The sequence below is a fragment of the Populus alba genome, chromosome 10 (genome assembly GCF_005239225.2).
Source record: "Populus alba chromosome 10, ASM523922v2, whole genome shotgun sequence".
NCBI lineage: Eukaryota > Viridiplantae > Streptophyta > Magnoliopsida > Malpighiales > Salicaceae > Populus > Populus alba.
The window spans coordinates 17,276,993-17,399,160 of NC_133293.1; the positions used below are offsets into that span (position 1 = coordinate 17,276,993).

Sequence of the window (122,168 nt, forward strand, 5' to 3'; positions counted from 1 at the left end):
CAGCAGGTTGTTCGAAGACGGCACGAATTCAGAGGACACGATCCCTAGAGACAGTTGTTTTTGTTTTTCCATGTTCTTGTTCTCATCTCAAAGAAAAGATGCGTCCTAAGAGCCCTATAGCTAGGCACCTACTGGCATCACCCGTCAACGTTCGAAATTTCCTCTAACCAAACACATGATCCTAAGACATGGAGATTACTGACGTTAAATTTCCAAGGACCCTATCCAGCTGATCAGGCTAGAAATGATGCGACTGGCTAAGGTTTTTATACAAGTGGAACGCAGACATAGGTGGGTAGAAAGAAGTCATGGTCAAGTGCTAGGGCTTTTAGTGGGGGTGGTGACAATCAGACACAAAACCGGATAACAAGCGAGGAGGAAATTAATGGGAGGGTTTAAATGATTGCGGACAGCCGCTCGGCTATTTGCCACACATGGCTACAGGTCAAGTTCCATATCAAATTTTGGTTATCGCAAATCATGGCATTTAGAGGTGGTAGTGGCCAGCAGCCGCAGCACCTGCTACAAAACAAAAGTGCCTCCTCGGAGAGTAAACGTTAAACAGGTCCAATTAACTTAATTTCATTAAGATCCCTTTGGAAAAATATGCGGTAATATTGGTTTGGAGCTCCATGAAAAGAACTAATATGTTTGTGTCGAATAGATACATAAAATTCTTTTGCCATAGTATTTATGAGAATTAAAGTTTCTCAATCCCTAAGGTTTTGTAACTTTAAACCGTGGAGAAAGAAATTTGGCTTCTCAAACTCTAGGATTACAACATTTAAATGTAGAGAAAATTATAGTATATTACAAGAAATATTTAACTTGATAATCTTCAATCCTACAAAATAGCCTATAGAACTGTTTAAATACAAGAAAAATATCCTAATTAATAAAATTTTAATTAAATAAAAAATCTTGATCTAAATAGAAACAAAATCTAAATACAATAAGTAAAATAAGGAAAATCTCAAACAATAACTTAGGGTCTTATTTGAAGGTTTTTCATGCCTCGAATGACTATGAAATCTTAAATATATATCAAATAAGGTCTTTAGAATCATCTATCAAAATATAAATTTAATCTAACAATCAAATAAAACATTATGCACCAAAATGAGTTGCAATGTGATGATGTAATTTACGGAACCTCAAGTTTTGTCCCAGAGCCTTGATAAATGATGGACTGGCATATGCATGTACAAAAATCGCTGTCGGACTGGCATATTTTTTCCCGCAACAGTCATGGTATTTTTTTAATCAACCAAAACTCATAGCTAAATTTCTTTTAAGTTACATATATCCATTTATTACCTAAGCTAAGACCGCAAAAGTTTGGATATATTCTAATAAATTACATGTAATTCGTGGGTATTAATTTCTTGTTTAATTCTTTATCTTATGCGAACCGAAACAAAGACAGATATAAAAAGAAATCGTGATGTCTTCATCATAATTTTTTAAAAGAAGTCATGACTGTATGATTTTTCCATGATATAATTATATAAACACTAGAAAGTTTGTTTTTATTTATTTTCTATAATACTATCAAATATAAAAAAATAATTACTTGTCAAGAATTTATTTTTAAAAAAAATTATTTTTCAACTAACAAAATAGTACTTTTAATTTGAATGCGACATTCAATTCTGGCATTCTCCGCACAAAATTCAAACAAAAATTTTCATTTCTAAAGGTGCAGTGGTTTAATCCCACTTGGAGAGTACATATAACATATCTATCACTTTTCAAGTGCATCGACAGATATAGAAATCCTGAAACTACGTAAATGACTAAAATCAGACATACTTCTGATTTGTAATTAGTAAATCAAGGTAAACGGTTCCCTCATAGACGAACGCAGATTTTGAACACCATAGAAATTTCCATTGCTTGGAGTCAAAGTTATCCACCCTTCATATATAATTTGGTACGTTTTTTATTCCATTTACACAAACGACCTCAAGTTAAACAAGCATAAATTCTTGGACGTACAGGCTCACCACCTTGTTCTTACAGCACCAATCGAGAGTTCATATCCATTTTCACGTTCCTCGGAGGTGCAGGTCATCCCGGGGAATTTCCATAGGCGAGTTATTGGATAAATTGTATTACAAAAAATAAATCATCGATGACTTAATAATTTGGCCAATCTAATGAATAATGGTTTTTTATTAATGTCCAAAATAACACATTTATAATCTCTCGCCTGCCAGCCCTTTGCATTTAACGGAAGAGCCTTCAAATTGTCTGCGTCTGCGTATGTTCAAGTTTTGCTGTATCCATATATGTGGAGAATCAAGTAAGTACTGTAGAAGTGTTGAAAGAAGTATATAAAACAAATGATAATATCTTCATGCATTTTTAATCAATATAATTTGTTTCATAGATGGGAAGATCACACACATGTATAAGAGTAGAAAAGATTGTACTCTATACAATTATAAGGTCATATGAAGCCCAAAATCCAAGGAAAGAGAGTGTGTGGTTACAGTACATATTCAAAGGCAAGAACCAGCGGGAACTGGGATTGCATTGGAGAAATCAGCGGAGCACCCGTGCCTCCTTGGAAAGCATACCTCTACGTGAATATTGCCATTGCCAATACCCAGCCATCATCATCTGATCTCTCTCTCTCTCTCTCTCTCTCTCTCTCTGGTTGCACCTTTATCCATGCATTTTAGCAGGGAAAAAAAAAAATTCCTCTCTCACTCTAAAGAAGTTCCAGTAGTAGGAGTTAGAGATTTCCAAGAAAAGTAAGCTTTATTTTAAAGTAAGATGACAAGGGTCCACCTCTAACAATGCTTTCTTTTACTTCCATGCCTTGTCTTCTCCATTCGTTAGCACTTTCTTCTCTACCTTTTCTTTTCCTCACTTTGCATGGGTTTCTTTTAGTGGTCTTGCAGTACTATGCTACCATAGATTGAATTTTCCATGTGGCTACACCAATTTCATCAAGTTTTATGGTATTATATCACTGGATTTTAACGATGCCTTTCTAAAGAAGAACATTGAAGTGTAAGTTACAGGCATCTCATATTGTCAAAGAATAATAAGGTGCTGGCTGTAATTAGTTTTTTTTTCCAAAAAATGAGATGCGAACACATTAATGGTTGAGTAAATATTACTTTCTAGGAAAAAGGTATGGTCAAATATGAATATTATTTAAAAAATGCGTGGTTAAATACTAATCCGAAATCTAAGAAATGATTAAGATCAAAACAGCCTCTGGTGTAAGAATTAGTAATTTTAGATGCTCAGGAAATGTCAGTCTTTGGGATACACTTCGATACATGCTATAAGAACCCTAAAGTCAAAGTCAAGATTGTAGAAGGAGATGTTAATCTGTCCACATTTGTATAATTCTAGTTAGCATTAAAATAATGAATGCCTCATGCGTGTCTGTGAGTGTCTAAAATATTAGAATAATCCTCTCACAAGCCCTAGGAATGCTCATTCTCGTCTCTTTCTTGCGATTTTTATATATTCATCGATCCTTCATTGGCCTCAAAACCCCATGTAGGGTTCTGTTTGGGATTCAAACCATTTTTAACCCTGGACCTTGCTACATATCTCCTCCTGATAACTTGCTTTAAAGAGCCTAGCTAGCTCTGGTTGACACAAAAATAAATAAATAAATAAATACTGCTAGTATTGTTGTTTAAAATTAAGAGATATCAAAACTCAAAGCTATTTCTTGAAGTTGTCTTGTCTTGGATTTAAGTGTTTATTATTGCTACCCTGTGGCCTAGCCTAAGTTGATCTTCCCTTGAGCATGTGTACAAGTGCCCCTCCTTCTCTGTGGAGTGTGTGTTAATGCATGAACATCTACACCTATGGGTGCGCACTGTTGCTCGTGATTTGAGCAGAGCTTCTTCCACGTTTATGTACATATTTGCTCTGTTATCTTTGCATCCTTTCTGCACCTTCAGCAACTATGATTGCTAGGGCCTAAAATATATTTTTTGTGTGGCCAAAATCAATATGGTTTTGAAAATTTAAAATGAGATTATATCCAACACCGGGCTTGAGTTAATGAATCTCCGAGCAAACCCATCAACCCAACGAGATTTCAAAACCATGATTGCTAGGGCCTAAAATAATATTTTTTTTTGTGGCTAATTGCATATGCATCTGGCGAATGTAAGCACCCTTTTTTTTTCCCTAGCGACTTTAATTTTGAGTACTTACTAGCTACGACAAGATATTTACCCTATATATATATATAATCAATCTACTATTTTGTTGTTTCTTGGCTTCAGACTGTTAATTAAGCAAATACGGCAATATTATTCAACTTTACAAAACATTCCATAACTGGTGCAATTAAGTCCTTTCATCACTTAGAATTATGACCGTTACGTTAATTATTCAAAAATATGATGATCTAGAAGTGATGAATTTATAACTAGGTATGGATGAACCATGACACTTCTGAAAAGAAGAATTAAACCTAGAAAATATAATAATAAGAAAATAAAAAATCTAAAAAATAATTTCAAGAAATGATTTTTCATGAAACAAATTTAAATTAGTGTCCCAACTTTGTTATTAACATACAGGGTCACAGGGGAAGCTATTTTATATAATACCCCTAAACCTATTTTTTCCAAAGGAGCACTACTGGTAATCACAATTTCCTGACACTACTGGTAATCTACAAGCATGGATTATCAGACCTACCAAAACTATGCTCCCTTTGATCAGATTTACTCTTGTAATTCGTCGGAAAGAATAGGCGAGAGCAGCTCACTCTGCTGTTTTTAATTCCTTAAAAACTAATCTCTTCAAGAAATCTGTCCTGTTAAAATGTTGTGAAATTGATTGCAGATGACAGTCACAACAATATTGGAAAGCAAAATTACTTATCTTGACTAAATATAGGACCTCTCCTATCAAACTCGAAAAGAAAAAGGAGAATGAATTTTTCTATTATTAAATTCAATACAAAGGATAGTCTTGAAATCAGCAGTTTGGGACTTCCGAGTATTCTTTCTCTTAACCCAGACTAACCCCACGGGAGTTCCTTCCCCAGCCAGGAATTTTTGAAGATATTCTGTTTCCATGACGTTTAATTGCTTATTTCTTGATGGAACCTCATTTACACTCTCCAGAACATTCGTAGTCTAAGAAATGATATGCCTAACCATGGGCGGTCTGTGTACATAGAGACTACAAACATTTCAGCTTTTGGCTCTGCAATAAAACATATTGTACCACTAGTGCTGTGTGAATAGGTAATCCCTGAAATCTATGATTATGTGCCTGTAAATTTCTAAGCACGGGAGGGAGTTCAGAAAAGACAAATCCCTGAAAAGGGGAAAATTAAGGGAACAAAATGGTTATAAATATTTCCAAGAAGCGATTCTTTACACTCTCCAGAACATTCGTAGTCTAAGAAATGATATGCCTAACCATGGGCGGTCTGTGTACATAGAGACTACAAACATTTCAGCTTTTGGCTCTGCAATAAAACATATTGTACCACTAGTGCTGTGTGAACAGGTAATCCCTGAAATCTATGATTATGTGCCTGTAAATTTCTAAGCACGGGAGGGAGTTCAGAAAAGACAAATCCCTGAAAAGGGGAAAATTAAGGGAACAAAATGGTTATAAATATTTCCAAGAAGCGATTCTCCAAATCCACCGCTTAAAAATTAAGATTATACAAGAAAGCCTCCACAAATCAGATAGTTTCTCAACGATCAGTCACTAAATCAAGAAACATTACTCAAAAATCACAAGAAAAAAGGAAGATAAATAAGCTAAAATAAATCTCTTGATTACTGCAAAGGCCCAAAATCACTCCGATTGTTTCTTCAAAGGTCCTGAACACTCAAACCTACAAACAAATTTGTAGCAACCATATAAGAAGTAATCACCTAAAATAAATTACAGCGACTACACAAATCAATCCTTTTCAGGGATATGATAAAATTATTTACAAGGGAAAAGGAGGTAAAGAAAGTGTTGGGTTCTTAATTTTATCTCAACTATCTTGAGCATCAAGCAAGAGATGTATTATAAACAAACGAAATCATAATGATATCTAGTAAATAATACGTGCATAAATTCTAGGTTACCTAGGAGCAAAAGGCATGAACAAGTCTACAAGATATGTGCAAAACGCATGAGCAACATGACAGGTCACAGACATGAATAGCCACTGAACAAAACACAATGATGAAATAGTCCAATAGCACAACATATGAACAGGGATTGAAAACAGAAGGTCGCCTGTACCTGGAGGAAGAGATTGTTTCAACTTGTCAGCCTTTTCAGGGTCAAACACGCATAGTGTGTAAAGATACTTGGAGCAACGAACCTTGAACTTCACCACATCTCTGCTTCTCTTGATTTTAACAGAACGAGCATCCTTCCTTCTTGCTGTGAGAAGAAAATCCTTGATCTCATGTATTTGCTTCGGCTGTTAATGACAAAGACTAAGAACTATTAGGGAAGTAAAAAACCAAATAAACAGATCACCAGTTATAAAAGAAACAAGCAAAGCATTTTTCCAGAAGAACAGAAACATGATAAGATCTTCAATAGTCCCAGAAAAACAATTTTCCAAAACTTATTCCACAACACATTGGAATGCAACCCAGTTTCCACTAAAAGAGCACACTAACAATCAGCTTACATAAATTGCAAAAATGCATTTGATTGGTGTCCAATTCCTAAAACTCATTCTTACATGAAGAAGAAGAAGAAAGCAACAACACATCTCCATCTAACTCTAAATTAAAAGCATCTATCTGACTGGAAAGAACTGAAAAAGCGGCTTCTAAACATTAGGCTAACACCAAAGCTAATTCTAGCTGAACCAGAAAATCCAGACGCTGCAAGCCATCAAACACATTTGCTGGAATTGAAATACATTTGATTCCGTTCTCCGTCAATTGCTATGATTGAGAAGAATTGGTTACAACCATTTTAAGTCACCAAAATTTAAAACTACTTCCAATAACCATCTAAAAGAGTCCCTCTAAAACTGTTTTTAAATTCCAGAACCTATCTATTACAACATAATTACCACAAAACCAAAATACATCAAATCACTAAGAAAAGCAAAGCAAAAACACTGGTATTACATTGTAATCTGCTTGTAATAAGGAAAAAATGTAGAGCCCAAATGGGAGCAGTTGATATCATACAAGCCTTTCGAAACAACAAAACCCTAGACGCGCCTGTAAGGATGGGTGGACACAGACTATTTTCCAGACAATTCTTATTCTATGCAAATAAACAAACAGAAAGCAAAAACGAGGAGGAGTAGAGATTACAAGAAATTACCATTTTAGCGTTTTATCTCCTCCTTGAGTAGAGAGTCTGAGACGCCTTAGAGAGCAGGAGTTGATGGCGGTTATCTACATTAAGGTGAAATGCCTCTAGACCCTAGTTATATCTTCTTTATTTTCATCCATATATGCCCCCGCTTGTTTTTGTTTTTCCCATAGTGTCCATAATATTAGTGTTCCAGTTCATGGGCCTACATTCCAGTATTCGGTTCTTTTTCTCGTTGTCAGGGGGCCCATATAGATGCATGTGTTGGGTCGACGCCCTGGGAGTTAAATACTAGCATTGCTATTTCTATAAAATAAAAAAATAAAAAAACCGAATTGAAACTCCAAATTCTAAGTACCATCCATGCACCAAACAGCTTTACACTTAAAAAAGAATCAAATTCTAACTATAATCCATGCACCAAAGTACCCATAACTGGCAAGAAATTCAGTAGTTATTCTTGTCTTATTAATTATCAAGGGTAAAATTCTAGAAAACTACACGGAGAGAATTTCTAAAAAATAGAGGCAAAAGTCATCTCAATTGAGAAAAACCCCAAACAGCTTTACAGGCCGCACTGTGGATGCAGGTAAAGCTTCGACATCGGTACCGTGGCCAATCTCACCCGCAAGCGTGCCATCAGTTAATCTCCTTGGAATTGAAACTCCATCGGAAAAACCAGTATTGCTGGTGGTGCTAGAACAAAACGAATCTAAGCCAGAATCTGTAGAAAACGAAGAATTGGTCGTTCTCGAATCAAGAACAATATCGCCCTTTGCCTTTTTATTGCCGACTTCTGGCGACCCATCACCAGCATGGATTCTTTTTCCTTTCCCCTTCTTACTAATAACCTCCTGTTTTCTCTTAATTGCTTCGTCCACCATCTTTGACCTCTCTTCCAATTCCTTCATAAAGTCCTTCAAATTTTCCTCGGGTAAGTTATTAAAACTTGGGTCCCAGGTTTCATCATGTTTCACTTCCTTGGACTTCGCATTGCCCGCCACTAATTCTGCTTGTAGTTTGCGTTTGTAAGAGAAGAGAATATCGACCACCTGTCCTCTATCTTGTGGCACAGTTGAAACCCTGCCGTCAGTATTGTTTTTAATAACAACACAAACAGGAACATCGCACAAAATTGCGAGCTCTGTTGCTTTCTTCTCTATCGTGGTTTGTCTCTTCTTGTAGGATTTCTCCTGCCCTTTGTTTCCGGTAACTGGTGTCATGGTGCCTGTTATGAACTTTGAAACTAAAGACGCTGTGTATACACAGGAAAAAAAAAACAGAGAGAAGGGTTTGTTTATATAGAGATTTGGAGGATTTATTCTTTTTCCTGGCCAAAATCGGATTTGGAAAAAAACCTCCTTTAGGTTTTATGATACAAGCGTGGGATTAAATAAAGGAAGGCGCTAATCGCCCTCCTAAGTAATCTAATCGCACGGTAACTTTTTAGTAAATTACTTTATCGTGCTTGATTTGTTTTTAGTGAGTTCTAAATGACCGAGCTATCTTTTCGTTTAATTAAAAAAATAAATAATCATAAAGAAAACAACTTAAAAATTTATAACACACTCTAATTAATATCCGTTTTAGCCCTAAAATTAAAAACAAAATTTAGAAAGAATTTTCAAGTTTACTCGAGAATACAATGCAATCAAGAATATCAAGAAAATAACTTCAGGTCTCAATCACAACTCTAATTCCAACTACATCCCATCAAACCCAATTTTCTCCTATACAGACACTTTTCACGACGGCATCATCAAACATCACCTCCATCTCTATCCCCAATCACTTTCCACGACGGCATCATCAAACAAAAATCACAAGCATGAATTTAACGATGATTCGCGGGCTCCGATTCAACATGGCGCCATCATCAACAGCAACAGCATGAGCAAGGACAGTAGCGTGGTTTCGCTGTGGTTGATCACTATCTCTGGATGAGCCAGATGGTGGCTGTTAAGCTTTTTGTGGAAGAAGGTAAAAAAGAAGTGGAGAATTTTGATTTCCTAGGCTCTTTCCGTGGAAGAAGAAGAGCATGTGACGTGGCAACATTGTTGCAATGTTATTGACTAGTAAAAGGCATGGTTACAAATCTTGGTTCGGCTCCAGATAGGGAACACGGTTTCAGGACATCAATTTGATTTTTTTTTTTTAAAAAAAATCATTCAAAAAAAAAAAAAGGATAACATTTAAAATACAAAAATTAAAAAATCAATTGATGATCTCACAAGTTTTACCTGCTTTATGAGTTCACCTATCAAATTAACTATATTTAACTAAATCAACTCTCTAAAAGCAGGTCTTGAATCAATAGATTTCTAGATTGAAACATGGATAAAAAGAATTGAAAGTCTTATTTCACCTAGCGGGTCAAGAGTGAATTGATAGCCTAATTCAAATGGTAATTTAATTATAAAAAAATTAGGCTGTCATCATTTTAACATCTACATAGCCCTAGCATAAATGTTATAAAATGGATTGTCAAGTGATTAAATCATTAAAAAAAAATTTAGGGAGCGAAATAAAAGATGGCGACACGTTATACTAATCCGGGTTAACTATGAAATTTATGGCTCAAATAATGAATACATCCGCAATGAGCTAACATGATTGGGAAATCTATGTATTTATTTTTCCTTCTCTTTAATCGCTTCTTGATTGGGCCTTAATTAACCCTAGATTGTATTAAATCTATAACTATATTGAAGAGTTATAAAAATATTAGAGATGAAGTTTAAGAAATAAATAGATATTGAATGATGAATTTGAAAAAACATTAACATAAAAAAGGGAAAAAAACAAACAAAACAAACAAATCTCTTAAAACCTGGGTTATTGTTTCAAAACCGCGACTAGTTAAATCTTAGACTTGGATTCAACCAACAAATGCAATTCCTAATTAATTTAATATTGAATGATAGAATTGAAAAAAAATCAATCTAAAAAATTTGCTAAAGTAAGAAAATAGCAATTAAAAGGGTAAAGATCAAATTCAAATCCAACATAAAAATGAAATCAAACTAAATATTGAAGGGTAAAATTAAAATAAAATTACGCAAGAAAAGGACTTAAAATAAAACAAATGACAATTATAAGAATGAGAATTAAATCTTACAGCAAAAAATAAAAAAGGATGATATCGTAAAAAATAAATTAAAAAAACAATCTCAAACAAAACAAGTAACAGTTAAAAGAATAATGAACAAATTTTAAAAAAAATCAAAAAACTAAAGGAGGATGAAATTAAAAAAAATTTAATTTTATAAATTATTTTATATAAAAATAATAATAAAATATATATCAAATACAAAAAGAAAAATACATTGAATGGTTGTTTTACAAATTTAGATGGTTAAGTGTGAAAATCAAATAGAAGAAAGAGAAAAAAAGGTTGTCTATGCTAAATCAAAGATCAATAAGCTATAAGCGCCGCTTAATAAGGGGGGGCCACCAAGATAATCCCAATCATATTGGTGGCAATCATCTTTGGTTGTCATAACACGCCATACATGCCGCTTGTGAACAACTAAGCAACATACATTATAGCGTATTAAACTGGTGTGTTACTAGCTTTTTAATTTTTTTATTTAAATACCAAATTATCTCCAAACTAACTCAATAATAAATAAAAAAAAACAAGATAAAACACAAAAAACTTCTACAAGCTAGCTAAAGAAATTTTGCTTTTAGAGATAATAAAGTTAATTTATCTAAAAAGTATAATTATTATTATTATGTTTTTTGAAAGATAAAAATGCAATTATATTATTATGATGAATAATGATCCGTGTCTGTAAAAACAACAAATTCACCTTGCATTTTAGCTTGTTTTTAATTAATACGAGAATTGAGAAACCCCCACGGGGTGATTTATATATAATTATATCTTTGAGAGGCCAGTTTATCCTTTTCTTTTTCAACTACAAGACCCGGGCCTCTGGTCCTTTATCGTTTTCTAATCTCAACTGATACGGGTTCCAAGCAGGGGAAGAACGCAGGCAAAACGAGAGAAAAAGAACACGGGCTTCCTTCCTTTTAAACGAATAACGGACCGTGTTTATTCACGAAGCAGGTCCATGACAAAAACGTCCTTCTTTTTGGTACAAAGATCTGGAAATAGTGTTTTCTTTTTCACCAAAAAAAAAAAAAAACCAAACTCTTTCGTTGCAGTTAATCACGAGTCCGAGGCAACTGTCGATTACGACTTGATAACTGGGTGTCATATTCTAGTGAGTCTAGACTTGAATCTGACTCGCATTGAATTCGAGTGAGAGATGGTAAAATAACAGCTTATTCATGCCTGGCTGCTCGAATAATATTTTTAATATTATTTTTATATTTTAAAAAAATTAAATTTTATTTTAAATTAGTATATTTTTTAGTATTTTTTATATAATTTGATATATTGATATTAAAAATAATTTTTTAAAAATAAAAAAAAATATTAATTTATTTTCAAACAAAAAATAATCATTTCTACCTCTCCAAGTATCGCATTAGTCTTTAGATTTACAAGCACGACTGGGATATATTTAAAGTTGAGATGACAATTTTCATGATTAGAAACATGAACAAGCAAAAGAAAGTTCGGGCTTGGGGACGAGAACATGTGACATTAAAGACTCTTCTGTACTTAAGTTTATTATTCAACCATTGGCATCTTCTTTTTATACCTCGTCGAATTTTGATTGGACCCTTTAAAAAAGAGAAAGAGACAGATGCCAAACTTCCTTTAATCGCAAAATTTCTTGAACTTTAATGTTCTTTCCTCGTCAGTGACATATCCTTGTTGAGGTTGAGTTCGATTACTCTCCTGTCCTGTACGTGTTTTTAAGGTTCTAAAACTCGAATAGCTTTTTTTTATGTTAAAAAGAACTTTGACGTAAATTTTTAGAGATTTTTAATATAAAATGTAACGTAAAGCCGTTATAAAAAATATAAGGTGAAATACTGATCAAAAGTAATTGAACTTGAAAGGTAGAAAAACCGAGAATGATTTGTGCCATTGTCCTTGCAAGGAAACGGTGGTATGATCTTACATTTCAATATGAGTTTTGTTCTATCCATAAAGGCTTGGTACACAATACTATTATGAAGGGTTTAAAATCTAAAGAAAGCCACGAGAAAGAAGGTATTGGTGAATCCATAAGAGTGTGTTTCGGCATCATGTTGTCAGAAATTTTATTTTTATTTCATTTAAAATAATTTCTTTTTATATATTTTAGATCAAAAATAATTTTTAAAAAATAAAAAAACTTAATTTTAATAAATTTCTAAGCAAAAAACACTTTAAATAATCACTATTATTATAATCTCTTATTATTGCTTAGTCAAGGATGAATGACCCTATTGACGAATCTAGCTTGAAAGATATTTTAAATAATTTTGATTATTATTGTAGGTTGTAGCTAGGGGTAGAGATAGGGAGGCCGACATGGTCTCAACCCTTGTAAAAAAATTATTTTTCCAACTCTTTTCTTAACAATATTTATATTTTTAGTTTAAATAATAAAACAACTTATATTCTAATTTTTTTTAATTTAATTTTTTGTTTTTATCTCTACACATATCACTTAATAATTATGACTGTGGTAAAATAAATAAATCAGATTTACCTTTGAAGATATACATCAAATTTATTTATAGATCTCTAATTTTTTAACCAAAAACTTTTATATTTTTATTATGTTTATTTTGTTTTAGTTTCGAAACAGTAATCAAAAGCTAGAAAGATATCTTTGTTATCTATGAATATCCATCAGATTTATCCATCCCGGTAATTCGACATATTGCATTTCAACACATATACGGTGTACCGTCGAAAGAAGTAAATTAAGAAGGTGTAAAATCCCATAACCGTGCTGGAACACCAAAGGAAAAATAATAACGAGGTCCAGTCCAGCATGATAATTTGGAGAAATACAAAATAAATAGACGTAGACAGTACATCTGTACATGCATATTCAAAACGACGCAACGGAACAAATACAAGGTAGAGGTAGAGAGTATACCACAGAGAGTAGAGAGACAGAGGCGTATGACCGAAGTGCACAGAGCTTCAGAGTTCAGACAGGAGTTAGTTAGATTCTTCAGATTCCTTTCAAATCTAAAAAGGGCATGTCCTGACATGACCATTGAGTCATTGACCATCAGCAGCTATCCACGCACGCCAATTACACAGCCAAACCACCCCGCAACTTACTAACCAAACACGCGCGCTCAATCTCCAACATTTTATTTTTTATAATATATTTTTTTATTTTTAAAATGTATTGTAATATACTTTTTTATTTTTAAAATTTATTTTTTATATAACCATTCATAACGATTTAAAAAAATATATAAAATTTTTAAAAATAAATTTCAAGAAAACAGCGTTAAAAACGGAAAAGCAAAGATGCTCGTATAAATATATATTTTGGTGGTCTTCATTACTCCGACTGGCTCCTTCCTTCGGACGTTGCTTCCTCGCGTAGGCAAGCAGACAAGAAAAGCATCACTCATTCACTGTTGATCCATTTTTCTCAAGTTTTGTCTTTATAAATAATACCCTCTGGGAGATTTCATTCCATTGCATTGCTAACTCACTATTGTTATTCTTGTCTCTACATTCTCTCTATTTTCGGAAGCGATCATCTTGCTCTTCATACCTCAGTCAGCTGACGAGTGAGTGAGTTTTATGCTTTTCAATTACTGATTAAGTTTTACTCTTCCTCGCTTCTTGTTTAGTCCTTTTCTCTGGAATTTCATTTTGATCATGTTTTTGGAGAGATGGCTTTTCTTTCTTTTCTTTTTTCTAATGAATTTCGAGTGCCATTTGAATTGCATTGAGCAGTGATGGAGCCTGTTAGCGTGGATATAGACACAACCCAACAGCTCCTTGCTGATCCTCTCCCATTTGCTAGAAGGTGTTTTCTTGATTCCTTCTTCTCCATTGTTTGGTTTCTTAAAGGATGCCTTTAGAAAAGAAAGAAAAAAGAGAGTTTTTTTTGCTCCTTTTTTCTTCGAATAATAAATGGGTTACTGATTATTCTTTTGTTTATGTAGTTTTGTGTTTTCTACACATAGATTCTGTTGTTTTTTTGATGTTTGTCTGCGTTGGGATACCTTTTTTTTTTTCTTTTTTCACAGTTATCAATTGGAGGCTTTGGAGAAGGCGCTAAAGCAGAACACAATTGTCTTTTTGGAGACTGGTTCTGGCAAGACTTTGATTGCGACCATGCTACTGCGCAGTTACGCCCATCTTCTTCGCAAGCCTTCACGTTTTATTGCTGTTTTCCTGGTTCCTGAAGTTTTCCTGGTTCGCCAAGTATGACAGATTAAGCTCCTTTCTCTTCTGCTTATGTGTGTCTATGTTATGTGGGATTTATGCTAATCTATTTACTTAGAAACAGTACAACAATTCAATTTTAAAGTTTCATTTGCCTGCTGCTGAAATTTATAACAATAGGACTCTAAATATTGGAGATGTTAGGAATCGTCAGTGAAGAAGGGGCGTTTTTTTTTGTAACTTTATGAGTTGTATGCAACTTACTTTATTCATCTACTGTGGAGTTCTAAAAATGCAATGTCGTTGCTAAAGCTGAATTTGAAAAAATATATTTGGCAGTTGAACTTTTGCAACGTAATGAAATTTCCCCGACTTTTTTTAGATACCCCAGCAAACACTTCGGGTGTAGCTTAGTCAACTTTTTTTTAAGTTACAAAATGAAACTTGGCGAGTTGATATTGAAGCCAGAGTTCCATCGAAGGTTTTAAAAATAAGAGAATGAATGGAATTTTCTTCACAAGTTTAATGTTGATAATAATTTTGAGGTAGTTGGATATGAATAATGAAAGTAAAATTCAGAAAAGTGATTTTTTTTGTGTCGTCGTTCTTGCTGTCCTCTATGATTGCTAGCAAGCTGGAGTTGTGAGAATGCATACCGACTTGAATGTGGGCATGTACTGGGGAGACATGGGAATTGACTTCTGGCATGCTGCTACATGGAAGCGGGAAATAGACAAACATGAGGTAAGCTGGGTGGAAGCTGCTTCATTGATTATCCGTTTATTTTTTTTATCTCTGTTTTTCTTTGTAATCATTTGCATCTGTTAGCCTCATCTTATGTTTTTAAGTTCCGAGTTTTCACCTGTTTGTACCTCTGTTTCAAAGTCTTATTTAAGAACTTGTGCTCAATCGGCCAGCTATTTTTTTAATATCCAAAAGGGGGAAACATTTTGAACTACAACAATCAAAACATACTTTGAGAGGCCCAAAATAAAGAAAAAAAATAAAACTGTTTTCAATGGTTATTGATTAGCATGCTAGTGGTGCTGGTAGTGGACGTGGTTTGTACTTTCTTTAGTTATAGCATTCAAATGGTGATTTTGGAAGGCTTTTTATATATCATTTCTTGTTTTAGGACTTGATTTTTATATTTTTTTTCAATGCTGTCGCTTTTAAACCTGTGAGATTTGAAGAAATATGATGAAGGTAGCCCTGATCCAGTCTTTAAGATGTATCTGGAGTTTTATCAGGAGTTCTGGTTCTTCTTTGACGATATCAAGTGCTAGCTTTCCTTTGAGGAACTGCATGATATACCATTGATTCGCTGACATAAAATTAATTATCCATCAACGACTTCATTTCAGTTGTTGTCAGTTTGGTACTTGGCCATTTCTCCTCTGTTTTTTTTTTTTAAAAAAAAGTTTTATACACTATGATCCTCTTCCTTTCTGCAGCAATTTTTTTGTAGTTTGCCAATGTTACCAGCATATGGCTTATGCAATGGACAATGACCTTTGGATTAATATGTATAGGTGCTTGTTATGACACATCAAATTTTGCTGAACGGCTTGAGGCAGGGCTATTTCAAACTAGACTTGATAAAGGTGTTGATATTTGATGAATGTCATCATGCCAGGGGCAATCACCCTTATGCATGCATCATGACGGTGAGCTATTTCTCTCCCCTTCAATCTACCTCTTTTATTAAATTTTATTCTGTTGTATCATAATGATTTACCTTTGATTCATAATAACACTAGTTGAAGTGATATTCGTTTTTTCAAAGAAAAGTTTCTGAAAACCCCCCCCCTGTTTTATGAGAAATGAACCCTGCTCAATTAGAGTTTCAAGCATTTTTTTGTTGTCCATGGTGTGAAGATCTGTGTGGATTTGGTAGAAGAAAGTGGCAAGGGTGTCAGATTTGAGAAGAATAACCTGAACTTCTGCAGGTTTTTTCATGGATGAAAGTTAATATTAGATTGATGGATTTCTGCAAATAGATTAAATACATGCAGGCGTTTCTAAGCATCCTATGAATTCTACTATCTGTTGCGAGAACCAAACATACCACCTTTCTTAATTATTGATGAGAAAATTCGACGCTTAAATAAATATGAATAATATGTGGGGTGCCAGTCACAAGGGTGGTTTGGTTGGATACAAAGTTTTGTCGTTAGTTTAAGTCATATATTATTTATTAAACTAATGTGTATTAAGTCACCATTTATGTTTCCTTAGAGCCACAAAAGATGATGCTTGAAGTCAACGTTGTACAGTGAATATTCTGCTAATTTTGAAAGATTGACATTTGCAGGAGTTCTATCATCGTGAGTTAATGTCTGGTCACCATGATCTTCCTAGGATTTTTGGGATGACAGCTTCTCTCATAAAGTCAAAGGGTATGCTTTAGCAATAGATCATATTATTTGCTTAATACTTGCATTTTGCACTATTTCACTTGATATAAGATTTAACCCTTTTTTCTTGCTTTGTGTTAAAGGTGCAAACTCAGAATCATACTACAGGCAGCAGATTTGTGAACTGGAGAATATTATGAATTCAAAGGTTGCTTCTAGCTTCTTGTTAAGAATATTTACCTTGGTTTCTTCCCATTTGCTTGGTCACCATAATACTTATTTACACTAAGGCCATCATGAGTTGTTTGTTATAAAATCCTCAAGGTCCACTTTTCATAAATAATAAAAATGTATCCTGGGTATGGCCAATGAATCTCTTCATTATAAAGGAGTTTTTCATCAGATAATGGTTAATGATTTATTTTGAATGGTCACTGAAACAATTCAGTAGAAAGGAGTAATGCTGTGTATAAGAAAGATGTACTTTTCCTAGGTGCTTTTGTGAATTTGGTGTTCTCTTGTTGCATTGAGGAAAAACACCTAAACGATGCATCATATATTAATTCTCTAACCTTCTTACGATAATCTTTCATTTTTTGTTTTACATTTTCCTACCCATCCATTCATGTACAGGATTTTATTATCAGCACTGATTTCATTTTATTTGGATATTGAATTGATTGTTCACATTACTATTTGAAATTATTATGTATATCATCTCCTTTTGCTTTTGGGTGACTTCTAAACATTTAAACGATCCCACATGGCACATTTCAATTGCACTCAACTAATATCCATAATATTTTCCCTTCCTTGCTCAAAATTTCTTGAAAATTACATCTTGGGTACATGCTGTACAGCTCATTACATGTTACTGGGTTTAGGCAAGCTAGAGGAACCCCATAGCCTACCATTGGATCTAGAAAATCGATGATCTTTGCCCTTTTTTGGGCTCAGGGGAAATATAAGAATACTTATGTAGCTTTAGCTTTTTACCTTGGCAGATATAGAACATCATTTATACATGTTCGGCATATAGACTTAGTTATTGCTAGATTTTTTTATTTAATTGTTATGTTTCAGACCACTCTGTTGTACGTGAATTTGCTTTATTCTTCAATAATTTGTTTATGATAACATTTCTTATATCGAAGGTATACACCTGTGCTAGTGAGACCGTGCTTGCCGAATTTATACCATCCCCAGCCTCAGAATTCTTATTTTATGAGCCCATGAAGATCCCTGACGGTATATATGCTTTCTTGGAAGAAGAATTGGGGAATTTAAAAGCAAAGGTGTGTACTTTCTTTATTACAAGTTTGGAAGGGACGCTGGTGGCTTCTATGATTTTATTGTTAGTCGATTTACTGTTTTTCAGCATGAATTATTGCTCAAGCAATTAGATCTCAGTGAGCTTGCTGCAGAATCTGTACACAATAAAATATCAAAAGTACATTCAACTTTGATGTTTTGTTCAGGGGAACTCGGTGTTTGGTTGGCTTTCCAGGTATTTTCTTAGTCTTTACTCCCTCATGTACCTGCCTGTCATTGCACTGATATCCGTGTAGTTAAAATCATTTAATGTATGTTGATGAAACAGGCTGCACGGTTCTTATCACACCGTGATACTGATAGTGACTTTGTTGCATGGGGTAAAGTAGACGTGTCTGGCAAGACAATTGTTAAGAACTTTTGCTGGGATGCCTCTTTGGTGATTTCTAATTGCTTTTCAGCTGGTACTTTTTCTAACTTGGCAAGAGAATTTGTGGAGATTTTAACTGGTGATTCTTTTCTTACTTTTCTAGTTTTTCTTTTTATTGTATTGAACATCGTCTAGAATGCTGTATTGGTGATAACACTGAGGCTGATGTGGGTGCGGGGCTTATTACTGCAAAAGTTCTCTGCCTTATTAAGACACTTCTTCAGTACAGGTTGGTGCAGAACTGTATATGCATCCTCAATTACCTTCATCAGATATGTTTGACAGAAGATTGGGGACTGTTCTAGTTTCTGAAGTCTGCTGGAAATGTTCTTATTTGCATATAAAAGATCAAAACAAATGAAAAGTTGCACATTGTGGCTCGAGTCTTTTAATGAGTTTATACAAGAGCTTGCTCTGTTCCCATTGATGAGCAGCTCTTAATTGTTCAAACTAAATGCTCATGAGATAATTCGACTGCACTCGGACTATTCATTAAACTGTTGAATGCACACAACATATTTTGAATAAATAAAGCCTCAAATTAATATTTTGGTCATATTTACACCAGCTTGTGTGTTGATGAGTTTCTTTTGTGTATTTAATAACAGGGATTTAAAGGACATAAGATGTATAGTTTTTGTGGAAAGGGTTATTACTGCCGTTGTCCTTGAATCTCTATTGACGGAGTTGCTTCCTAAACATAGCGGCTGGAAGACTAAATACATGACAGGAAATAATTCAGGGTTGCAATCCCAGACACGCCAAATGCAAAATGAAATTGTGGAAGAATTTCGTAAAGGCATGGTATGCAATTTTTCCTCTCTGGATCCAAAATAATATATTCATGATATTGTCCGTGTTGAAGTGAGTAAAATAGCATACTTCCAGGTGAACATCATTGTTGCAACATCAATCCTTGAGGAAGGATTAGATGTACAAAGTTGCAACTTGGTGATTAGATTTGATCCTCCATCCTCAGTCAGCAGTTTCATACAGTCCGGAGGTCGTGCTAGGATGCAGAATTCAGACTACTTATTAATGGTGGAAAGGTAATGTTCCAGTGACTCTTATTGTACATAGTAACAATGAGTACTGTTAGTGAATATGAATAGCTTCTTTTGTTCATTTTACTGAGAATTTATGTTATCATTAGTGTTTGATCTCTTTCACTTGTTTTTGATAACCGTAGAGAGGATTCGACCACACATTCTCGACTAGAGAACTATCTTTCTAGCAGTGAAATAATGAGAAGGGAGTCCCTGCGCCGCTCTGCCACTTCTTGTTCAGCTCCGCAGAGTGAACTCCATGAAGATGAGTTCTATAGTGTTGAAGGCACAGGGGCAGTTGTAACTCTTAGTTCAAGCGTTAGCTTGATTAACTTTTATTGCTCACGTCTTCCTTCTGATGGGTGAGTCATCAGTATTCTTAATTGTGAAGATACAGCTAAGCTAAGCTCTTAATAATTTTATTATATAGCGGTCACAAGCTTGTATTGTACATTGCTTACACGCTCTCTCTCCCCCTTTCTCTTTTTTGGTTGGGAGGGTGGGGTTGTATTTTTTGTAGGTATTTTAAACCAGCTCCTAGATTTATTATAGACAAGGAGAAGGAGACTTGCACACTACATCTTCCAAAAAGCTCTCCTATACCAAATATTTGTGTGCAGGGAAATATTAAAAATCTGAAGCAGAAGGCATATCTTGAAGCTTGCAAGCAACTCCATTTAATTGGGGCTTTAACAGACAATCTTGTTCCTGGTATTGTTGTGGAAGAAGCTGCTGCTCAAGAAGATGGTAAATTCTGTTTGCAACCTTTTTAGTATTGGTTTGGGTGTTTTATACTTTCAAAGCACTATCTACACTTTAAAAAACTCATTTTTCACTTCAATTCTCTTTAAACATTTTAATCTTGTAATTGTTTATTTTATAGGGAATGAACGGTATGACGATGAACAACCCATTTATTTGCCACCTGAGCTGGCCAGTCAAGGTCCACGGAACTTGAAGACAAAGTACTACTGCTACTTAATTGAATTAAATCAGAAATATGATTATGATGTTCCTGTCCATGATATTGTGCTTGTCATGAGGACTGAGCTTGAATCTGATGTCTTAAGTAGCATGGGTTTTGAATTAGAAGTTGAGAGGGGATTATTGGCAGTGAGCTTGAGGTATATTGGAGATATTTATCTTGATCAAGTGCCGGTATGTCATCTAGTTTTCTTCTTTTCTTGTCACGTGTGTAATATGTGATGGAAGATTACGTAATGTATTGTATTTTCCTCATTTCCATTTGTTGTTTGATTGTCAGGTTCTCCTATGTAGGATTTTTCAGATTACGCTTTTTGAAGTTCTTATACATCGTGAAGTGAACAGATTGGAAGAGGTCTTAAAAGGATTGGAGCTAGAGACAGGTGTTGTGATGGACTATTTTCTGCTTCCAGCTATCAGGTCACGCTCGCAACCTTCCATTGACTGGGAACCTATTAGTTCTGTTCTGTTTTCATATAAAAACGAGGACCACTTCAACTGTTCTTCGAAGGGCAATGCCCATGTTGTCCATACCAAAGGCGGTCCAGTTTGCACATGTGTGCTTCAGAATTCCTTGGTCTGCACCCCCCACAATGGTGAAGTCTATTGCATCACTGGTGCTTCTGAGCATTTGAATGGAAGGTCGGTTTTAAAGCTGAGGGATGGAGGTGCAAGCACCTACAAGGAGCACTTTGCAAAGTAGTATTGCTCTTTGATTATTCATCGGTATCATGCTATATATTTTATTTTTGTATCCCTATGTGTGACTTCAAGCTCACACTTGATTGCAGGCATAGCATCCAATTGCGTTTTGATCAAGAACCATTACTTGAAGGGAGACATCTTTTTCCAGTGCAGAATTGCCTTGAAAGATGCAGAACACAAAAGGAGAAAGGTCTGTTTTTTTTTTTTGTGATAACTCGGGGTGTCCGGGCTAGCTTGTGTGCACCACAACTAATCCTCGGGCTCACTGAACATCCTGCAAGTCCAATGAGCATATAAGACACCGCGGGGGTGACAGGTGTACACAAGTGGGGCTTGAACCTTAGTGTGGAAGAAGGGAACAAGTCCCTTCAACCACTAGGCTACAACCCCATGTGTGAAAGGTCTGGTTTTCTTATCTTGTCATGGACCACCTACCCACTTCTTTTAGGACATGAATACTATGATACCACGATAAAAGAATTTCAGCCTTTTTTGTTCGTTTAAAGATTGTAAAATAAACAGAAACATCACTGGTTTAAAATATTTTTCATATAATTTTTATTTTTTTTCTGTCAATACAACACAAAAGCAGGTTAAAATAATGAATTAATTAAACCGGTGTAGTTAAATGGCCCAAATCACAGTACTTTGGCCTGGTCTAGCGGAGAACCTTTCAAGATCTGCCCCTCTCTCTCCATCTCCAGTTTTTTATGCTACGAAATAAATCAAGAGGAAATTGGGTTGCCAGTTTAGGCCATCTGGATATGGAATCCAGACCCTTTTATTTTATTTTATTTCTTACAATATGTGCGATAATTATACTGTATTTACATTATTAATGATATTTGCTTTTGGGCATGACAGAATCGAAGAATGCACGTGTAGATTTGCCTCCTGAACTTTGTGACATAATTTTATCTCCAGTATCAATCAGCACTCTTTATTCTTATACATTTATCCCATCAATAATGCATCGATTAGAGTCCCTGCTTATTGCTGTCAACTTAAAGAAGATGATTTCGGATCATTGCATGCAAAATGTTGATATTCCAGCCATGAAGGTAATTTATTCCGACTCTAATTATGCGAAATGTTTTGTTCTTTTGGACTTGTACTGACCAAACTTTATTAAATGGTAGGTTTTGGAAGCAATTACCACAAAGAAGTGCCAAGAGAAATTTCATTTGGAATCCTTAGAAACTCTCGGAGATTCTTTTCTTAAATATGCTGCAAGCCAGCAGCTATTTAAACTTTATCAAAATCATCATGAGGGCCTTCTTAGTAAGAAGAAGGAAAAAATTATTTCTAATGCTGCACTCTGTAGACGTGGATGTGACCGCAAACTTCCGGTAGTCTTTCCTTTTGAGAAAAAAAAGTTTCAAATGATTTTACCTGACCAACAGAAATATCCAGCACTGAGAAAAAAATTTAATGGTTCATTTGATTAATCTTCCCTCATTTTATTGAATTATAGGGGTTTATCCGCAATGAAGTTTTTGATCCAAAACTCTGGATGGTTCCTGGTGACAAGTGTGGAAGTGATTTGTTAAGTGAGGAGCTGCTTTCTGAAAGCAGAAAAATTTACGTCAGGGGAAGAAGAAAGGTGGGAAGTAAGAGAGTTGCTGATGTTGTCGAGGCACTCATTGGGGCATACCTTAGTACAGGTGGTGAAGTACTTGCCTTATTTTTCATGGATTGGATTGGTATAAAGGTGGATTTCATGATTGTACCGAACGAGAGGCACTTCCAATTGCAGGCAGAGAAGTTTGTTGATGTTCGCTACTTTGAGTCACTGTTAAACTATTCATTTCGTGACCCTTCTCTGTTAGTAGAGGCATTGACCCATGGTTCTTACATGCTTCCTGAGATCCCAAGTTGTTATCAGGTAATTTTATCCATAATTATGATAACATTTATGCTGTTTATGAAAATATGATGATATAACACTGCAACGTGCACACAGATATTTTCTCTTTTTGAAGACTGCTTTAGTTTCTGTGATCCTTTTTGTAAATGCTGTTTTTTGGTGATCTTCACTTCAACGTGTTTAACTGCTGTTCAGCGACTGGAATTTCTTGGAGACGCTGTGCTAGATTATCTCATCACGATGCATTTGTACAAGGAATATCCCGGGATGTCACCAGGACTGTTAACTGAGGTCTGCTTCTGTAAACAATGACTGTTATGCACAAGCAGCTGTTAAGGGAGGCTTGCACGAACACATTCTTTATACCTCACAAGACCTTCACAAGCATATAGTCGAAACTGTTGAAATTTTTCAGAAATCTTCTTTAGGATCAACATTCGGATGGGAATCTGAGACATCTTTCCCCAAGGTTAGTACCAAACACATTAAAGTGAAATATGCTTGCTGCAAAGTTCTTTGGTTTTGCAGTGTTATTTGATTTAACAGCAATTGTTTTTGCCTCTCTATTTATTCTTGTTTTTGCTATCATTTTATGTTGAAGTTAGCTAAATTGTCAATTATATTATTCATGCACTCATTTTAGCTCCTTGGTGCCCATGAGTTACTGATCAGTTTATGCCAACATCATCTTGACTTGTTAATGAGTGAAATCCAGGAAGGTGCCTGACATGGAAGAACCCCACCTTCCTGCGTTTGCATACTTTGTCCAATCGTGTAACATGCAATTGATTATTTATGTACAGTCAGAATTCAGCATTATTACTGTATTGAAAAATGAAAAAGCAAACTAGCAGATAACAAATTCAAATTCTAATGTCATTTTATACTTGTATGGTTCCTAATCCTAACAGGTACTTGGAGATGTTATAGAGTCTCTAGCAGGGGCTATTCTTGTAGATTCAGGATACAACAAGGAGATAGTCTTTCAAAGTATAAGACCACTTTTAGAGCCTTTAATTACGCCTGAGACAGTAAAACTCCATCCTGCAAGAGAATTGAACGAATTAATTCAAAAGCAACATTTTGACTACAAGAAATCCGTTGTTTCCAACGGCAGGAATGCTTCCATTGAAATAGTGGTTGGGGCTAATGGTGTGATATTCAAACACACAGCCACAGCTGCAGATAAGAAGACAGCCAAAAAATTAGCTTCTAAAGAAGTCTTGAAGTCCCTGAAGGAAAGTAATTTTGCCTCTAGTAGTACCCCAAGCAAAATTGATTAAACCATCTCTCATTGGGAATTTTGAGTTTGCATCAAGTTGGTTGTCTGCTCTGGTAGAGGTGTGTGACTATATAGTAGTTCGTATATTTTATGTTAGGAAAAGTGTATTCATGTAGAAATTTATACATAAGAGCCTTACAAACAGTTTGACAAGTGATGTATGATGCGTTCACTCGCCATTCAAGTAACTTACAGAAAGATTGCATTAATGCTATTTCTATTTGAAGATATTTTGAAATTTCGGTATTTGGAGAGACAAATAACGTATGTCGTCTCCAAAGTGATGGTAGTTACCAGAAGCAATTGTGTCGTGCTTTGGAAGATGCATCGGCGTTGGATTTGTGTGCATGTTTCTTGTATTTGCTTTAGGTGAACCGTGACCAATCTTTCGTGAGATTTCATGCCTTGTACTAATGAAAGGAAAAGGAAACTTATCAGCAAACTAAAGCAATCTTCGAAAGGAGAAAATATAACCTTGAAAGACTTTGTTGAAAGCAAACTTATCATTGATCTTATAATTGAAAATATTGCACCCTAATAAATTGGCTTTCTCAAAAATTTGAAGAGGCTAGCAAGCATTGCCAGAAACAAAACTGCAATTATTGAGATGGTCTAACTCTTATCTCTTTATTTCCACTTACATGCCTCCATAAATGTCAGCAAAAGAGGTCCTATGGGGATTCCTTGCATTTTTCAGCAATCAATATCCTTAATGCGGTGTGTATCAATTCCTTGTAAGCTTCTGGATTATTTGAGTGGTCATCAATCTCTGCCTGAAAACAGGAAATGAAATTCAGCACCATAAGTTGCATCCTGAAGGGAAAGTATTCGGAGTCTAAGTAAATTCCAGAATAGGTTTTTCTTTGGTGCAGTGTGCAGCTGATTGAGTCTAAACCATCTTTTTCAATAGCTTCTGGCTATTGTCTATTATCTCTTATTCTAGGCTCAAGGAATTCAATGTCAAAACTCTTTTCAGGAAACCTTAAAGCATTGCTGGAGTTTCTTTAATGAGTTAACTTCAAGATCATCGTTCAAACAGCTCATTTGAACATACCTTGCGAACTGCTTTTATAGCAACCAAAAGCTTTTCTCCAATTAGCTCATACATGACTGTCTTTTTTAAGAACTTTCGAAGACTCAGAAAGTGATCGAGGCAATCCTGGAACATTTTCAAGCGTAGAAGGGTCTAAATCTGTGCCAAAACTTACAAAACAATATCAAGATGTTAGCATACAACTTAATTTTAAGAGCCGGGAAAACAATGAAACTCTGACCTGCTAACCAAAAGGAGAATCAAATACCCAGAACACAACATGCTGCAGGCAAGATTGAGATTTTATTAAAGATGAAGTAATGTTACCGACAGGTTCAGGAAGAGGAAGATGCTTTCTAAGACCATCATGCCAGCGGAAATTATAGCAGCCAGAGCCAAGTATGGAGTTGCTCACGAGACCACGCTCAATTCCAGGTAGGCAAGCAGTGCTTATAGCAAGCTTCCTTGTTTTCTCTACCCCAGCAAACATGTGGGGGGAATAGTCGATCATAACTAAAGAGAATAAGAGTTAGCTGGCCAGGGATGCAGTAAAGAGAATTTATAGAAAGTAAATTTTCAGAAGGGATGCATCATGCATAGCTGCACACACCATCTAAGATGAAATTTCTACCGACAATCACTAGCACTCATCTACTTAATTCAGTGAAATTCTTATAAAATATTATTCAAATAAAGGTCTGAAACTGCATTCCCAGTAAATAAACTTCTATGCAAAATTCTTGAGTTAGTCAACACTTTAGACAGGACTACAAGGCACAAATGCCAGCAAACAATTTCTCATAATAGTGCTTTTTCCATAAAGCAAATGTGAAAAACAGAAAAGGTAAATGTTAGCAAGAACTGGAAAATGATAGGAAAGTATCGCAACCTGTATGGAATTGGTGCCGTGAAGGCCAAAATTGAAGGAAGATGAGGCACAACCAAATCCATTTACTTGTGCAAAACTAGCTGTCGAGTCTGCACAAATTCCTTGACAAGTATTGACAACACTATCCAACCTCTAAACCAAATAGTTTTTTTGGTTCTCTAACACATGGTAATCAGTTTCAGATGTGAAAAAATTGGAGTCCGTCACATAACATGGTGGTAATGGGTAATCAAACAAAGAACAACAACAAAAATAATAATAATAAAAAAGATACAGTTTAGAAATGCCCTGTCTGCTCTGCTAAAGCTCTGGGACCGTGACCTCACAGCACCACCACCACACAACTTTTGACATTAACACAAGGCCCGGCTCATTTGTTTATGGCTTTCGAATTTGTACAGTACTTCCGGTGAAAACTTCAACTGTTTAACCAATGCAGACACCACCCTAGCAGTTAAGTAACTCTCCCTCCCGCTACTCTGTACATCGTGATACCAGTAACATAAATACAGAGAAAATAAAATCCCCAAACAAAAGCAATAATGGAGTTCGAATATCATATAGCATTGATTCCATTACACAACGTGATCGGTCTCCTTGCTTTCCTGCTCATCCATGGTATCGCATAATTTTGCACCCCTTGTTTCTGGCAACAAACACAGCAAAACTCCAGAAATTACCATCACAATCCCGAACACTCCATATGGAAATTACTCTGTACATCGTGATACCAATAACATAAATACAGAGAAAATAAAATCACCAAACAAAAGCAATAATGGAGTTCGAATATCATATAGCATTGATTCCATTACACAACGTGATCGGTCTCCTTGCTTTCCTGCTCATCCATGGTATCACATAATTTTGCACCCCTTGTTTCTGGCAACAAACACAGCAAAACTCCAGAAATTACCATCACAATCCCGAACACTCCATATGGAAAAAATCTTGCCTTTCTCCTTCATATATCAACATAGGACTGAACACAGAACCAAACATGTGGGATTGCCTTTACAGTGATGTAGCCAAATTCCTAACTGTAGTAGGAAATAGCTCTACCGTGAATCCAGATAAAAAATCACTGATGAGCACTGATAAATATGCAGTGCTATTGCTGGTACAATGCAATGTTGGGAAAGCATCAGTGAAAACACTGATAAAGACTTGTTGTAAATCAAACATGTAAGCTAATGAGACGAGGACTGTTTGAAAAAATTGGGCACACCCAAATAAATTCACCTATGCTGTTTTCTATAATGTCATCGACTTTGAGATCAGAATTGTGATTATTAGTTTCACGCTTGGGCGGGGCAGAGTCTGGTTTTGGAGTTGAATCTGCCATGTTGTATGTGGTCTTAATTTGAGGTTGTGAATTGAGAGCTTGAAGAGACTCTGTTATAGTACTGCATTTAATCTGGTATAGTGACAATTTTCTTGACAGGTTTCGTAACATAAAATTTACAATATTTCGTTGAAAGATGCTCTTCAGCTTTTAACTTCAAAATCCATGCCTCTCACTCTGTTCAAACTGCGACCTGACAAACCAGAGGGCCATAATTTATTTATTTATTCGAAGAAAGAAAAGGAGTTCTTTTACTTCGCTGCTTCCTTTGAAATTTTAAAACTAGGAGTTTGTAGTTTTAATACCTTAAGAATACAAGACATGCACCTCCATGATATCTGTTTAGAAAAAAGTAAATTTATCCGATCATGTATAACTAATACGAAAAAAAAAAATTAATTACAGTATTACATTATGAAGAATTAAAAAGATACATTGAAAATCTAACTAAATACTAACATAATTGTTAAAAAAAAAAAGAATTAAAAAATATGATGAAATCACTGCAGTAATGGAATCATTTTGAAAGTGTAACGATTATATTGTTATTTTCAAATAAAATCAACTAGCTTGTATCTAGTCCTTTTCATATAATCAAGATGGTTATTATAAAATTCACTTGGACAAATTAGGCTTTTTATATTTTTTTGACACAATAAAATTATTTAATTATCTCTAAAAAAAAATATTAAACTTTAGGGGTGAGAGAGTTTAGGAGTCGCTACTGATATTCGGACGACGAATATGATGTTGTCCGGTGGCCGTGGAGTAAGAAACTTTTGGGGTGGTTTACACATCGGCGTTCGAATCATAGACAAGTTTTTCCGGTGTTGAAGTCATGCCTCTACTTCCTGAAGAGTCGACAGATGCGGAACTAGCTGAAGAGGACCTGGAGATTACTACTTCAAGGGCCAGTGGGAGAGGAGGGCAGAATGTAAACAAGGTTGAAACTGCGATCAGGATAATTCATACCCCACTAGTGTAACCGTTCGCTGCACGGGTATGATTGTGCCCTGAATTTTTCGTCGCCTCTCAGTCGTGAAAATGGAAATTTATTTTCTTCTCGAAAAACACGATTCGTTCTTTATTAAAAAAAGGAAAAAAAAAACATCAAGACTCACACATGGTCGATTCTCAATTATATATATGTTGAAGTTTTTTAAAAAAAATAATGCATATATAGTTTTTTTTAATGTACGGGAAAGGCAGAGAACGACGTCGGAGGATATTCACTGGTAATCAAACTTGTAGGCTTTAATTTAACGACAAATAAAATAATTAGACAGGCACCCAAAAAAATTAATTAGACGGTGTCGCTTTGGCACTGAAAGACCGAAAGGAACTGGTTAGAAAGAAGCTCCTCCGTCGACAAAGAAACAAACAAGCACCGAGAGAGGTCTCACCCGCGGTGAGAGCATGATGCACACGTTAGCAGCATCCCAGCTGAAGAATGAATGTAATGCTGCCTTGAAAGTAGAAATGCTCAGTCAAATCAAACAATTTTATTGGTTAAGTATTGTTGCTCTTTCATTTTTTTATTCATACGCAAATCACAGTGTAAGGTCTGCTGCTGCTGCTTCTTCTTGATTTCTAGTTGAAAGAAGGATGAGAATAGTGGAGATGGGTGGGGCTCAACTGCTCAAGAGTTGTTCAACATGTAAGGAGCTGCTAAAGATGACCACACCAGGAAAGCGGATTTGAAAGCTCTAGCTGCCCTCTCACAGCCAGGTTAGATTTAAATGTTTGCATTCATCATTTTGTACTTTATATTCCTTTATTAATGGATTTTAGATGTGGATGAATAGGTCTTCTGTGTACTTTTGATTCAACGTCGTAGCTTGCCAATCGTAAACGCAACTAATTTTCTGTGATTCCAGTTCTCCTGGATAGGAGGATGTGTTGAATTCTCATTAATATCAAATCAGTGATGCTTTTCTCTAGCAATATAATACCTTGATTTACCAATCCATTATTGAAATGATGTACAAAAGCAGGCTGAGCACACAAAATGGAGTTCGTGTTTCCAATACAAGACATGTTTAGAACAATAAAGAATAATGCATGTCTAGATCCATTAGATTTTTCTAATTTCAACTCCTGGTGCTTTGGGTATTTAGGTTCTTTAGGCGTGATGTGATGTGATGGGCTCGATTTACATATTTGAGTATTCAACCTATGGCAACATCCATAAATGTTCATGACAACACAATTGCTGCCAAGAGTTGCTGGAACTTGGTATTTCCGTTTTGAAACTGCAGATGAAGCTGTCAGAGCTTTACACCATGCAGGGGCAATCTCGGTGATTTTGTCCATCCCAGACTCCTCTGATGAAGCAGAAATTGAGACATGTAAGGCTAGCTTGCTGAAGAGATTTCAGGATCTGAGATATGATAATTCGTCTTATAAGTAATCGATTCAGGGCATAACCTTTTCCAATGCAGGCTTGAAGTACAGTCAGGTCAAAAAGTCATCTGACATCTTGGAGAGATTAGGCCTCACAAGTAATGAAAATACAGTGCATCTCTGTTGAATGTTTTTAATGCTATGAATCGTAGGGGATTGTATACCATGAGCTCGTGGAGTGGATTTGTAATAGTTGTCCTGCGCAGTTATAATTGTGCTCGTAAGGCTGTGTTTACATTGAGTAGCTGAGTTTGTGACCCGGATGGTTTGCCAAGCAAGTAGTTAGCACTCAGCACACGTCCACCAATTTTTGTGTGTTGACTGTTCCATCATCATCTATGTGCTCGCCTGAAATGGATGTGTTTGTTGGTGCTGGAGTGGATGGGTGGATGTGGACTGCTGCTCAGTTGGACCTTGATTCTATGGAGAGTTTATTGAAGATACTTCAAACAATTTCGGCTATTTGAATGGTAAAATGGAAATAATGTTATGCTAGCCTTGTTCTTTATCTATTAACTGTGTAGTTCGTGTTTCTTTGCAAGCTTACACAGCAAAATTGTTTCTTGCAAACTACCGTTTGTTGTATGAAATATTTTCGTTCTTTTTTATAATGGTGTATGTATGACTCTGATTCAAGAAAGTTCAATTTATCATCTTACCTACCCTTGGATTTTAGATCCTGGGTCAATGTTTTCTCAAATCCCATACCAAGTGTTGTAATGAATCAAATGAAATAATCCCATAATTTTTTCAAAACTAACAGCAGATCATGTGCGAAGAAGTACATCAAAATTAACCGGTTGACTGCTATCCTCGCCCATGTTCATGACTTTTCCTTTACAAGATCGGTTGCTATGTAACTTAAAATAGTTGTTTGGCCTTGACATGAGCACTCTATAAATTCAAACAAATAGAATTAATTTCTATTTCCTGGATTTGAGCTCTTAATACCAGTTGAGATTCAAACATATGTTGGTTTATGGAGCTCTATTTCAAAATTTTAGCTCCATGAAGATGATTTTAAAAGCAAAAACTAACGTTTCGTGCTGGTATGATTATACAGGTGAATCACAAATTCTCCATGAAGATGACTTCAGTGTGAAAGTTCCAGGAGTGGACTATGCTTCATTGTGGCACTGATTGTAGTCCTCAACGAGGAAGACATGGTTTGATTGTCTCTTGTGAAGTCATTTCTTACCTGTACATCATCATACACATCCATCGTAAGTGGCCAAGTGGTTTTTTTAGTTTCTAATGCTTGTGATTCATGTTTGTTCGCTATATTCCTTGTTTAGACGCAACACCACCGTGATTTAAATACGTTGTTATGTGATTCTAATTTTTGTATAATGCATATGTGATTGTATTTATTTATGATTTGATTTCTACTAGGACTCTTCGCAAGAGAGAATCTGATGCCAGTTCAATATACAAAATTACAACCTAAACTTTCAGAGAAGCTGCTGTTGGATTGTAAGGACATACTACGAGTATGAAGAATACATGTAACAATACAAGCACCTCGACTAGAAAAACACCGGAAAGGGGGGCGGCTATTACTATTACTTGTTTCTAACCATACTATAGATGTTTGTTGACAAGGCAATCGTGCTTGTTGCCACAGCTAGAATTATCATCACTGCTGCCACGATCTTATCTCGTGACGTTGATATACTGTGAACATCCCTGTAATTCATGAGAAGACAAGCAGAACTGTCAAATTTATACTGCAAAATATCAATTTCGGAAGGACAGGGGAGTACCTTAACACGATAGCACCTGGGAAGATGAAGGCAAGACACACTGCTGAGGTTGATCCCATGAACTGAAAGAAGTACCATATATTTGGGATTGCAATTGCTGCCAGGTAAGCGAAAACTAGTAGTGCAAGAGTGAGGGACACGAATCTGATGGAATCTGTCGCTAAAAGAGGCCTCATAGGGAAAAGAAGTTCATCAATGTTTGCCCTCAATGAGAAGTTCAGGAGGGGAAACGCCAGCATGAGGTGAAAGGCGTAGCTAAGTCTGACAGTGTCATTGAGGAATGCACCGATTGCAGTATCAGAACTCTGGTCAAAATTTACAAGTATGTCGGCCACGATTGATTCCCCAAACAAAAGATACCCAAAAATGCCTGTGGTGAAGTAGATGCCAGCACAAAGCAAGAGGGAAATCTTGACTGCTGAAACCATATCAGAAGGTTTCCCGAGCTCGAAACTTATTGGATGAACTGCACACATTCAACGAAGGAACTTGAGAGAAAGAATAAGCAAACAATGCCATGATATATAGTCTTTGACTATATAAATTAAGATACCAAAAAGCATTCTCACCATTAAAATGAAATGTGAAGGCTGTCACAATCACGGGAGCTGCAGTGAAAAGGTCGAAGAAGGAAGTCTTGTTATCCAGATGGGGCAGCAATCTCGGACTTTTGGTTTTCCCTTCAATGAGTGCATAGATTGCCATCACTGAACATATGCCAACAAACACTACTGCGAGGAGGACTGATATAGCTGAACTGAACCTCAATGATTCTGGAAAAACAGGCCAAACAAAGTGAACAAGCGTTATCCACGACTTCTGCTGGTAGCAATTCCCAAAATCCAGCAGTTATATTGCCAGTTTCTTTTTAAAGAAAAATTCTTCTTAAAAGTAAATTGAAAATTTTCTAGGAGAAAAAGATAAGCATGTGGGTAGAACCGTAGAAGCAAGAAACATCACGGACTCCACCGCAAGGAAGATCAAAAGGGAGAGGGAAAAAAAATCACTAGGCGAGCTAGCCTAACAGATAATCTACCATCAAGAAAAGGGCATCCTAAAAATTTATCCATTGAAAAACAAATCAGATCAGGTAGAATCTTCACTTCTCTCTCTTTTCAGAAAAGGAAAAAACATCTATTGCCTTGCTTTCATGTGTCCTTTTGTTTGTCAGCTCCTGTCTGCCACGGTAAGCTCTGAAAGATTTTCCTGAGCATTAAACGATCAATATCTTCCTTGGATTCTCTATTCTATCTACCAACAATTTTTCCAGCTCAACTTAATGCAATCCTGTTCTCTCATCAATCCTGTAATCATGAAAGAATTTCAGACAAATGACCAAGGACCTTGTTCTGCATCTTCTGCTTCCATTAACAAGTTTCAAAATCGAAGATAAAAACTCCTAATTCTAAACGCAGCTTCGCATCTCCATATACCCTCTTATAGAAACTGTCCATGACCTTTAACTGTGGATCTCCACCCAAAGCATATTCATAGCAGGAATTAGCCATCTTTGAGCCTCAGAAGGCATATCGCACCATCCTCCCCTTCTTCTCTACAGATTCAAGAAACATCAATTTCAATCCATTTTCTAGTGGGCATTCTCTTGGAACCATCAGCCCACCATGTTTCTCAGCTTTCCAGTCACTCTCCTTAACTTCAGAGTCTGTAAAAGATCCCTTTCCAGTCTTTTTGGGACACTGAGCATTGTCACACTATTCTCATCATGATCCTCTAATAAACTAATTTTTCTCCAGATGTTCATTCATAATAATGGTGAAATTAAAACTTGAACAGCGTGGATTTAAGATAACTATGTCTGGAATATATCATCAATGCTCTATATGGCTTGGAACAAGAATGAATAAAAATTAAAAGAAAACTGAAAATTAAACTTACCTACACGCCTGAACAAAACCAGAGGAAGCACAACAAGGATAACAACGAAGAGGAGCGCAAAAGCACGGGAATTCCACCAGTGAATTCCAAACCATTCTTGCAACACGCCCAAGTGCATTGACCCATCATGCACATTCCCTGACAGTACATCCCCTGACATAAAAGGGCAGTTAAATTTCATGAACTGATTGAAGGACTGTTCATTCTTCAAATTCAAGTGCAGAAAGCCTAATTAACAGGGTTGATAAACAAATCCCCCAGCGTTGATCACTTCCCTAATTAAAAAAGACATAAAATCCTACAACCAAGTTCCTCGCACGCACGCGCATACATACACTTACCAATGATAATCAAATAAACGATCAAGCACCCAAGATTAGTGATCATGACACATATTTGTACAGTCACGGATCCTACCCTCCCAAAAGCCTCCCTCATGACACCAGCATATGTTGTTGACTCTCCAGAGAGTGTATACCTCAACAAGAACTCCACAGAAATATCCACAAGCCATGCAATGATCATAATCAACACTAAAGCAGGTATTACACCTAGCACCTTAAGTGTGGCAGGTATTGACATAATTCCTGCACCTATTATACTAGTTGACACGTTGAACACTGCTCCGTGTACCGATGCACGCTTCTCCTCCTGCTTCCTTTCCGGCAGAAGCGGAGCATGTATTCCAGTGGCAGGCGACATTCCGGGAGGGAATTTACCGGCTAGAAGGATGTTTTTTTAATAAGTTGTCTTGTTGTTCATAATCAAGTTTAAAACGTGAATATTAAAGGCAAGCTGTGAATAATGTGATGGTTAAATGACCAAAGTGGGGTTGATAGAGGTGGAATATGATTGGTTAGAGTTGGTTAAGATAAGGGTAAGATTGGGATGTGACATGGACATTGGCGCGGAGTTTCTGAGCAGAATAGGACAGGTTGGAATGTGGGGCCATATGATGGGGGAGGATGATCAATGTGGACACAAAACGTGTCAAGATTTAAGTGAATCTGGACCCTAAAACAGGCCATGTGCTTTGGTCCAACGGTAGTGTTTTCCTGTGATACTGCTTTTAGGTCACCTCTCTTGCCTGGCATGCTAAGCTAATAATGCCTTGATACTCTCTCGGGTACAAAGACTAGTCAACGATATTGTCTGAGCTTCTCTGTTTGTTTGTCTAATCCCAAATCAAAACATTTTTTAAAATTAAATTAAATGACAATCTGCTTGAAACGGAGAATGTCTATATAATGTCATGATGAATGCAATCCAACGTGGTGATTTTGTGAGTTTTGAAATATATTAAAATAATATTTTTTAATTTATTTTTAATATTATTATATCAAAATAATTAAAAATTATTTAAAAAAATCAATTTTTTTTAAATATAGTATAATAGCAAAAACAAACAAATCCTATAAAAAAGCAAGTACTGCATCTATTTTACTTTATATAAAAAAAGATGATTTTTATAGATGTAATCATATTTGACTGCAGTGCTTGGGGCCTTGGAGTTCTGGTATCGATCCTAGAGGTTTCAAGACATTGTAGATAAGACTAGACACGTTGCCCTGCGGGTATAACAATAATTTTTTCAATATAAAAATAGCCATGAAAAAAAATTAAGTTCAAAATTATTGGTTAAAATGGTAATTTAAATAATACAAAAAAACAAAACACAATAATAGTAAATAAATTAACTAAAAAACAGTGGGAAAAGGATTAAAAAAAACCATATCCAAACCTATCTAGATTATCAAAAAACTCGATGCTAACATAACTAAAAAAACTAAAATAAAAGAGTCAAACTTCAAATAAAAAAAGAAATCATCATCTTTAAAAAAGATAGAAAAAAACAAATCAATTCCAGACAAACCTTCTAAGCCTTATTTAATCTAAAAAACCTGCAATTTGTTGGATCATGGGCCCAAGTTTAATTAAAAAGCTTAGATATCATTCAATGTAAATTTGAATGATGGAATCGTTGAAAAAACTACTAATAAAAAGATTTGCAAAAAAAAAGGAGCACAAAAAAAAATGGGCTTGAAATATAACAAGAAAAAACTAAATAAAGATGAAATTTGAAAAAAAAAACATTATCCCAAAAAAAGGGAGAAGATGATTAGGATTAAATTTGAAATCAAGGGATGCAATTAAGAAAAAAAATAAATACAAAACCATGCAAAAAAAAAAAAAGCAATTATAAAAATTATGACTAAATTTGACATAAAAATAAAAAAATATTCAGGAATGAAATTATTAAAACCCAATCCATCAACAAAATGATTTTAAAATATCAACTAAAAGAAACATGATCAAATTTGACATGAAATTAAATGAAAATAAATTTATGGGGTGAAATTATAAAAAAAATTCAAAACAAAACAAATAGCAATTCAAAGAAAAAGCACCAAGTTTGAAAACAAATTTAAAAAATCAAATAACTAGGGATGAAATCAAAAACAAAATTCAATTATAAACAACCAATGCAAATAAAAAAGAAATGCAAACAAGAGAAGAGAGATTGAATAAAAAGAAAAAAAAACAATTGAAGGGCTTATTTGATTTTCTACATAGCCTACACGCAAATACGAAAGAAAAAGAAGAAAAAAAAAAGAAAAAATAAAGAACCATTTCCAGTCAAAACGCGTTGAACCATCTTATATGCACCATCAAAGGAAAAAGAAGAAGATTTCGAGACGAATGCAATGATGCCACGAAAGAGCCAATACAACCACCAAGGTCAGCCACACGCGAAGCTCGAAGTCGGCAAAGTGGCTAACACATTGGTAGGTGCTTTAAACATGTCAACAATTTTTTTATTCTTTTTAATTGCTCAATATTGAAAATACCTCTAAGACCAGTTAACAATCACAAAGAAACCATGAGGAAATTACTACAAGCCCTGGAATGCAAGGCTACAAAAAATAGAATGGCATGGGTAATGTTGCAATTTTATTATTCGACTAAACATAAAAATACAAAAATATTTTTATTCAAAAAGCATTGAATTATTTGATTTTAGGGTCACATTCATTATTTTACTAGCTAATAAGATAACCTCACTCAATTCCCAAAAAAAATATTCATGACATGTGAAAAATACCATTCTTCTCTGGATTAAAAGTAAAAAAAAAAAAATTGACCAAGAAACAATATACTAATTACATTATTAAAATGAATAATAAAATATATCTCGGAGGACGGAATATCACCATCAACTTTAGCTTTTTAGCTTTTTGTTAATGTTAAAGGATTTCCATGAGATATCGATCCTAATTTTTTGTGGGATTCCACGGGAGTAAAATACAAGAAACATAAAAAAGATAAAGGTCAATAGAGTCTAGGATCAAAGCTGAGAAAAATGTAATTATACTATTTGATCTAACAGAGGTTTGTATGTATCTATCCAGGTCCCATTATATCGAAACAAGTTAATTTTTTTAAAAGCTTTGAACTTTTTTACAGAGGAAGAACAGAGAGTCTCCATGTAAATATTTTAAACTATATATGTAAATAATATCAAGGTGAATTTTACTAATCTAGTAACTCGTGTATTTTCTCTCGTCTAGTTAATATTACTTATTTATTTATTCCCCTCATAATAGCTAATCTTGTTTCTCACATTTGTTTCTTTGTTTAAACTTTTGTATTAAGATATGTGAAAAAAATTTGACTAAAAGTTATTTTTAAACAATAAAACTATCTGTAAAAAAATTATATAACCAGCCCGACATGCCATGATAATATATATATATATATATATAATATATAATTAATTTAATTTCATTATTGTCTTAAAAAAATGTTTTTAAAATACATATCATTTAAAGTGTTTTTTTTTTAAATAAATACTCTACAATGTATCATTTTTCTTGTAATTTTATTGGTAACATGGTCACCAATACAATATTTTTTAAATAAATACCTTTACAGTGATTTTTTATTGAATCAATATTAATCAAGTATTTTTTTCTGATTTTAAGAGTGAATTAAAAAAAAAAACATTTACTAGAGCATCAATCTTGATATAAGTGATTTGTTCGAAGAGGTCTACGAGTTATTTTGTATAATAATAATAGTTATTTTTTTAAAATAATTTTAGTTTAAAAATATATTAAAATAATATTTTTTAAATTTTAAATTATTTTTAATATTAACACATCAAAATAATTAAATATATATATATATAAAAATAATTTTTCTTTTTAAATCAAAATTTACCACATAATATTTAAACCTGTTTCTCAAACAAATACTTAATCTAGGTACTTGACACTCCCTTTCCACTAAATAAAAAAGTTATATTGGGATTTTAATGGAAATTTAGGTCAATATAGAAATATCGAAACTATAAGGCCTGAAGTGAAACATTTAGAAATCAAGGAGTGAATATGCTATCATAAGTCATAACATATAGAAATCAAAAGGAGTGAATATGCTATCATTTTTTCTCTTTCCTCTTCTCGACAAATATCATTTATCATCATCGTACTCTATTTACTTTGACGATTTTTTTCTTTTCTTTTCGTAATTGTCAAGTCTCCATTTCGATTGACATTTTCCTCACCGTCCACCAAAAAGAAAAAAAAAAAACCCAATACAAAAGAAAAGCGAGAGAGAGAGGTCGCTGAGGAAGTCGAAAAATGGATTTGGTAGCGAAAGGAGACGATCTCGAGAAGAAAGCAGAAAAGAAATTGAACGGTTGGGGTATTTTCGGTTCCAAATATGAAGACGCCGCCGATCTCTTCGACAAAGCTGCCAACAATTTTAAGCTCGCTAAATCCTGTATCCTTTCTATCCCCCTTTTCTCTCTTTTTACATAATAATAAGTGTTAAATTAAATAACTTCTTTTTATTTCTTTAGGATCTCGTTACAACAACTCAGTTTATGATTTATTATTATTATGATTTTTTTTTGGCATTTTGGTTAGCAATGGATATGAATTTGCATTTTTTAGGGTTTTGATTGGATTGCAGTCCAAGTTTATCAATTAAATTGTCACTTAATAAGCATATGAAGTTGGGTGATATCCTCATTTGCGGCAGGCCTGTACGATTGGTTGCTCATTTTTTCTGGCAATTGTGTTTCAGGGGAAAAAGCTGGATCAACGTATGTCAAGCTGGCACAGTGTCATTTGAAGGTGCCTCTTTTTCTGTGATTGAATTAAGCACATTTTATTATATATCACTTTTTTTAAGACATTACTGTTATCTTATGTTTTGTAGTTGGAAAGCAAACATGAAGCTGCCTCAGCATATGTTGATGCTGCTCATTGTTATAAGAAAACATCCACTAGTGGTATGCACCAGTGCTTGCTCTCCGACACAATCATTTAAGTTGATACATGAATCTATTGCAAATACAATTTATGTTAGTGTTGGTTTGTTGGTAGTGTGCCTTTGTTATTTGTGCTTGTCATGGGTTCGTGCATGCAACTGTAAGGATATTAATACTGCTTATTGATCTGTGAAATGAAAAGGGGTTGTAATGTGATGGTCATATCTGTCTTCCCCCAATTTTGTGTTCCCTGTCCATTTTGTCTCATATTTTGGAACTTCTCCTTGCGCAGAGGCAATTTCATGCTTAGTTCAGGCTGTAGACATGTTCTGTGATATAGGAAGGATCAGTATGGCTGCAAGATATCTAAAGGTATACTCTTTGTACCAATGTTGGTTTTGTACTCTTTGTTGTTTTTGTTTTACCCTTTGTACCAGCATTGATAAGTATGTGATTGTTTTAAGTTTTACTGTGTTAATCATTTGCAACATTATCAAGCTTCAAGAATTTGATAACATGCAGCTCTCGGAGTATACTAGGGATACGTTTATAAAGTTGTCATAGGGATCCATGTTGTTCTAATTTCTAATAGATATTCAAGAACCTGGAACTTCCTTTTATTGTGCAGGAAGTTGCTGAGTTGTATGAGTCGGATGCAAATATTGAGAAATCTATGGAATTTTATCACAAGGCCGCTGATTTCTTCCAAAATGAAGACGTAACAACTTCTGCCAACCAATGCAACCAGAAAGTGGCAGAATTTGCTGCTCAGCTAGAACAGTAAGGGTGTCTTTTTCTTTTTTGGTATTGCTTTCTTGTGTTTGAATGCTGTTACATGCATTCGTATAGGTTATATATTTTCTTTCTCTGGCCAAATTGAATGTTGCTGCAGATATTGCTTGGCATGACAAACTTGTAGTAAGCGTTAATAATTGAGAGTAAAGTGATGTCAACTTGTGCACACCACTAAATGATGGAATGCTGGACAGGTTGATTACCTGAGATATGAACAGTCATTCCCATTAAGTATTTACTTTATTCGCATAAAACAACTGTATTTTGCTTTTTGTATTTACATTTGGAAATCTTGACAGTTTTTTACACAACCCATAGCTGATCACATTCTTGCCCCTTGCAATAGACATGGGTTAACTAGTCAAAATGGGCATGATAACAAAAGATAAAAGACCCTGATCATTTCATTTAGCAGGACTGCATGTTAGCATGTTTTTTAGAGATTTGAATAACTTCTCATTGTACTTGTTCAGATACCAGACTTCAATTGACATTTATGAAGAGATAGCCCGGCAATCGCTTAAAAGTAATTTACTGAAATATGGAGTCAAAGGTCATCTTCTTAATGCTGGCATTTGCCATCTCTGCAAAGGTGATGTTGTTGCAATTACCAATGCATTGGAGCGCTATCAGGTCTTAAGTTTGGCTCCCCAATTGCACCTGGATTATTTATCTCACCACTTGGATAGAATCAATAAAATTTGAATTTCTGTTGCAGGAAATGGATCCAACTTTTTCAGGAACTCGTGAATATAAATTGCTAGCGGTATGTTGTGTCCAGCGTGGAGAACTTTTGTTGGTCTTTTAATGTTTCCATTGTAGTAATTTCCTTGGAATTGGTTTTGAATGTCCATAAATATATTGCTTTTCAGTTACAAAACTCTTAGCATTCAATTGATCTTCTGCTTACAGCTTGTTATAATAGTTTGTAAACTATAGACACAGACTCTCATATGCAAATATCCATTTGTGTGTTTTTCCTCACGTTTATGTATGAAATCTGAATGCTTCTAAACCCCCCCCCCCAGTACATCCATTCCCGTCTCTCTTGCTCCCTCTTTTTTTGGTGTAACAATAGAATGCCTATAAGCAAACACATTTTTTTCTGGTGACAGGATATTGCTGCTGCCATTGATGAGGAAGATGTTGCAAAGTTCACTGATGTTATCAAGGAATTTGATAGCATGACACCACTGGTACATTTCTCTTTATAATCCTTTAAGTGCTTTAGATGTCTAAAAAAAATCAATTTTCAGGTTTAGGAGTAAACTTGTATTATATCCGGTGTTGTCAAAGGTGAAAAGCGCTAGAAGGTGTAAAATGCCTGAGGCGCTATGCGCTCGCCGAAAGAAGGCGGCATGCTATAAATAAATAAATAAAAAACATATATGTAATACAAGTTAGATCATTATATTATATAAATCTAAAATATATATGTTCCCAATTAAGATTAGATCATTAGAAAATCTAAAGAAAATATATATCTGGTATCTCAATTTGCTGATGGTGGTGGTCCTTTCCTTAATTGCTGTGCAGGATTCCTGGAAGACGACCCTTCTATTGAGGGTGAAAGAGAAGCTGAAAGCTAAAGAACTAGAGGAGGATGACCTCACCTAAATTTTAAGTTTCAGTCATCCGATCTTTCGGTGAGATGTCTGTTTGCATTTGTTCACAATGTGTTCTATTAGAAGTGTATCTGGTTTGGGTTTTACTTGGAGTGTGTATGCTTGCAATTGTGGACTTGAGTTTGTAGTTGTGATAAATGGTGTTTCTTGCGTCATGTGGTGCCCCCCTCAAACTAAAGGAGAAAGGGATTGGCGGGGGATAAAATCAATCTCTTCAATCAAAACCCACATGGTCTTGCGCATATGGTGGATTAGCAACGAGGGCTGAAGCTGCATTGGCTTCCGTGTAGTTTTTAGTTGTTTCACTCATCTGATCCTGGATGCGAGTGGCTTATTCATTAATCATGATTGTTGAGTTTGTCAATCCCTCTACCCAGCATTTACATGCGATTGCAGAAATAAACTGAGGTTGTCTACATATAGCTGCTTGTTTTGGATTGAATCACCCATCATTACTCTGCTAATATTTCTCCTGTTACATCCGCATGGTTATCTAAAGCTAAATGAACCGAGGAATGCTGTGTTTAACTGGTGTTTTTAATCTGTCGTTAATCAAAACAGCAACTGACGGCAGTTGGATCGGAAAGAGTTCGTGGAGATTTGGAATTTGAAGCCTTGTCTTCGTCTCTACTTGGGTGTTTTTTTAAAAAAATTTGAATTTTATGTTTTTTTTTTTTTAGAATTAATATATTTTTGGTATTTTCATACAATTTTGATATGCTAATAATAAAAATAATTTTTTTAAAAAAATAAAAGAATATATTATTTTAATATCTTTATAAATAAAAAATATTTTTTTAAAAAAATTACACTTCCAAACATTCTCATTAACCAATTAACCAATCAAATATTAATGTGGTATCCATGGAATGGTCTTAAAATACAAGGTCGAAATAGGCGTTGTAGAGTAGAGCTATTAATTAGGTGATCCTGTGATCTAAAACCTTACTAGGGTAGGGTGGGTTGAGATATTATTTCGCACTGTTTCGTACGTGGCTTGGCTAAATTTAATTATATAATGGGTTGACTCGCTATGCAATTAATTTATCTGGACAAAGTAATCGATAGAGTTAACTTAATATTTTTTTTTAAAAAAAAAATTACTTTGAGTTTGCAGACTCACTTAAGTCTTTAAATTAGAATATGCCAGACCTAAGCAGGTAGTTGAGATTTATTGTTTGTATTCGGGAACAAGTGGCAAGAAAATTGATTAAGAAGAGAGAGAAGCTTACAGAACAAGAATCTTTTGATACATGGCACGGATAGATAGGATATGTGCGAAGGCAACCATGCATTGCCCCCCTTATGACGTCAATCTCCCCTTTGCTCCCCTGGAGACATGGTATTGCGTCGCCCTTTCACAGTTTTCTTGCCACAAAACGACATCGTTCAGCATTTCTCTAGGTCAAGCAAAGCAACTCTACCTCACCCACCTGGCCCGGGCAACTATATTCCTTCTTTTCTCCTTAGCAACATAAAAAAGGTACAAATCCATCTGAACAATTGCTAAAAGTCTTATTGTTTCACTTAATCATTGAACTAACCAATCATATTTGGACAGGAAGTGCCATGAAATCATAAGTTTCTTCCAAGCTATGTTCTGCATCAATCAATCAATTCACCTGGTGGTAAGTCTTCGATTTAACTTTTCTTGTTTCTGGGGGTTCTTTAGATTTCCTTTTAATTCTTTTCTTGTTGGTTCTTTATGTTAATGCTTTCGTTCTGATTTGCGTAACTGTTTTAATTTTAGTCGTATCAATTAATTACATTCATTTCTTTATTAATTTCGATGCATCAAATCCTTGGTTGAATTGTCTAATTCAAGTTTCTGTAACAGCCCAATTAACGAAAGGACTGCCCTTTTTTTTTTTAATGCATATCTGATTCTGGGTTTCAAGGATGGGTCATTTCTTGCTTTTGTTACATTTTTTATTTGGGTTTTGATCGTTCTTGCTTGTATGAAATTGACAATCTTTTCTCCACTTTATATGTAAGTTTAATCGTTGCCGATTTGTTGACAGCAAACTTTGATATTGTTCCCCTACGGTCAGCTTCTGAATGCGTAGTTCATTATAGTCCAGGTTAGTGATGTTTGTGCATATGACACATTGTTTTTATACTGTAGAGTTTGCATTTCAGTTGAAAGATCTCTTGCTTCTTGTCATTTCGCACTACCTTTTCAGCTTCAGTTAATGAAATATCTCGTTTTCTGTTGTTTAGGTTTCAAAACTGGACAAAACATAGAGTATTTTGCATATTGGAGTTCCCCCTCTCTGCTTTATACACTCACTGTTTAGGTCACGGCTGTAGCTCTGATTAGCAGGTCAAATTTTGAGAGTGAGAAATGGCTTCAGTTGATAACGGGAACCCCAAAGATGAAATTGAGGAATGTAATGGTACTAAGGCTGGGGGTCAAATTCCTTTTCAGATTTCAGCATCTAGAAGGACACTATTAAGCAATGAAAACTCACAGATGAAGTCCCAAGACAGCTTAATTCCCCTTCCCAGTGGAATAAATTTTCTCAAATTTGGTTCTGCATCTGCCAAATTCAGACAGTTTGCACAGGAAAGAGACGAGTTGTCACGTTCAGTGACTTCTTCAAGTGGCCACGGTTTTCGAGAACGTATCAATGGGGTTTTTGCACGAAAGATTGATTGGGCCTCGCTCATGAAAATGGGCAAAGAATGGATCCGGGACCCAATGAACATGGCCCTTTTTGTGTGGATCGTCTGCGTTGCTATCTCCGGCGCAATTTTGTTCCTGGTCATGACTGGGATGTTGGACCATGCACTACCAAAGAAGTCCCAGAGAGATGTATGGTTTGAAGTCAATAATCAAATTCTAAATGCACTATTTACCCTCATGTGTCTGTATCAACATCCAAAGCGATTTTATCACCTTGTGCTTCTCTGTAGATGGAATCCAAAAGACATCTCTAGACTCAGAAAGATTTATTGCAAGAATGGGACTTATAAGCCCCATGAGTGGGCACATATGATGGTGGTTGTGGCTCTACTCCATCTTAACTGCTTTGCTCAATATGCACTTTGTGGTCTAAATTTAGGATATAGGAGATCAGGGAGACCAGCCTTAGGAGTTGGTGTATGCATTTCTGTTGCAATAGCTGCACCTGCAATTGCTGGTGTATACTCCATTCTTAGCCCTCTTGGGAAGGATTATGAGTCTGAAACAGATGAGGAAGCACAGGTGCAGATTACCACTGGTGAAGGGCCAGGGAAGTTGAGGTCAAAATCATTAGCAAAGAGATATTCATTTGCAATCAGAGATGAACAAAGAATTGCTGAGACTAGACCACAGTGGAGTGGAGGGATACTTGATTTTTGGGATGACATTTCTATAGCGTATTTATCACTTTTCTGCTCTTTTTGTGTCTTTGGGTGGAACATGGAGAGACTCGGTTTTGGGAACATGTATGTTCACATTTTAACTTTTCTCCTCTTTTGCTCGGCTCCTTTCTGGATTTTCAACCTGGCTGCTATTAATATTGATAACGATACTGCCAGGGAAGCGTTAGGTATAACTGGAATTATTCTCTGTGCATTTGGATTACTGTACGGTGGCTTTTGGAGGATTCAAATGAGAAAGAGATTCAATTTGCCAGCTTACACATTTTGTTTTGGTGAACCGGCAGTTTCTGATTGCACTTTGTGGCTATGTTGTTACTGGTGCTCTCTTGCTCAGGAAGTCCGAACTGGGAATTCTTACGATATTGTGGAAGATAAATTATGTCAGAAGCAAATGGACAGTAGTAACCAGATGCCACATTCACCTTTCTCCGGCAAAGATGGTTCAAACCCAAGTTCTCCACTTGGCGACAACTCTAGCCCATCCAGTGTTATGCTAACTAATTCTCCAAGTCCAAGCATAATTTCAAAGGGGCATGTGATTCCTGGTAAGCACCTTCCTATGGTGAAAGAAGAGCCTTCCAGAGGAGGTAAGGATGAGACTATGACTCCTCCTGCTCGATCATTGATAGAAAGAGAAGCCAGTTAGCTGGAAAAGAAAATATATATCATTTTTATTTTGTAATTAGTCGACGATGAATTAGTTGTGAAAACTATTGCATGTATTCTGGGTGTAATGCGTGAAATTCAACTGAAATCCCTCTCTTTTTTTCCATGCTGTTTTGCCTCGTTAAAGGTGTTGATTCTGAACACCGTTATTTTTCATATGGCATTAAAATCTTGTCCATAGTTTGAGTTAAATTTGAAGAAAATATTTTCCATAAGCAATTATTTCCGGATAGCAACAGTATAGAAAGTGGTGCTTAGGCTCTTTGCAATGAAATGATATCTGTGTGCTTCATTTGATTGTAACTTTCTATGTTCTTATAACGGGATTCCGTGACCCAACATCTTTTCCTTGGTGAGTTGCTTGTCCGTACTTTGGCTGCTTAATTTGTTTGCTGTCTGCTTCCCGGGTTTTTGTTAGATTTCACTACAGGGATTTGGAAACAGAAGTAGATTGGTGCATCTAGTTTGATTGTACGAGTGAGGGTGGTGAAAGAAGACGAGTATCGGCACATATTCATGGCATCTGGCTCCAATTTGTGAAACCTTATCAACCTAGTTCGTTTATATTTGATAAATTAGTTTTCCTTTCAGGAAAACAAAACATAGAGACAGAAGAGAATGCATGCCACTGTGGATAAGAGTATCTGAGCGAATAAAAAAAACACTTGAATCTTCCGACAAGTGAAGGTATCAATCATGCTATGCAAGTTAAAACATCACTTATGGGAGCCCTTTTGTTCGGCCTCGCTCAATCCCCTTTCTGTAAAACTGAGACCGTTTTATGTTCCTCATACACCTGATTTATATGCGTTTTTTGTTTTGTGATTCACTTTCTAATTCTTTCTATTTTTTTGTTGGGTTGTTTTAGATTGTTTTTATTATTATTGTTCAAGGAAAGTATAGTAGCTGACACCATTTAGTTCAAGTTTCTGGTTAATTGACAAGGCATTACGATCCTGTTGCACCAAATTCTCTTATGCACAGAACTTCGAATTAGACGATGTTACACTGTTATTCTGCTTAATTTGGAATATGAGTTTGATTAATCTCTATTATCCTGATGGTGTTCCTCAGTTGACATGCTTAAAAAAAAGGGTTAGATTTGCCTTAATTGCATTGCTTCACCCACCCCGAATATTTCCGAAACGATACTTGCTTTTGTTTTAGATTACAGAAGAGATGTTTAACGTCGGGGGTCTTAATAGTAATTTACGAACTGAAATTTGTTGTTGGTACACTGGGAGAAATGGAAAGTCCTCGACCCTGGACACTGATGCCCGTGTGATTACCTGTTTGAGACTGCATGCATGTTGGTTAAGTCATACTCTTTCCGTCACAAAGAGATTTTAGATTGTCCTACTTTCTATTTTTATTTATCCTAAAATAATTATCTGATCAAAATACTTTAATTATTTATTTTACTATAATACCCTAATTAGAGTTCGTTTACATAGAATCTACAATCAAAAAGTGGTATTTTAAGAGTATGGATAAACAATGGTGACATGATATTTATATTTTTAATGCATGTGAAAAGTAAAATATGATAATCTTTTAGAGAGAGAGTATTGATTATTAGGAGATATTTCATGTTAGCTAGTCCTTTGCTTCAACCAGGTTATGTCTCTTCATGAGGGCATACGCATGCACACACACGGAGATGCAGAGAGAGAGTAGTTACTTTGTCGTATAATCACAGGGATCATTCAATTATTGGTGTTGGCTTCAATTGTTCGCATGTTCCACGAGTTAGGTCTGCTGTTTGATTAGGTATTGATAGATCTGTATCTCACAGAGGTCACAATCGCGGCCAGCATTTCAAGCTGTCAATTTATCTGCCTACAATGGGGCGTGCTAAACTGCATTATGAACCTGCGACACCGTCATGGCCGAGAGTTCACTGTTCGCTTTATCATCGATGGCTGTGCACCTGTAAGACCACCTTTTTCGTGGAGTTGTAGTGCATGCACATAGAACCGAGCTCATACTGCATAATCCTATTACATAATTCTGCTGTGAGTATTCACGATGTCATGTCTGTGTGATTATCATGGGTCGATTTCTATGCTTCAGGACCTTGTTCTGTGTAGCTACTAGCTAGGAATTGATCTCTCTTATCATTCTACAGAGTACAGACCAATGTGGTACCCCTGGTGCCATTATCGGTAGTGCCTTGACATTATGTGAAGAGAAGAGGAAAAGTTCGGTGCCAAAGCTTCCTATTAACATAGTAATTATGAAGTAAGAAAGATGGTGTCGTAGTGGTCAGATGAAATTCAAGCTGAAAGGGGTTAAGGGGATGCCGAATTCAATATGAAGTGGATGATTGTGTTTTCAAATCTCCCTCTCGACAGATAGTGGACTCCATGTAATGCCACTCTCCGAGGAAAAGGCATGCCACTTGGAGAAATGTTGATGCATTCGAAGATAATTCTATGGAGAATGACTTTGTGACAAAAATTTTAAATTCCAAGATGAAATCACCTACAGTTAATTTCGGAAGGGTGATTGAAAAAAGAAAGACAGTATTTGAATCAAGAACCCTGCTGTTTAATAGGATATTATGCTATTTTTGTTTGATTCACCCTATGAATGCATAAGCAGGCAGTAATGAAAAAATTACCAAAGCCTGCACTTGTCCTTGTTCCAGGCTTTTTCATATTTTACACTTCTTTTTTTTTTTTTCGCTTTTGATTTTTGCTGTGTTGGTTTTGTAATGGTTTGTTTTGGTGTTTCAAATGTGATTTTTTAAATAAATAAAATAAAATTAAGCAGGCAATGTGATTTTTTTTTTACTTTTAAAAATCTATTTAAAAGCGTGTAAAACGGACAAGACGAAAAGTCATCTAAGAGGGAAATGTTATTATAATTATAATTGTCAAGACTTATTTATTTATTTTTACTAGAATCATCTTCCGTATTTTTCCTAGTCTTGTGAAAATTATAATGATTTTATATTATTTAAAGTATCAACTAAATAACCTTTTCAAATAAAAAAATAAGTTTCTTAATGATTGTATAGACAATCAAACAGAGAAAAAAGAAGAAGATAGACACTTGAATATTTAATTCGAAAGAAACTACAAAGATTATGCACACTTGATAAACATGTCATTATGCTACGTGTCAATCTAATCTAACGATCATGTTAGCGTAAAATAGACGGAACTTAACAGCAACACTTAAATCAGTAAAAATTAAAAATATAAGCAATTGAATAACAAATATAAAAATAGAAACAATTAAAAATTCCATGAACTAAAAATACCACCAAGCCGTTGAAATTTATTGAGAAATAAATGGCTACAGGAAGAGCACTAGGAGTTGAAATTCCAAAAGCACGAGGGCAGTGATAGATTGGGAGGGGTAGCTGCCTGCTACCCTATGGGTAATCAATAGGTAGGTAAAAATGAGGTGAGCAAAATCTTCAAGTCAAAAAGAAGTTGAATGTCCAAATGCCAGCTAGCATAAAAGTTGATTCAATCTCCGTGGGAGGCCGGCCGGGGCCTAGCCAGAGTCACACCGACCTGTATTTTCTCTAATAAAAGTCTCCTCTTCTAGCTATGGTCAGAACCTATTGTAACAAGAAGGTGAATTCTTTTAACCATCTAGGTGGTGGCACAAGGATAAGAACTTTGGGATCAAGAAATTTATTTTTCTCTTGGTTTTAGATTTGAGCCTTAGGTTGCTCATATGATGGCTACTGGAGGCTTACATGGTCATTAACTTTAGGGCCCGTGAGATTAGTCGAGGTACACGCAAGCTAGCATGGACACCCCCGTTAAACTAAAAAAAAAGAAGGTGAATCCTATAGATTTGAAGAGATTTGGTTTTTAAAAATTATTTTAAATTTTATATATTTTAGAGTTATTGAAGGTTTATATAATTATTAATTTTAAAATATATAAAATTAATCGAGATTCACACAAATAAACATGAAAATCCATATAAAAAAAAAAATAGAGACCATGAATTATGACGTCTTCATTCACTTCCATCTGCCCTTGTGGTGCCTCTTTCCTTTTCTTCTACCGATCCTTTCCTCTTAAATTCCTGCTCGATGCACGTTTACTGGTGGATGTAAGTTTTTTTGGTTTTCATGGCTACCTAGGATCTAAGCCCTTGACAATCGAACAAACATTACCAATCAGACTAGTGCCTGTTTGGCATTGCGGCCAAACCGGCTTTTCAAAAAAATTCAATTTTTTTTTTTTTTTGCTAAAATTGAGTGCGGTTTGTATTTTTTGGATCGTTTTGATGTGCTGATGTCAAAAATGATTTTTAAAAAATGAAAAAACATTATTGGCATGCTTTTCGGCACGAAAAGCTATTTAAAAAGCAACCGCTACCACACTCCCAAACACCCTCTAAACTTCCAGGACTACCCTCGAATAAATTTATTCTTGGATAAAATCAAGATATGAAAAATCAGCGCATTTTTCCCAGTAAATCCAATAAAAAAGCGAAACCAGTTCGTTCGTGCCAAATTGCCTCTTCTCCGAGCACCATCCGCATGGTTAGCTTGCAAGACCTGTTTGAACATGAGCTCCCGCTTGGACATTTACTAAACCAATCCTGTTTCGAACCTAAAGCCATTAGTGTTATCGGTGGCAGTTGAACATGCTGTCTCCTGTCTAGCATCACAATTTGTTGCCTAAGAATATTCCATTTTGTAATCTCTGCTGTAGAGGACAGAAGCCCTTCTTGCCTTAAATTTACTGGCAATGGACCCATGTTTCTTTTCGGACAAGAGGTCACCTGCACTTGAAAATGGCAGTGAATAGCGACGGATGGACATATTCTCCGAAGCATTTTTCCTTGTAATTTCTCTTCGTTCCGGCGAAAGTTTCTGACCTGCAGCTCTGGCCAATTGTGATTGATTTCTTCTTTTTGATCAATCAAAGTCTTCCTCTATACTGTATAAGCTTTAGAATTCTCTCTGCTTGGCCTTCGGTGACGGGCAATTCAAAGCTTTAGAATTCCCTGTACACGGCAGTTGATAAGGCTCTTCAGTCTTCACGTCTCCCATTATGGGCAGAACAGTTGACTAAATCAAATCATTAAATAAGAAAATATATATCAATCCAGAGTCTTTTGAAATTTGAATGGCGCGTGTGCGAGGATGCTTAATTAAATAGTTATGATAATTCTTCAGAAATTACAATTGCCGTGGGAATTCATCTTCATCTTCTTCTTCTTCTTCTTCTTCTTCTTCTTTTCTTTTTCCAGGATATTGCCGTATGATTAGGAATTCCATTAATTAATCAAATAAAAATATTTCTTACAGACTACTAAAAACCTAGTTGGTCAAAAGCCCAAATTAAGGCCGTGGATTAACTGGTTTTTTATTAAATTTGATTTTTTAAAATTAAATTATGTTTTTAATATTTTTAAATTATTTTGATGTTCTAATATCAAAAATAAATTTTTTAAAAAATAAAAAATATATATTATTTTAATATATTTTAAATAAAAAAAATACTTTAAAAAATATTTCTAATTGTTAATATAATTAGAAAAAAAAAAAAAAAAGTTGCAACCTCCCAAGAAGTCATCCTCGCATTGATAGTGGCCATTGTGGACCCAATAGGATAAGCATATCAAGGAATCAAGATTGAAAAGTAAAGCATTTGAGGTCTTGGACTAGTGGTTGAAGAGACTTGTTCCCTTTCTCTGCATCCTGGGTTCAAACCTCACCGTGCATGTCTGTTACCCCCGCGGTGCCTTACATGTTCACTGGGTTTGCAGGATGTTCAGTGAGCCGTGGGATTAGTCGTGGTGCGCGCAAGCTGACCCAGACATCCACGTAAATAAAAAAAAAAAAGATTAAAAAGCAAAACTAAAGACCTTGTTTTCAAGCGGGTGCATTAAATTTTTTTTATTTTGTTTGAATTTAATAAGGCCAGTGAAGTTGGGAATCTTTCCGTCCACAAGGGCATGTTTTTAGAATCGATTTTCATTACAGATAATTTTTTATTTTTTAAATTAGCATAAATATCTGAACTAGTTTACAGATATCATAATTTATTCAATAAATTTTAAAATTAATAATTATATAAATTTTTAATAACTTTAAAATTTACAAGCTCAAACTAGCATTACTAATATTTTAACCTATCTTTTCATGCTAATGTTTGCCTTTTTCTTAAAGTCATTTGCTAGTGCTCTTAACATTCCAGTCTTTAGCAAAGGTCTCTTCCATGAGAAAAATCAATGACATCACATCGTTAATGCTTGTAATTCTACATTCTTGTCAATTCTAAAACTTTGCCAATGCTTTTATCACATAACTAAATTCAACACCTTATCTTTAAATAATTTTAAACAAATTACTATATAGTTTATCTTTTATTTCTTGGTTACAAATAGAAATATATAGTCAATAGTCAATAATCAAATAAAAAAAATATCATAAAAACAGATATGATATGAAAACTTCATGGAATGAGAGAGATTAAGACCTTGTTTATTTTTTTGTTTTAAAAGTTTTTTTAAAAAAATTTAAAAATTTATTAGTTTTTTTTGTTTCAAATTAATATTTGTTAGTGTTTTTATATCATTTTAATATGTTAATATTAAAAATAAATTTTAAAAAATAAATCAATAATATTATTTTAATATATTTTTAAGTAAAAAATTCTGATCTACTTTAATTAATTAAAACCCAATCAAAGGTCAAAAAAGCTGGCTTGACTAATTTGTCTTCGCCGCTTACCTGTCCTTGGCGGGTCCAGGAAAACACACGAGGACCGATTCTCCATAATCCTTTATCCAATCATTTCACGCCACGTAATCTGTTAACATGCTGTTGCAAGATTATATTTTAGCCCCTACAAATTCAGGAGTATTTCACTTCGGCTTCTATAATATTAATGCTTTCAGTATCGATCTTGAAGCCTCAAAAAACTACAGTATGCTCCCTGATCTATCTACAATATGCTCCTCTATCTTTTATTCTTCTATTAAATTGACAGTTTTTTATTTTTATTTGAAGGAAAAAATTTATGATACAGTGAGCTTTTGTATCATTAACCGATTAGTGTTTTTTGAAGCTAGTTGAAATGACAATTTCGCCCAATCCAGATTTTTTTAATGTTCAAGTATTGGATTGCTTCTGAATTACATGTGGTTTATATTGATAATAGTAAGACAATACAGATCAAAAGGTAATATATCTAAATACATAAGGACTGAGACGTAGTTTACCATATATTTCCTTCTCTTGACTTGAAATCACCAAACCACCCTCAAAAAGTAATCAGAAGGACACAAATACCCTTACAAACCCGCCAAACATAAAAGCACAGAGTCAGGATCTAATCCATATCCGTCTCTATATATAAAGCCGCGTGGCCTCCCTGACAAACTCAATCGGTTATCTTTTCTCTCTGGTAGCTGTTTCTTCTAAGCAAAACTACCCGCGCCCTTCTTCTTTATCAGCTGCATTCAGCGCTTTCCCAAGAACTGGCTAACTCACAAGAAGTTCTGGCAGAAATCACTGCACCAAAGCTACCAACATCGACAAAAAAGAACCAAGACGTGGTTCTTGCTTTCTATGAAGCCCTGAAGTCACGTGACGTGGACACGGTACACAAGATCCTAGCCCACGATCTTGAGTGGTGGTTCCATGGCCCGCCGTCTCACCAGTTTATGATGCGCCTTCTTACTGGTGAACAAAAAGACAACGACGTGCCGTTTGAGTTCTCCCCTGTCTCCATCACCTCTTTTGGAAACCTTGTGGTTGTTGAAGGGTGTAATACAAGTCGTTCCATTTCCTGGGTGCACGCTTGGACTGTTACGGATGGGATAATTACCCAGGTTAGAGAGTACTTCAATACTTCTCTTACTGTTACTCGTCTTGGAAATCAATCACAACCGTCTGATTTTAAGTCAAAGTCAAATTCATCATCAACGGCCGAGATATCTCTGTTGCATTGCCCATCCATCTGGGAGAGCACCCTATCCAATCGGGACGGCAAGTCCGTGCCGGGTTTGGTTCTGGCTATTTGAGCGGACTTTGTTCAGGTGCATCCGGGAGTATTGTAATATACATGTAGTTTGGAATAAATAGGGTGCACACGTGTGTGTTTTGTGTGTCAAGAGAGATGTGAGTCTCTTAGGTCTTGTTTGGTGTGGTTTTTTATTTTTTGTGATTGGTTTGGTTTTGATTGTTGAAGTTGTGTGTGTGAAAATAGTAGGAGTGTCCTAGATGGGGAGACCTGTTTGGTTAACACTACACTTCCCTGTAATTTGGTATTTTAATTGTGCAATAAAGAAGTGGTACTGCGATTTTCTTATTTTAATCTTTATTCTTGTTCTAATTTTAATTTGGTTGATTATAGCTTTTTCTCGTTTTGTTTGTGACTTGGTCAAAATTGCGGCATAGTGTTAAAAATTGTGCTATTGCTAGTTTTTGTCCTTTTAGCCTTTTCAATTGAATTTTTTTTTATTCTCTAGGCATGCTGTGGTTGCGTTTGCACGGATTTTTAGTAAAATTTAATTTTTTAATTTTAAATTAATTTTTTTTTTTGAATTATTTTGATTTATTAATATAAAAATAAATTTTAAATGTTATTTTAATATATTTACAGACACAAAACACATAAAAAAAGCAGAAGCCTTGGAGGAGAGGATGAAGAAGATTTTGATGAAGTTGGAGAAGCCAGGGCAGGAGTGTTTGTTTTGGACGATGTTTGCTGGTACTATGTTGAATTTAAGATTTGGTCAGCATCGTTTGGAGGGGCAGCGGGTCTCCAAAGTCCAAACAACCCGTAAAATGCAATTGAACTCGTCATCCATCAGTGCGCCTTTATCGTTTATCACAAGCAAAATTTCTGTCTTAGTTCTCGGCAAAAATTGATGCTTTCCCATCATTACAGGGTAATGATGGGAAAGCATGAAACTATATATATATATATATATATATGTTAAGTAAAAGGGATGTGTAAACTTATACATACCTTGGTTAATCAAACGACTTTTAAACTTGATAAACTGAAAAAATAATAATAAACCTCCTCTTGATAAGCTAATTTTACTAGTTGAAACTTTACTCCGCATGGTTCGGAGGTGTTTTGCGCGCTTACACACACATGCATTTGTGTGTGTGTGTTTGTGAGAATTGGAATGGAAACAGCACATTTCTTGTCATTTTATAATTATTAAATCAAACGACTTATTTTGCCGGGAGCACGGTCGGACATGATCTGTAACAGCTAATACTTTCAAACTACACGGAGAGAGTAGGCCCGTTGTATCATAAACGTGCACACCCATATCAAGCATTTTGGACTGCATTATCAAATTATTTTTATTTTTATTTTTTGAATTCATAAACAGATCAATCCTGATCACATGAAAGTAGCGGACAGAACAAGAACTGGGTCCATATATTCTGTAAGGGATCTGTTTGAGAATATAATCACAGTAGTTTTTCACTTTGCCATTAACTTACTTTCCCTCGGCCAGGCTTCAATTTTTTCCTTTCTTTTAGTAATGGTGGGGCATACAAAAGGAATTGACCGCAGTTTGTTTCGGGCTTTCTGCGGTCCAGAAATGTTTTTTTAATTTTTAAATGTTTTAATTTATTATTATAAAAAATAAATTTTAAAAAATAAAAAATATATTATTTTAATATCAATTTAATTAAAAATATTTTAAAAAATAATTGATACTATAATAAGAAAAAGAGCCTTTCTATCTTCACGCTTTTGAGATTTTTAAACTCTTGTTTAGCTTTAATTTGTTTTTCTCGTGTTTTTTTTAATTATTTTAATATATTTATATTAGAAATAATTTTTTAAAAAATAAAAAAATTATTAATTTTATTTATTTTTAAATAAAAAATATATTTTTAAAAAAAACATCTAACACACTAAAAAAAACAACCTGAATCTGTCATTTCCTTAATCTGGTTACGAGAAAGAAAACTTGGTCTTGCTCAATAATGTACTAGGATAATCAGCACCGCTAGTTCTTCCATTGTTTTTCAAAGCTTGTTATACGAGGAATTTATCATGTTTGATAAATCCAAAGACAGGGAATCCAATACTGGTTTTTAACGAGATCTTGCAACCCCTTTACCATTAGACGCCTTTATGCGGTAATTAGAAGCTTAATAGGCCTGAGACTAGGCAACAGGATTGTCCTTCCCAGATCCTTAAATTATCATCACATCTCTCCTGAAGCTTGAACTTTATATCTCATAATTATAAATAACAAATCTTAATTACTGGGACGTAAAAACTGCAAAATCATAATTGAAGGCAAGTAGCATTTTCTTTGAAATTATGAGAAAATACTGTAGTTGTGCATTATGTGATAAATTAACCCCACTAAATTAAGCACCCTGTATATAATTAACATAAGCGCCTCAATAATTATGATTTTTTGGATTAGTTTTCACGCATAGAACTAGATGATTTGAAGTTGATTATTAGATAAATAATTCAATATTATTTTAATATATATTTAAATAAAAAAATATATTTAAAAACAATTTTTATTATACATTCAAACATGTTCTAAATACTTTTTAAAATCAAATTCTAACAAATAAAATGAAGTACTACAATTCATTCGTATTGTAATATTTTTTAATTATTTAGATGTATCAATATAAAAAGTAAATTTTAAAAAATAAAATAACTATTATTTTAATATATTTTTAAATAAAAAAATTTAAAAAACAACTTGAATCATTCTCCCGACAACAGTACCTTAACAACTACTCGATGAATAAGAAACACGCAAGATATTCGCTATTTACTTGGAAGGAAGTAATAAGCAATTTTTTAAAAAAGAAAAAAGAAATAGTCAATAATACGCAATTCATATAAAAGTGTTTGTTTTAAATGTAAACATCGGATGCCCTGTACGACGCTTTTGTTGTGCATTATATATGGTGACATGTGATGGTGTGCCAGAACTCACATCCTGCCTTTATTTTTGTCGCATAGTTTATCAAGGCTCATGAATGTGGACACAATGATCAAGTGAAACGCAGATTAAGCAGATCAGAACGTGATTTTTTCTCCCTTAACTTAATAATTAACTACAAGTTGTGACGACATAATCGTAGACAATACACATAATGTTTCTGATGGCATAAAGTCCAATACTCGAACTCCACACGTATCTGGTAGCGTGTATGAGCCGAAAATCTCGTCAAAGAAAACACTTGTTTGTTTGTTGGCGGACGAGGAAAATTAATCCGTTTCGATTTGTTTACGCGGTAGAGTAATCTGGTTTGATTATTCTAACGCTTGATTAAATTCAAATTCACTCAAGGAACAGTGTCTCAGTGACTTCGATAAGGATAGCTTTTTAATTTTAATTTGCAAAGGTGTAGTATATTGGTCTGGGAGCCCATGTACACGTAATGATACGAAGACAGCATTATCATATTTTTAAATACATGTAAATAGTTTTTTTTTTAATTTTTTGTTTTAATATTAACATATTAAACAATAAAAAATAAAATAATTTTTTTAAAATCACACGGAAAGCCATGTTTACAAACAAGGCAAAAATATGTAAAAGCTATTGCTATTGTTTTTGTGCAAGTAGTCGCCTAGCTTCTTGTCCATCAAAATTCAAGCTCATGGGAATTAGGTTTCCTGAAATTCGGAGAATTCTTCCATAGATGCTTTTTTTTCCCCTAAAAAAAAGATAATTATTTAGTAGACAAAAGACCAGGTTTAAAAAAAAAAAAGAAGAGGCAGGGGCGTTATTAATTAGGCGGGCTGGCAGTGGCAGGGGCCATGCAAGGAGATTATTTTTTCAGCCCTTCTCTTTCAATAAATTAGATTTTTAGCCTTAAAAATATAAAATTTTAAATTTTAGCTCCTCTGAATTGTTTTCTCTAATTTTGCCGTCCCAAACTAAAAATTCTTGCTCCGCCCCTGCGCATATATGCTTTACTGTTAAGGGTATAACTTGCTTTCTTTTATTCTTTTGTGATTTTAGCAAGTAATGGTTCCAAAGAACCAAAATATACTTACAGAAGGTATATCCCTGTAACCATCTTTTGATCTATGAGAGTGGATATTGGAGATCAGAGAGAGAGAGAGAGAGAGAGAGAGACTTGTAATTTGATTTGGTCTCAGTTTGGGATTAATTGCTGAAGGATGTCATACGGGTTAATTATACATGCACGAAAGCAAGAGAAGGTGGGGAATGTTGGCCAACATGAGCAGTGTTCGATGAATAATTTAGTGTCTGATTCCACTTGTACCCATATTCTTGACGTTTTCCACTTGCTTTTTGCGACAGTGCTTCTCTAGCTCCCTGTTCAAGCATATCCGACGCCGAAGATGCCATGGTTTCTTATCCTTGCATGATCAGCTAGTGTAAATAACGCGTTATTTCCCCCCATTTTGATTCAATATCACGATAAGAAGACCAACATGATGGAATATTGATTTTTTATAGCAATAGAATCGGTTGATAGCTGACCGAACCAAGCAAGAGTCGATGCATACGATAACACCCTTTTCTCTCTTTTCGAAAAAAGAAAAAGGAGGAGGAACAGACCAGGCAGAAACTAGTCTTTTGCTTCGAGATGTTGGTGGTGCCCTCTTGCTTTAGTGCTTTATGCTAGAATCCATCCACTTTAATTTTTCTGAAAACAACGTCGGAATTTATCCTTTTCGGAGGCTAGGTGGTGTTGATAATTTGAAGCGCCTATTGAGAATTGGAACTTAATCAACTGTTTCCTTTCATTTCTCGTTGAATTCACGTCGAAAGCTACACGTATGATGTAATTGATTGAAGAACACAGTCGATTTACTGAGCGGATAGACTTGGCGATTTCAGTGGTAGTGGTGGGAGAATGATGTTTTGTTGTCTTCCTTCCATGTATTTTCTCACCGAGTTCCTGTCATTTTCAGTGCCTTCCTTTTTCTTTTCTTTTTTCCCGGGTATAAAACCTTTATTTAACTCATGACAGATCTATAGTTTTCTGTTTTCTTCCACGTATCCTGCGCACAGGTAGCGGAGAAAATTTAGTTATTAGTTCAATTTCACACGTAACATAAATGGACTATCCAATTATCAATTGGTTTTTTCCTGAAAAGGTGGCATATATAATAATGACCGGTGAGTACTTAAATGACGAGCCTGGTTGAAGATTAAAACATTGGTGGAGGATATTGATGGGAAGAAATGTCACTCTGAATTGTTATTTGCAATGACTATCTTTAGTCTTAGTTTAATGCATCAAATTGAAAATTAGTTTTGAATTTCGTTTGGTTTTTCGAAAATCATTTCTTGTTTTTTTTCTATGCTTTGAAATTAAAGTTGTTTTTTTTCCACTAATTGTTTGGTTGTTCCACCTTTTGAATTATTTTGATTGAAGCTTTATTTTATATTGATTGAGTTTTTTGATATTGTAATAATAGTTGTTTTTTAAGATAATTTTTGCTTAAAAATTTATTAAAATAATATTTTTTTTTATTTTTTAATAATTTATTTTTAACATTAGTATACTGACACACAATCTAAAAACAAAAAAAAAACTAATTTGAAATTAAAAAAAAAAAAAATATATATATATATATATATATAAAAAGCTTGAGTCTCTTTATCAATTTTTTTTTTCTCATAATTAAACCAATGATATTATATCAAAGGGAGAAAATAATACAAAATGAATAGCACAAGGATTCAATCAATGAAATTTTTTGACTTGCTATGTCACATCATCGTTTCATTTCCATGTCATACATATCACATTGTTATTAAAATAACATTTTGTTAAAGCATTAAAGTCAAACTCACCATCACTTAAAATTTAAATTTGATAGCTAGAGTTTCAAGAGTACATAATTGTTGGAAAATAATAAATGCTAGTAGGGTCCACTGTAAGAACTTGTAAAATAGACACTCGCTAGTTACTGCATTATTAACTCTAAATTTATTGGAGGGTGTGGTTGTGGTATTTTTTAAAAAATATTTTTTATTTAAAAATATATTAAAATAATATTGTTTTTATTTTTTAAAAATTATTTTTGACATCAACATAATAAAATAATTTAAAAATATTAAAAATATATTAATTGTAAAAAAATTTCAAATTTTTTTTTGAAATATTTTTAAAACATAAAAATAAAGAATCTAATGCATGTTTGCGCTTCTAATTTTAAGATTTCAGAGTAGTCGTAATAATTTATAGGAAACTGCAGTTTGGAGTTGCTTATAAAGAGCTAGTAGCTAAACATTTTAATCTTTTAAGACAACACACGCATACACCAAGAATGTCCTGTTAAAAACAAAGAAAAAAGAAAACTCGTGAGGTAGAAAAAGTCACTACTGGGCCCGCTTCGCTTGATGGCCACAGCCCACACAGCCCTCTCCGCTCCACTTATGGGCTTGTAAAATGGAGTGTATAATGCCTATTTGCCAATCTTGCCATAGCTAGGCCTGCCTATAGACATAATGGGCTTTTAACTTCAGACATAACAGATGAACCGATTCTGATGAAGAGAATCACGAAAGCTCATAATTAAGCAGCGGTCATGGAAGCAATGATTCGATAAGGAATTATTCAATCTCTGTGCTCCTTCTCTCACAGAAAGTGGCTGGCGTCTATGGATATTCCATTTATCTGATTTTAAAAAAGTAATGGCGATCTTTGGTTTATTAAAATTGCTGGGTTTATACACGAGTGGTGTTATCTTGCACTAAAAGTGAAATAAATCACACACCAGGATTACTAGGTTAACACCCGCACAGGTATCACACAGCGACAGTCGCGGAGGTGGAAAAGAAACGGACCGCCCGCTCAAGGGGTGTCATTCTCGTCAAGAATTACGAGCAACGCCACAACGAATGCATAATCAACCTCTGGATAAACTTTAACCTTGTATCTTTCCTTCCCCTTGCAGAAACTCTCAAGCGTGAAGTTATGTCTGACCTGTGAAATATTGTTACATCAATAAATCGCATTCTATCATCCAAAATCATCCATCTACACCCTTTTTTTAATGGAAAAGAAACGGAAAGAAAACGATGTTCTACAATGTTGAACATAAAGGTTATCCGTTGGTACCTCTGCAATGAGTCTACGGCCTTGATAAACTTTGAATGACAAAGAAGTATAAGATCCACTTATGTGAAAGTCAGGTTCTTTTTTCTTGGAGTTGGCCGTCAAGAAGACGTTGATCGCTTTTTTAATTTGGAGAGGATGGGATTGTTTTACAGTGAAAAGGACATTACTGTCATCCGTGCTTTCGCCTGCATGAGCCTTCCATTTATGCCATAGTGTAAGTACCTGGAAGAAACCAAAAGGGAAAAAAACCATATATACCTGGTTAGGTTCTTCAATAAACGCAATACCAAACACAACAAGATATACATACTGTAACAATTAATTACTTCCTGTGTTCCTCAAAACATTAAGAAGAATATATATGTTTTTTTTTTTTTCTGGGGATTATCAATTACCTTTCCGCGGATCGTGAGGATAGGAAAACCAGCAGGATCACGCAAAACTCTTTTCAACTGGAAGTTCCAGACACCACCATCTACCTGGAGGAGGAGGTTTCCACTGAGATCAAATACTTCAAATTGTGCATTGGATAGTTTTTTAATCTTCTTCTTGACAATCAACTCCAGGGGGTAGGGGGCGCAATAGCTTTCCCCAACCACACTAACAGGAGGAACCCCATAAACCGTCATTGAATTGCCTCAAAACCTACAGGAAACCAGCTAGCTAGAAGAAGACAATCAGATTTGTCGCCAGTTTTTACAGTTTAATTTGTGCCTGGGATTTTTTTTCCAAAAAACTGTTGGTGTATTGGTTTGTTTTCTATTTTATAGTTGTCAGCATCATGTTCATCGTATCTTTAACCGTTGAAGATTTCAAGTAAAAATCTATAATAGGAAGGGTACAGGTCGATATATCATCCTTTTGGCCTGTAAATGGATTTTCCTCATTTCAAATGAGAATTATTGTTGCCAGGAGTTTCGAAATGAACGTTGGAGAGCGTTCTGCGCCATTAATAGGTGTTTATTTTTATTCCTTTTCAGTCGGTCAGAAATTGTAACGGCTTCGTAGGACGTGGCCTGAATCCTGACGGCCTAGTCATTATGGAAAAAACTTCTAGTTTGCATGGTAGATCGTAAGTTGATTTTTTCTCGTCTTGATCTTACCAGATATTAGTCATGATAAATTGATAATCGAAAAAACTAGAACAGGAAGCCTGCAGGGCTTTATAATTGAAATATAGAGAGCAAACTATAAAATGATCTTTCTGCTATTTGCAATATTTGCATTTTGCAACAAAGAATTCAGAGACTTGTTTTATCATCTGTGTAATAGAATCCGCAATCAGTACTCTGCATGCTGCAAGATCATGGAAAAAGCTGCAAGATATATTAATGTGATTGATTAATAAATATCTGTTTGTGATCGAAATTGAGCTGAACCGACTTGGAATTGCGTTGTTGGACCCCCCCCCCCTCGTTTTCTTGTAGAGAGCATAAAATTAGAAGACAATTCCCGTTAATGGAGAAGAGAGATAAACTAGGGGAGATCATAGAAGAGGTTGCAAAGGTTTTATTTTTTATATATATTTTTTATTTGGTTCAACAATTCAAAATCTTTAAATGATATTAAAAACACATCTCCACATTTATATAATGTAACTTAATAAATTAAAGAATTCAATAAATTTTTTCAACCATTAAGCTTATCCCTTGGAATTGAAGTGATTGGAAAGTTCATACAGGAAGAAAAAAAAGCTAAGAAATATAAACTACATTTCTTCTTCTCCCTCGTACCTTATCTTAGGCCTTATTATGAAGGGGATTTAGATTTTAGGGGCTGGGAGAATCGACAAACCTTGAACACCTGCTTCTTCTCCATAGTGTTTGGAGGCTGTATCCCCTGCTTCTTCTCCCTCGATCCCCTCAAATTCCAAGCACTTCAGGACTAAATTGAAAGGTTAATCCAAAATAAAATATTCACCCCCCCTAACTACACTCTCATGTTAATTTCGTCTATCAAGTTTAATTTCGAAGATAGGATTGGTAAATAGGATTTGCCATATTTCAATGAGATCACAGTTTAATTAGGGCAAATGGGGTTTAGGCCGTCAAACGAGAAAAGAGACAAAAACAGAAGCTCGCGGGACAAGGGTCTAAGGAATCCTCCTATGAAATCATCTTCATTATTCATTACCATGAATGTCAGATAAGGAAGCTGTTCAAAAAGCAGATAAGAAAGGGGAAAAAAAAAAGAAATAAAGTAAGGGCCCCTGAAATAAAAGAAACCAAAACCCAATAAAACTAAGAAGAAACCCCCCCAAAAAAAAAAACTGTTCTATCCTCTTCTCTTGTATGGGAAAGTCACTTCCTTCCACGGGCAAACTCCTGGAACTCTCCAAAATAGTCTCTTCACACAAACCAAGACACAAAAGAAGCATCGTACCCGTTGTTCCATCGCGGCCGAGTGAGGTCCGGGTTGACTCGGAGCGATTGAAGGTGAAAAAGATGGAAGAAAGTTCTCTTATTTTGAATGGCCAAAAACGGGTGCCATTAGGTCAGGTTGTCTCTGATTGTGCTAAAAGATGGTTTGAAGATACACTAAAGGAAGCAAAGACTGGTGACATTTCCATGCAAGTTCTTGTGGGTCAGATGTATTTTAATGGCTATGGCGTCCCTAAAGATGTTGAAAAGGTTTAATCTGTTTTTTTCTTTGAGCGCTTATTTTTTGGTTCTTTATGTTGTTTTCGTTTCTGGGTTTTCCTTGTTTACTTTAATTTTATTGTTACTAGCGTTGTATTGTGTTCTAGGGTTGTAGGACACAGCCATTGATTTGCCATTTCAAGGTTTTTGTGAGTTGTAAATTAGAAAATATTGGATTTTGAGTGTTAATGCTGCCTTTGGTTTTAAACAAGGGAAAACACAATTCGGATCAGGTTGCTGGTATTTCTTTTCCATAACAATTGGGCTGTGCAGATTACACGGTATTCCGAGGCTTCTATGTTTGTTTGTTTGCCGAGGAAATTAGGAATATGAACAGAAGTTAGAGCTTTAATATTTTATAGTCCCTATTGCTGTTGTTTATAGATTCTTCTCTTTGCAGTTAGCAGTCAGATTGGGGGATGGTAAATACAATTTTGATTTTTGGGAGGTCACTGAAAGCCTGATGGATATCAGAAATTTGCGTTTTAAATTGGCAATTAGAACTGTGAACTATGCTAGATTTTCTCAATTTAGATTAATCTCCTTCGTGATTGATTTTTGAGTTTAGGGTTGGAAAACATCTTCTTAGAATCATTCGTTTCTAACTGTTACACAATACCAAAGTTTTCATTGTCTCCTATTCAACACGAAAGAGTGTTTAGTGATGTATTTTCAGTGTGACAGTCTCATAGTATGTATAGGATAAAGGCTTTTCATTTCATTGCTAATCCTACATTCCTACCAGCGATTCTGAGCCTTCCATTTGTTAATTTATCTGCCCAGTCGTCTCAGTCGTCAGTTTTGTATTTCCTCTCTTTATCTTTTTGGTTGTGATTTTGCCATTCTAAATGGTCTATATAAAATCGTGTTTAAGGGAAGTGCTTGGATTAGTAGAGCTTCAAAACGTCGAGCTTCAGTATGGAAAGTAAGCAATAAACGTCCAGGTACATGCTCTCTCTCTTCTCAGTGGTATTCTAGGGAATGGCTCCGTTTGTCTTACTTGACTTTTATTTGGACTTCTTTAGGTTATAATGGAAGTGACTCAGATTCAGAGGATGACAGGAAATAAGATCAAACTTTTTAAGTCCTGGCAAAATCACAAATGAGAACACCTGGTGAATTTCTACCCTTGTTGCTGCTGATTTACTAAGTTCTTGTTTTTGATTGATTCTATTTCCATTTTCCCTCCATGCAGTGGTAGAAACTCATCCTTGGTACCGGTTCGCTTAAGAAAATTAACCATTACTGGATGCATAATAACAAGTTCTAAATTTTATGGCATGCTAAATAATGATGGGTCATGTTCAGCTTCAATGGAAGCTCTTGCCATGCAGCTGTTTTGTTCATTCCTGGGAAAGCGTGAGAAGCACTGTGTTTATTCCATTGTTGCTTTGAAAATCACAAATTAGTCGAAAAGTTCCTGAAGTAACGCCATAGTGCTTAGGATTAGGTGGTTTTAGGAGTAAATATCAACTGCTATGAAGTTGCCTTGAGGAATTAGGATATCTACTGGACTGGTATATCGCCTTTAAAACCAGTGCCAGGAAACAGAACAGCTTCTACTCTATCACGTTTCCTAATCCTCCTTCCACGCATTGGATACCATATTAAAAAAACTTTTCTTTCTATGAATACTACAAGACGCCAACTGAATCTTAGAGTTCCCTCCTGACCCCTGCTATGATGATCTATCTCCATAATGTTTGCTTTATTTTCCCAAGTTCTTAATCTTAAGCTGAACTGTGAAACAGCTTTCCAGTATTTATTTTGACCTATTGTACTCCTTTACGCCATTGTTTCTATCTGATATTATTTTTTACTGGCAAATAAAGACAAATAGAGATGATGCTGGGTAGATCCAGGAAAAGTGAGGAATTTCTGACTGTTGAATCTTTGCTCATTCATGAGGATAAGTAAATTTTGCTGACATTTGATGTATCTTAGATATATGAATGCATATTCAGGTCCCTATCAATCTATTCTTTACTGACTTGATGAACGTGGCTGTGATTACCTGACATAACTCCTTTTGAATTGCACCAACATTAATCATCTCAATGTTTTTGCATCTTCTTAATCACAAACCATCCTGTTACAGCCCTTGGCATTGTCCTTGGATAAAGTTTCTGTCTGTCTTTTTATATCATGCTGAATTGGCCTGCCTATCCATCACTAGTTTGCGGTGATTGTGAATTTCATCTTGTTATCAACAGCTTGTAGTGATTCTAAACAGTCAATGGTGTTTCCTAGAAGAATGGTTGAGAGAAGCTTTAATCACCCTTTAATATCAGCAAAAGAGAATATAATTGCTGAGCATGCCGTTGTAAAACTTAAAGTGGCAACCTGTTGAGAGCCCTTTACTCAACTGCTGAAATGGCTAGTTTGGGCTGTACATTGAACTCTAGTTTTTATGAGAATTTTATCAGTAAGCCATGAAATATGTTTGGGAGGGATTGAGCTGTGCAATGCTTTAAGGTGGAAAGATCTGGGAGGATGAACAAATGAAATATTGTTAGGTAGGAATGGCTGGCTGTTCAGGCTGATGGTCCGCCAGGAGAAGAAAATCGGAAACTGAAAAGATATAAAACTATTAATGGTGGTTTGCATTTCATGAATGGATTTTAGCAAGTTGTGAAGAGCTTCCATACTAAATTGCGTTTATCGTTTTTTGCAGTGTCTTATTCGGCTGCATTGTCTCTTTGGAAGTCCAGATGCTGATGAAATCTTTTGCGTCATTTGATTCAGTTTTTTTGTTTTGTATCACCCAACTCTAGGTATGTTTTCTGAGTTGCAATGGTGTTTTTGCATTTGAAATTTTGGGCAATGATACCTTAATTTCCAGACTAGTTTTAGAAATAACTAGTATATTAGTTCGTGCTCTGCAGCGGGTCAATATTAATTTTTTTAAAAAATATGAAAAGTTTAGATAATGTTTTTAGAGCTTTGGGTCTAACAGTCATGCTAGATCCAAGGGCCATGGGTCTGGCATGAAACATGGGTGCTAGACCCAAGAAGCGTGGGTGCTAGATCTAAGGCACTTGAGTTTTGTAAAAACGTTAAATGAAAGCTATTTTTTTTGTTTTTTCTGAGACTAAAGGCATTATTGTATTGCACATGAAAATTTAAAAAAAAAGACCTAAAATACCCTTTTTTAGTAGCCTATTATTTTTTTATCTTTAGGGCAAAAAAGTATTTTTATTGTTATGAATATTGTGAAAAATCAAGAAAGCTATTGGTTAATAGTTCTTTTTTTTTTTTTTTTACTCTGGGGGTAAAAGAGTACTTTAACTATGTTAAAAATTAAAAAAGACACACATACTGCCAAACAATCTTCTAATAACCACCGAGCTTGATGAAAAGATCCAAATACTCCTAAATTAAAGGCTTAAATTTAAGTCGCTAAAGGATAAAAGAGTAAGGTCTGGGAGCCATGTTGACCCAAGTGACTTGGGTTTGGAAGTTATGTTAGACTCAAGTAAACAACAAATAAAAAGATGACAACTATTTATTTTAGTTGTCAGAAGAGAGAAAAGAAAAAAAAAACACAAACAAGTGATCAACAACAGCAATTCAACCATAATATGTATAAACGTGTTATATAATGTAGAATAAGACATGGTTGTGCATCCTATGAGACAGCGGATTATAAAATTTAATCATTTGAAGGCATTTTTCACACGCAAAAATAAAAAATACGACGTGACAATTCTAAAATACCCCTTCATGCTCCTCAAAATTACATATCAGTGAAATAATGTGTCTAGAACTATAGTGAAATAATGTGTCTAGAACTATAGTGAAATCCCCCGCACTATTTAGCTTTCTAGCTTTCTTTATAATTTCACCTCTCTTTTACTCTTTACCTTTACCACGAGCAGTTTAGCAGCACGTGGAAATGAAGAGGATGCTCTAAAGGTCTCGCTTGGAAACATCTTCGACTATGTATTTATTTGGAAAAAGTTTTGCACTTTTTGTTAACTGGTAAATCCTTGTCGTTGGGTACATGGTCCTTGGGGCGTGGACAAAGACAGGAATAATGCATTTATAAACTGTTCCTCTGATATTTTCTCTTACCCATATGCAATGATCATCAAACATTCATGGTTTTAGCATCTAGGTGCGGAGATATAGCTTACTGGCTTCAATGGCATTTTCAATCCAACTCTAAATTACAAAAACTCTAGTATTAAGTATAAATTTGGGCATAATTTCCAGACACCTTCTGAGCTGATGCTGGGTGCAACTTATGGGTTAATATATCCCGGTCTGGGTTATGCCTGCTTACGTGGTCGATGCAGACAAAAACAAAAGGTCACTTGTCTGGACGGGTTAATGAGGACAATGCTATCTGCCTTCACGTCTGTCCTTTCTCCATTCCCATGGCATCTCAGGGTTTGATGAAGCCCATAACCCTACACGCTTTGCTCGAGCCTCCTTTTCCCACTAATAAGATACATACAATAATTAAGACTGCGAAGAATTTATAGTGCGGGAGTTTGCAAAGAACAATGGTTACTTACTGTTTCTAGTTCCAAGCGTTTATCATATGCAGTATAATGCCATGCAAGACCCTTCTTGAGCATCACTTCCTGTTACACACAGATTTTAGAAAATTCTTACGCTACTAGTAAATCATATAAAGATCAATTCAAGAAAATGGAGGCACCACCTGTACAAACAGTCCATTGCAATATATATCACCTACACAGCGGCGATAACGATCTTCTCCATAGACAAAGACTCTCAAACACTTGCCCTGAACAAGGTTAGCTAGCTCCTCTTTCGCCTCTTTCCCATATGGCATTGAACTCTCAGGTGCATCTATGCCCCTGCATTTTTTCCAGTCGAAAGTCATTAACCTCTGCAATACATAAGCCTAATTAGGGACCGAATCCTACAAGGAGCAGATGTCACCTTAATCGAATGCGATACTTTCGAGCAAGAATCTCCTCATTTTGAACATTTATTACCCTGCGCACGCAAACGAATTATTTGAAACGAATTTGTCACCCCGAGGATTAATTTAACAAAATTTATACAGGGGAAATCAGATAACCAACCGATACCCTGCTTCAACGATTTTTTTTTGAAGTGCGTCTGCCTTCCCATAGTTCCTCTCCGCACGAGCTTTTGATCTTTGAACAGCTGCCATATGAACTTCCCCTGGAACAGAAGATGACTCCCTGGTGTCGGTCGTGCTAACATAAACTGTTATGGTATCTCCATCAGCTACAGCTTTGGGATCCACCTGGGTTAATTAATTCAAATGGTTTTATCACATCAAACTAACTAGATTGTAAATAAATTTAAAGTTTGATCAAAAGGGTTATTGCAATAATTAACTGGTAAAGTTTGCATCTCGAACTTGACCCCTTGAGGCAATGATGTTGGTCCCCCAGCAGAAACTTGAGCAAGAGGATGCGGAAGTTGGAGACCGTAGAAAGCCAATAAACCCTGCAAGGAAAAACAGGAACGATCATTTTGCATTAAACCTACCCCGATGTAGTAAGCATTCTGCACTCCGACAGGTCTAATGCTGAAATTGGTTTTCAATTAGTACCTCAACATCTGCCTTTAGGTGTCTCTTCAAGGTCTGAACAACAAGCCTGGCAACTTCTTCGGGTGTTTCTGGTTGGGGTTTTGCTTCTTTCCATGCCTCCAACAACTTTCTATACCTTTTAAAGTCCAAAATTCAGATAAACTATATATCACTACATGCTTGTAACTTTACAGAGAATTACAGATTGTTTTATAATTGTTACCAATTAGCTTGAGCCTTCTTGGATGAGACCACATGCTTATCAAGTCCTTCTGGGACCTTAAGAAAACAAAAAAACAGAAGACACTCAACTCTGAAGATCATGAAATTATGCTGAACCATAACATGATAAAAAAAAAAAAAAAAACATAAACTCAAAAAAGTTCCATGATCACTCAGATTGACTATGACCAAGAATTTAATTGTACCATAAGCAGAGTCAAACATTGCCAGAAACAGCCAAAAAATGAGAAAAGTTTAAATTCAGAGCAAGAAAGAATACCTGGGAGGTGATTTCAAAGTGAAACAAATCACGAGCAAGAGCTGAAACACCAACTGTTGCTGCTGATACACCGTGGGGTCCCAATGAATCAGAGTCCCCAGCTGTTGTTGGTTTGCAGCAATGCCCATAGAGGAACCTCAAGGCATTTCCCATTTTCAATTTAAGATTTGTTTTCTATAAAAAGAAGCTTAATTTGTCAACAAAGTGAAGGATTGAAGCAAAGAAAAGCGCTCCTTCAACGTTTTCGTTGAGAAGGAAAGAGAGGGGAAGGAGAAATATTTAGGCGAGGGTGGAGTAGATTTATGGGCAGGAATCCTGAGCGAGTAATTAACGAATAGGAAGGAAGAAGAACACGTAGCAGTATTTGATTTGTTAACGGGACAAGATAATGTAAAGTGGAGGTGAGGAACTTTTACAAGCAACGCTGAAACCATGCACTCCTAGGAGACGGCACTTCAATTTCTCTCAATAAAAAAAAAAAACCTCTAGTCTATTTGGTTCCTAATCTATATACTCATTATCTATGGAGTCCCAAACTTATTAATTTTACCAATTTGATCCCGAACATTTGAAAACAAATTCTCAGTCAAGTCCTTTTATTAATATATAAATTATAATTTTAACAAAAAAAAACTATAAATTGATATCGTCTCAATATATAAATTATAATTTTAACAAAAATTTTAAATGTTCATTAACTTTTCTATAAATTTTTATTCAAATCAATATGTTTTGGTGCAGAAATAGATTTAAAATATTTAAAAAAAATTAAAAAGATTCGATTGTGAAATATACGAGATCTTGGGATTTTATTAAAATAAATTTATAGATTTGAGATGCTATGAGAATGATTATAATTAGATTTGAGTCTAAAATAAGGATTATATATATATAATCAAGCTCTTGATCTCCAACATTTCAGTGTTTCTTTGCATTTATATGGTAGTAAAAATTACGTTGGATGCCACCGCAAACGTTGCGGACCGGATATTTGATGGGAGCGGGCATTTTCTTCCGCTCTCCGAAATGCCGTTACATGACAGTGCAAAATTCGGTGTCAGCTTCTTCTTTTTTCTAATAACTGGTATTTTTTTATAGCTCACAAAATGTTTTTTTTTTTTACTGGACTTCAATATTACTTTTTGGTCAGAAAAACATGATAAATAAAATAGTGCAAAATTCGGTGTAATCTGCAACTTTGATTTTGCTTGTATTATAAACAGAATTCAATCATTTCTCCTGGAACAAGTTCTTAAACAGTAGAAACAGGATTTATTTTTGAATTTCACTAATTTTTGAATAACAAAAACCAAACTGAACTGAAATGAAATTAGTCAATTTAAATCAATGTCGGTTTTAAATTTTAAAAAATAATAATTTTAGTTTGGCTAATTTTTCCATGTAAAAACTAAATCAAACTAAGAATAATTATTTTTGTTTTAAAATAAATGTTACTCGTGCTATAGGTTGTCAAATTATTCATTGATAATTGTTGTCCTCCAATCTAACTAACTATAATTTGGGGAATGCTTTAAAATAAATATATATATATATATATGAAAAATGTTATTACTGTTGAAAAAACATAAAAATAATTTAAATAATAAAATCAATTATTATTATTGTTGTTGTTATTATTGTTACTAACCTGGGTTAGACATTCTCTTCTAGACCCAAGAAACTTGGGGCTGGAAAGGGGTGTCTCATCCAAGTTACTTGGGTATGACATGAAAGCAGATCTAAATCATTTGGGCGCTAAAACCCTGCTGGAACTAGAGCTTCGGGGTTTGGTGTCAGAACTCAAGGTTCGCAAGTCTTAGATTTTCAAATATTATTATTTTTATTATAAATATTATTTTATTATAATTAATATTATTAATAAAATAATTAATAAATTTTTAAAAAAACTATTATCAATATTGAAAAAACAACCATATAGATTTTATTTGATAGGTAAAATTATTATTATTATTATTATCACTAATAAATTAAAAAAATATATTATTATTATCAAAGAAAAACATAAATTTTTTAAAAGATTAAAAATTATTAAATTTAGACAAACAAATTAAATATTATTATTAATATTATGTGATGTAGTAGACTCAATGTTTTTAGGTTTGGTATTACAGTCCTATCCAATACTCTTAAATTTAATATCTTTTTAATAGTTTTTATAAAAATAAAAAAAGTCAACTGGCGGGTGCTAGCTAAGTATATATACGCATGGAAAACAGGATAAGAAGCAAAAGCCACAAAAGCATTTAGATCAGGAAGAATCAATGGATGAACCTGGCGAGCTCCACATAGCCATGTTCCCATGGCTTGCTTTCGGTCATATAATCCCATTTCTAGAGCTCGCCAAGCTAATAGCTCAAAGGGGTCACAAGATCTCCTTTATATCTACTCCACGAAACATCCAGCGTTTACCATCTATACCTCCAAATTTAACACCACGAATGAATTTCGTGAGCCTTGCTTTACCCCATGTAGAAAATCTCCCAAACAACGCAGAGGCCACCGCAGACTTGCCTTTCGACAAAATTCCATACCTAAAGGAAGCCTATGACAGGCTCCAAGATTCTCTATTTCACTTCTTACATTCTTCTTCTCCAGACTGGATCATCTTTGATTTCGCTCCCTACTGGTTGCCTGAGATAGCGACCAAGCTTGGGATCTCTGGTGTTCTCTTTAGCATTTTTGGTGCATGGACCATATCCTTCGCCGGACCATCATACTCAGCAATGCTCAACGGCGACGATCCAAGGACCGAACCGCAGCACTTCACGGTCCCTCCAAAGTGGGTCACATTTCCCTCCAAAGTGGCATTTCGCATCCATGAAGCTAAGCGGTTTTTTGATCACATAGAAGTGAACAGTTCAGGTGTCACTGATATATTTCGTTTGGGATCCGTGCTTGCTGGCTGCGATGTTATAGCCATAAGGAGCTGCTTAGAGCTAGAGGCTGATTTCTTAAGACTCGTGGAAGACCTTCACTGTAAGCCTGTAATCCCAGTAGGCCTACTGCCATCATCTGCTCAGTTTAGCGAGGGCGGGGTGGATGAAAAGTGGGTTACGATCAGGGAGTGGCTAGACAAGCAAACCCAAGGATCTGTGGTTTACATAGCGTTTGGAAGCGAGTTAACAATGAATCAAAATGAAATAACTGAATTGGCTCTCGGGTTAGAGTTATCAGGTCTGCCTTTCTTTTGGGCTTTTAGGAACCGGGATGACTCGGTCAGGTTACCAGATGGATTTGAGGAACGAGTAAAAGGACGTGGAGTGGTGTGGACGAGCTGGGCACCACAACTAAGGATCATGGCTCACGAATCGGTTGGGGTTTTTTTGACTCACTGCGGTTACAGCTCAGTTATAGAGGCACTCTCCTTTGGACTTGCTTTGATCATGTTGCCATTCGCTATAGACCAAGGATTAATCGCAAGGGTTTTTGAAGAGAAGAAGGTTGGGATAGAAGTGCCGAGAGATGAGGAGGACGGGTCGTTTACGAGGAACTCGGTAGCTGAGTCACTCAGGATGGTTGTTGTTGACAAGGAAGGATCCGCATATAGAGAAAATGCCAAGCAGCAGATGGCAACACTATTTGGAGATGAGACTATCAGCGATCGATGCATGGACCAATTTGTTGCCTTCTTACGAAGTCATAGAAAATTGCCAGCAGTGATTGACAATGACCTGCCCACGCACGCGCCAAACTGACACGCGCCAATGCTAGTGTGTCATCTGGTTCTCGACAAGGTTTTAAGAAAAAAAGTCTGTAGGTTATTGAGTGAAACTAAAATTTGTTTCGAGAAATTTATGTATTATATTATATCTAGATATTTACTTTATTAATTATTTTTTAAAAAAAAACTGGAACTTCCAAAAACACAAAGGTACAACAAAATTGAAAGCCATGATTGTCGGCAGGCATGCAGGTCCTGCCGTCCTGTTGTAGCTAAGATATGTTCGAAGAGAGGGGCCATGGCCCATAGGAAGGAGGACCATGGCTAAGATTCCTTTTGGTTTTCACCTGTCCCCCTCGCTAATATTCTACTTTCTTCTGAAAAAAGGAATTGCACATTAATCTCATTTCTAATTTCCAGCAAATTTATGCTAATTAAATTTGATATTTTCATTTTGAACATTTTAACACTGAAAGATCCACCGATATTTGAAAATTTCCCCTTCTGTTTATCACATAACTTTATCTGGAAAATAAATAGTAAGGTTCACAGAAAGTTAGAGGAAATTTCTCACCGATTAGTCACCGAAAGAAAGCCTAAACACGTGTTCTGCAATGATTTGCGCAGATCCATTTTTGGCTGCAATAATCTCTGGTGGGTGGTCATTCACCAGGAAATTTAATGACGAGCGATGGCATTATTGGCATGCCCTACTCAACTATTTCATGAGAAGTGACATCTATGCTTCAAAGGAATAGCTACCTGCAACTTGAAGTGCTATAGTTAAATTATTCATGTTTTAAATTTATTTTTTAAAAAATTATTAATTTAAATATTATAATTTTTTAGAGAAATAAATATTTATATAATTGTTAATTTTAGAAATTTAAAATATTTAATTTGGTTTTTATTTTTTAAAAAAAATTATTAATTTGAATGTTAATTTTAAAATTTTTAAGATATATAATTATTAATTTCAATATCTTAAAAGATTAGTTAAAATATACTTATAATTATTAAGAGGCCCACAATTACTAAAAAAAAAAAAAACTTCGCAGCATCAAATAAGCTTTTTATTCTCTGCGCAGAGCAGAGTCGTTAGGAATTCAGTAATCATTGGAGGGTGGCAGGCTGGCAGCTGAAGTGGAATATCCAGCAGATCATTCATGAACCATATCCACGAATTTCAGCATAAAAGAATAATAAAATAAAATGAGTTAAAAAAGGCATAACCTATAATCCAATTATTCAATCAAACTAAGATCTCATAAGCATGTTGTCAGCAAGCCAACACCGACGAAGATCAAGACCAAGCTCAAGTTAGATTTAAAAGTTATTTGATTTTTTTTTTTTTTCTTAGTTATTTGATTTTTTTTATTTATTTAGTTTATGCATTATAATGCTAGTTAAATTCTATTACATATGGAACTTTTAATAAGGGTTTTTTTATACAACTGGTATAAATATAAGTGTTTAGTTTATTTTTCTGAACTGACTGAGAACAAATTTATTGAGGATGAGAATTTTTTTTAATTATTTTTTTTGATAACTTAAGACTATATAATTTTAAGATTCAATAAATTTTATTTCCTTCTTCTCTATGCCTGTCTCTAATCGTGAGCCAAAGCTGTCGCAAATCATCCATTTTGGATAAGAAATGCAGTATGCCAGACATCAAGCCCTTGGTTTGTGTGTGCTCCGTAGCATGCTAAATCAAACCATTATACGTGTCAACAAAAGTTTTTTTTTTCAAGAGCCCCTTAATAAAATCAAACTATAAAGCTAAAAGCTCAAAGGTAAAATAACCAATATTGAATAATATATATATATTAAAAAAATACATAAATTTAGATTAATTCACTAACCCTAAAAATCATGAGACAAACATAAAGAGGAAAGCAAAAAAAAATAAGCACAAAGATTAATTCCAGCAAAAATTATATGATGAAAGATAAGAGATGAAATTGAGATTTTTTGAAAAAAAAAAATCAAAATCAATCTATGTTAACTTTTAAAACTCGTAACCTTGATTAAAAGACTGAGATCGACCATATAAAAAGCAGATTTTAAAAATTACAAAGCAAAATTCTCAACAAAAAAATGTTTAGCGATTAAACTCAAATAAAATATTAATAAAAAATAAAATCAAGTTAACCTGGGATCAAGTTAACCCCATGACAAGGAAAGTTAAAAAAAGGAAGCATAAATACCAATATATAAAAAATTAAATTTTAAAGGATAAAATTGAAACTAAATCAAAATTAGAAATGGATCTAAAAAAAATGCCAATGAAACTCATGACCTGGCCATAAGGTCATAGCCAACCTCATAAAAATGAAAAACCAATGAAAAAATTTATCAAAAAAAATATATCAAGGGATTAAATTGGAATCGAAATACAATAAAAAGCATTCAAAACAAAACAACACAACAATAAAAAAAATAAGGATCATCTTTGATATAAAAATAAATTTAAATTAAATGTTTAGGGATGAAATTAAAAACAAAAATTAATTAGTAAACAAATAAAAAATATAAAAAAAATAAAAACTAGATTTGACATTAATATCAAATTAAAATAATGACAGAAATAAAATTTTTAAAAAAATCAATAAATAACAAATCAAAACATGTACAATAACAAATTTTAATTTCAAAGATATCAAGGTGGCTTCACCATGCATAATGCAAGAAGACATATGCACCTCATGATTTGTTAATGTCCAATAAACCCTCGCAGAAAGATCAAAATACCCCAGCTAGTTAGGTATTTGAATTGCTTTTAGAAAGTCAAAAATAATAAAAAAAAAATAGTATTGAATTTGGAATGCTGGTGTGTTTTTGCAGTAAAAAAATTACTTTTAAAAGTTTTTATTTTTTTAAAAAAACTTATATTTTTTTAACTTTTTAGAATGTTTTGATGTTAAGAATAACTTTTAAAAAATAAAAAAATATTTATTATTTTAATATAATTTTAAATAAAAAATAACTGCTAATAAAATATCAAAACACTACGGACCCAGCTTCACTATCAAATACTCGTTGTTTATATATAGACAGCAAACAATATACAGAATTCACTTGCGGCTCAAAAACCTACCACCACTAATATAACTCGTAGTCAATAGCATCTTACAACGACGATCCCTTCGTATCTTGTGATCCTGCCCTGCAAAGAAAAGGGTCAGTGATCATTCGTGCAACAATCCATAATGACCCATTTAGTTGCATAATTAACCGTTGCTGTAAGTTACGCTCGTCGACGAACGGCGACGTTGTTTTATCTAAAATATATATGAAATATTTATTTATTTATTTTCTTTCCTTCTTTTGGAGAATGAAATGAATTGGCTTGATTATTTACACTGCAGATGAATGAACCTTTTGTTTTCTGCAGAAGAGAAAAGGGGGTATTTTGAACTTGGCACCCCTTAGTTTTGGGCTTCTGGCGGCCCATGTACAGACTATCCTTGGGCCTTTTGTTTTTGGGCTACACGATGGGAAGCTGAGCGCTTATGCTGAAATCTTGTGCCCTTGTCTTCAGGGCTTCAAGCCGGCCATCCCTATAGCTAGCGGTCTGGAACTTTAATTACCGCGCCCAAATTTTAATTTGTTTTTTAAAGTTATAAAACAGATTGTGAGAATTTTTTAGAAAAATAAAATGTAAGACATTATATTTACCTGATTTAATAACAAATAAATAAATTTAATAGTATGGCTCATTTTTCATTAATTTATAATGGTTTAGATTCGTTTTCATGTCCACGCAATAACCAGTTTTCGCATATGCATTCTTAAATTAGAGAATTTTGAAGAGTTTTTTTCCTTATCCATATAATATAATGGAGTGGTTGTTGTTATCGTCCTCGTCGTCATTATGGAAGGATTGTTATATCAGGTATTAATGAAATCACCGATCTTCATATAAAAAAACATTACAATAATAATTCATTTTCGAAATAAAAAACTCTCATCGATCGCTAGCTATATATATATATATATATATATATATATATATATATATATATAATATATATATATTATATATATATATATATATATACATGGAAAACAGGAAAAGAAGCAAAAGCCACAAAAGCATTTAGATCAGGAAGAATCAATGGATGAACCTGGCGAGCTCCACATAGCCATGTTCCCATGGCTTGCTTTCGGTCATATAATCCCATATCTAGAGCTCGCCAAGCTAATAGCTCAAAGGGGTCACAAGATCTCCTTTATATCTACTCCACGAAACATCCAGCGTTTACCATCTATACCTCCAAATTTAACACCACGAATGAATTTCGTGAGCCTTGCTTTACCCCATGTAGAAAATCTCCCAAACAACGCAGAGGCCACCGCAGACTTGCCTTTCGACAAAATTCCATACCTAAAGGAAGCCTATGACAGACTCCAAGATTCTCTATTTCACTTCTTAAATTCTTCTTCTCCAGACTGGATCATCTTTGATTTCGCTCCCTACTGGTTGCCTGAGATAGCAACCAAGCTTGGGATCTCTAGTGTTTTCTTTAGCATTGTTGGTGCATGGACCATATCCTTCTTTGGATCATCATATACAGCCATACTCAACGGCGACGATCCAAGGACCGAACCGCAGCACTTCACGGTCCCTCCAAAGTGGATCCCATTTCCCTCCAAAGTGGCATTTCGCATCCATGAAGCTAAGCGGTTTTTTGATCACACAGAAGTGAACAGTTCAGGTGTCAGTGATAGCTTTCGTTCGGGATCCGTGCTTGCTGGCTGCGATGTTATAGCCGTAAGGAGCTGCTTAGAGCTAGAGGCTGATTTCTTAAGACTCGTGGAAGACCTTCACTGTAAGCCTGTAATCCCAGTAGGCCTACTGCCACCATCAGCTCAGTTTAGCGAGGGCGGGGTGGAGGAAAAGTGGGTTACGATCAGGGAGTGGCTAGACAAGCAAACCCAAGGATCTGTGGTTTACATAGCGTTTGGAAGCGAGTTAACAATGAATCAAAATGAAATAACTGAATTGGCTCTCGGGTTGGAGTTATCAGGTCTGCCTTTCTTTTGGGCTTTTAGGAACCGGGATGACTCGGTCAGGTTACCAGATGGATTTGAGGAACGAGTAAAAGGACGTGGAGTGGTGTGGACGAGCTGGGCACCACAACTAAGGATCATGGCTCACGAATCGGTTGGGGGTTTTTTGACTCACTGCGGTTACAGCTCAGTTATAGAGGCACTCTCCTTTGGACTTGCTTTGATCATGTTGCCATTCGCTATAGACCAAGGATTAATCGCAAGGGTTTTTGAAGGGAAGAAGGTTGGGATAGAAGTGCCGAGAGATGAGGAGGACGGGTCGTTTACGAGGAACTCGGTAGCCGAGTCACTCAGGATGGTTGTTGTTGACAAGGAAGGATCCGCATATAGAGAAAATGCCAAGCAGCAGATGGCAACACTATTTGGAGATGAGACTATCAGCGATCGATGCATGGACCAATTTGTTGCCTTCTTACGAAGTCATAGAAAATTGCCTTCTGACGTGTCATCTGGTTTTTGACTCGGTTGTTTTTTTTTTTTTTAAGTCTGTAAGTTTAAACTCTGGAGTGCCTTTTTTTTCAAGAAATTTTTGTGCTCTTTTATAGCTAAATATATACTTTTTTAATTATTAAGAAAGAAGTGGAACTTCCTAAAACGCAAAAGTAATGGAAAATTGAAAGCCAAGATCGTCGGCAGGCATAGCTGGCTGGCAAGCAGGGGGGAGCATTACATTGAAGTCCAATCAATAATTGTCTGGTATCTTTCGAAGAGAGGGACCATAGCTCGTAGGAAGGACTTCTTTTTCACGCGTAAGGATGTGTTTGTCTATTCTTAACTTTTGCTTTTGTGATTTAAAAAATATAGTTAAAATGTTTGATAATATATTAAATTATATTTTATATATTATAAAATTTATTAAAAAATTAAGTTTGAAATGGAGTTTTTATAAAATAGTTTTTATATGTTTTTTTTTTATCGAATTTCGTAAAATTTTATTTGTTTTGTGTTTTAAAATTTAATATCATTTTAATGCACTGGTATTAAAAATTTTATTTACTTTAATTTTATTTACAAAAAATTAAAGCATTTTTTTTTTAAAAATTTCAAAAAAAAAATTTTCTTTACTTTATTTTTTTTTTTATATTTTCAGATTATTTTGATGCGTTGGTATTAAAAATAATTTTTTTTAAAAAAATATTTTAATGCATTTCTAAATAAAAAAATATTTTTAAAAAGTAGTTACAACCAAATATTTTATTTATATTTTTTACTGTATATAAACTTATTTTTACCAACATATATTTAAATATAACTAATTATATCTAACCATATTCTTTTAAATTTATTTTTTTAAAATTATAATCAGTAAAACTACCTCAAAAACAAAAGATTTTTTCTTATCTTTACCTGTCACCCTCATTAATATTTTACTTTCTTCTGAGAAAAAGAATTGCACGTCAATCTCATATCCAATCTCCAGCAAATCTATGCTGATTAGAATTCATATTTTCATTAATTTGGAATCATTTTAAACGTGTTTCTTTAACTTTTTTAATAACAAATAAACACAAAAAAATTTATAAATTAATTTTTTAAAAACTAATTTTTTTAAAAAAAACAGAATCTACATCTAACCATTTTTTTTTTGAACTTATTTTTTTTATATCACAACAACAAAACTATCCAAAAAAACAAAAGATTCGTTCTTATCTTTACCGGTTTCCCTCATTAATATTTTACTTTTTTTATGAGAAAAAGAATTGCACGTCAATCTCATATCCAATCTCCAGCAAATCTATGCTGATTAAAATTCATATTTGCATTGATTTGGAATCATTTTCATATTCTCATATCCAAACACGTGTTCTGCAATGATTTGCGCAGATCCATTTTGGTTGCATTCATCTCTGTGGGGTGGTGACGCATGGTACCACAGCATGCCAGGCATGAAGCCTTTGTCTTGTGTGGGCTACCCAGCCCTCATGCCAGAATTTAATAGCAGTTAAAATTATACCAGCTGGTCCAAAATTTTACATCCAAGAAAATAATTATCTAGCAGTTAAATTATTCACAAATGCATTTCCAGTAGCAGCAACCACGCGTTCCAGCAGTAGCAACACAAATGCATAAATAGTTATTCACAGTTCAAACGCACAACAAGCAGCTGCGAATATTTGCTTTGGTTGAAAGCCGCCCTCTAATCGGGGACAATTTAGCACAAAAAGATCCACCTATATATCAAATGGATCACATCTTGTTTCTCTTGCTATCGAATGGACGATTAAGATCCCTCTAATCGTGATGTATAATATAATAAAAAAGAATTATTTCTAATTTCAAAGATTCTCTTTACTTCTTAATGGGTTTCTAGTTGGAATGCATGATAGTGATCTATTGATAACAATAATAATAAAAATCACGGGTGATTTACACCTCTTGCAAGTTGCAAGAGATGCTAACAAATATTTAAAGGATTGAAGGGGTTTTTTTTCCATTAAAAACCATGCATTTTTTCTGATGAATATTTGGCATAATTTCTGTTTATATATGTTTTTAGAAGTTTTTTAAAAGTATTTTTTATCTTAAAAAAGCACTAAATTGATTTTTTTATAATATTTTCCTTGTAACTTTTCTCATCGACCTTGAAAAGTTCAACTGTTCTAGTTTTACCCTTTCTTACTTTAGATTTATGTTTATCCCAGTAACCTTTTTCACACTGGCCATCCATCCATTTTGTTTTAGCTCTGCACCGGGGGTGGAACTATAAATTTTGGATAATACATGATTTTAAGGACGCAAAACATAAGATCGAAGGGTAATTAGAAAATCTCAAAAGCTTAGCATTAAAATGTAGATTTATTTAAAAAATGTTTGGGACTGTCATGGCCCCTCCTCCACCTTTCTACGTATATAATTTCGCCCCTGCTTTGCTCCTAGATGCCCAATACCCTAAACTTCACCGTTTTTAGCATCACCGTGGCTCGTCCTCTCAAGAGAGCTTCCGGCACAAGTACAGCGAATTAAAAAAACATGTATCAAAGGCAAGTGCAAACTTTTTGCAATATAGTAGTGGTTATTTTTTAAATAATTTTTTATATTATAATATATATTAATGATATTTTTTTATTTTAAATAATTATTTTTAACATTAGCACATCAAAACAATCTAAAAAATATAAACTGTATTAAATTTTAATAAAAAAAAAATTAAAATTTTCTGGGAACAACCGCGTTCCAACAAAACGCTACCTTCAAAGGTCAAATCTTGGCATCCATTATTGATGGCCGAAAGTCTCGAGACAGGGCACTGTGATCCCTGGAGTACGAAATTATCCGGAAAGAAGACAACTTTTTTTCATCTTAGTTTCTTAAGGTCGTATGGTATGTCAACACGCATTAGGAAAAGAGACGCTCTGGAGGCCGTTCTTTCTACCTGCACACTATGATCCCTTATACACACTGCAGAAAGTAAAGCCAACAATTTACCTGTGTTTTCCCCACAATTTACTCAATAAAGCTAACAAAATCCATAGAATATAGATCACGAAACTTTTGGAGCTTTAATAAATCAAAGCAATGAGGTATGAACAGAATAGTGCTGCGTCGAAAAACTTTGTATATTTGTCCCAATCAAACCTGGCAGCATTAATATGCTTTTTTGCCGACCCCATGTTTGGACACAGTCTTTCCTCTCAAGTCAACACCATGGAAATAAAGGTAGCTTTATCATAAAATGTGATAAATTCCATCAATCAAGTAAGGAATCCAATGCCCCTCTCAACTTGCGCATTTATTTATATGCTTGAAGTATCACTCTGCCAACATTAATGGTTGTTTCCTTATTTCTCTTCCTCTTGATTTCCTCCTCTCTGTCTAGCCACTCTACAAGGTCAGTGCACTATCCACGCCAATTCCACCAACTTGCAGTTTTCATCAAAAAGAATGGCTAACGTAAGTATATATATAATACATCGAAGTACTTTCAGTATTTAATCTAGCTACTCCTGCTTGTTGTTGAATCATTTTGGACTTTAATTAATGCTTCAATTCGGCAATAGGTGGTGGAATTGAAAGTGGGTTTGCATTGCGATGAATGTATTAAGAAGATATTGAAAGCTATCAAAAAAATACAAGGTAACCATATTGAGTCCAAGGTATCCTTGATTTATATATAGTCTCTTGATGATGAACTTGAATTTGATCACCCTTTCGCCCTCTACTTAATTTGTAAAAAAAAAAAAAAAAATCTTGAATTTGCGTTAACATTTACATGTCCGGTGTTTTTGACCAGCAGACATCGAAACTTACGACATTGATACACAGCTCAATAAGGTCACAGTGACTGGCAATGTTTCATCAGAAGAAGTCATTAGAGTTATTCACAAGATTGGGAAGACAGCGACCACTTGGGGAGCCGAGGGAGATGGAGTAACTTGCTAAGTAAATCGATGACGTGATCTCCTCTCTCTGTTTCAGCAACAGATTAAGTTTATAATATGTGATTATGGCCATGAAGGTTTTCTAATTTCGTCTTTACTGGATGGATGGCTTGACAGAGAAGACAATTCAGCCTGGTCAACATGGCGGAGCAATTTCTAGAGAGAATAGTACTGATTTGTAAAGGGCGTCTGAATATGCATATCAAGTTATTAAATATAGTTAGCCCCCTTCAATAACCTATACTAAGCAAAAAAATAAAATAATAAAATTACAACCTATTAGCTATTACATATCAAAGCAAATCATTTGTGATTTCTCGGGCCTTTCTCTAATTTTCGCAATATCTAAGACTAAGAGTAGTAATTACCTTCCAAATCTTGCCCAGGCCTAACATATATAATGACATGAAATCCACTTTCTATATCCAAATTAAGCAGGACAAAAGCTTCAAGCCATAGAAACAATGGAGGAGTTCTGGGAGACAGTGGTCACGGGAACAAGAGAAGGATGGTGGACAAGGGCTCGCATTTGTCGGAGAAAACCCCTCCACGTTAGATATGGCAGCTGCAAAACGAATACAATGGAGAAATTGGAACTCTCTATTGATGACAATTTGTAAGAAATCGCATCATTAATCTATCCGTCTTTCACCCTTCTAGTCTATTTACTTCTGCTTATACATGTACAATGGAAGCAAGCACCATTTTATTTTTAAAAGATGATTTATATGTTGCTGCCCTCGTGTGCAACAACCTGTCGAAAGTAATTAATTAATAGCTAACTATGCATTTTTATGTAACTCGCCTACGAGGAAAGAAATAAAATAAAATCATGCCTCTATATTTTCCAATGCTAATCATTTTACTGTAATGAATGTAAATATGATATTTGATTTTAGCTTTTTAAGAGAGAAAAAGGGGCCTTTACAATAGGCCCATATGTCTGGGCCTGATATGGAAAACAGGAAAACAGCTTCCATTTTAGGGATGCTACTATTCTACCACAATGGTATAAAATGTTGAGCTCGAGGTCCCGGAAGATAACATGACCTTGTCTACCAAAATGAGCAAGATCACAGATGACACATGACAGGTAGACAGGTCTTTTGCACGGAGGATGGCCAAAAACCCCATAGTTCATTTAACAGATATGCGTTTCATCTGCTATAGTTCAATCAATCGTGGGAGACTACGATCTTATCATGGTAGGTCGTTGCCATGAAAACGAACCCAAAGTTCTATCAGGCCTGTCAGAACGTATTCATTCCCGAGAGCTTGGGCCGCTGGGGGGTGTGCTTGCTTCTGAAAATATTTTTAGTCTAGTTTCAGTGCAGGTGGCTCAACAGCAAATCACGAAAGCAATGAACTGTTTGAACCCAAGCTGTCACTTGCCTTTGTGACAGGACGTCTAGTAAGATATTAATCGAACCTTGCAGATCATCAAGAACATGTACAATTTTCTCGTTAACCACTTACATATCCTTCCTTGTTTCTTAAAGAACTAGAATCTGCTTTAACATGTCTTCTGTTTTTTACCAAAAGATAATGAGACATTAAGTTAAGGTCATAGTGACCGGGAAGAAAGCAAGCACTTGGATGGCCAAAGGAGACCACCATGTGTGATCTGCTCTGTGTAAGTACAAAGAATTGCAAAGATTATCAGTTATTGCCATGGAGATGTCCAGCTTTCCTTCAAGGCACCACACGGACGATCAAGACCACCATGCGTAGAGGTACTCCTTGAAAGGCAAATCATTTTCTATGGCTGTGTAGAGAAGGGCATATTCCATTAGCTTGTAGTCAGCCTCGGTAACCCACTAAAGCAAATATGTATTAGTTTTAAGGTACTAGTTGAAAGGCAAATCATTCATTGACAATTATTGTCTCTTCGTTTATTTAATTTTTTTTTGCAATATCAAAGACATTACTAATGTTTGAATGCAATTTCAATATCTTTGATTAATTAATTAAAACTAGGCGATTTATAGATTTAATTACCTTCCAAATTATGCCAAGGACCTAATAGAATTACATCAAATCAACTCTCTGTAAGGAGCAACCCAAGTTAAATTTTGTGTTCTTACTGATTTCTCAACCACTGCAACATTTATTTATAATTACCGCATGTTTTTCACAACATTTTTTATGACAGAAATAAAGTTACAATTTTACAAAGTACTTTCTTTTCTACACAACAACATGAAAAACCCAAATTAAAAGATAAAAAACAGCTAGTACCCCGTTCAAAGCCAGTCCTTGTACACAAAACAACCCAACTGGGGTTATCCTCAAACTCACCGAATCATACAACTCTGCCTCGGTTGCTGAATCGTCCTTGGACTCAGCTTCACATTCACAATCTTCTGTACCTTCTCCGAATACCTTGGTGCCTGAGCACGATCAAATTGATCCCTTTTCCACTTCAAAACTCCAAGCGAAACCAATTCCTTGTTGCAACCCTTCACCTCCACCTCCTCTCCTGCAACAAACAGCCCCGGAAAAAAGAGCGAAAATCAAGTTAACGAGTTGACTCGGTGACTCAGGCTATTGAACACAAATTCTAATTTGTGGGAGGGCTCTTACCTTTGATGGTGTCGTAAATTGGGTCGTCGAAGAAGAGAGAGTCGAGATCCTCGGAGAGGACAGGATCGTAAATATCAGAGAATAGAGGTTCGGTTTCGGGATCATGGAAACGTTCTTGGAGCCAGTAGTCTCGGAACCAAGGGGAGGATTGGACAAGAGCCCACCATTTGTCGGAAAAATCCTCCACCGTTCGATATGACAGCGGGACGAACAACGGAGCGTTGGGATTTAAAGTTGATGTTGATATGTGAGAAATTACATCCATTGCCACTTGAAACAAGAAGAGAAGCTAGAGGAGAGGGGGGTGAAGGGTGGCAGCTAGCAGAGCAAGAGCTTATAAAGGAGGAGGAGAGATTTTTACCTGAAACGGGTAGGGTTTTAAATTTGGCCTTGGTTTAGGGTTCTATTACAGAAATGACATTTCGTGAAAAAGATGTACTGTATTTTATTGCCCTTTTTAATAAATCATTTCTCATATATTAAAATTTAAGTGTTTTCCCGATTAATTTTTAAAACAGATCAATATTTGCAGATTAATGCATGCATAATTTTTTTCTATCTTTCTGGGTAATTATCGAATATCTATCCTAACCCATATTTTTACATATTTTTTTTAAAAAATTTTCTTTTTTAATTTTTTGTTGTTGCACCTCATAAATCATGTCTTAATAAATTAGTGTACAGTTTTATATATTCAATAATCTCATTTTCTTAATTTAAATTTAAGGTTCACAATGTATGCAATTTAAAAATATAAAATTATATAATTAAATATCATCAGTAATATCAGTGATATGCACTCATTAATAAATCATTAGTGGTTGACATGGTTTTATATTTATAAAAATTATTTAAGATTTTTATTATGTTTAGATGTGCTTGTTGTTTTTTTAATAAAAAAAAATGACCTATATTATATACTCAACAAAAACACATCAATTGCCTAACTTACATTATATATGAATTTGCCAGATTGATATTATATACAATACCAGGAGACAATAACATACTAATTTTATGTATTCATGGTTAATAATAATTAATTATCTTATATTTATAACCATACACTAAACTTTAATTTCAAAGTAAAGTTAGAAACTTTATTTTTATATCTGTAATATAATATTCTAATAAAAATTATATAAGAAAAACCAAATAAAATATTTTTAATTTTCTTATAAAATAAGATTTATTTAAAAACTAAAGGTTGTATTATGATATTTATTTTATAAGCTTCATAACAATTATATATTAATAATAATTAAAAAAACTGCAAGGAATAAAACTCAAATCTAGAATAAAAAAAATATTATTTTAATATATTTACAAATAAAAAATGCTTTAAAAAAATATCAAGCACTTACCTTTCCAATCACATCACAAGTGTCGTAACATAACTGGAAAAAAAACTGACGTATAATGTGAGTGGTGTTTCTGTAAAAACTGGAGTAACTTAGATCTATATCGGTACATGTAGGTGGTCATCCCTTTTCTTCTGTTTTTTATCCTTTTTTTTGGTCTCTTAAGTATTATCCGCAGAGTAGACAACACTTCGCTGTTCTAATCCGATGTCTTTGACTTGTTATGTGGCAGTATAAACGGATTTTTTTTTTGCGCATAAATAAGCTAAAGGCCCAAGACAAAACTAACAAGCAAACCTCAACTCCCATGCACCAGTATAAATAATCTTTATACAAATTCTAGAAGGAAAAAAAAACTATATTGTTTAACATTTATTTATTTTATCCAACTCGAATAATTGAACCAAAAATAAATATGAGAAAACTTGGATCAATATCATTCAATCCAAATAAGAAAAAAAGAAATAAAAATGTCATATTATTTTTTATTTTTTTAATTATTTTTATATTAAAAATAATTTTAAAAAATAAAAAAAATATTTATTATTTTAATATAATTTCAAATAAAAAAATACTTTAAAAAATAACCTTTAATACAATCTCAAACACTGCCGAGCTTCACCATCAAATACTCGTTATATATAGACAGCAAACAATATGCAGAATTCACTTGCAGCTCAAAACCTACCAATACTAATACAACTCGTAGTCAATAGCATCTTACAACAATGATCTCTTCGTATATTGTGATCCTGCCTTGCAAAGAAAAGAAGCAGTGATCATACGTGCACCAATCCATAATGATCCATTTAGATGCATAAATAAACGTTGTTGTAAGTTGCGTTCGTCGACGAACAGCAACGTCGTTTTATCTAAAATATATATGAAATATATTTATTTATTTATTTATTTTCTTTCCTTCTTTTGGAGAATGAAATGAATTGGCTTGATTATTTACACTGCAGATGAATGAACCTTTTGTTTTCTGCAGAAGAGAAAGGGGGGCATATTGAATTTGGCACCCCTTAGTTTTGGGCTTCTGGCGGCCCATGTATCCTTGGGCCTTTTGTTTTTGGGCTACACGATGGGAAGGTGAGCGCTTATGCTGAAATCTCGTGCCCTTGTCTTCAGGGCTTCAAGCCGGCCATCCCTATAGCTAGCAGTCAGGAACTTTAATTACCGCGCCCAAATTTTAATTTGTTTTTTAAAGTTATAAAACAGATTGTGAGAGTTTTTTAGAAAAATAAAATAATATCCAAATAAAATGTAAAACATTATATTTATCTGATTTAATAAAAAATAAACAAATTTAATGGTATGGCTCATTTTTCATTAATTTATAATGGTTTAGATTCGTTTTCATGTCTATGCAATAACTAGTTTTCTCACATGCATTCTTAAATTAGAAAATTCTGAAGAGTTTTTTTTCGTTATCTATATAATATAATGGAGTGGTTATTGTTATCATCCTCGTCGTAATGATGGGAGGATTGTTATATCAGGTATTAATGAAATCATCGATCTTCATATAAAAAAATATTACAACAATAATTCAATTTCGAAATAAAAAACTCTCATCGCTAGCTATATATAGACACACACACACACACACACGGAAAACAGGATAAGAGGCAAAAGCCACAAAAGCATTTAGATCAGGAAGAATCAATGGATGAACCTGGCGAGCTCCACATAGCCATGTTCCCATGGCTTGCTTTCGGTCATATAATCCCATATCTAGAGCTCGCCAAGCTAATAGCTCAAAGGGGTCACAAGATCTCCTTTATATCCACTCCACGAAACATCCAGCGTTTACCATCTATACCTCCAAATTTAACACCACGAATCAATTTAGTGAGCCTTTCTTTACCCCATGTAGAAAATCTCCCAAACAACGCAGAGGCCACCATAGACTTGCCTTTCGACAAAATTCCATACCTAAAGGAAGCCTATGACAGACTCCAAGATTCTTTATTTCACTTCTTACATTCTTCTTCTCCAGATTGGATCATCTTTGATTTCGCTCCCTACTGGTTGCCTGAGATAGCAACCAAGCTTGGGATCTCTGGTGTTTTCTTTAGCATTTTTGGTGCAGGGACCATATCCTTCGCCGGACCATCATACTCAGCAATGCTCAACGGCGACGATCCAAGGACCGAACCGCAGCACTTCACGGTCCCTCCAAAGTGGGTCACATTTCCCTCTAAAGTTGCATTTCGCATCCATGAAGCTAAGCGGTTTTTGGATCAAATAGAAGTGAACAGTTCAGGTGTCACTGATATATTTCGTTGGGGATCCGTGCTTGCTGGCTGTGATGTTATAGCCCTAAGGAGCTGCTTAGAGCTAGAGGCTGATTTCTTAAGACTCGTGGAAGACCTTCACTGTAAGCCTGTAATCCCAGTAGGCCTACTCCCACCATCTGCTCAGTTTAGCGAGGGCGGGGTGGATGAAAAGTGGGTTACGATCAGCGAGTGGCTAGACAAGCAAACCCAAGGATATGTGGTTTACATAGCGTTTGGAAGCGAGTTAACAATGAATCAAAATGAAATAACTGAATTGGCTCTCGGGTTAGAGTTATCAGGTCTGCCTTTCTTTTGGGCTTTTAGGAACCGGGATGACTCGGTCAGGTTACCAGATGGATTTGAGGAACGAGTAAAAGGACGTGGAGTGGTGTGGACGAGCTGGGCACCACAACTAAGGATCATGGCTCACGAATCGGTTGGGGGTTTTTTGACTCACTGCGGTTACAGCTCAGTTATAGAGGCACTCTCCTTTGGACTTGCTTTGATCATGTTGCCATTCGCTATAGACCAAGGATTAATCGCAAGGGTTTTTGAAGGGAAGAAGGTTGGGATAGAAGTGCCGAGAGATGAGGAGGACGGGTCGTTTACGAGGAACTCGGTAGCTGAGTCACTCAGGATGGTTATTGTTGACAAGGAAGGATCCGCATATAGAGAAAATGCCAAGCAGCAGATGGCAACACTATTTGGAGATGAGACTATCAGCGATCGATGCATGGACCAATTTGTTGCCTTCTTACGAAGTCATAGAAAATTGCCTTCTGATGTGTCATCTGGTTATTGAGTATTATATATGTGTGCATTGTGTTATTATATATGTGTGCATTGTGTTGGTAATTTTTGAGGTTGTGGTTTAATAAAAGTTATTTTATAAAAAATATTTTTTGTTAAGATTGGTCTGATATTTATATATGTTTGGTTAAAATTATAATTAAAATTAAAGTTGAATAAAAAATAATTTAATGTGATGGGTTAAACTTGGTTTTCAAATTGAGGTTATAAAATAAATAAAAAAGATATTTATTAATATTAATAATTTTTAATTTAAATATTGTAGATTTAACTATTATTATTATATCATTAAATAAATAATATTTTATATCAAATATTTTTAATTATTCCATTAACTTATTTACAATTTCATAACGTATGAAATTCATCCGATAAGGACCATAGTTTTTATAGTTTTTTGAACGTGCAACAAAATTAAGTAAAATATATTTAGAAACAAAATTGAAATTGCAATTAAATGCTACGTTATTATGCGATTTTTTTAAATTTATATAGTGTTATTGAATAATATTAAATACTAATTTTTAAATAAAATAAAATTAAAAAAAATTAATTTTTTTTTTGTCACACATGGTTCAACTAACAGTAAAGTCACTACTCACGTGATTCATTAATTAATTTATCTAGGACTAACCACATGAACAGTACCAAACGAATTAATTCAGTAAACAGTGTTTCAAATGATGATGCCGCCAAAAATATATTAAAAACTCCTGCTTGAGCTGAAAGAAGGAAGCAAACAAGAAATTGGATGGGCTCTTTAGTTTTTTCTTTCTCTCGGCATCAGGTAGGCAAAAGTGAAAAGCAGTAATTATTTGCCAAAACCGGCGGTAAAAACTGAATTATTAGTGAGACCCATCTTTAGATTTTGTGTTTAAAATGTTTATCAAACGTTTATAAATTATGGTTAAAACAAAACACAGTCTTAATCACATTAACAAAAGATTCTTTTTTATCTTTACCTGTCTCCCTCATTAATATTTTACTTTCTTCTGAGAAAAAGAATTGCACGTCAATCTCATATCCAATCTCCAGCAAATCTATTTCCAGTTGCAGCAACCACGCGTTCCAGCAGTAGCAACACAAATGCATAAATAGTTATTCACAGTTCAAACGCACCATAAGCAGGAAAATCAAACGTGGCAAAAACCAGACGCTGCAGAAGCAGCAAAAACAAATCGACAGCCATTAAAGTCTCCTTTCTAGACGCAAAAATTAGTTTATTGTCTGTCCGCGTGCAAAAATCCACTCTAATTTGTCTAAAGAAATCATTGCTAGAGAAATAAAGGTCTTTAAGCAATGCAAATTGCAAGCTACAATTCAATAATAATAATAAAATTGAAACGAAAGGTGGCCAGCAAGAACAGCTGGGCAGGAGAAGCTATCGCCAGCATCAATGATTACATTGAACAAATCAATAATTAGACCTTATAGGAATCAGGAACTTGTCTCTTCGGTAATGGAGGGACCGAGGCGTCTATCATCCCATGAGGGGTGGAGGGGTCCCGTTCATTTGTCTTCTATCCTTTTCCATTTAGCACTCTTTGATATTTCTAGAAAAATATTCTTCTTAATTACAAGTAGTAATAATAAATAAAAAAGATGAACATCAATCCCTCTAATCGGGGACAATTTAGCACAAAAAGATCCACCTATATATCAAATGGATCACATCTTGTTTCTCTTGCTATCGAATGGACGATTAAGATCCCTCTAATCGTGATGTATAATATAATAAAAAAGAATTATTTATAATTTCAAAGATTCTCTTTACTTGTTAATGAGTTTCTAGTTGGAATGCATGATAGTGATCTATTGATAACAATAATAAAAAAAAATCACGGGTGATTTACACCTCTTGCAAGTTGCAAGAGATGCTAACAAATATTTAAAGTATTGAAGGGGTTTTTTTCCGATTAAAAACCATGCATGTTGTCTGGTGAATATTTGGCATAATTTCTGTTTATATATGTTTTTAGAAGTTTTTTAAAAGTATTTTTTATCTTAAAAAAGCACTAAATTGATTTTTTTATAATATTTTCTGAAACTTTTTATTTATTGATATAAAAAACAAAAAAAAATATTTAAAAATTTATTTTAATACATTTTAATATAAAAAACTAATTTAAAAAATATCCTGCATTATAATCTCAAATACTCCTGCGTGTTCTAAGCTTATAATAATTATTAAAAAGAAAACTTTTCACCCCAAAACAGGGTTACGTGCGATTACACTCCAAAGCCTGCACTATCATCCCTAACCAAATATATATTTATGAACAGACTCCTAAAGCTGAAAATGGATACCGATACATCCTCACGAATTTTAATCTGAATGCATACCAGGCCTTGGTTTAGGGTTCTATTACAGAAATGACATTTCTTGAAAAAGATGTACTGTATTTTATTGCCCTTTTTAATAAATCATTTCTCATATATTAAAATTTAAGTTTTTTCCCGATTAATTTTAAAAACAGATCAATATTTGCAGATTAATGCATGCATAATTTTTTTCTATATTTCTGGGTAATTATCGAATATCTAACCTAACCCATATTTTTACATATTTTTTAAAAAATTCTTTTTAATTTTTTGTTGTTGCACCTCATAAATCACATCTTAATAAATTAGTGTACAGTTTTATATATTTAATAATCTCAGTTTTTTAATTTACATTTAAGGCTCGACATTATATGCAATTTAAAAATATAAAATTATATAATTAAATATCATCAGTAATACCAGTGATATGTACTCATTAATAAATCATTCGCGATTGACATGGTTTTATATTTATAAAAATTATTTAAGATTTTTATTATGTTTAGATATTGTGCTTGTTGTTTTTTATTTATTTAAAAATAACCTGTATTATATACTCAACAAAAACACATCAATTGCCTAACTTACATTATATATTAATTAGTGTTTGCCAGATTGATATTATATACAATACCAGGAGACAATAAAAAATACCAATTTTATATATTCATGGTCAATAATAATTAATTATCTTATATTTATAACCATACACTAAACTTTAATTTCAAAGTAAAGTTAGAAACTTTATTTTTATATTTGTTATACAATATTCTAATAATAATTATATAAGAAAAACCAAATAAAATATTTTTTTCATTTTCTTATAAAATAAGATTTATTTAAAAAATAAAGGTTGTATTATGATATTTATTTTATAAGCTTCATAACAATTATATATTAATAATAATAAAAAACTAAAAGGTATAAAACTCGAATACAGAATAAAAGAATTGACTGAAATAAAGGTTGTATTATGATATTTATTTTATAAGCTTCATAACAATTATATATTAAGAATAAAAAAATATTATTTTAATATATTTATAAAAAAATACTTTTAAAAAATATCAATCACTTACCTTTCTAATAACATGTGTTGTAACATAACTGAAAAATAAAAAATTGATGTGTAATGTGAGTGGTGTTTATGTAAAAACTAGAGTAACTTATATCTATATCGGTACATGTAGGTGGTTATCCCTTTTCTTTTGTTTTTTAATCCCTTCTTTTGGTCTCTTAAGTTCTTATCGGCAGAGTAGACAACACGTCGTTGTTCTAATCCGATGTCTTTGACTTGTTACGTGGTAATAAAAATTGATTTTTTTTTTTTTGCATAAATGGGCTAAAGGCCCAAGATAAAACTAACAAGCAAACCTCAACTCCCATGCACCAGTATAAATAATCTTTATACAAATTTTGCAAGAAAAAAAAACTATATTGTTTAAAATTTATTTATTTTATCCAACTAGAAATAATTGAACCAAAAATAAATATGAGAAAACTTGGATCAATAGCATTCAATCCAAATAAGAAAAAAAGAAATAAAAATGTCATAAATTCGAGTTTGGGCCGATGGGGGGGTTTGCTTGCTTCTAGCGATATTTCAAGTCCAGTTTCAGTGCTGGTGGGTTCAACAGCAAATCATGAAAGCGCGTCGCAGCATAGAAATAATGGCTAGAGAAAGCTGCACGTGACATGAAAAATGGACGCCGTTTCATTACAATTCCTTGTGAACCGAAGCTTCGCCTCTCAATATAACTTCAACTAATGACAGGTTAGTTCCTTGGTAATACGGAGACGTAGATTGCACAACTTTTTTGATAAAAATAAAAAAAAAAGATTGCAGAACTTATCAATTCTTTTAGAAGATATCTTTGATATTTGAAAACACAACTTCTTGTTATATTACAAGTTGTATATATTTAATCTACTGCTTTCAATTAAAATTTAAGATTTATTTTGCAATGATATGCTATTTTGACCTTCCAAAATTGCCATGCTCTATAATATTGAACCAGATCATCGTTTTTGCACTCCTTTATGAGTGAGATTTTTTTTTTTAAATAATTAGGTGTTGCTATTGTTTTATTAGCAAAAAACAATTAAACCATGTTAGATCCAAGCGCCTACGAGTTTAACACATTGTTAAACTTATTTTCATTGGGCTTGATTGCATGTGAAACCTAAATACCTGTCGATCTGGTATTTTGCCAAACCCAACCCCCTTTAAGCCAAATTTTTATTTAGAAATAAGTTGTTAAAGTAAGAATTTAAGATTATCTTCTTTCTATTTCCTAGGAAGTCTAAAAGTTCTTTAAAGACCTTTTTTACATCAAATTAATATTAATGTTGCTTAATAAATAATGTGTAAAAGTTTTTTAATGGTGGATTGTATTTTTATCCATGTCAATATATATGTTAGATATATTTTTTTTCATTAATATTTATACCAAAAATATTTTTTATTAATATTAATATACATGTCAGATATATTTTTCAACTTTAATACTATTAGGATAATATTATTATTTATCATCTTCTCTTCATAAAAAACCTCATAGGCTATAAGTAGAAATCACGACCAGCGAACAGTCCCAAATATTTTAATCTCTGAAGAAAAAAAGTCACACAACATCAAACCTTCAATAGGGTGCCATCAGTCACAGAACTGGATCTTAATTAACATCTGAAATTAATGGCATCTGAGTGAAGCATGGGCGGTATGCAATGCCCCTGCACCCAATATTGCCAACATGTCAAATTTGTGCACATTTTGTTTTGTTTATCTGTTATTTAACCGATTATTAAATCTTGAAAAATCTAAATTCGGAGTTCGTTGTCGAGGAAAATCTAAATTTACTTGGAGATTTAGTTGAGAATAGATAATTTGATTTTCTAAAAACGTTGACAGAGTTTCAAATAAATGTCAACGATTTCTAGATTCACACAGACACACACAGACACAGACACAGACACACACAAACACATCACATGTACAGAAAACATGAGCTGGTATGTCTCAAGTTGAGTCTCTACCTAAAAAAAACAAAACAAGATTTGGTTACACAACTGGAAACCAAAATTGTAGCTGCCAAAACTGTAAACTAATGGCTAGCAGAAGCTATGCCAACATGCTGTAACCAAAACAAATGTCTTCAATATATTTATTATGTAATCGACCGCCCCTTTCATTTCTTCAGTTTAATGTGTATATATTCTTTTCTATTCTCTCTCCTTCTTCTTCTTTTAAAACTAGGAAAGAATTGAGCAGGCTCGTTTATGGACTTCACGCCAAGAAACATCGTGAACGTAAGCGGAGATTGCTTCGACCATGTTAGAGTTTTCTCTGATGGAATGTGGAATGTAAAACATGGGGAGAGTATTCTTCAGCATTCATTGGTTCGTTTCCATGTTCAATTGATTGTGATTTTCCTGCTCGTGAACTCTTTTCACTTGGTGCTCCAACGATTCCATTTTACCCATTTCACCTCCGAGATCCTGGTAATATATCTGATTGCATTACTTCTACATGATTTGCAATTCTATTTGTTATGTATAGCATGGCATTGATTGTAAACTAAAGGTCCATTCCTTTTTTTTTTTCTTTTAATTTTGCACGGGACACCAATGGTGGTTTAGCAAACAAATTGATGTGTTTGTTCGTTGCTGATCTTTCCTTTTCATTTACTTTTGGAGTTATAGAAATGGTTTGGTTTTTATCTCAACCTGTTAGTTTGTGCTGCTAATTTTCTCTCTTTAATGTTTACCAGGCAGGTATAGTATTGGGACAAACGGTATGGAGAGACAATGACAAATCAGAGCGCTTGTTCCCTACAGTAGTGCGCAATCAAGTCTTTGCTTCATTATCAAAGATTGGTTACATTCTGTTCTCGTTCTTGATTGGTGTGAGAATGGAACCAAGTTTGATATGGAAAACAGGAAGAACTGCCACTTTTTTAGCGACTCTGCTGTTCATATTCCATCACATAGCAATGCTAAGCATCGAGATCACGTTTGACGAAGACAAGGAGAAGTTAACTGCGGGATTCGTGCTTGCAAAAGAAGCATTTTCAGCTATATATTTTGCATCGATAACCACTACCGAATTTGTCATGGTCAGTACCATTTTAATGCAGCTTAAGATTATAAATTCGCAGCTTGGACACCTTGCTCTAGCATCCTCATTGTTATTCAAATTGGCAACCTTTGCAGTGGGAACTTTGTTTGGTTTCATAAATGCTTTTGTAAATATATCGTCTCAAGTGGGAACTCGGATCGTTATTTATTCTCTTGCACTTATCGTGTTTACTGTAGTCGTGTCGAGGAAAACAATGCTCTTCTTCATTAGAAGCACACCAGTAGGTAAGCCTATGAAGGAAATCTACACCACTATGACTGTAGGCGTACTATTTTTACTGTCAGCAATTGGTGACGAAGTAGGACTGCATTACATGTATGGCCCTTTAATACTTGGCCTGGCAGTGCCTGCACGGTCTCCTTTAGCTGAAGTCCTCGTAGCAAAGTTCGATACATTGGTTTCAGGATTTTTTCTACCACTCATGGCGGTGTTCTGTTCCTCCAAACTCAATTTATTTCAGTTAATCCACGAGTTTAAGGATGCTGTCCATCTCCAGATTTCGTTGATTGGATATGTGATGAAGCTGCTGGTAACTTTTATCGGGGCGTATTTTTGCAAGATACCTTTAAGACATGCTATTGCCCTCACAATCATCTTGAATGCCAAAGGCATCACTGAAATTGCACAATTTTTAAGCTTCGGTGACATTACGGTACATCTCGCACTACTTTCTATTATTTAGAATTTAAATACCAGTGGATGTTTGTGAAACAAGCACCTAATAACTCTATCTGCATTCGTTTCCGTTAAAAATTCCCAATTTGTGCAAACGTCTCATTGCTTTTTCTCTCATCAAGATTGCTTTCTTTCTCTCAGGAACTAGACGCGGCCTCTGGAATTTTCTTAGTATTTCTGTTACAAGCATTTCAGCCACTCCTTATTAAAAAGCTTTACAATCCTGCAGACCAATACATTGGGTACCAGAATAAATCCATTGAGAAGGCTTCTGATGATGCGGAGCTCCAGATACTTGCCTGTGCACACAGGCAAGAGGATGCTGTTGCGGCAATCAAGCTCTTACAGTATTCCAATCCTACAAAACAAAGTCCCTTGTCCGTTTATGTACTTTGCTTGGAGGAACTCGTTAGCAGTTCCACCCCTCTTCTAATCAATCACCAATTAGGCCAAAAAATGTCCTCTTACAAGGTATCCCGCTCACAACCAATCATTGACATCTTCAAGTTTTTTGAGTCACAGTACAAGAAGTTCGTCCGGGTGAATATGTTCACTGCCGTATCGCCACTAAAACAGATGCATGAGGACATTTGTTGGCTCTCTTTTGACAAGGCTTGCTCCCTAATAATACTTCCATTTCATAAGAAATGGAACAGCAAAGGCAAAATGGTTTCCAGCAACACTGATACAAGGAACTTGAATATTACTGTTCTGGAAAGGGCACCTTGTTCTGTTGGCATCCTCATTGATCGTAGTAGAACCCAGGGCTTGTCTTCTATCTTCCTCGCGTCAACATATCGTGTGGCTGCACTGTTCTTCGGAGGCCCAGATGATAGGGAGGCAGTTGCTTATGCCTTAAGGATGGCAGGAAGATTTGGACTTCAATTAACAGTGATGCGTTTCATCACCCCTACTACTGAGCAAGTCTATCATGATTGGGATTACATGCTTAACAGTGAATTTTTGAGAAACTTGAAATTTGGAGTGTCAGAAAGTAGTAGTATCAATTATAAAGAGGAGACTGTGAGAGATGGAGCTGACACATCATCCATAATTAAGTCAATGGTGGGGGGTTATGACCTTATCATGGCAGGGCGGCGCCATCAAACTGAGCCACAAGCTTTATCAGGCCTATCAGAATGGATGGATTTGCAAGAGCTAGGGCCGATAGGGGACCTGCTTGCTTCCGAGGATATTACCAGTGCAATTTCAGTTTTGGTGGTTCAACAGCAGATCATGAAAGCAAGTCACAGCAGTACTTTGAATTAATCATTTGCAAGGTGTACACTTGCATTGGATGGCGAGAGAAAATACCGCAAGAACTGAGAATTCTCCGCTCCTTTTATCATGACATGAGAAATTATGAATGTCTGCTCATTACAAACCTCGAGAAGCTACGCCTAACAGGAACATGGAGGATTTGACTATAATTGATTTCATTTCATCTATTGATCGAAGAATTGATTTCTGTACCCGCAACATTTTGGGTGCCGACAATTCCATGCTATGTTACCGTTGAGAACCTAATATCCCCAAAATCCCAGCTCTATAAAGCCATCTTCCCTCCAGAAAACGAAGGAGGCGGTTAAAAGAAGGGACGAGGAAAGGCAGAGGCAATTGAAAAAAAATAAGATAAAAAATTACGTGGATGATGAAAGGTTCAAGGATAAGGCGAAATCTTGATATTACCCTCGCATTTGCGAGGGTGGTAAAGGAGATCCAATTTAGAATTGTATCTAGTTGGTCCGAAAATGGTGAGTTTGTTGAGAGCCTTGCTCTGAGGACTGAGGGTAATATGATAAATTTACAAAATCTTATTTATTTATTTAATATTAAACAAAAAAACTTTATTGAATCCAATTGTATTAGATTTGTTCCAATCCATAAGAATTGAATTCAAAATCAATTGATTTCATGTTTATATCAATTTTACGAGAGAAAAGGTGCCAAACATGCGGTAAATGTGCACTGATGTAGAATTCTCATAGTCTTGATTTTAGTTTATTATCAATAGTGGGTTTTTTTTTTGTTTTTTTTATGGAACATGATCCATAAAGATTGTGCAAGAATATTTCAACTTCTTTTAGAAACATAAAAAATCCCATCCACATGCATCCCTTGAAGCTAATAAACACATACTTGCATTCTCATTATTAATTTAAATTATAACATGTCATAAATATAACCACTTTTAATACTAGCCATTACATAATTTAATGCAATTCTTTTGTTTTATCGCTGCGCTATTCGGTAATTCAATTATTATTTTCCAAATTATGCCATGGATGTATTTATACAAACAACCCAACTAAATTGTCCACACAATTAACTACAACCCCTATAGAAGTAATTAATACTATAGTATTTAAATTACGTTTTTAAAGTATTTTTTATTTTAAAATATATTAAAATAATATTTTTTTATTTTTAAAAAATTATTTTTAATACCATCAAATTAAAACAATCTATATATATATATATATTAGATTTTTTATAAATAGCGTTTGAAATGCAATTTCAAACTGTATCCAAATCCAGCCTTTGTGAACAAACAGCTAATGATCAGTCCGACACCAACTTGCCGAATCACACAACTCTAGCTAAGCTTTTGAATCGTCCTTGATCCCATCTTCAAATTCACAATCTACGGTGCCTCATGAGACCGAGGAGAATGTGAGCTGACCTTATCATCCATAATTCAATCAACGGTGGGAGATTATGACCTTATCATGATATGACATCGATCTCCAAGAAACTGTACAGCAAGCTTTGTTTAGGCCTATCAGAATGGATTCAGGGATCTTCTTGCTTATGAAGACATATCTAGAACAGTTCAGTCTTGGCTATCCAACAGCAAATTCTTAAAGTAAATTGTGGTAGTACTCTGAAGTGATGATAAGTATACCTTGCTTCGAAGGAATGGAAAGGAACAAGAATGAGATAATGGTTGTGGGAGATTTTAACAAGGTAGATTATCCAGAATGTTCAATAGAGGCTCCATAATACTCACGTTCTGCAGAAAGCCGTTCTAATTAATTCGACTTTCCTCAACGTTTTCAATAATTGTTTCTTAGCTTTGTAGCAGGAATGAGCTTCTACTCGTTCCTTTTTTATGGATAAAATATCTCCAATAAAATAAATAAATAAAAAAGACTTCAATTGATGTAATTGATTCTTGCATCAAAGGATATTTATGTAGATTTGGTCTTTGAAGAGAGATGAAAATTTTGATAGAAATGAACTGATGAATAATTTTTCTCGTTTAATTTTCGCAAACAACATGACTACATAGGAAAGCCTCACGTAGTTTGATGATGGATATTATGAGCTGTAAGAGCGTGAGAAGTCAGAATAAAATCTTTGGTTAAATTCCTACAGTAATGTTAGGATTAATTTACAAGGGAGGTATTGGATCTAACTTGAAAAAAGAAGAAGGGCAGGAAACCCATCATGGCTTAGGTAGTACTCAATAAACGTTGGTTCATTTGAGGTCAATAGCCACAAATACAAAACGCAAAATATGGGGTTGGTCTCACGATCTATCTTCACCTTTTATGTGTGGCTGGCTTCATGCCTTGTAGTTCGTTCTTCTCCTCTTCTTTCTCTGCTCTTTTTTTTTTTCCCTTCTTCTAAAGAGGAAGCAAGTTAGTTTAAGCAATACCCATGGCAGAAAATGCGACTCACGACCTGTTTTGCCACACTATCAATTCATTGAATGACTTTGCTATCTGGCGCAATTTCACCGCGAAGATTATTGATGGCTCTCCGGCTCTTTTTCTGTTTCAGATTACAATTATTTCCCTGGTATCAAACTTATTGGAAATCTTTCTCAGGCCTCTTGGACAACCGAGTTGCGTTTCCCAGATATTAGTATGGTCTCTTCTCTCTTTTGCTGCATTGTGAATATCGTATATACTAAGAAAACGTCTGATCTTTAATTGTAAAGGTTTCAAGTTTACACCAAAGGGACTCTGCACTTGTTGTCCGTCAATTTTTTTTGTTTTTTTTGTTTTAAAAGATGGCAGAAACCAGTTGTATATAAATTCTCTTTCGAATTTATGATATATATCGTATTTGTACCAAGTCTATCATGTACGTTAGAAATGTATAATGACAGGTCCTATATCTAACAAATTTTGCATGCATGTCGACAGGCTGGAATGATATTTGGTCCTTCACTCCTCGGGCAAAACAAGAAGTTGCTAGATACCATGTTCCCTGTAAGAAGTACGGCAACGCTGTGGACAGTGGCATCATTTGGAAATTTATTCTATACCTTTCTAATTGCAGTGAAGGCAGATCCTGCAATGATGCTAAAGCCAGGTCGAGCTGCTATGTATATAGGCTCTTCTATGTTCTGCATCCCTTTATTTCTTTCCCTTGCACTATCATTCTTATTGAAAACCGTTGTCACCATGGAAGCTAATCTCAATAAATCGATTGTCTTCATAGCTGCATCACAGTCATTTACAGGTTTTCCAGTCGTTGCTGCCTTCCTAACTGAGCTCAAGATCCAGAACACAGACGTTGGCCGCCTAGCCCTTGCTTCAGCTGTATTTTCTGATTTAATTGATATTGTCGTGGCCGCAATTTCGCTGACGCTTGGGGATGTCGCTTCTCACCCACTAGCGCCAGTGCGGGCAGTCCTATCAAACGTTGCATTTGTTATTGTTATCGTGTTCATCATCAAGCCAATGGCAATGTGGACGATGGGTCCTATAAAAGAAATGAAACTTGTGGGTGAGAAATGCATTTTTGTCACCACCGTTGTCACTCTACTCCTCGCATTTGTGAGCGAGATCGTCGGCCAGCATTACGTTCTTGGGCCATTGATTTTTGGCTTGGCTTTACCGATCGGACCATCTTTTGGAGCAAATTTGGTATCGAAGCTAAGCAGTTTAGTTTGCGGTCTCCTCTTTCCCGCTTACCTTGCTGTTACTGGTCTGCAGACCAATATCTTCAAAGTTGATTTTCAGTCTGCAGTTATTGTGGGGATAGTTATGGTCTCTGGTATCATAATTAAGTTGGGAGCAGTCATTTTGCCAGCCTTGCATTCTCAGGTGCCCGTCCGAGATGCTTTTCTGCTGGCAATCATCTTGAATATAAAGGGGATTGTGGAAATCAACGTTTACAACTTCTGGAAAGATAACAAGGTCTGGTTAATTTGAAGATAGTTTAAATTCTGGTACTGTTGTAAGAGAGCCCCATGGCAGCCTTCACGAGGCAAGAAAAGGAAAACTTTTGAATATATACATCCCAGTTTGGGACACCCACGCCAAAAATGGCCCCACATGATTTATAAGGTTTTTCTTTCCTTCCCCTTATTTGGGAAACAGAGGGGTCAAAAGAATATAATTAAAGTTTAAAGCACCTCTTGATTATTTCCTGAGAGCTAAAGCACCCTTTCTCTGGCTAGTGGAAGGTGTTTTCCATGAAGTTTCTCTAAGAAGATCTATCAGTTGTATCTTTTATTAATTTCCTTTCCATGCTAATCTACAATGGCCTGATATATATATTCTATCATTGCAGACTTTACATGATGGCGATTACGCTTTGTGCGTAGTTTCGGTGATTTTAACAAATGTAGTTATTGCCCCATTGGTGAAACTACTCTACAATCCTTCAAGGCAATACCATACTTTGAAGAGAAGCACCATCCAACATTGCAGGCGAGATTCAGAATTTCGGATGCTGGTCTGCATCCACAACCGTGAGAATGTCCCTACAATCATAAACCTTCTAGAAATATCACACGCCACAGAAGAGAGCCCTATAGCAGTCATTGGATTGGTGCTTGTCAAGATTGAGGGACGAGCTGCCCCAATCCTAATAGCAAACAGCCGGAAAGGAGTCCCGGAGACAGAATCATCCAGTACAACCAGCATCCTCAATGCCTTAAGGAACTATGAGCAAAATCATCGGAACTCGTCCACCGTCCAATCATTCACCTCAATCACGCATTTTGAAACAATGCATGATGATATTTGTCGTCTGGCAATGAACAAGAGAGCCACTATTGTGATCATGCCGTTTCATAAGAAATGGGCCATCGATGGCTCCATCGAATCTACAAGCCGTTCTATCCAACAAATGAACCGCAATGTCCTCAAAAACGCTCCATGTTCTGTTGGAATTCTCATTGACCGTGGAATCTTAAACGGGTCATTATCTGTACTGAATGGTAGGTTGTTGTTCAATGTTGCTGTTCTATTCTTTGGCGGCCCAGATGACGCGGAGTCACTAGCTTATGGAGCTCGCATGGTGAGACATGGATGTGTAAGGATAACAGTCGTGAACTTCCTTCTCTTTGGAAATGCAAACAGTAAAGAAAGGAAGCGAGACAGCGATTTAATCAATGAATATCGACAAGGTAACTTGGGAAATCAGCATTTTTTGTATTTCGAAGAAGTGGTAAGAGATGGGGTAGATCTCGCTGGATGTCTGGCAAAGATGGTGGGTTGTTTCGATTTAATTTTAGTGGGGAAATATCATCAGAAGTCTCCTCTTTTTAAAGGCCTTGAAGAGTGGAGTGAGTGCCCTGAGCTAGGGGTCATTGGCGACATGCTTGCTTCACCAGGTTTTGAGTGCGCTGCGTCAGTCTTAGTCGTTCAGCAGCCAAGAATGAGAGTGAACGAAACGGCGCCGCTTATTCATGACGCTCCAGATGATAACAGAGTATGCCTTTCGATGGAGAGATGGAATTAGAGAATATTTTAGGAGGTCATATTGCTGTTATTATTATTAGTTTTTAAGCCTAATATGTTGCTTCCAGCTAGAGGAGCAAATTGGACCTTTCACACAGTTCAATAAAAATATAAAATATAAATATGCAGTGAAAAAACAAGAAGAAGAACCCATAAATGGAGAAGAGATGAAACCGAAAGAGAGGAAGAAGGAAAAAAAGAGAGAGGGAAGAGATGGATACTTTGATATACATGATTGTTTGTTGTTGAATTATGTTTTTGAATTGTGGAGGCAGATGGAGATTTGAATTTTGTGTTCTTAAGTTTGATAGGATAAATTATTATAGGTAATAGATTGATTGATTTATATTATTTTATTAGAAATAATAACATGAGATTAATTCGTTGTAATTAATATATTAGAAATCTTAAAACATTATAGAAAATTATTTCTTTCACCCCCAAAAAATCATCAAATGAGATGATCAAGGATGTGACCAACTTATAGTCGAGAGGATTTCCATCAAAAACCTTCCCTATCGAGTTATGTTCTGTTTGTTTTTGCGTTTTAAAAATATATTTTTTTAAAAATATATTTTTTATTTTTTTTCTTCAAATTAATATATTTTTTAGTGTTTTTAGATTATTTTGATGCGTTGATATCAAAATTAATTTAAAAAAATAAAAAAAAATTATTTTAATGTATTTTTAAATAAAAAACATTTTAAAAAACAATTATAACCATATTTTCAAACAGACTCTCAAACTTAAATCTATCAAAAACCACAAAAAAAAAAAGTTCACACATAAATTTCATCAATCAACATTTTAAGCCACAAACCCATTAAACACCTAAAAAAAAACTCCACTTTCAATTTTCATGCAATCAAATTATCTTAATCCAAATAACAATATTTCAATATATAAATCATAATTGAAAATCTATAATAAGATAAACAACCTTGAATCTCCAAATCATGGTCCCATCATTCATAATTGGTCAAAAAAATATATCTTAGAATAATATTATCAAACACACAATACAATGATGATTGTATTAGAAATTTTTATATTAGTGCACAACCCATCACAACCTTCCCAAGGTATATCGGTTTATATCTTTGGTTCAACGTTTTGCACATCGTAAATACACGCATAAAATACATCACTTACACGCCCTGCGTACAAACATCAAATGCATCACTCCCGAGAGGAGTTTCGGCTCCCGACTACTGAGAATTCCGAGCTTCTTGTTTAATCGATACTTTTTTTTCTTAAAAAAAAAAAAAATTGTCTTTAGATTTACCGGGCATATGGTATGGGCTTGCTTGTAATGGGCTATTGGCATGCTCAGATTTGGGCAGCCCAGTGCCGCTTCGATAGGCTTTGAGGGATATCTATAAATAGGTATTGAGCGATTTCAGCTGATTTGCCATATCTCAAAGGAAGCTGGGTCTTGTTACTATTTTCTGTTGCCGCTGCCAGCCATTGAGATTTGAAGAGAGCATCTTCGAGAAAGGAAAGAGAAGATAGATAGATATTGCCTAACTAAAGAATATAATCATGTCGTAAAGAGCTGAAAAGCACAATTTGATTCTCCGAAATGACAAAGGCCACATCCATTGTTTGGTATCTTCACTCTTTTGATTTCCTTGGTACTGAAGGAAATGATTCATTTTCTTAGCGGTTTTTTTTTTTTTAATAATTAATGCAGCCATATACAAAAGTATGTGACTAAACAACAACATTAGTTGATTTTTTTTTTTTATAACCCGGGGTGTCTGGACCAGCTTACGCGCACCACGACTAATCCCCGAGCCCACTGAACATCTTGCAAGCCCAATAAGCAGGTAAGGTACCGCGGGGGTGACAGACAGGTACTCTTGAGAATCGAACTCGGGATGGTCGCAAGGCAAGCTTTGTAGTTGACCACTGAGCTAGACCCTCAAGTGTAACATTAGTTGATCTTTATTGGTTCAAGTTCGAATCCAACCTTTTCAATTTGATATTTACCAAACTGCCGGGATTCTGCAAGTTTTTATCTGCTTCATCAGTTGCTTGCCACTCAAGTTTTTTAAAGCAAAGTTCCTGCATTTTCTTAGTGGATCCTGCAGCCAAATACTTTCGTTCACTTGTTAAAGTAAGCTACTGTAATCCACGGGTTCGCCGATAGTGGCGTGTGTGGGTGAATTTGTATCCCTGACAACCCTGAGTGTGCTTTTAAATTATTTTGATATATTAAAATTAAAAATATATACTTTTTAAAATATATATTATTTTAATATATTTTTAAATAAAAAATACTTTAAAAAAACAACAACAACTACACTTTTAAACATCGCCTTAGAGTTATAAATACCGAGCTTGCAACTTTTTTATTTTTAGTTGCTCGTTGACCTAGAATTTAATCTAAATTAAATTAATAAAAAAATTCAAATTTTTTATTAAAAATAATATTATTTTAATTTGTTTTTAGTCTGTCCTCCTCGTATTATTATTATTTAGAATAATCCCAGTTTAATAATATAAATATAAACCGATAATGTTGCTGCTTTCCAGTATGGGAGAATCTGATTCCGTAAATAAGAATCATGAAGAATAAAATTGGCCTATCCAAATTGTCTTGATTGGCAAATTAAATATGATTGTAGTCCTCTCGCTCGTTGTCTAGAGAAGATCAGCCATAGTTGGAGATTAATTTGCAACTGATTAATACTAATTATTTGTAAAATGGAAAAGGTAAGAGGGTGAAGGAAGCGTGTTAGTTGTATGATCCATATTGCAGCAAGAGAAGCTAACAATACATTCAGCTGTGACAGCTGATGGGAAGAAATAAATGACAAATTTAATCAGCACTGTAACGTACAACTATATATAATATATGCTTTTGCTTATTTTTGGAAATATATCTTTCCAGGGCGTTAAACCTATTGATTTGCATTGCATACGACTCTTTATTAAAGTTAGTTTACTGAATTCCAGCTATTAGTTGTAATTTTTTATTTTTAATTAGCATGAGTGTTCGAGTCAGTTTGTATTTATCTTAACTAATCTCATAAATCTTGAAGTTAACAATTATGTAAATCTATAATAGTTTTAAAATTTATAAAATTTAAATTAATAATTTTTTAAAAATAATTTAAAACATATTTAAATGAGCTGGTGAGCTGCAGAGCAAACCTATGAGTTGTAATCTTCTTTTGCAAACAAAGAAGAAAACCTGCAACTTGTAGCTATTAGTACTTTTCCTCACTTACAAACACACACACGTAACACAACCAGAAATGAATTACTCAATTGTTTTAGCTATAATCATCAAGACTACCAGAATTAATTTTATATTTTATTAATATAATATTCCGTCAATAGTTAGATAATACTTCCATTAGCATGATTTCTAATTAATTTTTTTTTAATAAAAAAAAATATTTTCATTTATATTTACTAATTTTCTAGGAATGCAATTAATTCTCTAATAAGAAATGCATGACTGCATTATGTAGTTACTGGCAATATAATTAGTTACGCCATACAGTAACATAATCATGTTTTGAAAGGATTGAGGCATCTGATTCTAGCTGATCAACCAAAAACTGGCCAGAACTTTCCCTTTAATTGTATCATATGCATATATAGCAAGTACAAAGGACTTGGACATTTCGCAGCATGCATCGCGGATTCAGTGATGGGGACACCGAACCGGAAACATTATTTATGCACGCGTACGATCATAGACGATGGAGGATAGTCCAAACCATTGAGAAATTGGGCTTTAACTTATGTTTTTGGGTTTAATTTATATGGACTTTCAGTTGAGTTTTATTAATTTGGCTTTATTTGTTGGGCTTGATTTAATTAATGTTGGATATTTTATTTAATGGGCCATAAGCCCAATTGCTTATTCAAGTTAGGGTTTTAGTATAAATACCCTACTTCTCTAAATGTTAAGGGACTTTTGATGATTAATGAAAAAATGCAGATTTGCATATCTCCAACCCCTCTCCTCCTCTTCTTCTTAGCTTCTTTCTTTTTCTAAAGCTTCTTTCTTTTCTTGCTTTAATTCTTTTTACGTGTTGTCCCACGTCAAATTTGGTATCAGAGCATGGCTTTTAATTGTTCTTACAATTAATCGATCTATGTGTTACAACTAATCTGGAAAAAATAAAAATTACTGTTCATCCGCGACTGTAACCGGGTTTCCAGCAGCGGCGCCCCTGCCATCTGCGACGCCTCAGCCAGTCACAGCGGCGCCCCTGCCATCAGCGGCGCCTCAACCATTCACAAAGGCGCTCCTGCCATCAGCGGCGCCTCAACCCGTCACAGCGGCAGACCCACCACCGAGAAGACCTGCACATCAGTCCACCGATCCACGCCGAGTTGCTACCTCCGACACAGACCAACGGCAACCACCAGACTGACACCGCAGGAGACATCAGTGGATCTCCGGCCTCGACAACACAAAACCACCCACAACAACCCACAGCGCCGCCCTTGTCTTCGGTTCCAAACCATCAGTCGCAACCATCGGTATACCTACACATCAATCCCACAGAGCGATTGGCCATTCAACATCAGCGCCGGTCACAGCCAACGATCAAAAGGACACGCCGATTCACTGCCTTCAACAACCAGCAGCGCCGCACCCACAACAGTTCCTTGTCTTCGGTTCCAAACCAACAGCCGCAACCACCACAGACACCACCGCCTCTTCCCTTGCACCGCCAGACCCATCAGAACCAGCAAGCTTCGTGCGCCGCCGCCGACAACAGAGACAACAGGTCACAGAAGCCAGCGGCAACAAATCGCAGCAGCCAAGGAAGAAAGAAACAAACACTGGATTTTAATTAACCTAGACACGTCACATGCCACGTTAGTGTTGACTGCCACGTCACCTGCCTCGCCAGCTTTGACTGCCACGTTAGTGTTGACTGCCATGTCACCTGCCTCGCCAGTGTTGACTGCCACGTCACCTGCCTCACCAGCGTTGACTTCCACATCAGCGTTGACTGCCACATCATACGCACATCCAGTTGGCCACGTCAGCTCCAGCAGATTTCAGCCTCCTCCCAGCACTCTAGTCAGTGAATCACTCTCCCCTATTTGTTGAAGTTTACTTTTCTTGGTTTTTCACTTGTCATTCAAGGTTATTATTAATATTACTTTTGTGCCTAGAAAAAAATCTCAAAAAAAAATCATAAAAAAAAAAAAAAATCTCACCTAGCATTTTAATTGTTAATTTTTGTTCATCAACCTCTTTCATCAGTAATAGCTAATATCTTATTCTATTTAATAATTACGAGTTCTTACTTGTGACATCGTGTTTGATTAATCATTTACACTTAAGAATTTAGTATTACATGCTTACAATTTTATTAGTGTAATTTGTTCTTGATTAATCTCCACATTAAAAAAAAAAAAAAATTAGCTTTATTTTTGTATTGTGATTTTACATGCAAGAACCATTTGTGATCTCAATTCCTTTTATAAGTTAGTATTGCATGCATTTGTGTCACGATCAACTAGTGTCTAAGCTTAAGTTTACACCTACTGTAGACTCAACCTTTAGTGATACTCTTATGATCATTTTAAGGGAACTGCAAACTTAGGTGATCAACATGTTTAGAAGAATTGAGCCCCAAGAGAGTTTTCGAATAAGACACTCAAAGATCGATAAATATCACAAGAATAATAATTATGGACAAGATCACTCTGAGCGACACCAATATGACCATCATTTAGGTTACTCTAAACACGATGACTTTGATGAGCGAGTCTTGAGTCCTAACAAAATAGAAGCCCCCACTTTTGATGGTCGTCATGACCCTTGGATATTTGATATGTGGATTCGTGATATGGATCAATTCTTTGAGTGGCATAATTTGTCTGATAATAAGAGAGTTAGATTTGCTAAGATGAAACTCATTGATAAAGCCAAAATTTATTGGAGAGATGTTGAGGATTGTTTAGAGATGAGAGGTAAACCTCCTATAACTGATTGGATCAAAATGAAACAAAAACTTCAGGAAAAGTACCTACCCCAGTCTTATAGGAGTAAACTCTTAGACCAATGAAACAATCTAAGACAAGGGAACAAGTCTATCAATGAGTATATAACGCAGTTTAACGATTACATGATTAGATGTGCCAGAAGAGAGAATGAAGCCATGATTTTGCGTAGATTTTGTAAAGGCTTAAATGATGATCTTAGAAGAGAAGTTGTATTTCAAGGTGTGTCTACCCTTAACCAAGCTTATACCTTAGTTAAAGACTACAAGTTGGTCACAAAGAATCAGTGGAATAATCATCAAGACTCTTATAGTATCCCTACTAGGTCCCAATTCAGAAGTAGTGATTCTTTGTTAGGTGCTCCACCCCACAGACCTAATCCTAGTAGCGCCTAACTTTGTAAGAAAGATAGAGGCAAACAAGTTGTCAATGAAGTGTCCAAGGTGAGTTCAAAGGTTAAGTGTATTAATTGTTTAGGTTTTGGTCATATCTCTTTAGATTGCACCTCGAAACCCTTAGTCGTCCAAAAACATAAAGATCTAGGTAAAGAAGAATATTGTAGTGTTGAAGTGTATGAGCCTAATCTTGAGGATTTTAGTGACCTAGATGACGAGGATGTGCAAGAAGAGGAACTTAACACAATGAGCCCACATAAGCTTGATCTTGAGGTTAAGAAAGAGTCTGCTATGTCTGCTTTAATGGTGGAGGGAATTTTAGAAAACTCTTTAGTGGAACCTCCTATAGAGATAAGTATGGTCTTAGAAGAGTCTCATGATATTAGTCTTCCTGAATTACCTGATTCCTCATCCCACATGCTTGGTGTCCAACATTTTATAAGTTTAGAGCAACATGTTGAGCTTTTTGACCTCTTACCACATGCACGTGATGAGAAAGATGAAGATAATCTTGGGTTACTTGATTGTGTCCATACCATATCTACACAGGTTTCAGACAATGCTTGTCTCATTCCACACTCTCAATCATTTAGTGTTCATAGTTACAAACCTGAGGAGCCGATAGAATACCTTCCCATATCTCCTCACGATAAGATGTCTAAGTTAGTTGAGTCGTTACCATGTAGAGTTCATAATTTGCATATTGAGATCATGAAACAAATTCAAGCAAGTAATGAACAATACAAATTTCGAGCTGACTTACTTAAATATCATGATGCACTTAATGTTGGAGATTATTTCATGATACAGATTAGACCTGAACGGTGTCCTTTGGAAACCGATCATAAATTGCAAGTAAGTAATGCTAGACCATTCAAAGTGTTGCAAATGATTAAATCAAATAATTATGTCATTAAATTGCCATTAAACTTTGATATTAGCTCTACTTTGAACATGAAAGACCTCAGTATTTATAAAATACAGCCTACCCCTGATGCTCCTTTTGATACCCCTACCTCATTATCCATATTTTTGGCACAAAAGGAACATATTAATGCTACTTTGAATGCACAAGTTGTTTTTACCAGGGATGGTGAACTTCAGCAAATCCCAGTATATGGACTCGACAACCAGATTCAGACTATACTTGGATTATCAGAAGAACATCACAACAGCTTGATCCTTGTCATTGAGAGCATTATCGGAGCTGTCTTGACCTATACTCGACGGGGTCGAGTTCTTCCAACCCCGGGAGAATTGATGGGGACACCGAACCGGAAACATTATTTATGCACGCGTACGATCATAGACGATGGAGGATAGTCCAAACCATTGAGAAATTGGGCTTTAACTTATGTTTTTGGGTTTAATTTATATGGACTTTCAGTTGAGTTTTATTAATTTGGCTTTATTTGTTGGGCTTGATTTAATTAATGTTGGATATTTTATTTAATGGGCCATAAGCCCAATTGCTTATTCAAGTTAGGGTTTTAGTATAAATACCCTACTTCTCTAAATGTTAAGGGACTTTTGATGATTAATGAAAAAATGCAGATTTGCATATCTCCAACCCCTCTCCTCCTCTTCTTCTTAGCTTCTTTCTTTTTCTAAAGCTTCTTTCTTTTCTTGCTTTAATTCTTTTTACGTGTTGTCCCGCGTCATTCAGCTAGAGTGATTCCATGCTCGTTTTCTTGTACAATTAGCCATCTTTCAAGTATTCCCCTAGGCTAAGTAGGGTTTTAGCACTATCATCTAGCCTTTTAATTAATATTATTCGCTTCGCTTTTGACATTTCTTCCCAATTAGAATCTCAACTTTATTTACCTTCATGAATGAAGTTGTCTTTAAATATGAAGATTATCTATCAAATTGTTAAGGAGACAAGCAGGGAGAGTTCAACTTAGGCTGCTGCTTTCATGGCTTCTTGTTGCTATTCTGATGTTCTTGCTTGGATTCAGAACCTTCCACCGATCACTCGATGGAATGAAAAAAATCCCCTGTCCATATGCATATGTTCTTCCGGCTCTTTCCAGCCATCCCTCAATCTTTCTGTGGCCAGAAACCTACAATCTCCAACTATTTCCTTCTCTATCATTGCAGATCTCAATCTCCCTATATCTCTCTGGTCCTCAAAACCAATCAAAACCAACCCCAAATCATTGAAGTTATTAGATGATGAAGCAATTTCTAGTCTCTCAATCAATCTTATTGAAGATGTCCTTGGTTATGCCTCAAACAAGTCATGGAGCTCCTCCACCAAAGTTCTCAAAACGGATTCGGTACTTTCCCACTTAAAAGATACGTTCAACCTTGCATTTCTAACACTCTCACTCCTCATTTGCATCTACGAAGCTCCTGCAGATCTACGCTCTGAATGTCTTGCTAGTCTCAAGAATCAATTGACTGATAGCCAATTGCGGGGAGCATCAAAGTCACTCATGAAAATCATGGGACCCAATCTAGAAGAGCAGTGGATGCGGTCCTTAAACCTTGCAATCACAAACTGGATTGCAGAGCTCCAAGCTTCCCACCACACTCTCAAAACTCCATCACCACTCTTTTCTTACTCGTTTTCAACCCCGGGATTATGGAAAGTTCAATTATATTGTCCTGTCATAGCCATGGATATCGAAAGTTCAAGCAATCCTCCAGCTCAGGAGAGGCTTCTTTTCTCCCTGAAATACCACCAACTTGAATGTGTCATCCAGTTTAACTACAAAGTCATCGTTCAAGAAAATTGGGTGGATGTGATTGTAAACACGGATAACATAAGGTACTGGTAATATATATTTCTTTAGGCACATGTGGACCGTATTGTCTATTGAAATGAATTAGTATTGTTCTTGGTGGCCTAATGATCTTCAACTTTAATCAGAGATATTCCTAATTTTGCTAGGTGTGATGTAGTCCGACTAGTGAATGAAACTCTCATGACTGAACAAGGAGCTGGGACTGATGAGAAGCATTTCCCTTCGAGAATATCGTTGCATCTCACTCCAATTCTGCAAACCAACATAATAAGCGTTTCAGTAGGCAAGTCCTCAGCTAATCCAACAAGAGAGATTGAAATGGAAAAAGGTATAGAAACTTCTTTTGATCCACCAAACAGTTTCCTGGGGCTGAAGGTCTCGGCAGGAGAGACAGTGTCAATGAGCTTGAAGCCTTGGAAGTTTGAGCAATCTGTTTATGGTTCCAGTGCAACGATGAATTGGTTTCTTCATGATAACACGGATGGAAGAGAGGTTTTCTCGAACAAACCTCCAAGGACGGCATTGATAAAACCCAAGGCATGGTTCAAAAACCGGTACTCGAGCTCTTACCGGCCTTTCACTAGGCAAGGAGGGGTGATCTTTGCCGGTGATGAGTATGGAAAGAGTGTGCAGTGGAAGGTGGACAAAAGTACCATGGGGAAGACAATGGGATGGGAAATTAAGGGGTGGATTTGGTTAACGTACTGGCCTAATAAGTATAGAACAACGTATAGCGAGACTAGGAGACTGCAATTTAAGGAAATTCTTCATCTTCGTATTCCACCATCCTAACTTAATTATCAGTTTCTTGACTTCTGTTACAGCTAGAATTAATTAAGAAGCGTATATCAATGTGTATTTATGAACGGACGTCGAAATGTAATAAATATCGATCATGAGCAAGTGCGGATAACATTCGAACAAGGGAATGAATGCTCGAAAAAAATCAAATATATCGACTTGAGTTGAGATCAATATTGTACAGTCTCTTAAAGCTGTTAATGATATGCTACCAAAATGCATAGTTTTTCTTAAAGCAGTTAGTTTAATATCTTCTTGGTCAAGCCAACATCAGAAGGCTTACATCTCGAATTCACTAGGCAAAAAATATTAATAATAATAAGATAAGCATTACCTAGCACATATTATATCCGTGTGACAAAGCAATGAAGCAAGTTTAAAATGTAATTAACTAAATTTAATCGTGCCACTAATGCATACAACTTGTCTTATTAAGATTTTAGCCCTGGTTAAAAATTATTTTCGAGGGATGAAACCAAATAGGTTTATTTTCGTGGGCCTCCCTCGAAACACCCCCTCCATTCCTGAGGTAATGAAGCTCTTTTTTACACGGACTCGGGTTAATTTAATCTTGTTTGACGAATTTTGTAATTGGATAATACTAATATGGGCGGATTAGTAGATCCACTTTGCTTTTCTGAATTATACCCAGCTTTGGATGTGTGGTCTTATATGAGGCCCATCAAGAAACCCATTTCTTGGATCAATTCTTGATATTAACCAGCATTTTCAACCTTCCACCTTATATTTAGGTTTGGATCAATGGACGAGGCCTAAATATCCCCCGTTCTCGGTCCTTCGAAGACCCCTCACAGTTTGATCGAGAGACTAAGTTATGTTTTTCAAAAATAAAATTACAGGTTCTATACGAACAATTTTCTTGATGAAGTGGCTATACAGATCATGTGAGTTCTGGACTTTCAGGTCTCCAAACTCAAATCAGTGATAAAGGCATAGAATTTTTAGGTAGTATTTTGAATTAGTAGCTTTTCAAAATACTTTTTAGTTGAAAAAATATTTTATTATTATTATTATTATTATTATTTTAATTTATTTTTAATATTAGATATTACTTCAGAATTTACAAATAAATAAATAGCACCAAGATAAGCCAAAAGAAGGAGAGAGGAGGAGTTGAAAAAAAAAAATCCTCTTAACAACCTAGAATGCTCAACAAATTATTCTTATATCAATTTAACTGACCTAAACGCCCAACTACACCAACAGAACTCTATCTTCTGGTTTCCAGCACAAGATGGAAAGACGGAAAGAAATAGCGAACGTAATATCGAACCCTTCAGGGCTTCCCAAGAATTGCATCAAAGTTACCAGAGACAGTATGGTCACTTGTCGATAACATGGAATGATGGCAAGACAGCTATAAGAGGGTCTCCATAACCAACTGCATCTGTTTTACACCGAACTTAAGATTATCAGTTCCTCAAAAACCAAAAAAATAAATAAATGATAAGTTTATTCACAGCCAGATAATATATCAATCCATCAACTGTAGTTGTTTATGCTGCACCAACATCAATGCCTCAGTACAGTTCCAAGATTTTCGCAGTACTGTCTTAACAATTTAATATGCCACAACTGTATATTCTAAATTCTAATGCAATGTCAAGTAATTTCACAAAACCGGTCACTGCCAAGGTAATTAGCCACCAAATAATAAGGTCATAGATCAAATGGAAGCAACTGGTCCAATCCCCACCAAAAAGTACCATGTTACTACAGAATTCAAGATAAGGAGGAGCATAGTCCTCACATAAAAGAACCACCATTAAAAGAAAAGGAAGGGTGGAGTTTAGTGAGTAAAACTTTGCTCGACCAGTGTGTTCCAGGACCAAACTGCAACATTACGTAGACAGCTAGACCTAGACACCTATCTATCCTGATAATTAAGTAGACCCCTCCCTTTCACATTTTTCCCTAATAAGTAATTAAAAAGGTATATCACATGTTTGAGCCTCAGAGGAAAATGCATAAACTCCTAAAACTCTGCATGAAAAAACCTACAACTTGCATTTAATCACATCACTCACAAAATATGCCCAAAATCATCATAAAAAGTAGATTGATACTTCTATTAGAAGTGTGTTATAGATAGAAAGATGCTGTGATATTTTATTTCCGTTTCTCCCTTGGCATCTCTCCACATGCTTGCACTCTTGCTGACCCCTTTATGTTCTTCAAATGATGTTCTTTTGCTTCTTCTTCCTTTTGAATGCATCCCTTTTGTAACTCATTTTTTATCAAAACTCATGTGCTAAACATTGCACTTCAGGCAAACATCTTTATAGGGTATAAAGTAATCTACAATTTTTCAGAGACCTAATTACTCATTGCTTTCACTAATTTTTTATTTATTTCGGGAATGCATTCCCTTGTCTAACTCATTTTTATCAAAATTCATATCCTTTACTTATGCTTCTTAGGTGGCGCTCAAGCCTGATTTATTCTAAACCCAGCTAGGCTCCATAAGTGGTGCCTATATGTTCGTTAGTGTCAAAGCAAAGTTGACTTGTAAGTTATTCAAAATATTAAGATGCTAAAAATCTACAAATGACAATAAAAAGGTTGATGTGTTACCTCCATCATTGAAGAGGAGCTTTAATACTTCTCCCGCCACATCAGACTGCTCAATCATCAACAAAAGCACAAGACAAATCAATTATCAAAGCGAACTCTGGTCTGAAGAAACTAAATAGGAGACTTACTTTCACAGGGAGTTCAGTGCCAAATTGATCCAAATATCCTATCACTTGTCCTTCTTTAATCACATCACCCTACAAATTTGAATTTAAAATGTTCAGAATTAAGAAGAGGTGATAGAAGACATGAAGTCATTGTGCAACATTATTTTCAACATTTGGATTATTTTAAATTAATGCAACATAAATGTCTGGAGCGAATGTGATGCCATGATAATGAGGTTTAAAGATATCTTTCCAAAAAAATTATTCCTGCAATGGATGGTAAAGATGATCAGCTGAGAGCAAAAAAAATAATCACCGCATGCCAGGCCACAATTTTGATGATGGAAAAATGATCTGGATCACATTTTAAATTTGAGATCTCCAAATTCAGATTTTACAGAATTCCTAGCACATGCCAGTTATCTGCGCATACTAATCTCATCAACATGGCTATTCTCCTTTTATAAATGACCAGAGCATAACTAGAGTTACTTATGTGCAGTCCATCAGTAATGGATAATTACTTCCACATGTACTGTAAATCCACCAAGCTTAAACAATGTCTCATCACCCTGGGACTATCCAATCATCTACAATCAAATTAACTGGCAAATGACACATAGCTGAAATAAATGAAAATAGTTATTAAATAACTGACAAATTTTCAAAAAAGGAGTTGGTTGGCAATAAACATGATAATTCAACAAATACAAAATATCTGATGGAGAAAAGTGGTGTGAGCACATGTACCTCTTTGCAGATAGGTGGCTGCTTCTTTCCTTTCACCGTTCTGTTCCTTCGAAATGAGCCAACCTAACAAAAAAAAAAATTATATATATATATATCGGTTGCTTATGTCTTCTTAAAGGCTTTTTCACAAGTAAAGGAGAAATTGGCCTTTTTTCTCTCTGTTAATATTACTTACAGTTGGAGAAGCAACTAGAACATATCCACTAGCTCCAGAAGCCTCTAATGCTGCCATCTTTGATGACTTCCTAAAGGAGATATTTGTAAAGGGAGTGGTTTTCTCAACAGAGGATTTAGATGGCGATGGTGCTGGAGAAACAGCTGCTGATAACTCCATTGGTGGAGTTGGAATAGGTGGTGGAGGTAGTGGTGTTGATGATGTAAAGGGAGATTTTGCAACCCCAATGTCCCGCTTCAGATGCATTTCAAAGTCCCCAACCTATCACAAACAGCAGATAAACAGTCATATCATGTATTATTAAGGCTGAAAACCTGCAACTGGCAAAGATTCAAGGAAATTGCAGGAGTGGAAGCTTGTGTCACTACTATATTTATTTCTGATGAGGTGTTAAAACCTTATTTTTAACAATTAGAGGCATTTTCTAAGGATGTGGGTAAGAAATAAGAATGGTGTTCCATGAGAGACAAAAACAAGCACAGTATGGATCAGGAGTTCACCTTAAGTTTCAGCTCAGCAACCTCTGTCTCGTCACAGACATCTAGTATCAATGCCTTTGATGATTTCAAAACAATAGAAAAGAAAGATTCATATCAGAAAGACGCAAACAGGTATAGATCAAAACGAAATATTCATTATCAAAGGCAAACAAACCAAAATGAGACTTTGAATCAAGCCTTCTCGAGAAAACAAAAGCCATGATATATAATCAAACTAGCATAAGGAAAACACTAAAAACAGAAAAGGCCATCGCCTAAGCATTCTGTCAAGCATTAAGCTAAGAAGCAATTATAGTTTTGCCAACACCTGAATCCCAAAGGTGAGTCGGTGTAAAAATCAAATCTGAAACCATCGTTTGCCCGCTAGGGAAAATACTAGCAGGACTAATATTAGTTGTTAGTTTTGTGATTCTGGGAAAGCATTGGCTAATATCAGGATAACACTTATAATGATCTTAACAAGCTTATAAGCAGCCCATAATGAAGCATCTAGTCGCTTTTTTAAGCTGGAAGTCCAAATCCATATATCCCACATCAAGTTTCAACAATTTTGCTAGAGGCAAGTAACTGACTTTCAAGATGATTGATGCTAACTACATAACTTTCTAACAAGAGAAAGAGAGAGAGAGAGAGAGAGAGACAGCACAATCAATCTCTAGTTTGGTTACTATGTCTCCTAAATCTCAACTTCTCTTGGAATGGAAGAGGATTTAAATTATTATCAAGCTTTCTCAGTGCAAGGGCAGCCAAATAAAAACCTCAATTTATCTCTGATAGCATGAAGAATAGAATCAATCCACGTTTATTTAGGATACAATAAGCAGCAGTTAAAAATTGTGATCAGAACAACATAAAGTAGTTGAAAGCAGAAAAATGGCATTAGTTATGTATAAGAAATAAATTAACAAGTTAATAGCAACAAAATAGGATAGCAATTAATAAGCCTTCAAAGAGGAAAAAAAAAAAACTCACTTCAAATCCATTTGGAAAAGTTGCATTTCGTTGAGAATTCTTCTCCAATGACCCTTGTTTATTGGAATCTAACAAACACGCCTCATCAGTAGCAGCAAATCTTAATAAATGTACTCTAATAATAATAATAATAATAATAATATACAAACATTAATTGAACAAAAAAAAAAAACATAACTCACCGTCAGTCTTGGCTATTGTAGGAGCTTCAGATGTTTTAACACAGGATACTAGTCTTCGATTTCTCTTTACTGGATAAGATATCAGCTTCCTCCCAACAGTCAAACCTTGAGTGTGCAGGTTACCTGCCATAGGAATTTCAAAGGTTAAATAGTTATAGTTTAAAAACAGCAAGATAACTAAATAAATTGGAATGCAAGTTTTTGAATTTTCAGCCAAACGCGCCTTAATTATCAAAAATCTCTCTCTCTCTCTCTCTCCCCTTCTCCTTTCTAGTTTTAGCCTCATAAACAAAAACAAATAAACAAAAGACATCACTAATTGCAACCTTATTTGGATCTAATTACATAGAAAAGATAAAAAGGAACAAACTATCGGCAAATTAACCGAAAAATACACAAATGCAAGGGGAGGGAGAGAGAGAGTTACATTGAAAGGATCGAAGAAGAAGAGAGGATTCCATTGGTGAAGAAATGAAGAATTTGAGCTATGCTTGTGTAATGTGAAGAGAAGATAGCAGCGAGTTTTTTATATTGAGGATGGAGGAGCTTTCCGAAATTGGTAGTTAGTTCAGCTAGCTTTAGCTGCACCTGTGCCCCCCACGGTTCATACAGGTATTAGGCACCTCCTTTGTAATGTCCGTCCACCCACTCTCCCCAGTTTCTCCACTCCACCCCCTATTAAAACCCAAGACAATTATACAAATTAATCCCCGACGTTGTATTTTTGTTCTTATTTAGTCCCTATGGTTTAATACTATTCAATTTCACCCTTCAGCTATTCGATTTTAGCAATGATGTACAGGAAATTGGTAATAGAATTGGTCCAAGTCACAAATTCTACCAAAAACTATAGAGATGTGAAAACGTTATCTCATCAATAAAACTAGCATCGATGGGTAATTTTAGATTTATTTGGACTAGGTGTTTCTGCAAACAAACAATTTTCTCTTCGGTAATTTTAGCTCTACAGCTAGGTGATTCATCTGAACTGATTTTGTATACTAAGAAGTTCAATTAGACACAAGCCATTCGTGCTAAAACTTGATGAAACTTTACCGCAGGTTTGAAGCCTAAGAATAAAGCTGGGGAAACATGTTCAATCAAATCAACCCTCTCAAGTTTTTCTTATGAACTTAGTTAAAGAAAAAAGAAAGTAAAATACAATACTTGCGCGTTGGGGTGGTGCTGGAGATTCTTCAAGTCTGAACAATGTCGATGCACCTTGGGAACGAACCCAGCAGTAAACCCAAGCTAACGGGTTTTTTTCCTTCTTCAAATATATCCAAAGATCAAAAGGCACTCGATACTCTTATGACGCGTGCTGTAATTGATCGAGGAGGGGGAATACGTTTTTATATTGACATCATGAAAAAGCCATAGAATTGGATCAAAAGGCTCAAAAGGCAGGGGGTTTCTCGTGGATGATGTTGTTTCAAATCGATCAGCTTTCGCTCCCAGGTCTCAACAATGTCAAGAGCTGTAGTAGTGCTCTCAGCACAAGTCAGGTTTAATGTTGCAAATTTAGCTCAAGATGATTTTTTGAACTCTCATTTATCAGGAGCACAGGTTCACTCCCGTTCTAATACTTGACAATTTCAAGGCATCCAGTAACAGCTATTTATCATAACTTAGGCAACCCTAATCCTTGCCATCACTATGATTTTCCCAAAATAAAAAAAATAATTGGTTCTTAAGTGGTAAATGATTAATCAGCAACAACACAAGAGAAATAATCTAAAATTAGAAACAATAAGCATGTACTTGAAAATATCAAATCCATCGTTACAAGATCAGAACCACATTGCGAAATCAATTACTGGAAAGATCTTATACTGCATCAAATTTTCAATTCATTCAATCTACAAAATCGTAACCACATCTTTTGCAATCGTGATACCGATGAATCTTTTCATCGCTAATTTAAAACAGAACCAATACGTACACTTGGCGTTCAATTACAATCAAACACGAGCGGCAATAGCGGGTGCAGCTGCAGCAGCGGCAGAGGTAGAGGTGACACCAAGGAAAGACAATAAACCCGCACTAGCAGGTTCTTGATCATCAAGGAACAAATCCTCAGGAACCCTAAAGGCACCATGAGCACAGACAAGAGCAAACCCAACCATCGAAGCAGAGATCAAGAGGGATCCTACACTAGTCAAGAAAATAACAACAATTGTCGAAACGACGAGAATCCCCAGCGTTTCACGGTCCGAGAATGAACGGCCGAGAATAACCAAAGGCTGATCTGACGGTCGAAACAGGTAGAGGAAGATCCAAGAGGCAAGGAGTGATAGGAGGACGATGAGTGAGAGAGGGTGAGAAAGGAGAGAAAAGGCGAGTATAAGTGCGAGTAGGGTAATGTAATTGACTTTGAAGTAAGAGAGATTTTTTCGGATGCGGGTTGCGGCTTCAGAGAGGGAGTCGGGCCGGGCCATGTAATTCCGGTCTATTAGCTCGGACCATGGGCGGCGTTGAGAGAAGCCTTGGCGGATGGAGGTGGAGATGCGGGAGAGGAACGCGCGGAAAGCGGGAGTTGCTATTGGGGATTGGGTTTGGGGATTTGAGATTGGGATTGTAGGAGAGGACATTTTGGCGGCGCGTGAGAGTAATAGACGTGGGTGTGGAGAACGCGTGGAGGTGGCTAGGAGATCTTTACTCCAAGAGAGGATGCATTAGAGGACCAGTGGTGTTGGTGAATGGAGAGAGGAAGAGAGACTTATTGGAGGTTCGAAGGGAAGTTACTGAACGCATCGCTGGATCCAGTAACGGAAGCTGACAGGGGTGATTGTCGGTGCTATTGGATTTGATCTCTTTATCAACGGTAATCATCTTTTTTTCTGATTGGCGACGACGCGCTTCGTTTATCAATTAACAGACCAATAAACAGTTCACTACGTTCATCATCGATCATTCGCGTGCAGTTGCGATGGCCTCTTCTTGGGCCTTACTCATGGAAAGGCTTCAAGCCCTTTTCATTGAGGCTTCTGACACCTTCTAAATTAGAATTTTCTTCTAGTAAAACCTTCTACTTCAAGACTTATTTGATTTTGACCCTAATCCGTTTGTTTTTCTATTTAAATTTATTTTATTTTTTATTTAATTTAAATTAATTTTTTATATATATTTTCAAAATCTAAATCACTTTAAAAATCCACTTTCAAACTCTCTTAAAAGTGTAGAGAAAATTACGAGAACCTCTGAAACAGAGTTTTAGAGGTGAAATTGAGTCGCTTTATCAAAGAGCTTTCTGGGCCGAATAATCTCTTAGCCCATCAACAAAGAAAACCCACTTTCAGTATTCCTTTAGATTTTGGCTGTGTATATTTTGTAGACAATCAAAGGCCTATGGTGATGGGCTGTGATACAGAATACAATATAGAAGGATTCTGTCATTCGGAGTCTGGACCACCGCATGTTCTGGTTAATCCCCTGTGTACACCTGTGAACATGATGCAATGGTCCATCGAAGACCACGATGGATCTCCCATCTGAACTTCTGGACCAGCCCCATGAACATGATGATGACGACTCTTTCCAGGTTATAAGAAACTAACCTTTCCAAGTTAAGTTTAATCATTAATAAATGCTAAAGGGGCCCTCTCGTGAGTGTCTCTTTCTCTTCTAGATCCATGAAAATTTAAAAA

The 122,168-nt window shown here is 35.1% G+C and overlaps 20 protein-coding genes and 2 long non-coding RNA genes across 40 annotated transcripts; 13 read left to right on the forward strand and 9 right to left on the reverse strand.

Annotated features, from left to right (window-relative positions):
- Positions 1-5,596: 5,596 nt before the first annotated feature.
- Positions 5,597-7,454, reverse strand: LOC118043159 (large ribosomal subunit protein eL38z/eL38y). Its single transcript, XM_035051027.2, has 3 exons — positions 7,300-7,454; positions 6,247-6,430; positions 5,597-5,845 (listed from the first exon to the last, which is right to left on the reverse strand). Exons 1-3 carry the CDS (start codon positions 7,300-7,302, stop codon positions 5,823-5,825), a joined length of 210 nt encoding a protein of 69 aa, XP_034906918.1. The 5' UTR covers positions 7,303-7,454; the 3' UTR covers positions 5,597-5,822.
- Positions 7,455-7,726: 272 nt separating this feature from the next.
- On the reverse strand, positions 7,727-9,450 carry LOC118043158 (uncharacterized). The gene has a single exon (XM_035051025.2). The coding sequence runs from the start codon at positions 8,511-8,513 to the stop codon at positions 7,830-7,832; it is 684 nt and encodes a 227-aa protein (XP_034906916.1). The 5' UTR covers positions 8,514-9,450; the 3' UTR covers positions 7,727-7,829.
- A 4,280-nt stretch (positions 9,451-13,730) lies between these two features.
- On the forward strand, positions 13,731-24,752 carry LOC118043161 (endoribonuclease Dicer homolog 2). The gene is made up of 23 exons (XM_073411566.1): positions 13,731-13,963; positions 14,129-14,201; positions 14,425-14,602; positions 15,194-15,307; positions 16,096-16,230; positions 16,878-16,962; positions 17,064-17,128; positions 18,075-18,215; positions 18,299-18,427; positions 18,521-18,656; positions 18,758-18,851; positions 19,231-19,426; positions 19,511-19,671; positions 19,812-20,030; positions 20,189-20,415; positions 20,552-20,826; positions 20,933-21,351; positions 21,444-21,547; positions 22,222-22,418; positions 22,497-22,706; positions 22,832-23,242; positions 23,420-23,693; positions 24,136-24,752. Coding segments are annotated over exons 1-22 (3,687 nt in total). The 5' UTR covers positions 13,731-13,962; the 3' UTR covers positions 23,537-23,693; positions 24,136-24,752.
- Positions 23,986-28,866, reverse strand: LOC118043163 (uncharacterized). Of its 7 annotated transcripts, none has more exons than XR_012170790.1 (8): positions 28,499-28,865; positions 28,079-28,111; positions 27,192-27,966; positions 27,013-27,074; positions 25,561-26,907; positions 25,148-25,279; positions 24,801-24,916; positions 23,986-24,268 (listed from the first exon to the last, which is right to left on the reverse strand). It is a non-coding gene; the product is annotated as an uncharacterized lncRNA (long non-coding RNA). The 7 variants fall into 7 exon arrangements; XR_012170789.1 differs by having other exon boundaries at positions 27,008-27,074; XR_004686588.2 differs by having other exon boundaries at positions 27,013-27,966; positions 28,499-28,866.
- Positions 28,867-28,881: 15 nt separating this feature from the next.
- Positions 28,882-31,706, forward strand: LOC118043164 (uncharacterized). 5 transcript variants are annotated; one of them, XR_004686590.2, is made up of 5 exons: positions 28,882-29,501; positions 29,891-30,121; positions 30,215-30,646; positions 31,240-31,399; positions 31,569-31,706. It is a non-coding gene; the product is annotated as an uncharacterized lncRNA (long non-coding RNA). The 5 variants fall into 5 exon arrangements; XR_012170791.1 differs by having other exon boundaries at positions 28,882-29,229; positions 29,368-29,501; positions 29,891-30,646; XR_004686592.2 differs by having other exon boundaries at positions 29,025-29,501; positions 30,032-30,121.
- On the reverse strand, positions 31,604-34,593 carry LOC118043162 (amino acid transporter AVT6C). Its single transcript, XM_035051029.2, has 5 exons — positions 34,177-34,593; positions 33,836-33,988; positions 32,509-32,712; positions 31,940-32,405; positions 31,604-31,862 (listed from the first exon to the last, which is right to left on the reverse strand). The coding sequence occupies exons 1-5, from the start codon at positions 34,535-34,537 to the stop codon at positions 31,739-31,741; spliced, it is 1,308 nt and encodes a 435-aa protein (XP_034906920.1). The 5' UTR covers positions 34,538-34,593; the 3' UTR covers positions 31,604-31,738.
- Positions 34,594-38,278: 3,685 nt separating this feature from the next.
- On the forward strand, positions 38,279-41,951 carry LOC118043167 (alpha-soluble NSF attachment protein 2). Its single transcript, XM_035051038.2, has 9 exons — positions 38,279-38,620; positions 38,927-38,976; positions 39,062-39,134; positions 39,406-39,485; positions 39,742-39,893; positions 40,382-40,541; positions 40,627-40,674; positions 41,024-41,104; positions 41,445-41,951. The coding sequence occupies exons 1-9, from the start codon at positions 38,479-38,481 to the stop codon at positions 41,523-41,525; spliced, it is 867 nt and encodes a 288-aa protein (XP_034906929.1). The 5' UTR covers positions 38,279-38,478; the 3' UTR covers positions 41,526-41,951.
- Positions 41,952-42,334: 383 nt separating this feature from the next.
- Positions 42,335-45,760, forward strand: LOC118043166 (uncharacterized). 5 transcript variants are annotated; one of them, XM_035051037.2, is made up of 5 exons: positions 42,335-43,016; positions 43,095-43,161; positions 43,555-43,614; positions 43,754-44,965; positions 45,059-45,760. In XM_035051037.2, the coding sequence occupies exons 4-5, from the start codon at positions 43,878-43,880 to the stop codon at positions 45,546-45,548; spliced, it is 1,578 nt and encodes a 525-aa protein (XP_034906928.1). In that variant the 5' UTR covers positions 42,335-43,016; positions 43,095-43,161; positions 43,555-43,614; positions 43,754-43,877; the 3' UTR covers positions 45,549-45,760. The 5 variants fall into 5 exon arrangements, with proteins under 5 accessions (XP_034906928.1, XP_034906922.1, XP_034906923.1 ...); XM_035051031.2 differs by having other exon boundaries at positions 42,357-43,016; positions 43,754-45,760; XM_035051032.2 differs by having other exon boundaries at positions 42,357-43,016; positions 43,099-43,161; positions 43,754-45,760.
- Positions 45,761-52,917: 7,157 nt separating this feature from the next.
- LOC118043168 (wound-induced protein 1) lies at positions 52,918-53,871 on the forward strand. Its single transcript, XM_035051040.2, has one exon. The coding sequence runs from the start codon at positions 53,219-53,221 to the stop codon at positions 53,576-53,578; it is 360 nt and encodes a 119-aa protein (XP_034906931.1). The 5' UTR covers positions 52,918-53,218; the 3' UTR covers positions 53,579-53,871.
- Positions 53,872-59,916: 6,045 nt separating this feature from the next.
- Positions 59,917-61,260, reverse strand: LOC118043363 (protein LURP-one-related 14). Its single transcript, XM_035051329.2, has 3 exons — positions 61,013-61,260; positions 60,618-60,839; positions 59,917-60,482 (listed from the first exon to the last, which is right to left on the reverse strand). Exons 1-3 carry the CDS (start codon positions 61,244-61,246, stop codon positions 60,351-60,353), a joined length of 588 nt encoding a protein of 195 aa, XP_034907220.1. The 5' UTR covers positions 61,247-61,260; the 3' UTR covers positions 59,917-60,350.
- Positions 61,261-62,581: 1,321 nt separating this feature from the next.
- LOC118043170 (uncharacterized) lies at positions 62,582-67,274 on the forward strand. 5 transcript variants are annotated; one of them, XR_012170862.1, is made up of 6 exons: positions 62,583-63,247; positions 64,131-64,200; positions 64,282-64,371; positions 65,089-65,169; positions 65,931-66,030; positions 67,135-67,274. XR_012170862.1 is itself a non-coding variant. In XM_073411646.1 (4 exons), the coding sequence occupies exons 1-3, from the start codon at positions 62,909-62,911 to the stop codon at positions 64,323-64,325; spliced, it is 453 nt and encodes a 150-aa protein (XP_073267747.1). In that variant the 5' UTR covers positions 62,582-62,908; the 3' UTR covers positions 64,326-64,371; positions 64,452-64,890. The 5 variants fall into 5 exon arrangements, 2 of the variants coding, with proteins under 2 accessions (XP_073267747.1, XP_034906933.1); XR_012170861.1 differs by lacking the exon at positions 67,135-67,274 and having other exon boundaries at positions 65,931-66,342; XR_012170859.1 differs by lacking the exon at positions 65,089-65,169 and having other exon boundaries at positions 62,601-63,247.
- On the reverse strand, positions 67,275-69,799 carry LOC118043169 (staphylococcal-like nuclease CAN2). Its single transcript, XM_035051041.2, has 9 exons — positions 69,298-69,799; positions 69,019-69,074; positions 68,817-68,931; positions 68,600-68,710; positions 68,317-68,504; positions 68,171-68,227; positions 67,926-68,085; positions 67,777-67,845; positions 67,275-67,699 (listed from the first exon to the last, which is right to left on the reverse strand). The coding sequence occupies exons 1-9, from the start codon at positions 69,448-69,450 to the stop codon at positions 67,601-67,603; spliced, it is 1,008 nt and encodes a 335-aa protein (XP_034906932.1). The 5' UTR covers positions 69,451-69,799; the 3' UTR covers positions 67,275-67,600.
- Positions 69,800-71,457: 1,658 nt separating this feature from the next.
- On the forward strand, positions 71,458-73,148 carry LOC118043171 (putative UDP-rhamnose:rhamnosyltransferase 1). Its single transcript, XM_035051043.2, has one exon. It carries the CDS (start codon positions 71,580-71,582, stop codon positions 73,011-73,013), a length of 1,434 nt encoding a protein of 477 aa, XP_034906934.1. The 5' UTR covers positions 71,458-71,579; the 3' UTR covers positions 73,014-73,148.
- A 3,878-nt stretch (positions 73,149-77,026) lies between these two features.
- LOC118043173 (putative UDP-rhamnose:rhamnosyltransferase 1) lies at positions 77,027-78,581 on the forward strand. The gene has a single exon (XM_035051045.2). The coding sequence runs from the start codon at positions 77,100-77,102 to the stop codon at positions 78,513-78,515; it is 1,416 nt and encodes a 471-aa protein (XP_034906936.1). The 5' UTR covers positions 77,027-77,099; the 3' UTR covers positions 78,516-78,581.
- Positions 78,582-81,768: 3,187 nt separating this feature from the next.
- LOC118043175 (copper transport protein ATX1-like) lies at positions 81,769-83,087 on the forward strand. The gene is made up of 3 exons (XM_035051048.2): positions 81,769-81,946; positions 82,054-82,129; positions 82,290-83,087. Exons 1-3 carry the CDS (start codon positions 81,938-81,940, stop codon positions 82,433-82,435), a joined length of 231 nt encoding a protein of 76 aa, XP_034906939.1. The 5' UTR covers positions 81,769-81,937; the 3' UTR covers positions 82,436-83,087.
- Positions 83,088-84,521: 1,434 nt separating this feature from the next.
- LOC118043174 (protein EARLY RESPONSIVE TO DEHYDRATION 15) lies at positions 84,522-85,338 on the reverse strand. Its single transcript, XM_035051047.2, has 2 exons — positions 85,018-85,338; positions 84,522-84,913 (listed from the first exon to the last, which is right to left on the reverse strand). The coding sequence occupies exons 1-2, from the start codon at positions 85,280-85,282 to the stop codon at positions 84,729-84,731; spliced, it is 450 nt and encodes a 149-aa protein (XP_034906938.1). The 5' UTR covers positions 85,283-85,338; the 3' UTR covers positions 84,522-84,728.
- Positions 85,339-87,979: 2,641 nt separating this feature from the next.
- On the forward strand, positions 87,980-89,569 carry LOC118043172 (putative UDP-rhamnose:rhamnosyltransferase 1). The gene has a single exon (XM_035051044.2). The coding sequence runs from the start codon at positions 88,047-88,049 to the stop codon at positions 89,460-89,462; it is 1,416 nt and encodes a 471-aa protein (XP_034906935.1). The 5' UTR covers positions 87,980-88,046; the 3' UTR covers positions 89,463-89,569.
- A 5,502-nt stretch (positions 89,570-95,071) lies between these two features.
- Positions 95,072-97,925, forward strand: LOC118043364 (cation/H(+) antiporter 4). The gene is made up of 3 exons (XM_035051330.1): positions 95,072-95,293; positions 95,563-96,582; positions 96,747-97,925. The coding sequence occupies exons 1-3, from the start codon at positions 95,072-95,074 to the stop codon at positions 97,872-97,874; spliced, it is 2,370 nt and encodes a 789-aa protein (XP_034907221.1). The 3' UTR covers positions 97,875-97,925.
- Positions 97,926-100,268: 2,343 nt separating this feature from the next.
- Positions 100,269-103,310, forward strand: LOC118043365 (cation/H(+) antiporter 15). The gene is made up of 3 exons (XM_073411930.1): positions 100,269-100,409; positions 100,760-101,758; positions 102,135-103,310. Exons 1-3 carry the CDS (start codon positions 100,269-100,271, stop codon positions 103,308-103,310), a joined length of 2,316 nt encoding a protein of 771 aa, XP_073268031.1.
- Positions 103,311-111,521: 8,211 nt separating this feature from the next.
- LOC118043176 (uncharacterized) lies at positions 111,522-113,475 on the forward strand. Its single transcript, XM_035051049.2, has 2 exons — positions 111,522-112,462; positions 112,586-113,475. Exons 1-2 carry the CDS (start codon positions 111,606-111,608, stop codon positions 113,229-113,231), a joined length of 1,503 nt encoding a protein of 500 aa, XP_034906940.1. The 5' UTR covers positions 111,522-111,605; the 3' UTR covers positions 113,232-113,475.
- An 899-nt stretch (positions 113,476-114,374) lies between these two features.
- On the reverse strand, positions 114,375-119,179 carry LOC118043177 (uncharacterized). The gene is made up of 9 exons (XM_035051050.2): positions 118,949-119,179; positions 118,522-118,644; positions 118,340-118,407; positions 117,368-117,421; positions 116,868-117,128; positions 116,693-116,755; positions 115,964-116,032; positions 115,836-115,881; positions 114,375-114,648 (listed from the first exon to the last, which is right to left on the reverse strand). Exons 1-9 carry the CDS (start codon positions 118,980-118,982, stop codon positions 114,584-114,586), a joined length of 783 nt encoding a protein of 260 aa, XP_034906941.1. The 5' UTR covers positions 118,983-119,179; the 3' UTR covers positions 114,375-114,583.
- Positions 119,180-120,251: 1,072 nt separating this feature from the next.
- On the reverse strand, positions 120,252-121,380 carry LOC118043178 (PRA1 family protein B3). The gene has a single exon (XM_035051051.2). It carries the CDS (start codon positions 121,110-121,112, stop codon positions 120,483-120,485), a length of 630 nt encoding a protein of 209 aa, XP_034906942.1. The 5' UTR covers positions 121,113-121,380; the 3' UTR covers positions 120,252-120,482.
- Positions 121,381-122,168: the final 788 nt, after the last annotated feature.

Excerpts from the sequence above, each read along its gene's own strand:
- LOC118043176 (XM_035051049.2), top strand. The coding sequence starts at position 111,606 with ATGGCTTCTTGTTGCTATTCTGATGTTCTTGCTTGGATTCAGAACCTT. Across the intron at positions 112,463-112,585 it reads GTAAACACGGATAACATAAG|GTGTGATGTAGTCCGACTAG; the intron begins GTACTGGTAATA and ends TAATTTTGCTAG.
- LOC118043161 (XM_073411566.1), top strand. Across the intron at positions 19,672-19,811 it reads TACTTATTAATGGTGGAAAG|AGAGGATTCGACCACACATT; the intron begins GTAATGTTCCAG and ends TGATAACCGTAG. Across the intron at positions 23,243-23,419 it reads AGATCCCAAGTTGTTATCAG|CGACTGGAATTTCTTGGAGA; the intron begins GTAATTTTATCC and ends ACTGCTGTTCAG.
- LOC118043167 (XM_035051038.2), top strand. The coding sequence starts at position 38,479 with ATGGATTTGGTAGCGAAAGGAGACGATCTCGAGAAGAAAGCAGAAAAG. Across the intron at positions 39,894-40,381 it reads TTTGCTGCTCAGCTAGAACA|ATACCAGACTTCAATTGACA; the intron begins GTAAGGGTGTCT and ends GTACTTGTTCAG. Across the intron at positions 41,105-41,444 it reads TTGATAGCATGACACCACTG|GATTCCTGGAAGACGACCCT; the intron begins GTACATTTCTCT and ends ATTGCTGTGCAG.
- LOC118043158 (XM_035051025.2), bottom strand. The coding sequence starts at position 8,513 with ATGACACCAGTTACCGGAAACAAAGGGCAGGAGAAATCCTACAAGAAG.
- LOC118043171 (XM_035051043.2), top strand. The coding sequence starts at position 71,580 with ATGGATGAACCTGGCGAGCTCCACATAGCCATGTTCCCATGGCTTGCT.
- LOC118043166 (XM_035051031.2), top strand. The coding sequence starts at position 43,878 with ATGGCTTCAGTTGATAACGGGAACCCCAAAGATGAAATTGAGGAATGT.
- LOC118043175 (XM_035051048.2), top strand. Across the intron at positions 82,130-82,289 it reads AGCTATCAAAAAAATACAAG|ACATCGAAACTTACGACATT; the intron begins GTAACCATATTG and ends TTTGACCAGCAG.
- LOC118043177 (XM_035051050.2), bottom strand. The coding sequence starts at position 118,982 with ATGGAATCCTCTCTTCTTCTTCGATCCTTTCAAT. Across the intron at positions 118,408-118,521 it reads TACAATAGCCAAGACTGACG|ATTCCAATAAACAAGGGTCA; the intron begins GTGAGTTATGTT and ends CGTGTTTGTTAG. Across the intron at positions 116,756-116,867 it reads TTCTAGTTGCTTCTCCAACT|GTTGGCTCATTTCGAAGGAA; the intron begins GTAAGTAATATT and ends TTTTTTTGTTAG.
- LOC118043168 (XM_035051040.2), top strand. The coding sequence starts at position 53,219 with ATGATGCGCCTTCTTACTGGTGAACAAAAAGACAACGACGTGCCGTTT.
- LOC118043169 (XM_035051041.2), bottom strand. The coding sequence starts at position 69,450 with ATGGGAAATGCCTTGAGGTTCCTCTATGGGCATTGCTGCAAACCAACA. Across the intron at positions 69,075-69,297 it reads ACTTTGAAATCACCTCCCAG|GTCCCAGAAGGACTTGATAA; the intron begins GTATTCTTTCTT and ends TGTTTTCTTAAG. Across the intron at positions 67,700-67,776 it reads AACGCTTGGAACTAGAAACA|TGGGAAAAGGAGGCTCGAGC; the intron begins GTAAGTAACCAT and ends GTATCTTATTAG.
- LOC118043173 (XM_035051045.2), top strand. The coding sequence starts at position 77,100 with ATGGATGAACCTGGCGAGCTCCACATAGCCATGTTCCCATGGCTTGCT.
- LOC118043174 (XM_035051047.2), bottom strand. The coding sequence starts at position 85,282 with ATGGATGTAATTTCTCACATATCAACATCAACTTTAAATCCCAACGCT. Across the intron at positions 84,914-85,017 it reads AATTTACGACACCATCAAAG|GAGAGGAGGTGGAGGTGAAG; the intron begins GTAAGAGCCCTC and ends TGTTTGTTGCAG.
- LOC118043365 (XM_073411930.1), top strand. The coding sequence starts at position 100,269 with ATGGCAGAAAATGCGACTCACGACCTGTTTTGCCACACTATCAATTCA. Across the intron at positions 100,410-100,759 it reads AGATTACAATTATTTCCCTG|GCTGGAATGATATTTGGTCC; the intron begins GTATCAAACTTA and ends GCATGTCGACAG. Across the intron at positions 101,759-102,134 it reads ACTTCTGGAAAGATAACAAG|ACTTTACATGATGGCGATTA; the intron begins GTCTGGTTAATT and ends CTATCATTGCAG.
- LOC118043363 (XM_035051329.2), bottom strand. The coding sequence starts at position 61,246 with ATGACGGTTTATGGGGTTCCTCCTGTTAGTGTGGTTGGGGAAAGCTAT. Across the intron at positions 60,840-61,012 it reads TCCTCACGATCCGCGGAAAG|GTACTTACACTATGGCATAA; the intron begins GTAATTGATAAT and ends GGTTTCTTCCAG. Across the intron at positions 60,483-60,617 it reads GCCGTAGACTCATTGCAGAG|GTCAGACATAACTTCACGCT; the intron begins GTACCAACGGAT and ends AATATTTCACAG.
- LOC118043178 (XM_035051051.2), bottom strand. The coding sequence starts at position 121,112 with ATGTCCTCTCCTACAATCCCAATCTCAAATCCCCAAACCCAATCCCCA.
- LOC118043172 (XM_035051044.2), top strand. The coding sequence starts at position 88,047 with ATGGATGAACCTGGCGAGCTCCACATAGCCATGTTCCCATGGCTTGCT.
- LOC118043364 (XM_035051330.1), top strand. The coding sequence starts at position 95,072 with ATGGACTTCACGCCAAGAAACATCGTGAACGTAAGCGGAGATTGCTTC. Across the intron at positions 95,294-95,562 it reads ATTTCACCTCCGAGATCCTG|GCAGGTATAGTATTGGGACA; the intron begins GTAATATATCTG and ends AATGTTTACCAG. Across the intron at positions 96,583-96,746 it reads TAAGCTTCGGTGACATTACG|GAACTAGACGCGGCCTCTGG; the intron begins GTACATCTCGCA and ends TCTTTCTCTCAG.
- LOC118043170 (XM_073411646.1), top strand. The coding sequence starts at position 62,909 with ATGGGAAAGTCACTTCCTTCCACGGGCAAACTCCTGGAACTCTCCAAA. Across the intron at positions 63,248-64,130 it reads TCCCTAAAGATGTTGAAAAG|GGAAGTGCTTGGATTAGTAG; the intron begins GTTTAATCTGTT and ends ATCGTGTTTAAG. Across the intron at positions 64,201-64,281 it reads AGTAAGCAATAAACGTCCAG|GTTATAATGGAAGTGACTCA; the intron begins GTACATGCTCTC and ends GGACTTCTTTAG.
- LOC118043162 (XM_035051029.2), bottom strand. The coding sequence starts at position 34,537 with ATGTCGCCTGCCACTGGAATACATGCTCCGCTTCTGCCGGAAAGGAAG. Across the intron at positions 33,989-34,176 it reads CGTTTATTTGATTATCATTG|GGGATGTACTGTCAGGGAAT; the intron begins GTAAGTGTATGT and ends CTTTTATGTCAG. Across the intron at positions 32,406-32,508 it reads CTTCACATTTCATTTTAATG|TTCATCCAATAAGTTTCGAG; the intron begins GTGAGAATGCTT and ends GAATGTGTGCAG.
- LOC118043159 (XM_035051027.2), bottom strand. Across the intron at positions 5,846-6,246 it reads GAAACAATCTCTTCCTCCAG|GTTTGAGTGTTCAGGACCTT; the intron begins GTACAGGCGACC and ends ATTTGTTTGTAG.